This window comes from Strongylocentrotus purpuratus, unplaced genomic scaffold, assembly GCF_000002235.5.
Source record: "Strongylocentrotus purpuratus isolate Spur 01 unplaced genomic scaffold, Spur_5.0 spur5_scaffold_10, whole genome shotgun sequence".
NCBI classification, from domain to species: domain Eukaryota; kingdom Metazoa; phylum Echinodermata; class Echinoidea; order Camarodonta; family Strongylocentrotidae; genus Strongylocentrotus; species Strongylocentrotus purpuratus.
In genome coordinates, this window is record NW_022145595.1 from 18,692,522 (window position 1) to 18,829,604 (window position 137,083).

A 137,083-nucleotide genomic window follows, 5' to 3' on the forward strand; every position below is an offset into this window, starting at 1 on the left:
TCTTTAAAAGAAAATGAGATAGTCATGTGGGATTGTTTTAATCATCACCTCAAAACAAAACAAAATAACTGAGGGTATAATTAGAAGTAGACTTGAGTCCAATTTGTCATTGGAATTTTCACGTTTCCGCTCACATTTCTTTTTACTCGTGACCTTTATTAGAGCTTCGTTGCTCAAAGTAAAGAGCAGAAAATTGACACGCGGTTTTTTACTTTTATCGCCAAATGAAGACGGAACTGACGGATTATCTTTCTTTTTCAAAAGGAGCCCGAACGAAGGCCAGGAAAAGAATAGGGATAGGCAAAGACAAAATCGATAGCTTTCACAAACTACAAGATTAAATTGACCACAGCTATCCAAAAAGAAAACGTAGAGGGTTTAACTCCTATTTGCTTTTCAAAAGACCCACATTTTGTTTGTTTAGATTGGTATGCATTCGGGAACATCGATACTCTATTGGGAACTGCTCTCTGAATAGGAGAAGAAAATATATAATTGTATTTAAAGTGTTTAAGAAGGTAAACGAACGTTTCAGGACAAACTGTTTTAATATCGATGCCCCCTAACCCATCTTCTGTTTTTTGTTGTTGTTATTTTTGGAGGCGCCAGACAACTTAAAGAAATCCTTTGCGATTTCGTTTCTCTTATTGTTCTTCTCTTTCTTTCATTTGTGTGAGGTTAGCTTAGTCAATTGATCGGCTTTTCATATTCCACGATTGAGGACGGACGAATAAGAATGGCAGATAGAAGAATAGGTGATGGAAAGAATAGGTTCGGGGACAATAGAAGGGAAATTAAACAACTCTGAGGCCGACGTCACTCTATAAAGTACATCTAGAGGTCCTTCTCTAATGATTTCACAGCGAGGTAGTGATGAAATGAAAGCTTCCGGATAATAAGGTCAATTAACTTGTGATGATTTGAGGGAATGACCTATTAATTAGTGTAAGCATAGTCATCGTCCTCCTCCCGGTCCTCATCCCGCTCCTCCTCCTCCTCCTCCCCAATTTCAATATCGTGATTAACATTACTGTCATTAATTATCATCATAATCGTGATTATTATGATGATCATCATCACAGTCATCATCATGTTTGCCATCTTAGTCATCAGCATCACCACCATCATCGTCATCGTCATCGTCACCATCATCATCATCATCATCATCATTATCACCATCATCACCATCATCATCATCACCATCGCCATTATGATCATCATCACCACCATCATCATCACCATCATCACTTCAAATTACACTTTTTTACATGGGAGGTTTGAATTGAAAGACATCATAGACATTTGGCATAATTCCACTTGAACTTATGACAACAAAAATGGAATAAGAAAAAAGTTACAGTGAATTATCAGTGAATTAATAGCCCATGAAGTCATTAACAGATGTGTTTTCTGATCCTTTTTTATTTCAAATGTCATACAAAACGTTAAGATTAATTTTTGGAGGAGTTGGGTAATGTTGTTTTAAATTATCCCCCTCCCCACATTGCACTCGAGGGTAATTCGAATTCAGATTAACGTAACCTTTTTTTCCTTCTTGTCAAATGCATACAATGTGCTATTTACAATTTCATACATGGAGAAAGACTTGAATGCATGATCCGCTATGTACCTTCAATCCTTTTCTTACATCCCTATTAGCCAATAAGAATGACAGAAATATATTTCCGAAACTTGGATAGCACAATGAATGTAATCTTCTTGACATTTCGAGGACACCGTAGCATACAAACACTAAACAGGTTAAAGTACTTTGGCAGGTTGAGGGTAACACGGATATGACGTTTAGTTAATGTATTTTTTTAATGTGTATGTAGGTTATTGTAGAATAATGTATTAAATTGGGATGACCTAAACCCTTCAAAAAATATATATAAATGAAACAATAGTTTTGTTAAAGCAAAATGGTTTCCAGTTAAGAAGTTGGAGGAGGAACTTTCACTGATTTTCATGTTTTCTACAGTGGTCTTGATTTATCTCGTTTCCTTTGGGGGAGGGGATGGGCAAAGCACTCCCTGTTTGTTTTGGCTGTTTCTGGAAATACATAATAATGTGGAGGTATCGTGGTAAAGTGGTTCATTCAAGGGTTGTGGGTTCGAATCCAAGCCCGGAACTAACATCTTTCAATAAGGCATTAATCCTCACTTGCCATCCTCCTTCCCAGGTGCTAATGGATATCAGATATGCCAGGGCGCTACATAATTTGGCGCCAGTTGTTACCGGGGTAAGAATCTTTTAGCGCCCAGAGCGTAACGGCGTGATGGAAATGTGCGCTATATAAGAAACTATCATCATTATTACGATTACCGTTGATTTATTTGGCTCCTAGCCCTAAAACAATACTGAGCATCATCTTTGACATCTCAATATCTGTTACAAACTGCATCACCGCGTCACCATGATATCATTCTATTCTTTAAGCATCTTTGTTCAGTGGCAGATCTAGCCCCTTTTAAAACCAAATGTGTAAAACCATAGACTGATCATATAGAAAATACCCCTAAATGTGTCTTTGCGCCCGCTTTCAAAACTTAAGACTAAAATGTCACCTTCAAAATTCGGATGACACTTACCGTGCCTATGCGAATAATATTACCAAGCTATTTGGTACTTATCTATTTTCCGAAAGTGTAACCCCCCCCCCCCCCCCCCCCCCCCACCATCACCACCTTAATACAAAATGCTTGATTGCCCCTGGTTATCAGCAGTAGTTTCGACAGTCTTCAAGAGCCCCCTTCAGTGCTTGACTCGGTAAGTGATACCCCTTTTCATCCCGTATAGGTTGATCGGATCAGCTCGAGACGGGATATTAGAGACCCTTCAACCAAAATCACATCCCCACAATGTTGTCTCCATAGGTATGACAGGGGATTAGTAGGGGGCAGGATGATCCGGAGGGGATGGGGTAAACTTATCACATCCGATTCTTCTTCTTCTTCTTCTTCTTCTTCTTCTTCTTCCTCGTCTTCTTCTTCTTCTTCTTCTTCTTCTTCTTCGTATTCTTCTTCTTCTTCTTCTTTTTCTTTTTCTTCTTCTTATCATTATTATTATTATTATTATTATTATTATTCTATTTCTTCTTTTTAATCTTCTTCTCCTTCTTCATCTTCTATCTTCTTCATCTTCTTTACTGTCAACCATGTGTTAAACATTCCCTTGAATTATTATAAATTTCTTCAATTTACACTGGATGGCGACAAGATCTTCCCTGTTAGACTATTTGCATGTGGAATCAAACTCGTCAAGCATCTTGTAAACCCGAACAACGGTACCTGGCTTCGAGCAGACGAGGTCGTCATTGCCTCCACTTTGCAGCGTCCGTCTTTACGCCTTTTGGAACTTGACCTCTCTCGACTTCACAAAGAGATTTCCGGTTTGTTTCCTAGATTCTTTTCGAACAGCGGACTAAGACTGTCAGCAGCTTCAGCTTATCTTCATAATCTGACTGAACCTGTTACCTCTCCGTTCTCGATCATAACTAAAGACAACAAGAACATTCTTGCCACGCCGACTAAATCGATATATCGAATCTTCAACCGTGCTATTAACTTTCTTCCTAGAGCTCAAGTTACTCATTGGCACGAGGCTGGGTTACTTTCCCCTTCTAAACTAATCAACTGGACTGAAATCTACTGCTATCCATCATCTAAGAAAGATGGGGACACTCAGTACAAACTATTACACAATGTTCTTCCGTCGCTTGCCGTTCTTCATCATCTTAATCCCGATATCTCCTCTTCATGTGGATGGTGTGGCAAGAAGGGAACTATTCTACACCTCTTTATCGAGTGTACTTCTATACAACCGGCCTTGGATCTTCTTCATCATCTTCTGTCAAGTCTTCTACCCGAAGTAAACATTGACTTTGACCTCTACTGGACTCTGGTTCCACATGCAAGAGGTCGTAACAGGGAGGCCGTGCGCCTATCCAACTTTTTTATTGTCATTCTTAAAAGCACATTATATTGGCTTTATCGTACCTCTCGTTTTCTTGATCCACTTCCTTTTTGGAAACTTAGAATCAAGAACAGAGTCATTCTTGATTATGAATTTCACAAATTACAAAACAATTTGGTGTTATTTCATAAGATATGGTCGTACAATAATGTACTCTTTCTTTCAGATGATATTGATCTCACATGGTTGATTTAATTGTTGTTTGTGATAAGTTTGTCTTGAGAAGAAGCTCATAGTTGGAAGTTATGAATTCCCATAATTTAATCGTTTTGAAACACTCTATGGATGTGTAATCATTTGTAATCAGTGTTTAGTACAATTTATGTTTTTTCTCAATTTCTACCGTCGAAATTATTGTTTTTTTTATGAATTGTTTAATGGTTACTTTCTCATGTATTACGTACTACTTGTTGTTGATTATTGGTATATGATTCACAAACACTTATTTTATTAAGTACATCACTGTTATTTTTTTTATCTGTTTTAATTATTATATGTATTGTAAATAAAGTTTTACTTTCAAAAAAGTCTTCTTCTTCTTCTTCTTCTTCTTCTTCTTCTTCTTCTTCTTCTTCTTCTTCTTTCCGTCCTCCTCCTACTCCTAACTAATCTTATTGTTCTTCTTCTCCTTCTTGCTCTCTTTTTCTGAGAGAGGGGGAGTTAGGTAAAGAGGTTGACTGTTATAATAGGCAACAAAAGACACTTCTATTCAATAATTGAATATTTATTTATTCATAATCTTTTGTGTCTGTACGTTTATCATTAATTTATCATGTGACGCGCATTTAGCAGTATTTTATCGGATTTTTGTCTGTATGTACATGACCTGTGTGCATACAGACAAAGAGAGAGGGGGAGAGAGAGAGAGTGGGAGAGAGAGAGAGAGAGAGAGAGGCGAATTCTTAGTGGGTCCATGGTTAGGTGAAAAGAATAGGGGAGAGAGGGGATGGGTGAGGTAGGGCGTATAAGAGAACTTCTTTTATTATCAGGATCTTTATATTCTCCCAACCAAGGCGACAGACCCTGCACCGATCGAGCGCGCGTGATTGGAACAAAAATCGTCACGCCAATTATCTACTTTCTGCTCAACAGTCTAACAGTCCTTCGCAAAACTTTCACCTTTCTTGTACTCTCACCTCCAATAGGAGAAAAAAGTGAATGACAGCTCTAAACTCTTAGACCATATCCAATATCTTTGCAGAATATAGAGCCCAAACACAACAAGTATTTTTTTCCTTAACATAAAATACAAGACGATAATCGGCAATCGATGATTTGGTCGTAGTTGATCGGTAGTTCGAGTCGGTTCCGCTCGGCTCTCTTCGAATTGGTGATAGTCAGGCGCTACATGTTGTAGGGTGAGATTCGGGTCTTAAATGGTCAACGAACCCCAACAAAATGGTCGTAATCTAATTTGGTCGTAACCCCCAAAGGAATTTCTATATCGTAACCGATATGAGGAATCGATGAGTTGTACAAATGGATTTAGGGGGAGGGGCACACCTGGCCCACACCCCTTCCCTCTAAACCATAAATGTGGAAGGGTGCCCCCTTCCCTTTTTTCAAATTTTCGACCCGAACGGGGGTCCCTGGACAACCAATAATAATTTAACATTATTCAAATTAATAGGCGAAAAATAGAGATATTCGGATGAAGAAAGCAGCAACAAACGGTGATTTATAGGCAGATACGAAATACATCAATATAAGAAATTGCCCATTGCCAAATGATGTTACAATGAAAGTAGTTTTCTTTGTTGTAAAAAGAACAGAAAGGATGTTTGAATGAAGAACTGGGAAAGTTGTAGGCTACATACAATAATTGAATAAAAGGAAGAGAAAGAAAATAACGAGACGACATAGGAGGATGTGAAGAAAAAGAAAAAGGAGGAGAAGAAGAAGAATGTGAAGAAGAATGTGAAGAAGGAGAAGAAGAAGAAGAAGAAGAAAAAAAGAAGAAGAAGAAGAAGAAGAAGAAGAAGAAGAAAAGAAGAAGAAGAAGAAGAAGAAGAAGAAGAAGAAGAAGAAGAAAAAGAAGAAGAAGGAGGAGGAGAAGAATAAGAAAAAGAATGGAGTATGAGGAGGAAGGAAAGGAAGAGTTGAAAAGGGAACGAGAAGTACAATATTGCAACATTTATCACGAACATTCATACAACAGATCCCAGTCGGAGAGAAAAATAAATAAACATGTAATAACAACAAATATATATATTTATCAGAGATCATTTAGAAAGATTTTTCAAACATTTTAAAATGAACTGGACGTTAAAATATGCACAGGGGAGGAGAGAGAAGAATACAAAGAGATGGGGAGTCAGAGAAAACTTTGCTGGGGAGCTGCTTGCGAAATGAACAACAAAGGGTAAAATTAATAAAAAGGAGGCGAACGAGAATTGGGGAAGATCAAGAATAGAACAAAATCAAAGGAGATAATTGAGTTAAAGAAATAAAAAGCAAGCTTACATACGGACAAAGAAGATGAAAAGTCATCAATGCTTTGATAGAAGAGAGACAAATTGGAAAGAATAAAAAGGACAGATCTGACATACAGACAAGGAGTATACTTGGCGCCCGAGCAGCCCAAAGAATGGGCTTTGAGAAGGTACACTAAAAGGAATTTCCTGGAGGAAAGATTTAGTCGGGCTGGCGCCTGACTCTTGCTATTGGACAAAACAAGAGTAACAAATTAGTGACACGAATAAGGGGGCGTCTTTAGAAGTCATATACGACTCCATAATCAAGCCCATTCAACTCGATTAGATAACGGAAAAAACCCATGCAAGATTTTACTGATAGATTTTCCTCTCGACATAGCGGAGAAAAAGAAATAAAAGGAAGAAGAATAGAAAACTTTTAAAAGACAGTCTTCTATTTTTTGTCAGCTATCTGGTCTCCATCGTTCGACATGCGTTTCCATTTGATATTACAAAGTAGGTGGCCAAATGCGCTAAGAAACTTTTTTTTCTTTGTGGGAATGTAACTTTTTTACCCATTTGGTATCTATAATATCTTTATTTCTCGCTCGTCCTTCTAAATAGTGAGACTGTTGGATAAACATCATGAATTATGAACAATCCCTCTTTTGAATAAGTTAAATGTTATTATTATTTTCTTTTGTAAGCAACCAATGTCAATTATAGGCAAATTAATTAGTTATTGAGGGAAAAATCAGGAATAGTTTGTTGTGAATAACATTTTATAGGGAACCTCCCACACCCCCCCCCCCTCCCCCACCCCTCCCTCCCCCACCGGATGGATGACGCCCCTAACGCATACATTATATAGAGGTTATATGTTATGTAAAAGTTTGACTGAAATCGATATGGGATTAAGCGGTATTGATCGGCAAAATCGTGACAATACATCACTCGATATCAGATCGATGAAAGTAAACGATATCACTCTTCAGTGAAGAGAGTCCGTAATTACACACCAGGTTCTCGAAGGTAGTTTTTTTCTTTCTCTCGATCATGTTTATTATTTTAATTATCAAGTTAAGAGAAACGTATCAATTGGAAGAGCCGGATTCAATGAGATGGAAAAGAAAAAGAGAGGAAGTAATAGTGTTCAACATGAATGTTTTCGAGAGGTGATGTGCCGGGTTAATGAGAGATCATTTCGACAATGCGATTGTTACATCATCGTCACGTGACTATGATAGATGTAAACTGTAATATTATCCATTGAATCCCAAGTGTCCATGTTCTACAAGTATAGGCCCGACACATGATCCAGAATTAAACAAGAAAGAAAAAGTATTGGAGAGTGTCACAAGATATGAAAGTGTTAATTGTATAATCTAATATATTGTTAGTTTATAGTCGTAGATAAAAACATAAATATATTTTTTGATCCAGCCTACATACAGCCTACGTACACGGTCATCGTCAAAGAGTGGTTAGAATGAAGGTACAGACAAATCAAATCATTTAAACTGAAGTGTACATTCCGGGTTTAAATTTACTGTTTGGTGGCAGTGGCCACTAGATAATTTTGTCATACATTTGTTACCAGGAAATAGCTTCTTGCCATTAGCTTTTTAATTTTAAAGAGAGCCAAAGGTGAAGAGAATTATTTAATTTCTTTCGAGACCAATTTTATGTCATTTCCTGTTGGTAACGGTAGCACCATCCGTAAATCTAAGGTATAGGGAAAAGAAAGACATTCAGATAGAAACAGCTTCTTATTACGAAACGGGACCAACATCCCGTTTCATAAGAAACCAATTATCATCGATGGTTACAGGGAGCCGAGAGATGGCGCTATTGAACTGCAAGAAAGGAACTCGCGGGAGTGACGTTGGCAGCATTCTACTAGGCTACTCGTTTAACAAGGTTTATGAATCATAACAAACCGCCATATTGCAATTATGTTCGTGGTTTTTCTTGAAGATTATTGCATGATTAATGAATGTTTGAATGAGGGATACTTCGGTAATTGTAAAGTAATAGCAACGTTTTTTTATCAGAGCATTCAAAAGGTGATGAAGAGGGTCCCCAACACTGGATTGACTGAAAGGGGGATAAGGAAAAAGAGGGCGATAAAATATCGCGGGGGGATCATTGGCATACAGTTCAGAACACTCTGTTGGGTCATGTGATCGAGATCATGATAGGATGAAGGTCTCAGTTCTCGAGACGACAGAAGGTGTGTCCAGGGGCGTCTCCAAAGGGGGGTGTGGGTTGCGACACCCCCCCCCCCCACCCGTCAGGATATTGTCGGTAAAATTGCGCTGCCGTCGGGAAAAAGAGAAAAGGGGGAGTGAAAGAGAGAGGGAAAGGGAAAGAAAAGAAAATGAAAAGAAAAGAAAGAAAGGAAAAGAAAGGGAAAAAAGGAAAAGAAAGGAAAGAAAAGAGAAGAAAGAAAGAGAAAAAAAGAAAAAGATGGAGGAGAGGAAAGAAAGGAAAAGAAAAAAGACAGAAAAGGAAAAAAATAAGAAAAAAGAGAAAAAGGAAACAAAAGAAACGGGGGATGAAAGAGAGGAGAGAGAGGGGGGGTAAGAGCCTGAGAGAGGAGGGGTTGGAATAAAAGAGAGAGGGAGCAAGAAAGACACGGGTAAATATGTTGCTGTGTCGGATCAGTTGTGTCGGTATTCTTGCTCGATCCTCGTGTACTATATCAATGCAGAAGTTTGAAGTCGGTGAGATGTATATTGTCGGTCGGCCGACAAGTTATTTTCCGTACGAACTGTGACTTTTTATCGGTTGTGACGACTTCGAGAGTGACTACAACTACAATACTTGTATTTCCTCGAAGTTTCACTTTCCTATAATATCAGCTAAAGAAATCAGAGTTTTAACATTTTCGGGGAAGCTAAATTCAAACAAAGATTGAGAGTCAACAACGGTACGACGAATCGTCTTCCTTTCTCTAATAATTTAATGAAACGTCAAAAATTCCGCGCTTCGCGCGAGAGGGAGAACTGAATTCAGATAAGGATTGAGAGTCGAGAACAGTACACCCAATCTTCAGCTTTCTCTAATAATTTAAGGAAACGTCAAAGCTTTCGCGCTAAGCGCGAGAGGGAGAAACTGAATTAAGATAAATAGGGCTAAATAAAAGTCGAAAACAGTGCAACGAAGCGTCTTCTTTCTATAATAATAATTAAATCAAACGTCTAAGCTTTTCGCGCTTCGCGCGGGAAGAGGGACACTAAATTCAGACATGGATTAAGAGTCGAAAACGGTACAACGAATAGTCTGCTTTCTCTGATAATTAAAGGAAACGTCGAAGCTTCCGCGCTTCGCGCTAAAGGGGGAAACCGAATACAGACGATTGGGGTTTATTAAGAGTCGAAAACGATACAACGAATCGTCTTCTTTCTCCAATAATTTAATGAAACGTCAAAACTTCCGCGCTTTGCGCGGGAGGGGGAGAACTGAATTCAGATAAGGATTTATAGTCGAGAACAGTACACCTAATCGTTTGCTTTTTCATAATTTAATGAAACGTCAAGGCTTCCACGCTTCGCGCGGGAGGGAGAGAAACTGAATTCAGACAAGGATTAAAAGTCGAGAACGGTACAACAAATCGTCTTCTTTTTATAATAATTTAATGAATCGTCTAAGCTTCCGCGCATCACCCACACGGGCAAGCGCAAATACACGGGGGCGATGGGCGATTCGCCCCCGTGAGCTCCAAAATCGCCCCCGTCAGGTTGCTCACGGGGGCGATTGCAAAATTAAAAATCGCCCCCGTGGAATTATAAAATAAAGATTATCTTTTCTGATATAACTTTAACACAATATTGAGAATCAATTTTCAAACCTTAAACCAATGAAATGGAACTAAGATGGCGGTGTGCACGCTGACGCCCAATATCTGCTGGAGCTGGAGACGATCGCGCAAGAACTGAAACATGGAAAAGTTTTTCGTTGTGAAAAGTGTGAATCCTCTTAAATCTGGTGATTCTAATATACCAGCAAATAATGTAACTCGACCAGTAAATCAATATTGAGAAGAAGAAGAAGACCACAGATGTTGCAGGAGCGGATGTATGCGTTTAAGGGGGTTTAACCCCCCCCCCCCCCCCCCCCCTCCACCCCCTTGGGCTGCCAAGTGAAAATGTGATGTGCATAGACATATGCTATCATGTGTCCAGACCTACACAGTATTAGTAGATGTCAGTAGATGCCAAGCAACAACAAAAATTGCCTCGCCGCTACGCGGCTCGTGGACGATGATCCACATGGTATTTGGGTTAACCCCCCCCCTACCCTTAGAAAAAAGCTAGATCCGCCCCTGTGTTTCGGAAGGATATGGTAAAGACTAAAAAGTAATGAAAGAATGTAAATAAGGTTGCTCCGAATAATGAGGAGGAAATTATATGTCATCACGAAGATAAAAGTCAATAACAGCTATGTCACAAGTAAATTTCTAAGAGGGAAAAAGCCGACTTAAATAAATGATAATGATAAAATACCAAGGAATGTAGGAGTTTTGCTCACTACCGCCCCTACCTAAAATAAGATCCTAGCTCCGCGCCTGCATAAGTTGACGAAATAATTCGTATATGTATGTCGTCGAGGAAAATGACCATTTGCGCATACGCAAGTACTATAGATAGTCCATAGGAAAAACAATTTAGCCTTCGGCCCCGAGTTTATAGGGTTAATTTTGTCGGTAATTGGGGGCTAGTTTTGTCGGTAATCGTTGGCCTCTACACCCCCCCCCCCCCCCCTCCCACTGAAAAAGGTCTAGCGACGCCCCTGGGTGTGTCCGCATGAGCTCAGGATTGTTGTCTGGTCGAAGATATCAAGACATAGTGGCCACTTCAGGTTCTGTGAAGAGCTTGGAGCTTTAAAAAAGAGGTGCGCCTATCTTTGATCAAAAGTATTAATTCTCTGTTTAAGTGTCTATACACATGTGGTTACAATGTTAAAATCACATTTGATTATTATCGTCTGTTCATAATATTGCAGTCTATGCATCCTATGAATAGACATGGGCTTCCACAGAGAGCGCACGAAGCATGAGCTGGCGGTAGACGTACTCATCATTATTTTGTGTCTATAGAGGGCGATTTATTTACGCTTTCGGTGGTGGATATGATTATTATGCTGGAGCTCCACTTTTAATTATATTAGTAGTATCCTGGATTTTAAAGCCAGACGTTGTATTTGCTTTCATTAATTTATTTGACAGATTAAAGAACGGTAATTATATTTGTTTTTTACCCCTCTTCCTCCACTATACTTCAGTTATTTCCTTCTATTTCTCTATTTCTCTTCCTCTTTCTCTGTCAACAATTAAAAGACTCATCCAGTGCCAATCAACAAAACTGTGTACATACAAATAAATAACGAACATTTTTTGTTATTATTATTATTATTTATTTGATTTCCAGGTACATGTATAAACAAAATAGAAATTACAACACAGAGCATATAAGATTAAGAGTTACAAGACAGTGACAATGCCACCAGCGGACGCCTGAGGATTACCTAAAAGAATTTCCATTCTGTCATGAGGTTCTCCACGTCCACTGGTGTTACATATCAATAGATTTAAGAAGTAACGGTAAAATAACATAACATAATTCAAGTTTATCCATCAAGCATAATAACTAATAGAATGATTGCATGTATGTAGAACTTTGTGGCATGAAGAAAATAACAATCATGTACGGCATGTAACGGTAAAATAACATAACATAATTCAAGTTCTTCCATTAAGCATAATAACTTAAAGAATGATTGCATATATGTTGAACTTTGTGGCATGAAGAAAATAACAATCATGTACGGCATGTAACGGTAAAATAACATAACATAATTCAAGTTCATCCATTAAGCATAATAACTTATAGAATGACTGTATGTATGTTGAACTTTGTGGCATGAAGAAAATAACAATCATGTATGGCATGTAACGGTAAAATAACATAACATAATTCAAGTTCATCCATTAAGCATAATAACTCATAGAATGATTGCATGTATGTTGAACTTTGTGGCATGAAGAAAATAACAATCATGTACGGCATGTAACGGTAAAATAACATAAAATAATTCAAGTTCATCCATTAAACATAATAACTTATAGAATGATTGCATGTATGTTTGTATGTAATTATAGGCTCGGTTTATAGCGTATACATACTTTTTATAACTATTTTCTAATTATAAAACAAAGAAACCAAAGAGGAAGATACAAAATACGAGCTTTAAGACATTAAAGATGTTAAGGTACTTTACAAAATTGTGTACAAAAACATTATAAAGACAATATAACAACGCATATAATATACAAATTATCATAATTTATGATAAATATAATCCTATCTTACCCCATTCTCTCTCTACCGTTATAAATGCAGACGAATATATTCCAATTCCACGTCACAAACTGATCGTCTGTACAGATTTAATTTAATTGAATCGAATTTAACTATAGACTCAATCAAGTTGAATTGAAGGGGTAAGTATTATGAAAAAGATCGACAACTGCCGAATTTACATGAAATATGTTCAAAATGAAATGACTTCTTATAACAGAACTGCAGTACACGTTTACATAATGTATCATACTATAAATTACTTAGGACGTTTAGTCAAGAAACAGAACTTCAGACTATTAAACGAGGCATAATTGTTGATAAAATATTGTTCTTCTCTACATCAAAACAAACTAATCGTTTACATTATCAGTTCCAGAGCATTACATTTAATAGCTTTTCAGACAGAGTGCAAAATGAAAACGAAGGGATTTTTCATAGAATATAGCACAATGTCTAGTAAGATTTTGTTAATGTTTTGATTGATTTTATGTATCAGACAAGTTCAATGTAACATAAACACGGAGAGGAAATTGATATCATAAAATGAAAACAAAAAATTACTACCTATAACTTGACAGGATGACCTGTAAAAGCTGAAAAGCTTCTTTACAAGGGGGTCCCATTTACAAAGTTAGCATTAATTCTTTCTTCATTTAAAGATACAAAATAATCACAATATAAATACAAAAATAGAAGCACTAACAAAATGTTCTTTGTAATACTTTAAGAACAACAACGTAAGGAGAATAACACTGACGAATTAAGAAGTTAATCAATATGCTTAACCATTTTGAATGTATACATTAGGATATCATATCACTGACTTTCAATAAATATCTAAGATATACGATTTCACAATGCAAGAAATAGATGTATATTTTACGTACTGCATTTACATATTATTTCGAGAAAGGAAGCTTATTAATATGAATAGAGGATAATGACAACTGTATTCAGGCAATTAAAATCCATCTGGAGAATGGGCATCTTCTCAGTTGGTTATACACATAATAAACAACAGAACATGAAATATATATAGGCCCATATGAGAGTAGATCTGGTGGAGATAGTAAGGGTGAACAGAATGTGAAATACAGATAATTAGAGTGATACTTTGATAAAATACAACTTCTCGTCACGAGCGAACGCGAGCATGTCTGGAGAGAGGGAAACCAAATAACACCACTTATCTCCAAGCGTCAGGTTAAGTACATTGAACTCAACTCTTTCCTTCAGGTTCAGACCATCAAGGTCATAGAGCCTGATCACCACGTTACCATTCACAAGATCAACGCTCGCTACATACACCCTGTCCTGCTCATCTACGGCAGCATACAGGTAGACACCGCTTGGAGCTTGTAGAGACGTACCAGCATTCCCATCCCTGTCATATACCGTCACCATGCACGCTTGGATTGGTGTAATAACATGAACTCGTGACGATCAAACCCGACCTGGTAGCAGATACCTGGCTCGTATCGTTGTGTTTTGTTGGAACAGTGTGTTTGAGAGTGGATCCAGTCGGGTCATAGATGTAGACTTTCTTCTCTCTGTTACTGATGAGGATTTCATCTGAGGGACTCCTGTTAGTCTGGAAGAATAGCCATTGCCTTTCACGTGGATGGTTGATTTCCTGGATCCGTTGGGAGAATATATGTGTGCTTCACTGCTTTGAAACGTCGATATGCATAACGACCTGTCCTGTAGAAACACAATATCAAAACACTCCACGTTACTTGGTATGTTTGCATACTGCTCCTGTTTACCAATTGAATCAATGATATCTATACCATCGTCATTCAAATATCCGATCGCCACACGACCATCAGAGTACTGGGTCATACCGCGCATCTCTCCCCTTAGATCTACACACTGAATGACTTGAACCTTAGGATCTGATTCTAAGATGCTCCCGAGGTCAAGACGACTTTTATCTGCAGGCTTGAACCTCTTCTCTTGTGCTTTCTTTGTAATGGCTGCCGCAGAAGTGTGATCAGTAGCCTCCTTCAGCATGGCATCCAGCTCATCACATAGCAAGATATGAGCAGACAGACTGTCTGTCTCAAGACGACCCAGTCTGTCATTAGCTACCAGTGTTATTGAACTACAAATACTCTTGATCCTCTGTCGATCCTTGGATTTTAAGACGTTGAGGTCGTCCTCGAAACTCTGCTTTACTGAATTGAGTTGCTCGATGAGATTTTGATGATTTTCTTCAAGCTCTTTAGCCTTGATGCTGTAGGCTTCACTGACATCGTCCAGTAGTTTCTGCACGGCAGAGTACACTTCATGGCGTTGTACTTTCACATTCTGAATGTTCTTCTCCAGTTCTGTCTTCTTAGCGGCACATCGCTGGACAAGGTCGTTCACCTAAACAACACAAATAATAGATGAGTGAAAAGAACATTCTGTAGAATGAGATGTATACCATTTACGTGGAGCTGGTTTGAAAATCAAGCACCAGATTTAGGACGCGCCTTATTTTTCATAAAAAGTTAGATCCAAGACCTATCTCTTAAATTACCATATGTCATATGAGGACCGAGGAATGAAATACTTTGTTTTTCGGATTTAACAAAAAAAGGGAATAAGACCCTTGCAATAAGTTCATTTGTATAAAAGCAGTAATATCAGATAAACATAATGGATATAGGCCAAATAGTAATAGAATAATAATATTAATAATAGTATTATGATAGTTATTATTATAATTATAATATTAATGATATAAATAACAATTATAATGAAAGAATATGATAATAAGAAGAAGAAGAATGATACTACTACATCTATTACCAATTATGGGAATGTTGGTGTATTTGAAGTACGAAGTTTTCTGGAAAATCTGGGGACGTGCCCCTTTCACCCATTAAATGGTAACCCCCCCCCCCCCTCTTAAACTTTGTTATGTGTGTATTTTGGAGGAACCCCCCCCCCTTCAAATGTGCTCTTACCCCTCCCCCCCCCCCCCCCCCCGCTTATTCAGCGGCTGGCTGAGTCGTTGCGAAAATTTCGGCCCGATTTAAAAATGTTAAACCCCCCCCCCCCCTTGAAAAAATCCTGCGTACGCCACTGGCTTCATGTCATCTGAAAGGGGTGGCAAGATTGTTGTCTCACCCCCTTTACTAGAGAGAAGTTTTGAACTTCACATCCTACCCGTTTCAAGCGCATTTGCAGTAGACAGGGTTTGTCCAATGATAAGAAACATTCCAACTATAAAAATGCGAGAAAGTCTAGCGACCTAGAGGAACAAAAAAGCGTTCTGGATATTTGAAACCGTATTTCAGAGTGCCTACATGTAAAAGCTTTTCAAGTCTGCTATAATATCAAATACAATCGTGCTATTATCTTGCGAGCCGGGCGGGGCCTTTGCCTTTTCCCCATTGATCTGTTTTCCGTACAGGGGGTGTTTCATAAAGACTAAGATCGACTTTAAGTTGGACTTAACTATGGCAGGCCGTTCATGCCACTGTTTGCTCTCCCCATTGGTCTTTCAATTATGATCTTTATATATTTTTTCCTTCAATAATGAACTATCAAAAAAGGTAAATTCTGTAGATTTGCAACAACGATTTGTACGTCCCCTGAGAAACCAATGCCAGGAATGGTTAGAGGAACTTGTGGCATGAACGGCCTGCCATAGTTAAGTCCTACTTAAAGTTGATCTTAGTCTTTGTGAAACACTCCCCAGATCAGAAAGGGTACATCTATTGTGAGAGGGAGGGGGCAGAAATGATTTGGCTCCACCCCCGATAGAGGGAATGATATGCCCCTAGCTTTTGCTGACTCTTGGAGACAGGATTTCTGCAGTATAAACATAGGATTGCACTTCTTTCTATATTTTGTAGAGCAGGGTAGTGACCAGTAACTGGGGAAATCTAGGTTTTGGAATGTTTAATTCTGCATTTTAGAGGACTAATCTGTTGATAGACCTTTGCTGCAAAATATTTGTTGTCAATGGGGAGGGAGTAGATCTACTTTTGCCCCAACCCTTTGATTGATAGAAGTATCTACTCCCATGCTTGCAGTGCCTATATTATATAAGGGGGCTTATGAACATAATAAACATCGGGTCTATTAATATTCGAGGGAGCGTAATGGCCGTGTGGGGAAATGTTGATTTTAGGAAGCTCATCACATTGCAAAGGATTTACATTTAAATTTCCTGTTTTTACCTTGCGAAACCACCCCCCCCCCCCCCCCCCCCCCCCCCCCTCCACTTGAACTATTCCATCAGCACCGTCTATCCCCACCTCCTCCCCGCTTCCGGCGCCTAAGGTTCCAATGAAAACACGTTTACCTTAAGCCGTAACTGCTGCTCGAAGTCAGCCTGATTCTTGATTTTGTGAAATTGATGACCGACGATCACACACTTGAGACAGACGTGGACCTTACAATCCTCACAAAACATATCTTTGTCCTCTTGTTTGTGGATGTAGCACTTCTCGGATAGATGACCAATGCTGACCTTCCCGTTGATGATATCCTGTACGGATACAATCTCATGGGCCTCAAACATCATAGACATATTCTGGTGACCCGTCAGACACTTCTCACACAAGTAGCTGTTGCAGGTTTTGCAGAATGACACAGCCTCTTCTTGACGTTTGCAAGCAGTGCATTTGGGACGCATCTCAAGGACAGCATTCACCCCTCCACACATGAGGTGGTAATCGTCTACCAGTGCGTTGACAGTCACATTGGTGAGGAAATCTTTGACACGGTTCGCAGACAACTTGGTGACCTCCCTGCAGAGAGGGCAGATCATGTGATCGAGATCCTGATGGGACAGGTCATAGTTCCTGAGACATTTCCGACAGAAGGTGTGTCCGCATGAAGTCAGGATTGTTGCCTTCTCGAAGATATCAAGACATAGCGGACACGTCAGGTTCTGTGAAGAGCTCAGAGCTTTATCTTTTTCAGTCTTCTAAGCCATTGGTTCAAATATCAGCTTTCTGGCAAATGTTCAACAGTCAGTTCATGCAAGCTCAAACAATATTCATTGACGTGGTAGGTTGTAACAATATCCTGACTGAGTCCAAGTTTTCACGTTGAATAATAATATGCGTCGAAAGAGGTGCGCCTATCAAAAGTAATAATTCTCTATCCAAGTGTGTATATCAATAATGTTATAATGGTAAAATCACACTTGAGTAGATCGTCTGTTCATAACATGTAGTTTGTGCATCCTATGAATAGAAATGGGTTTTCCCACAGATAGCGCGCAGGATATAAGCACCTTTGAACTTAATGGCGGTATATACGTATTCATCATTTTTGTCTATAGAGGGCGACTTATTTAAGCTTTCAGTGGTGAATATAATTATTATGCTGGAGATCCACTTTAGTAGAATTCTGGATAATAAAGCCAGACGTTTGATTTGCTTTCATTACTAGCTTTCTTTGTCAACCTGTTTTATTCTTGTGATTGAATTGCTTCGAGGCTATGACTTTCCTTATGTACAATTTGCCTGAAAAAATATTTCACCGTTCCTCTCTTTTTAAAAATCTCATGATTTAGATATATTATAACCATGATAATGTGAATCATTTCTGTCTCAAGAAGTGATAACGTGAAAAATCATATCAAATTGAACATGTAACTATCATAGCGATACTACACATGGAATATGATTTATTTGAAATAATCATGCTTGGACCCTACCACATGGATCAATGAAATAAAGAAATGATTTTCTCTCACCACAATTCTGTCTGATATAAGCTTCTATCTTTCTCTATTTATTCCTCTCTCTCTCTCTCTCTCTCTCTCTCGCTCTCTCTCTCTCTCTCTCTCTCACACACACACACACGCACACACACTCACAAACGCAGACACTTTCTTCTCTCTTTCTCCCCCCCCCCCCTCTCTCTCTCTCTCTCTCTGGATCTTTCTTTCTCTCTCTCTCTCTCTCCCCTATAAACAGCTGAATATTACCAAAGTCTGTGATAATTTATGTGCAATAATCTCTCAAAGTGTTTCTTTTATCACCTCTTTAACAATGAACATGTACCTGATTTTGTTACTTGTACTTATGAATACCTTGTCAACTATTTATGATAATAGTGATCGGGTAGACTACCCTGTCTTGCCTTGACGCAACTTTACAAACTATTACATTAAACAATTGTACTCATTGTATAAACTGAATTTGAACTTAATGTCGACCACGTAAACTCAGTCTGTTGTTTGAAAGTAGTAACAGAAATACTTGTTAATGTTAATATAGATGCAATGGTCGACTATATTATGTAAAGGAGCGTACCCAACACAACTAGAGCCTGTATAGAGCTCGGCACATTTCATTCATATCAATTTTAAATATGTCGTACGCTGTGAGAAAAGTGTATATATTCAGTGACTGTGATTTCAACCTTGGGTTTTTTTGCTATCAACGCAATACCCAACGCTATTTGCTCAGCTATTTATTCACAAGCAGTGGCGAAGCTACGAATGGATCGAATGGAACCAACATCAACAAAAAGAAGAGCGAGGGGAAAGATGAAGGGGAATTTAAAAAATAACTTGCGTTAATTAACTTCAGGAGATACTTTTTGGTTGAAGATGTTCTGCGAATATTGTACAACAGTATTATGTAAACGCAACTCTTACAACAGACGATGATAAAGAGAAAAATCACGAGTTGATTTCAGTGACGTAAGCAGCAAACGTTTCAACAATCTGATTTCTTGTAAACAGGCTCTCACTAACAGGTGCTGTCTTTAGGGAGTAGGGGTACACTAAAAAGAGACATTAAGGACTTTTAGATTTGCACGACGAGGACGTGGACTGCGACATGTGACATCATGTTAAGGCAATGTGACGTCCTGTTAAGGCACTGTCGTCACATTGCCTTAACAGGATGTCACACGAGCAGTCCACTTTCTCATCGTGCAAATATAAAAGTCCCTAATGATTAGTCTTTCATGTTCAGTGACGTAAGCAGCAAACGTTTCTACAACCTCACCAACAGATGCTGTCTTTAAGGTGGAGGTGGTATACCAAAAAGAGACATTGATTAGTCTTCCGTGTTCAAAAGAAATTTGACGTATACAAAGGAAATTCGTTTAAGAGAGTTCAATTTTAAATAATTATACTACCTGTTTGAAACAATCTTTACGATTGGAGATTAGCAAAACGACAGATACTGCCCCGAAGTACCACGTAAAAGAGGACATTGTCCATGTGTTTTTTGAATGTGAACGGAACAAAAGGTCCTTGATTATGTCGAACAGGTTGTGATGTTTGGTTTTAATATTTCTTCTTTACCTAAGATTACTCATGACAGAGAAGTGGACTTTGTAATAACTATCACATCCTGGTGTATGTACAAAATGTTAGTCTTCCTGAATAAGTATGACTTTAATGAAAAGCGTTTCTAAGTAAGGTACGTATTTAAAAGAGAAAGAACACACATACTACTCGTAAATCAGGAGCTTAGAACAGACAAAAGGTTGCCAGAAAAATTGTTAAAAACACATTAGATGGTAAGTAGCAAAATATCGTACAGGCGAGAAAATATATGTTTAGTATTGATAACATAGTATTACAATTACATTGCTTCTCATAACTTTATTTTGATGCTCGAATGGAAATTAGACCTCTCAACTGAGGCACACACACACATAATCATTCTCTTTCCAAGTGTGTACTTGAATACCAATGTTGTTACAATAGTAAAATCACAAGACGATTTATAGGCTTTCATTACTATATTTGGAAGAGTAAAGGACGGTACCTACATTTGTTTTTCACCCTCTTTCTCCATTATTATTCCGTTATCACCTTCTATTTCTCTCTATCTCTTCCCTTTCTCTGTGAACAATTAAATGACTTTCCCAGTGTCAATCAACAATACCGTGTGCATACAATAAAATAATGTACATCTAATTATAGGCTAGGTTTACAGCGCATATATATTTTGTATAACTATAGTGAATTTTCTCATTAAAAGAAAGAGAAACAACAAATGAAGATACAAAATACGAACTTTAAGACATTACAAAACAGTGTAGCAAAAGAGTATAGAGACTATGTGTGTGCACGGAAAAATGGTCACGCCATTTTACCCATAAGAATTGACTTTCTTTCTTCACCAAAAATATAAAGTAAAAAGTTACTGCATTTCCATCGAAATGCAGTTATCAGAACCCCCCCCCCCCCCCCCTTTGAAAAAAACTGATACAATTGTTAAGAACAATTGAAAGAAAATTGTCCCCAAGCTAGGTCGCTTATGTACACAATGAACTTCTTCGATGTTATCTTCTTACAAACATATCAACTGGTATGTCATTTTTGTAAACGATGGGGAAACATTGAAATGATGTTTACTCCCGATTCATCCCTGGGTTTGTCATGTATGTCTACTCGCATGACCACATTTAGGTCTAATATCCTCAACATTTCTACAATTTATCATAACTTATGATAAACATAATCCTATTTTACCCCATTCTCTTTCTATCCTTGGTTATCAAATGCAGATGAAGATACTCCAAATTCCACGTCACAAATCGATAGTCTGTATTGATTTGATTTAATTGAATCAAATTGAACTTGACTGAATTAAATTGAATTGAAATGAAATGGTAATTATTATGAAAATAAAACTGCCAAATTGGCATGAATATATTCAAAGTGAAATTACTAATTATAACGGAACTGCAGTAAAAGTTAATATAATGTATCATAATATATTATACATAAGTTAATATAATGTATCATAATATATTTTACATAAGTTAATATAATGTATCATAATATATTTTACATAAGTTAATAGAATGCTTTATAGTCAAGAAACCCTACTTCCGACTGTTAAATGAGGCCTAATTTGTTAATACATCGTTCTTCTCTACTTCATAGCAAACTAGTCTGTCATATTATAAGTCTCGGAGCATTACATTTAATAGCTTTTCAGACAGGGTGCAAAGTGAATATGAAGGAATTTTTCATGGAATATAGCACAATATTTTTTCATTTAAAGAAACAAAATGTTCACAATATAAAACACAAAATATAGGCACAAACAAAATAATTGTTGTATTACTTTGAGAATAACAACATAAGGAAAATAACACTCACAGGAACCTTATCAATGTGCTTATTAATTTTGAATTCATACATTATGATATTATCACTGAATTTCCGTAAATATCTAAGAGATACGATTACACAATGCAAGAAGTAGATGTACATTGTACGTACTGCATTTACATATTATTTCGGAAGTTATCATTCTTCAGAATAATGATAACTGTATTCGGGCAATTAAAATCTATCTAGAGAATGAGCATCTTCCTATTTGGTTATTTATCACATAATGAACATCAAAAGATAGCAACATAGGCCAATTTGAGAGTAGGTCTGGAGCAGAGAGGTATAAACAATACAAATAAGGGTGAACAGAGTGTGAAATACAGATGATTACAGTGATACTTTGATAAAATACAACTTCCTGTCACAAGCCAACGCGAGCATGTCTGGAGAGAGGGAAACCAAATTACACCAAGTATTACCAAGTGACATATTAAGTACATTGAACTCAACTCTTTCCTTCAGGTTCAGACCATTAAGGTCATAGTGCCTGATCACCACGTTACCATTTTGATAATCAACACTCGCTACATACACCTTGTCCTTCTTATCCACGGCAGCATACAGGTAGACACGATTTGGAGCTTGTACAGACTTACCAGCATTTCCAACCCTGTCATAGACCGTCACCACGCTTGGAAAGCTTATTGATCGACATGAACTCGTGACGATCAAACCCGACCTGGTAGCAGATACCTGGCTCATGTCGTTGTGTTTTGTTGGAACAGTGTGTTTGAGAGTGGATCCAGTCGGGTCATAGATATAGACTTTCTTCTCACTGTAAGCCGCGATGAGGATTTCATCTAACGGACTTTTGTTTAGTCTAAGAAAGCCATTGCCTTTCACGACGTGGACGGTTGATTTCCTGGAGCCATTGGGAGAATATTTCGTCGCTGTTTTCACGAATTGACGGTAGTGAAACAAAATTGCATTCACTCTGCGTTACGATTTTCCTCACTACCGTCACTTCGTGAAAACAAGGACGATTTGTCTATTTTGCTACGCGTCGATATGCACAATGACCTGTCTTGTTGAAACACAAGATCATAACACTCCATGTTACCTGGTATGTTTCCATACTGCTCCTGTTTACCAGTTGAAGCATTGATATCTATACCATGTTCATTCAAATATCCGATAGCCACACTATCATCAGAGTACGGGGTCATACCCCGCATCTCTCCCCGTAGACCTACACACTGAATGACTTGAGCCTCGGGATCTGATTCTGAGATGCTTCCGAGGTCAAGACGAGAATCGTTTGCAGGCTTGAACCTCTTCTCTTGTGCTTTCTTCGTAATGGCTGCCGCATAAGTGTGATCGGTAGCCTCTTTCAGCATGGTGTCCAGCTCCTCACAGAGCAAAGTATGAGCAGACAGACTGTCTGTCTCAAGACGACCCAGTCTGTCATTAGCTACCAGCAGGGGCGTACGCAGGATTTTTTCAAGGGGGGGGGTTTTAAAATCGGGCCCAAAATATTTTGCTCCCGAAAAATTTAAAATCGCGCCGGCCGAAAAGTCGCTCAGGGGGGGGGGGGGGGGGGGGGGGGGGGGGGGGGGAGTAAGCGTACATTTTTTTTTTTTTTTTTTTTTGGAGTCCAAAAAAATCGCAACGACTCAGCCAGCCGAAAAGTCGCTCAGTGGGGGGGGGGGGGGGGGGGGGGGGGGGGGGGGGGGGGGGGGGGGGGGGGGGGGGGGGGGGGGGGGGGGGGGGGGGGGGGGGGGGGGGGGGGGGGGGGGGGGGGGGGGGGGGGGGGGGGGGGGGGGGGGGGGGGGGGGGGGGGGTAGGCGTACACTTTTTTTTTTTCTTTTTGGAGTCCAAAAAAAATCGCAACGACTCAGCCAGCCGAAAAGTCGCTCAGTGGGGGGGGGGGGGGGGGGGGGAAGCGGACACTTTTTTTGGGGGGGGGGTCTCGAAATTTGAAAATTTGACATTTTTCTTCGTTGGGGGGGGGGGGGGTAAGGTCACCTTTTTTAGGTTAGCCGTGGGCATATTTTTTTTTTTTTTTTTTTTTTTTTTTTTTTTTTTTTTAAAAAATCCAAAGGGGGGGGGGGTTTCGGTTTTTTAGGGGGGTTTACACACATAAAAATACCAAAGGGGGGGTTTGAACCCCCAAAACCCCCCCCCCCTGCGTACGCCCTGGCTACCAGTGTTATTGAACTACAAATACTCTTAATCCTCTGTCGATCCTTGGATTTCAAGACGTTGAGGTCGTCCTCGAAACTCTGCTTTACTGAATTGAGTTGCTCGATGAGATTTCGATGATTTTCTTCAAGCTCTTTAGCCTTGACGCTGTAGGCTTGACTGACATCGTCCATTAGTTTCTGCACGGCAGTGTATACTTCATTGCGTTGTACTTCCACATTCTGAATGTTCTTCTCCAGTTCTGTCTTCTTAGCGGCACATCGCTGGACAAGGTCATTCACCTAAACAACACAAATAAATAGAGAAGTGAAAAGAACATTCTGTAGAATGAGATGTGCAGGTTTGAAAATTGAACACCAGATTCAGGACGCGCCTTATTTTTCAAAAAAGTTGTAACCAATACATTGTTATTCGGCTTTCTTAAAAGGGAATCCCACCTTGCAATAAGTGCATTTGTATGAAAGCAGCCAGTAATATCAGATAAACAAAATTGATATAGGCCAACTAGTAATAATTATTATTATTATTTATTATAATACTAATGATAACAATAATAGTAATAACGATTATAATAAAAGCAATATGATAAAGATAAGAATAATAATAATGATACTACTACATGTATTACCAATTATGGTGATAATGATATATAGTACGAAGTATTCTGGATAATCTGGGCACGTGCCCTTTCACCAATTAAATGGTGAACTACAAATAAGGGGAAAGTAACGAAGAGACAGAGATATTTAGAGAAACAGAAGAACAGTGAAGAAAATGAAAGAAATTGAGATGATGATACAAGGTTCCCCTTCGTATCTTCAAGGCGCACCGTAAGAGTTTTTTTTACTCTATACGGGGGGGGGGAAGCGCCTCCAAAGAATTTCCCACAAATTTAGCTATGAAATGTAGCTACGTTTACTACCGACATGATACCCCACCCCCCCCCCCCCCCCCCCCCCCCCCCCCCCCCCCCCTCCTCCGCAACAAACACCATTTCTATTTTCATACAAACGTTTCTATATATTTACAAAGAAAAGTGTTTTTAAGTACAAACAAAAAGAGCAAAAAACATTATATTCCTCTTTTTTAGTATGGGAATGTAGCTCTCTTAAACATTATGGTGTAAAGCACAGAAGCAGATTTAAGATTCAAAGTTATTATTTCCATAAGACATATGTTTAAAAGAGTTTCTATAATGCTAACGATCATATAACTAGACAGAAAATTACTATTAAGCGAGTCAGTGTAGCCACCAGACAAAAACAAAAATGCTTCTGCGAAATTGAAAATTGTAATCAAGTATTGTTTGAAGCACATGCGTTTTGAAAAGATAGCGTTTTGGAAATTTGAAACTGTATTTCAGGGTAAAAAAGCTTTTCAAGTCTGCAAAAATATCAAATACAATCGTGCTATTATCTTGCAAGCCGGATGGGGCCTTTGCCTTCTCCCCATTGATCTGTTTTTCGTACAGATCAGAAAGGGTACATCTATTAATATGTGAAGGGGCGTAGCGACCTAGAGAAATTTGTTTAAATATGGAATGGTGACACTTTGTTTTTTAGAAGCTTTTTTGCTTTGCAAAATTATTGATGTAAAAAAAATTGTCTGGCAAGGGAGGCGGGAAAAAAAGGTCCTCTCTTATTTGTAAAGATCTTCGGCATTTGCTTCTAAATATTTATTTTCAAGGGGCCCGGGGTGATCTACTGTTGCCCCGACCCATTTGATTGATAGAAGTATCTGATCCTATGCTTGTAGTGCCTATATTAAAGAAGGGGGTTTATGAACATAATAAACATCGGGTCTATCAATATTCGAGGGAGCGTAACGACCGTGTGGGGAAATGTTGATTTTAGGATGCTTATTACAATGCAAAATATTTACATTTAATTTTCCTTTTTCTACCTGCCGGTGACAACTCCCCCCCCCCCCCCCCCCCCCCCCCCCCCCCCCCCCCCCCCCCCCCCCCCCCCCCCCCCCCCCCCCCCCCCCCCCCCCCCCCCACCCCCCCCCCCCCCCCCACCCCCCCCCTCCCCCCCCCCCTCCAAGAACTATTCCATCAGCCCGTCTGTCTCCACCTCTCCCCGCTTCCGTTACCTAGGGTTCCCATGAAAACACGTTTACCTTAAGCCGTAACTCCTGCTCGAAGTCAGCCTGATTCTTGATTTTGTGAAATTGATGACGACTATCACGCACTTGAGACAGACGTGGACTTTACAATCCTCACAAAAACATATCTTTGTTCTCTTGTTTGTGGATGTAACACTTCTCGGATAGATGACTAATGCTGACCTTCCCGTTGATGATATCCTGTACGGATACAATCTCATGGGCCTCAAACATCACAGACATATTCTGATGACCCGTCAGACACCTCTCACACAAGTAGCTGTTGCAGGTTTTGCAGAATGACACAGCCTCATCTTGACGTTTGCAAGCAGTGCATTTTGGATGCATCTCCAGGACAGCATTCGCCCCTCCACATTTCGCGTGGTAATCGTCTTCCAGTGCGTTGACAGTCACATTGGTAAGGAAATCTTTGACACGGTTCGCTTAAAAACTTGGTGACCTCCCTGCAGAGAGGACAGATCATGTGATCGAGATCCTGATGGGACAGGTCATAGTTCCTGAGACATTCCGACAGAAGGTGTGTCCGCATGAAGTCAGGATGGTTGCCTCGTCAAAGATTTCAAGACATAGCGGACACGTCAAGTTCTGTGAAGAGCTTGGAGCTATATCTTCTTCAGTCTTCTCAGCCATTGGTACAAATATCAGCTTTTGTGAAGAAAGCAACTGTACGAACATGAATTGCAATTGCTCGACATTTATTTCCGCTTCAAGGCGTTAACATTTAAAATAGGCAATGTCTGCCTGTAATACCAATACACATACATGATGCAAATTGCTATGTACGAACATGAAAACTCAGGAACATAATTCTGCGAAACTCAAAACCAAAATACATGTAATATAATCCTATCTGCAATATCAAACTGTGAGAATTAATTTTTCAGAATAATCCTGAGGATCTCTGGTCACGTGATCACCAGAAAGGATAGTAGCTCCTCCCGGTAGCCCCCCAATTCATGGGGCTCTGAACGTGATCCACCAGCAGGATAGTAACTCCCGCTGATATCCCCCTCTTCTTGGGGTTCCTGTCCCCCTCATCACTCCTAAACGCGGACGCGTATCCCGGCCTGCTTGGCCAAAGATATTGGCAGTCCCGCGTGTTCAAATTACATTATATAAAATTCAAACCTCTATACCGTAACTGACTTAAACTACCATCCTTGTTCTCTGAATGAATATGTATTCTCTAACCTTGAACACATCTACAAAAACATACATATAACGATAATTACATGTATACTCGTGATCGATCTCTCCAATCACCCCAACCTCCCAACCATAAAACAACACGTCACAATGACCTGTAACTTGACACACAGGATTAAAATCTCCGTGCGGCCCAGCCTCCCAACCGTAAGACATGTGATAATGGCCTGTAATTAAACACAGGATTTGGTTCTCCATGCAGCCCAACCTCCCATCCGTAAATCATGTGAAAATGACCTGTAGATAAATACAGGATTTAACTGTCCATGCAGCCCAACCTCCCATCCGTAAATCATGTGAAAAAGTCCTGTAGATAACTACAAGATTTAACTGACCGTGCAGCCCAACCTCCCAACCTTAAAACGATGTGTGACAATGACCTGTGAACAGGATTAACTCCCCGTGCAGCCCAACCTCCCAACCTTAACAGGGTGTCACTAATAAAATGTAATAGACTCAGTTTAAGACTTCAAGACCACCAGAACCTTACTCAAAGTGTTTACACTAACATAGTGCTAAATACACATACATCCTACCCTGGGCACTTCCTGCCCGGCCCTCCAACTAACTGCATGATCAATGCTAAACAATACACAATATGCAGCATAACCTCCACGCCCAGTATCTCCATATCTGAACTTTGCCACCTTGTAATGTTAATACTATTCCTGTGCCAAAGTACCTGCCCCATACCTTTCTCCTAACCACCTAACCTTAAGGCAGGCTATAGCCAGTGCAGGCAACATAACCACTGTGACCTCTGCCCTGATATATATATCACTCCCACATAACTCCAGCTTAAATCCTTTGTGGTTCTTGACTCGGGACTAAGGCTTGAACTATGTACCAACTTATGGAGAAGGTATGACTATTTCCTATTTTCAGACATGCCCAATTAAATCCACCTTAATGTACAAGAATTTGCAACTACCTCGCTCCCCAATCTTTGGCCTTGGAGCAGAATGTGTGCATAGATCATGTCCCCTTAACAACCATAATACATCATTGTCTTTAACTGTTTCAAACATGTCTGAGTAACAAACCCCCACTAACTATTCCTCATTCGTTGTTACACAACCTCGTAACGTGTGAACCCTAAATAGTCACTTGGGAATGGGTGGGGGGGAAACAATCGACTGCCTTGAACGGAAAATGAAGCGAGAATGGCTATTCAAAGCGCGCTCATTTGCACGCATAACTTTGCCAAATTATTTCCGCACTAGAAAATGTTCACATGCACACCACATGAGTCGGATCTATACGCGCATGTTTTGATACTTCTGACCCCAAAGTTTGTTGACCTGATTCGAACTCTTGCTTCTCCCAAAAATGTGCTGATCAGTTTATGCTGATCACATTATTTTGTGAAGAAAGCAACTGTACGAACATGAATTGCAATTGCTCGACATTTATTTCCGCTTCAAGGCGTTAACATTTAAAATAGGCAATGTCTGCCTGTAATACCAATACACATACATGATGCAAATTGCTATGTACGAACATGAAAACTCAGGAACATAATTCTGCGAAACTCAAAACCAAAATACATGTAATATAATCCTATCTGCAATATCAAACTGTGAGAATTAATTTTTCAGAATAATCCTGAGGATCTCTGGTCACGTGATCACCAGAAAGGATAGTAGCTCCTCCCGGTAGCCCCCCAATTCATGGGGCTCTGAACGTGATCCACCAGCAGGATAGTAACTCCCGCTGATATCCACCTCTTCTTGGGGTTCCTGTCCCCCTCATCACTCCTAAACGCGGACGCGTATCCCGGCCTGCTTGGCCAAAGATATTGGCAGTCCCGCGTGTTCAAATTACATTATATAAAATTCAAACCTCCACCCAATACCTTTTTTTTTTTTTTTTTTTTTTTTTTTGTGATTAATTAATTAATTTATTATTTTTTTTTTTATTTTTTTTAAACTAGATTCAGCTTCTATACAGATCTCTTGAGATCTCCTACTTTCTCCCCCGGTTGCTGTAGGTATTCATCCTGACCTATTTAACCATACACTCATGATGTCATCATATGAACTATGCTCATTGCCGTTCACTTCTACACTTGTGTCATGCATTAAAGTTGGGTAACTATACATTTCATGTTGAGGTGTTAATGCATTTGCATTCTAAACTGTTTGGAGCTACTCCTGCTGCGCGAGGAAAGATAGGGGCAAAACCGGCTATTGTGATCGGACTTAAAGATCCGTCGAGCTAGCTACATTTCGTAGTCGGGAAAATTCCCCTATGGCCCACTGGTTCCTGAAATATTTAGTGCGACCAAGTCTTACTGACTCCAGTCCTTGCCAGCAGACTTAGGCTCCCTTATCACTAGACAATTATAATGTAATGCCATGTGACTTCAGATTTTCCAGATTCAGAATCAAAACATTTCCACCTCATAAGATAAACAAAGCCAAATACATTTACATTGACGAATCATACATCACCCTTTTACATGCGCACTGACTGCCTTATCCCCATAGGTAAACAAATTTGTGTCACAGTATATATCTTTTATAGATTACTTATTGAAACAAGCATGACTTGACAGTACAGAGTTATATATTCAATGTATCAGAATCTTCCACGACTGAATTACTTTTCAGTGTGTAATAGTATTTCTCATGCCTCCCGTTACCTGGCTATCATCTTATATTTTCACACCCAACCTCATGGAATAACCCAAATATAACTCAATTCAACTAATTGACTTTTGTCGCTCACTTTAGGTTTACATAGAATACTATTGACATTAGGCTGAATCTGTTCAGAGAAGGCCAGTGTCCTTGGCTGCAGATTCGAATTTATCGATGAGCATGTCCGAGCCCACATCTGAGAGATGAATTCCATCCCTATGGAACAGATTGTGCTCTTTGGTGTCTATATTGTGCACTATCATTGATGTGTTCACCATCTGGGAGATTCTCCTCTTTGCGAATTTGTTAAGTGACTTCCGCACACCATCCATTGCCTCTTGTGATGTTGGGCCTGGTCTGCTACCGTAGTAAAACAATCTTGGAAGAATACCAGACCAGGCTATGTGGGTTCCTGGCATCCTTGCTCGTAGAGTTTGAATTGCTGTATCGATTGCGATTCTGCAACGGCATGCATCTCTCTGACCCAAGTCGTTTGTTCCCAGGTGAACGATCGCCAGTGCAGGTGGTGCGTTGTAATTCAGCCTATTTGTGACCATTCGGGGGAAGTCATGGAGAGTAGCACCTCCTTGACCATGCCACTGTACTGCACCCTTCTCTGCTCCCAAGTGCAGGCGGTTCTGTGCAGTGGCTCGCTCTTTGGCCCTTCTTACGATACTGTCCCCCACTATCCAGACTCGGTTGCGTACTCGTCCTGAAATAAAATAGTTAAACTCCCGAAAGTAACATGTTCATATATTTGGGAAGAACAACATATAAAATTTTCTTGTGAGCTTTATTTTCATAATTGTAATAACTCCCTAGTACTTAGTATGGAGTAACTGTAACTTATCTTATATAGCGCAAATAAACTTCACTGCGCCACCTACCCATCTTCCTAATTTGTTCTGGTGGCACACCATTCAAGGCAGCTGTGGTAGCTGCCCCAATTCGGAAAGAGTGAGTCCCATACCGACTAACATTCGCCCCAATTTGCTGAATGTTCTTTTTCAGGACTGCACTGAACTGGTACCTTGTAAGGGGGGAGCCATTCTCATGACAGAATAGTAGACCCTCTACCTGTGGCCTTGCTTGTAAATATGATTTCATGGCCTGTACTGGGCATACCCCCTCTACCCGGTTTGCATTAATCCTCAAAGTGGTAGATTTCCCATATTGGTCTGTCTTAGAAAATCGTATTTGTAACAGTAAAGTTTCAGGAATGCCTCGGCCTAATTGTACATCTGTGATATTCAACGCCTTCCTTGTATCATCACCCTTCCCTCGGATGGTGAACTCCCCTATTCTCAGGAAACCAAAGAATGCTAGTAAGTACGCTGCCTTGAACATGATTGCTTCGTATCGTGAAAAACATACATATTATGCTAGGTTTGGCAACAGTTGTCGCATTAGCTCCCATGTGATGGGTCTTCTAGTATCTACACAACATTTGTCTCTTCTACTACCTTCTTGCATTTTCCTAATCAAAAAATGTTTTGTGGGATCTGCCCAACCATGCATGTTATGTAAATATGCTAGGGCTGCAACATGCACTGTGATTGTCGAGGGTGCTTTCCCACTGATAGAAAGTTGGGCAATAAATGCCATGACCTGTTTCACTGATGCCGGCCAAGAAGGATTCAACTGGTGATTCAACCGAAATTCCTGAAAAGAATCCACTGCCCTCTGATACACGCGCTGAGATCCTTCCCCTAGAGATTGTCCCAACAGCCTCTGTGTTTCTTTTGCTAGGTCTGTAATATTCCAGGCGGTATTAGTGAGGCCCTTTCTTCCGCCAACGGCGCCAGCTTGCGAAATCGGTACATCTGGAATCGGGAAAGGGAGTCCGCAATACCATTATCATATGTGTGTACATGAACTGCCTTAAACAAGATATTTTGCCTCAGACACACCAAGACGAACGATCTCACCAAAGCCATGATTTTTGTACACGATGATGTCTGTTTGTTTATTGCATACATCACTGACATGTTGTCTGTGTACACGACAACTTTCTTGTTCTTTAGCTCATCTCCCCATATTGACACTGCAAGTACAATAGGTACCATCTCTTTCCATGCTATGGAAGTTCCAGTGATTATTTCCCGTGAAGACCATTTCCCATTGAACCATTTGCCTCCGAAGTAGCCGCCAAAGCCTATTGCTCCACTTGCATCTGTGTAGAGGCTCATTTCTCTACTATTTACCCACCTTTCCTGTGTAATTACTGTTACGCCATTATAATACTCTATGAACTCCAGCCATGCTCTCAAGTCTAGCTGAGCACCCTCCGAAATGGACAGTGGCTTAGAACTAGTCTTCTCTCCCTTTATTAGGTCTATCAACCGGCGTAAGAATGCCCTTCCTGGTCGCACAGCCCGACTAATAAAGTTCAGTGACCCAATGACTGATTGGATCTCCTTAACTGTTACATATTTGTGTGACAACACCTTCTTAATCTTGCGCCTAACCTCAGTAAGCTTATCATGTGGAACTCGAACCTGCATTAACACAGAGTCAAGTTCTAACCCGAGAAATGTCAATCTTTTGGTAGGCCCCTCGGATTTCTCTGCCCCTAATGGAACCCCTAACTCCTCACAGATTCCTTTGAGAACTTGTACCATCTCGAGGCATGACACGCCCCCGTGCTCTATTGAACTAACACACAAAAAGTCATCAACATAGTGTATAATCCCGTTTGAGCCACTTCGCTCCCGAACACAATATTCTATGAATGTGGAAAAGGTCTCGAAATACGCTGGAGCACATCTGACCCCCATGGGCAAGCATTTGTCGAGATAATATTTCCCCTCAAATTTGACCCCTAACACCTCAAAATCTTTCGGGTGCATAGGCAACAATCGAAAGGCGGACTTAATATCCTCCTTAGCCAAGTCGGCTCCCATTCCAGCCTCGGCGACCATCTCAACCGCTGTATCAAATCTAGTATATTCAACTTTACAATGCTCATCTGCAATAAAATCATTCACAGAGTATCCAGGCGGGTATGATAAATGATTGATTAATCGATAATCCCCGGGATTTCTTTGGCACCAGGCCAATTGGGTTAGTTCTCAAATTTTTTAGTGGCCTGGACTCAAAGGGACCTATGTATCGCCCTAGCTTAATCTCCTTCCGTATCTTCTCTCGTGTAATGTCCTTGTTATTTTCTGCTGATTTTAGGTTGGGTAAGTCTACTGGCATGCGAGGGCCTGTATAATTCAAACAAAATCCTTCTGTGAAACCACTTTCCAAAAACCTGGCTGCTCGCTCATTTGGGTAGCTTTTTAACAATTGTTGTAGGCTCTTTATTTTAATGGGTGACTTCCCCAAGGATATAACCTGTCCTGTAATCTGTACATCTCTACTGTTACTGTGTATTTCACCTTCAAGCCTGTCCTGATTTCTATTTTTTGTGTGTTCTATCTGTCTCCTAGGAATTGCCTTTTCCTTACTGAGCTTTGGGTTTGGGGGCTTTTGAGTTGGATTGATTGTTTGGGCAGAAAACCTTGCCGTGGCCACTTGCTCCACACAGGGAACACTTGTGCGCGTACCTACAATCTTTCCGGCTACAAGCCCCTGACCTGAAGTTGAATTCGTGACAGATTCCACTGCGAAAATTGGGTGACCTGGGGGGCACAAACCTACCCTTGCCCTGTGTTTGGCTAGTGCTAGGGTTATATGTTCGCTTCCATTCCCTCCTGTTGGACCATGGGGCCGATCGCCCGAGTGGACGGTCTTGGCCACGAACTCCCCGAGGAGGTCCCCCTCCCACTACATGAAGGAGCCACAATTCTCCATCTATACCTGCCCAAGATCCACCTTCCTTGTGGTAGCGGTGACGAAATTCGATATCATAATCTCTCCACCCATACCCATAATAGCGCGAAGCAGCAGATCGAATAAGGTGGCAGTATTTCAGTAAGTCTTGTGCGCAATTCAAATTTGCTTCCAAAACAATGCTAGCATACACAAGAAATGCATTAGTCCACAACTCTATGGTTGCAATCTTATTCTTGGATGTCGCGCTGACAGGTTTCAATACCAATCTCCCGTCTTCCTGAGTCATTGCCAAATTCGTCCTTTGTTCGTCTCTAGCTTCCCCCTGTGTGTGTGCTGACACCTCTTGGGCATTCACTAACACATTAAAATCCACATACTCGCCTTTCCATATTTTCTCCCTAATGTTATTGGGAATGGCCGAGCCTAGATCTAGTCTATCTCCAACTGGCCGTAGTGGGGATTGGGGCGGGGAGTCATTTACTGCGAACCCGGACCTATGCTCGGTATGTGGTACCGATGAATTACCGATACCTGTGTAGCTAGGTCTGCTGTTATTATCATACTGACTTCCGATTGGCCTAGATCTATATTGAATGCCTCTTGAGACATGCCCTTGATTCCCCGACTCCCAGTCAACATGGGGCACGATTGTAGGGAACGAAGTTAAAAGTGGGTTCGCCCCTGTTATGTGACTATTGTCTGCCCCTCTGTGTGGCCTGGGGTAGGGAGGCCAATGCCCAAATCTAACTTTTTAATTACTAATTTGTTTATACTAAAACTAAGATTAAAAGAAAGCATTTACTTTCACTAAGAAAATCCACCCATCTGCCGACTCCATAGGTTCCATCAAATAGGAGATATCCAGCTGGTTTGTAGCCATTTCCTTCTACGCCTTTCCGTACGTAAGAGCCTTGAAACAATTATATTTCATGTCGCAAAGTTACGTTCATAATTAGACAGGCCCGAGGGACAAAGTTCATGATGAAGTTTAAAACTTCGCGCGAAAGTGCAATCACTCAACAGCGGCTAGCCTTGAATCGGTCGCACACGTACACACCTTCTTCTTCTTAGTTGATCCCTCCACCGACACAGGCAAGCCCCGATGCAGGCTGAAGACTGAAGTCCAGCCATCAATGTGCGAACGATTACATCTTCTACTACTACGAGCCGAAGACGATGGTTCAAAAAAGGAAAGAAATATATATAATTCATTGATATTTACCTTAGATGTGTATTCCAATAATTTGATTTCCTCATGAGTATTCCTTATTATCAACGATCGAGAAGTTACGAGGTCCAATTAAAATCCATCTTGCAGCGAACACAATCATAGCCACATCCATGCATGCAACGTACGTGTACTAATATTTCTCTCACTCTCTCTCTCTCCCTTTCGCTATACGTAACATACACACTCACTAACCATGTATCATACAACACACACCTTCAAATCATGGCTTTCATTTCAATTCTCAATTGGAGTATAGACTGCTCACGTAGACTTTTTTTTTTACTGAAATATCTTTTTTAACACTTCTCATTCATTACTGCACGACACTCGTATCTAGTGCTGTGAGAATAAGGTACTAGGGTCTATAAATAAGACTACGCTTTGCGCACGATCTGACCGGAGCTCAGATTATGTCGCAATACCCTTTATTTTTGGCGCGAACAATGACGTCACTGTTCACTGTTTTCCTTCTCATTTTGAGATGGATGTAGCTATAGGGCTCAAACCAACGCAAGATTGACAGAAACATCGTACTCTATCTACTTTCGAATGTTCAGTTTGTAAAAATCTGTATTTAAAAAGATATTATCTTTTTTCTTTATATTTTCTAGTTGTTAGAAGTGGCAATTGTGAACATCTGAAATGTTGATCTCTATCAAAAGTTCTTTACTCAAAACGGATCCCATATTTTTAGGGTCTACCTTCTGCCAATGAGAAGGTTTTTAGTGAGCAAACCTCTACGCCCTCTAGGATTTTCTTAGTCGGTGGTGCGAGTGCGTCAAGGTCGTCTGCAACCACAATTATTGGATTAAAAAACGTCAAAATCTGCAAGATTGTCAACAAATGGTGAAAGACTGTTACAGATCCGTGATTATAGGTATGTTGTGAAATGTATAATTGTATTTTCTTTTCATATTTTCTTCAATTTTTATTTTTACATCATTTTTTTCCCTTTGCTAATTTTTTGAAGTGGGCGACGAGCGCACAAATCGTAGGTGTAGAAGCCTTACGCCCGGGCATTGGCCTCCCTACCTGGGGCTTGTCGTACCGACCCCAGCACTAATTGCTGTGCAATTAGCCATAGATCTGTGTGTGTGTGTGTGTGTGTGTGTGTGTGTAATTGGGTTTTTACAGACGTGTATCAATCAGATATGATTATTTACGTCTGGGGACCGACCTTTAACGTCACCATCCGAAAGACGTGACTCAGTTTCGAACCTGCGTCCTCTGCTGAATCAGTTTGTAACTTCCACTGTTAGCTGGATTACAGGCGCACGCCACAACGCCATAGATCTAACTTCGGTTGAAGTAGCATTAGTACCAGTGGGTAGATCAAGATCTAGATCTATCCGTACCTCACCTGTTGACTGTAGGGCGCTTTAGTAACGAGACGGTACGCACAGGAGACGATAATGCGAGCGAAAAAAACAAACTGCGCATGCGCGATTCTGAATTATCTCCGTCCCGTCGATTTTCGGAACGGTACTCGGCCAACATAGCGTTCGTTTCCTAAACACGACGTAAGAGAGAGAGCTGACAAATAATTTGTATCTAGATCTAACAATGCAGGGCCCTACTGAAGATAAAAACAGGGAATCTACTAGTGTTTCCAATGTCTGTTCGGTATCTATACCTCAATCTACAATAAATTGATGGTTTGGCCGTTTAGGCCTACTTTGGGGGCCCTTTTTCATCGTTATGCATGACGTGCCTGCACGCTGCGCACTACAGCCCACCGCCGGGTCTATTGCCCCGGCGCTCCGGCCAAGCCTCGAGGCCCAAGAGCACTAGCACCAAAATGCAGCAGGTGTGCAGTTCAGCGCGGCTTTGCGTCCCCGTCGCCTTTAGCAGAAGGCGAAAGCGCTTAAACATCACGACGGTAACAAGAGTGCGAGACCCGTCACAGTTGGTTAAACACTCCGTCTCCTGTGCGTACCGTCTCGTTACTAAAGCGCCCTTGTAACTGCAACTGTGATCCCGGCTGTGATGGTTGGGTATTCAGGGCTGCTGCTGGTGGTGGTGGGGTGCTCGACATTGCTGGTGGGATGCCTGCTGCCGGTAATGCCGGGATCGCTTCAGGTAGGCCTACTCCGCTGTCTACTGTTAGCGGCCGAGACTGCACTGCCCGTGCCCTCTCTGTGCTGCTTGCCTGACGACTGCGCCTCGCCCGTCCGTTGATGCTTGTGGCTGAGCAACTGCTGGCCGGAGTTTGCGCTGAATTGTTAGTTTTCTTGCTAATTGAGCTGGCTCTAGTGCCCTTCCGACTCTTTGCAGCTGTTCTCTGTCTTTTCTGCTGGGCAGTAGCACCGCCATTGGCGCACTCATTGGTCTTTCTCTTTCCCATTTTTTTATTTTTTGCAGCTCTGAAACAATCGACTGCCTTGAACGGAAAATGAAGCGAGAATGGCTATTCAAAGCGCGCTCATTTGCACGCATAACTTTGCCAAATTATTTCCGCACTAGAAAATGTTCACATGCACACCACATGACCCCAAAGTTTGTTGACCTGATTCGAACTCTTGCTTCTCCCAAAAATGTGCTGATCAGTTTATGCTGATCACATTATTTCTGGCAAATGTACAAATGTTCAACAGTCAGTTCATGCAAGCTCAAACAATAATATACAGTGACGTAGTAGGTTGTAGGCCCTACCAATATCCTGAGTCCAAGTTTTCAGGTTGAATGATAATATGCGTCGAAATAGGTGCGCCCATCAAAAGTATTAATTCTCTATCCAAGTGTGTATACAAATAAGGTTAAAATGGTAAAATCACACCTGAGTAGATCATCTGTTCATATTATGCAGTTTGTGCATCCTATAAATAGCAGTTGGTTTTCCCACAGAGAGCGCACAGGATATAGCACCTTTGAACTTAATGGCGGTATATAGTATGTATTCATCGTTTTAGTCTATAGCGGGCGACTTTGTTCGGCTGTCAGTGGTGGATATGATTATTATGCTAGAAATCCACCGTAGTAGAATTCTAGATAATAAAAGTCAAACGTTTTATTTGCTTGCATTACTATCATTAGGGAATTTTCGATTTGCGTGGACGTGGACATGTGACTTCCTTTAAAGTCACGTGTGACGTCCTTTTAAGGCACTGGCAGTGCCTTAAAACGATGTCACACGTTGCAGTCCACGTTCTCGTCGTGCAAATCGAAAAGTCCCTATTGGTAGGGAAAAAGGACGGTAACTACACTTGCTTTCCACCCCTTCTTCCTCCACTATTCTTCCTTTATCTCCTTCCATATCTCTCTTTTTCTTTCTCTGTCAACAAATCATATTCTTGTGAATGGATTGCTTCGAGGCTATGATTTTTTCTTCAATGTACAATTTGCTTGAAAAAAATATTTTACCGTTTCTACTCTTATACAAAATCTCATGATTTAGATATATTATAACCATGATAATGTGAATCATTTCTGTCTCAAGAGCTGATAACATGAAAACTCATATCAAATTTAACATGTCACTATATCATAGCGATACTGCACATGGAATGTGATTTATTTGAAATAATCATGCTTGGACCCTGCAACAATGGATCCATGAAATAAAGAAATGATTTTCTCTCATCGCAATTCTGTCTGATTTAAGCTTCTAACTTTCTTTGATTATTCCTCTCTCTCGCTCTGTCTCACTCTCTCTCTCTCTCACGCACACACTTTCATCTTTCGATCTCTATCTCTGACTCTTTCTTTCTCTCTCTCTCTCTCTCTCTCTCCCTATAAACAACTGAATATTATCAAAGTCTGTGAGAATGTATGTGCAAGAATCCTTAAAAGTGTTTTTTTTGTAAACACCTCATTAACAATGAACATGTACCTGTAGATACTTGTACTTATGAATACCTTGTCAACTATTTATGTTAGTGGTGTCGGGTCGGGTAGACCCTATTTTGCCTTGATTAAACTTTACAAACTATTACATTAAACATGTCCTCATTGACATAACTGAATTTGAACTTTATGTCGACCACATATACTCAGTCTGTTGTTTGAAAGTAGTAACAGAAATACTTATCCAGGGGATTGTAGCATCTGTCAATATAAATATAATGGAAACGGAGCGTATTTTGATGCTCGAATGGAAATTAGACATCTCAATAATTTTGAGGCCCACACACACACACACAAACATTCTGTTTCCAAATGTTTACTTGAATACCAAGGTGGTTACAATGGTAAAATCACTCTCGAGTAGATCGTCTGCCGATATCACTATGAACATGACGGACAATGAAAGAGGACAAAATATACAGTTCCTCATTCTAACCTCAACAATTGTTGTGGTAGACAAAGGAACATCCCTTCACTGCTATTATTTAAAAATGTGTAGAACAGGTGAATATGCATGTGACACCTGTTCTACACATTTTTACATAATAGCAGTGAAGGGATGTTCCTTTGTCTACCACAGCAATTGTTGAGGGTAGAATGAGGAACTGTAAATGTTGTCCTCTTTCTTTGTCCGTCATGTTCATAGTGTATCATGCAGTTTGTGCATCCTATGAATAGAAGTGGGTTTTTCCACAGAGCGATTAAACATGCACCTTTGAGCTAGTTGGCGGTATGTTTTTTCAATTATCTAGAGAGGGCGACTTATTTCGGATATCAGTGGTGGATTATGTTGGAGATCCACTTTAGTAGAATCCTGGATAATAGAGCTAGTCGTTATATTTGCTTTCATTACTATATTTGGAAGAGTTAAAGACAACAACTACCCTTGTTTTCACCCCCTCTTTCTCCACTATTCTTCCGTTATTTCCTTCTATTTCTCTCTTTCTCTTCCTCTTTCTCTGTCAACAATTTAAGGGCTATTCCAGTGTCAAACAACAATACCATGTGCATACAACAAAATAATGTACATGTAATTATAGGCTAGGTTTACAGCGTATACATACTTTTCATAACTATTTTCAAATTTAAAAAAAAAGAAACAAAAGAGGAAAGTATAAAATACGAACTTTGAGACATTTTATTAAGGTACTTTACAAAACTGTGTACAAAAACAGTATAGAGACCATGTGTGTGTATTGAAATAGTAGCCCCATTTTACAAAAAAGAATTGACTTACTTTATTCACCAAAAACATAAGGTAACTGCATTTTCCATCGAGATACGGTTATCAGAACCCCCCCCCCCCCTTAACAAAAAAAAACAAAAAAACGAATATAAGGTGTTTTTTTTTAATAACAATAGAAAGAAAAATGTCCACAAGCTTCATGTAGGTCGCTTAACACAAAAGGAATTCTTCGATGTTATCTTCTTACAAACAAATCAACTGGTATGTCATTTTTTAATGACTCTGTTGGGAAACATTGAATTGATGTTTTCTCCAGATTCATCCCTACCTTTGCCGCGCATGTCTACTAGCGTGACCAGAGGTAGGTTTAATATCCTCATCATTTCTACAGTTTATCATATGATAAACATAATCCTATCTCACCCCCATTCTCTCTCTCTCTACCGTTATAAAATGCAGATGAAGATATTCCAAATTCCACGTCACAAATCGATAGTCTGTATAGATTTCATTGAAATGATTCGAATTTAACTTGACTGAATTAAATTGAATTGAAAGGGTAATTATTATGAAAAAGATCGCCAACTGCTGGATTTACATGAAATATGTTCAAAATTAAATTACTAATTATAACAGAACTGCAGTAAACGTTGACATAATGTATCATACTATGAATTACTTAGGACGTTTAGTCAAGAAACAAATCTTCTGACAGTTAAACGAGGCCCTTTTTTAATACGCCGTTCTTTCTACATCGTAGCAAATTATCAGCCCCAGAGCATTAAATTTAATAGCTTTTCAAACAGGGTGCAGAGTGAATATGAAGGAATCTTTCATGAAATATAGCACCATAGCCAAGTAAGATTTTTTTCTATTGATTTGATTTATTAGTCAAGTTAAATGTAACATAAATACGAAGAGTCAAATGATATTATAAAATGAAAACAAAATAATACTATCAATAACTTTTCAGGATGAAATGTGACAGCTTAAAAGCTTCTTTACAATGGGCTCCCATTAACAAAGTGAGCATCATTTATTTCGTCATCTAAAGATACAAAATAATCATAATATAAATCAAAAGATATAAGCACAAACAAAATAATTTGTTTAATACTTTGAGAATAACAACATAAGGAAAATAACACCAACAAGAGGCCAATCAATTTGCTTATCAATTTCGAAGTAATACATTATGATATCATCACTGACTTTCAGTAAATATCTATGAGATACGATTACACAATGCAAGAAATAGATGTATATTTTATGTACTGCATTTACTTATTATTTCGAGAGAGGGAAATTATCATTCTACAGTATAATGACAACTTACTGTATTCAGGCAATTAAAATCTATCTAGAGAATGGGCATCTTCTCATTTATTTATTTATCACATTATAAACAACAGAATATGAAACATAGGCCCATGTGAGATAAGGTCTGGAGCAGAGAGGTATACACACTACAAATTAGGGTGAACAGAGTGTGAGATACAAAGGATTACAGTGATACTTTGATAAAATATAACTTCTTGTCACAAGCAAACGCGAGCATGTCTGGAGAGAGGGAAACCAAGTAACACCAACTATCTCCAAGCGTCAGGGTAAGTACATTGAACTCAACTCTTTCCTTCAGGTTCAGACCATCAAGGTCATAGAGCCTGATCACCACGTTACCTTTCCTTCGATCAACACTCGCTACATACACCCTGTCCTGCTCATCCAGGGCAGCATACAGGTAGACATCCTCTGGAGCTTGTAGAGACTTACCAGCATTCCCATCCCTGTCATAGACCGTCACCACGCTTGGATTGATGTAATTACATGAACTCGTGACGATCAAACCCGACCTGGTAGCAGATACCTGCCTCGTTTCGTTGTGTTTTGTTTGAACAGTGTGCGTGAGAGTGGATCCAGTCGGGTCATAGATATAGACTTTCTTGTCATAGTTAGCGATGAGGATTTCTTCTAATGGACTTTTGTTTAGTGTGAGATAGCCAATGCTTTCCGCGTGGACGGTTGATTTCCTGGAGCCATTGGGAGAATATATGTCTATTTTGATACGCGTCGATACGCAGAACGACCTGTCTTGTTGAAACACAAGATCATAACATTCCATGTTGCTTGGTATGTTCGCATACTGCTCCTGCTTACCAGCTGAATCAAGGATATCTATACCATGTTTATTCAAATATCCGATAGCCACACTATCATCAGAGTACGGGGTCATACCCCGCATCTTTCCCCGTAGATCTACACACTGAATAACTTGAACCTTGGGATCGGATCCTGAGATGCTCCCGAGGTCAAGACGAGTATTACCTGCAGGATTGAACCTCTTCTCCTGTGCTTTCTTTGTAATGGCTGCCGCAGAAGTGTGATCAGTAGCCTCCTTCAGCATGGCATCCAGCTCCTCACAGAGCAAGGTATGAGCAGACAGACTGTCCGTCTCAAGACGACCCAGTCTGTCATTAGCTACCAGTGTTATTGAACTGTAAATACTCTTGATCCTCTGTCGATCCTTGGATTTCAAGACGTTGAGGTCGTCCTCGAAACTCTGCTTTACTGCATTGAGTTGCTCGATGAGATTTCGATGATTTTCTTCAAGCTCTTTAGCCTTGATGCTGTAGGCTTGACTGACATCGTCCAGTAGTTTCTGCACGGCAGAGTATACTTCATGGCGTTGTACTTCCACATTCTGAATGTTCTTCTCCAGTTCTGATTTCTTAGTGGCACATCGCTGGACAAGGTCGTTCACCTAAACAAAGCAAATAATAGAGAAGTGGAAAGAACATTCGATGTATGCCAATTACGTGGAGCCGGTTTGAAATCAAACACCAGATTTTGGACGCACCTTGTGTTTCACTAACCAAGACCCACCCCCTACATCATATACAGTGCGTCCCAGAAAAAAACGAAACCAATAATTATCGATGTTTTATCATAATTTAATCGCAATTATAATTCTCGGTTTCATTTTTTCTGGGACGCACTGTATATGACATGAGGACCGAGGAAAATACTTCGGCTATTAAAGAAAGGGAATCCGACCCTTGCAATAACTTCATTTGTATGAAAGCAGTAAGATCAGATAAACAAAATGGATAAAGGCCAAATAGTAAAATAATATTAATAAATATTATAATTATAATACTAATGATAACAATAATAGTAATAACAATTATAATGACACTACTACATCTATTACCAATTATGGCGATGATGATATATAGTACTCTAGTATTCTAGATAATCTGGGCACGTGTCCCTTCACCCATCAAATGGTAAACTACAAATAAGGGGGAAATAACGAAGAGACAGAGAGATATAAATAAACAGCAAAACAGGGAGAAAAGAAAGAAACGGAGATGACGATACCAGAATTAGTTAGCTTTTTCAATGTTGATCTCAGTGATCTTTCGAATTCGCTCGAAATTGAGTGATCGCATCGTTAAATCGAATGCAATTCTGATGAAATTGGGCGGGAAAACAAATATATATATATACATATATATATATATATATATATATATATATATAGCGAATCAGTGAAGAGACCCAGCTAAAAAAAAAAAATGCCTGTGTGAAATTAAAAAGTGTAATCAAGTATAGTTTTAAACACATCAGAAAATCCCAGCCTGCTTAAAAATAATAGTTTGCATATAAGAGACCATGCGCGAGCAGCATAAAGAGCTCAGTGTCTTCTCAGAGAGGTGGCGAAATTGTTGTCTTGCCCCCTTTACTAGAGACAAGCTTTGAACTTCACACCCTACCCGCTTCAAACGCATGTGCAGTAGACAGGGTTTGTACAATGATAAGAAACATTCCAATTATAACAATGCGAGGAAGTCTAGCGACCGAGAGGAAAGAGGTAGCGTTTTGGGAAATTTGAAACCGTACTTACTGAAAAGCTTTTAAAGTCTGTTATGATATCATATACAATCGTAATATTATCTTGCGGGCCTGGCCGGGCGGGGCCTTTGCCATCTCCCCACTGATCTGTATTCCGTACATATATTAATGTGCGAGAGAGCGTAGCGACAGAGAGAACTTTTTTGTTTAATATGGAATGGTGACACTTTGTTTAAAAGCTCTTTTACTATGCAAAATTATTGATGTAAAAAAAAAATTGTCTGGCAAGGGAGGCGGGGAAAAAAGGTCCTCTCTTATTTGTAAAGATCTTTGGCATTGTAAGGGGGAGGGGGCAGAAACGATTCCCCCCCCCCCCCCCCAATAGAGAGAATGATATGCCCCTGGCTTTTTCTGCCCCTTGGAGACAGGTTTTCTACAGTAAAGACAGGAGTGCACTTTCTGTATTTTCCGGCGACTACGGTACCTTTAATGAAAGCACGTTTACCTTAAGCCGTAACTCCTGCTCGAAGTCAGCCTGATTCTTGATTTTGTGAAATTGATGACCGACTATCACGCACTTGAGACAGACGTGGACCTTACAATCCTCACAAAACATATCTTTGTTCTCTTGTTTGTGGATGTAGCACTTCTCGGATAGATGACCAATGCTGACCTTCCCGTTGATGATATCCTGTACGGATACAATCTCATGGGCCTCAAACATCACAGACAAATTCTGATGACTCGTCAGACACTGTCCACAAAAGTAGCTGTTGCAGGATTTGCAGAATGATACAGCCTCTTCTAGACGTTTGCAAGCAGTGCATTTTGGATGCATCTCAAGGACAGCATTCACCCCTCCACATTTCGCGTGGTAATCGTCTACCAGTGCGTTGACAGTCACATTGGTGAGGAAATCTTCAACACGGTTCGCAGACAACTTGGTGACCTCCCTGCAGAGAGGACAGATCATGTGATCGAGATCCTGATGGGACAGGTCATAGATCTCGAGACATTTCCGACAGAAGGTGTGTCCGCATGAAGTCAGGATGATTGCCTTGTCGAAGATATCAAGACATAGCGGACACGTCAGGTTCTGTGAAGAGCTCGGAGCTTTATCTTCTTCAGTCTTCTCAGCCATTGGTACAAATATCAGCTTTCTGGCAAATGTACAATCGTCAACAGTCAGTTCATGCAAGCTCAAACAATATACAGTGACGTATATGTACGAATATCCTGAGTCCAAGTTTTCACGTTGAATAATAATATGCGTCGAAAGAGGTGCGCCTATCTATGATCAAAAGTATTAATTCTCTATCCAAGTGTGTACATAAATAATGTTACAATGGTAAAATCACACTTGAGTAGATCGTCTGTTCATATAATGTAGTTTGTGCATCCTATACATAGCAGTGGGTTTTCCCACAGATAGCGCGCAGGATATAAGCACCTTTGAACCTAATGGCGGTATATACGTATTCATTGTTTTAGTCTATAGAGGGCGACTTCTTTAGGCTTTCAGTGGTGGATATAATTATTATGCTGGAGGTCTACTTTAGTAGAATCCTGGATAATAAAGCCAGACGTTTTATTTGCTTTCATTACTAGCGTTTGAAGGGAAAGGGACGGTAACTACACATGCTTTCCACCCCTTCTTCCTTTACTATTCTTCCTTTATCTTCTTCCATTTCTCATTTTCTCTGTCAACAACAATATTCTTGTGAATGGATTGCTTCGAGGCTATGATTTTCTCTTCAATATACAATTTGCTTGAAAAAAATATTTTACCGTTTCTACTCTTAGACAAAATCTCATGATTTAGATATATTATAACCATGATAATGTGAATCATTTCTGTCTCAAGAGCTGATAACGTGAAAAATCATATCAAAATGAATATTTCACTATCATTGCACATGGAATGTGATTTACATGAAATAATGATGCTCGGACCCTACAACAATGGATCCATGAAATAAATACATTGTTTTCTCTCATCACCATTCTGTCTGATTTAAGCTTCTAAGTTTCTCTAATTATTCCTCTCTCTCTCGCTCTGTCTCACTCTCTCTCTCTCTCTCTCTCTCACGCACACACTTTCATCTTTCTATCTCTATCTCTGACTCTTTCTTTCTCTCTCTCTCTCTTTCTCTCTCCCTATAAACAACTGAATATTATCAAAGTCTGTGAGAATGTATGTGCAAGAATCCTTAAAATTGTTTTTTTTTAAACACCTCATTTACAATGAACAAGTACCTGTAGATACTTGTACTTATGAATACCTTGTCAACTATTTATGTTAGTGGTGTCGGGTCGGGTAGACCCTATTTTGCCTTGATTAAATTTTACAAACTATTACATTATACATGTCCTCGTTGAATAAACTGAATTTGAACTTTATATCGACCACATAATACTCAGTCTGTTGGGTGAAAGTAGGAACAGAAATACTTATCCAGGGGATTAAAGCACCAGTCAATATAGATACAATGGAAATGGAGCGTATTTTGATGCTCGAATGGAAACTAGACATATCAATAATATTAAGGCCCACACACACAAACACAAATATTCTCTTTCCAAATGTTTACTTGAATACCAAGGTGGTTACAATGGTAAAATCACACTCGAGTAGATCGTCTGTCGATATCATGCAGTTTGTGCATCTTATGAATAGAAGTGGGTTTTCCCACAAAGCGATTAAACATGCACCTTTGAACTAATTGGCGGTATTCATTTTTTTCAATTATCTAGAGAGGGCGACTTATTTCGGATATCAGTGGTGGATATATTATGTTGGAGATCCACTGTAGTAGAATCCTGGATAATAGAGCTAGTCGTTTTATTTGCTTTCATTACTATATTTGGAAGAGTTAAAGACAACAACTACACTTGTTTTCACCCCCTCTTTCTCCACTATTCTTCCGTTATTTCCTTCTATTTCTCTCTTTCTCTTCCTCTTTCTCTGTCAACAATTTAAGGGCTATTCCAGTGTCAAACAACAATACCGTGTGCATACAACAAAATAATTTAAATGTAATTATAAGCTAGGTTTACAGCGGATACATACGTTTTATAACTATTTTCAAATTTTAAAAAAGAGACAAAAGAGGAAAGTACGAAATACGAACGTTGAGACTATTGTGTTTAAGGTACTTTACAAAACGCTGTACACAAACAGTAAAGAGACCATGCGTGTGTATCGAAAAAGTCGCGCAATTTTATTCATAAGACTTGTCTTTCTTTCTTCACCAAAAATACAAGGTAACTGCATTTGCCATTGAGTTGCGGTTATCAGAAAGCCCCCCCCCCCCTTAAATACAAAACAAAACAAAAAACAAATCTTTTTGTCTTTGTTAAAGAACAATAGAAAGAAAATTGTCCCCGAGCTAGGTTGCTTATGCATACAAGGAATTTCTTCGATGTAATCTTAATCTTACAAAAATATTAACAGGTAGATCATTTTTTTAAACGATAGGGAAACATCAAAATTATGTTATCTCCAGATTCATCCCTTAGTTTGCCATGCATGTCTACTAGCATGACCAGATGTAGGTCTGATATCCTCATAATTTCTACAATTTATTTGTCATATGATAAACATAATCCTATCTTACTCCAATTCTCTTTCTACCATTATAAAATGCAGACGAAGATATTTCAAATTCCACGTCTCAAGTCGATAGTCTGTACAGATTTAATTTAATTGAATCGAATTTAACTAGACTCATTTAAATTGAATTGAACGAGTAATTATTATGACAAAGACAACTGCCGAATTTACATGAAACATATTCAAAGTGAAATTACTTATTATAACAGAACTGCAAACATTTACATAATGTATCATAATTGTCAAGAACAAAAACTTCCGACTGTTAAATTGTTGTTAATACATCGTTCTTCTATACTTCATAGCAATCTAATCTGTCATATTATCAGTCTCTAGAGCATTCTATTTAATAGCTTTCCAGACAGGGTGCAAAGTTGACTCTTTTTTTATTGATTTGATTTATTAGTCAAGTTCAATGTAACATACATACGAAGAGTAAGTGATATTATAAAATGAAAATTAAATAATACTACCGATAACTGAAAGCTGAAAAGCTTATTTACAATGGGGTCCCATTTACACACAGTCAGTATTTATAATTTTTTCATTTAAACATACAAAGTATTCACGATATAAATCACAACATATAGGCACAAACAATATAATTTTTGTAATACTTTAAGAATAACAACATAAGGAAAATAACACTAACAAGAAGCTAATCAATGTGCTTATTAATTTTGAATTTATACATTACGACATCATCACTGATTTTCAGTAAATATCTAAGAGATACGATTACACAATGCAAACTAGAAGATATTTAATGTACTGCATTTACATATTATTAGAGAGGAACTTATCACTCTACAGTATAATGACAACTGTATTCAGGCAATTAAAATTTATCTAGAGAATGGTCTTCTTCTCATTTGGTTATTTATCACATAATTAAACAACAGAACATGAAACATAGGCCCATGTGAGAGAAGGTCTGGAGCAGATAGGTATAAACTACAAATACGAGTCAACAGAGTGTGAGATACAGATGATTACAGTGATACTTTGATAAAATACAACTTTTTGTCACGAGCAAACGCGAGCATGTTTGGAGAGAGGGAAACCAAGTAACACCAACGATCTCCAAGCGTCAGGTTGAGTACATTAAACTCAACTCTTTCCTTCAGGTTCAGACCATCAAGGTCATAGAGCCTGATCACCACATTACCATTCTCATACTCAACACTCGCTACATACACCCTGTCCTGCTCATCCAGGGCAGCATACAGGTAAACACCGTTTGGGGCTCGTAGAGACTTACCAGCATTCCCATCCCTGTCATAGACCGTCACCGTGCTTGGATTGATGTAAGTACATGAACTCGTGACGATCAAACCCGACCTGGTAGCAGATACCTGCCTCGTTTCATTGTGTTTTGTTGGAACAGTGTGTTTGAGAGTGGATCCAGTCGGGTCATAGATATAGACTTTCCTCTCACCGTAAGCCGCGATGAGGATTTCATCTAACGGACTTTTGTTTAGTCTGAGCCAGCCAGTGCTTTTCACGTGGACGGTTGATTTCCTGGAGCCATTGGGAGAATATTTGTCTACTTCGCTACGCGTCGATATGCATAATGTCCTGTCTTGTAGAAACACAAGATCTAAACACTCCATGTTACTTGGTATGTTTGCATACTGCTCATGTTTACCAGTTGAATCAATGGTATCTATACCATGTTCACTCAAATATCCGATAGCCACACTATCATCAGAGTACGGGGTCATACCCCGCATCTCTCCCCGCAGATCTACACACTGAATGACTTGAACCTTGGGATCTGATCCTGAGATGCTCCCGAGGTCAAGACGACTATCACCTGCTGGATTGAACTTTTTCTCCTGAGCTTTCTTCGTAATTATTGCTGCAGAAGTGTGATCAGTAGCCTCCTTCAACATGGCATCCAGCTCCTCACAGAGCAAGGTATGAGCAGACAGACTGTCTGTCTCAAGACGACCCAGTCTGTCATTAGCTACCAGTGTTATTGAACTACAAATACTCTTGATCCTCTGCCGATCCTTGGATTTCAAGACGTTGAGGTCGTCCTCGAAACTCTGCTTTACTGCATTGAGTTGCTCGATGAGATTTCGATGATTTTCTTCAAGCTCTTTAGCCTTGATGCTGTAGGCTTGACTGACATCTTCCAGTAGTTTCTTCACGGCAGTGTGTACTTCATGGCGTTGTACTTCCATATTCTGAATGTTCTTCTCCAGTTCTGATTTCTTAGCGGCACATCGCTGGACAAGGTCATTCACCTAAACAAAACAAATAATAGAGAAGTGAAAAGAACATTCTGTAGAATGAGATGTATGCTAATTACGTGGAGCTGGTTTGAAAATCAAACACCAGATTTTGGACGCACCTTATGTTTCACTAACCAAGACCCACCCCCTACATCATTATACATTGCGTCCCAGAAAAAACGAAACCGAGAATTATCGAGGTTTTATCATAACTTAATCGCAATTATAATTCTCGGTTTCATTTTTTCTGGGACGCACTGTATATGACATGAGGACCGAGGAAAATACTTCGGCTTTTTTAAGAAAGGGAATCCGACCCTAGCATTAAGTTCATCTGTATGAAAGCAGTAATATCAGATAAACAAAATGGATATAGGCCAAATAGTAAAATAATACTAATAAATATTATAATTATAATACTAATGATAACAATAATAGTAATAATGATTATAATAAAAGCAATATGATAAAGATAAGAATAAGAATAATGATACTACTACATCTATAACCAATTATGGTGATGATAATATATAGTACGAAGTGTTCTTGATAATCTGGGCAGTGCCCCGTTCACTAATTAAATGGTAAACTACAAATAAGGGGGAAATAACGAAGAGACAGAGAGAAAGAAATAAACAGCAAAACAGGGAGAAAAGAAAGAAACGGAGATGACGATACCAGAATTAGTTATCTTTTTCAATGTTGATCTCGGTGATCATTCGAATTTGCTCGAAATAGAATGATCGCATATTTAAAGGGATAGTTGAGTTCTGTTGCAGAGGGCGCTACACAAAATAATTTTTGTGATATAATGACAAAGTGAGTGTCAAATGTGAAAGAACAGAATATCTAAATGACAAAATCATCTTTTTTTGATCAAAATCGGTTCAGAGAGGCTAAAATATTACGATTTCTAATACTTGTGTACCACCACAAGTATTAGATGTTTTGAAAAATTTGAAAAAACCGTTGAAAAAAAACGAAATAACGCCTTTTACGTCGTATGTCAGCCAATGCCGAAGTTGCCTTTTTTGTTGGCATTTTCGTGTTGCTTATATTAGCCACAATTATCCGGCCCATGTATTGTTATTTTTGATTAAATAATTAATTAACGGTCACCGTGTTTTTTTTTTAGTGTGGAGCTGAATTGGTATGATCGTATTGGCTAAACTTCACACATTTTGGGGTCTAAAATTACCTTCATAGCAATTTTAGGTTCTAAAAGGGCACAATACATTGTCACAGGCGCGTACACAGGGGGGGGGGGGGTTGGGGGGTTAAACCCCCTCCCTTTGATATTTTTCTGTGTGTAAACCCCCCCCCCCTAAACCCCCCTAACCCCCCTTTGAGAAAAAAAAATTCCCATGACTAACCTAAAAAAGCTGACCTTACTCCCCTCCCCCCCCCCCCCCCAACGGAGCAAAATGTCAGATTTTCAAATATCGAGACCAAAAAAAAAAAAAAAAAGTGTCCTCTTACCCCCCCCCCCCCCCCCCCCCCCCCCCCCCCGCTTATTCAGCGGCTGGCTGAGTCGTTGCGAAATTTTCGGCCCGATTTATCAATGTTAACCCCCCCCCCCCCCCCCCCTTGAAAAAATCCTGCGTACGCGCCTGCATTGTCATATATAAGAATAAGAGCAATAAACAGGAACTGTGAAGGCATTTGCAGTCTGAAAACAGAACTCAACTATCCCTTTAAATCGGATGTATTTCTGATGAAATTGGGCTGGAAAACATAGCCAATCAGTGAAGAGACCCAGATAACAAAAAAATGCTTTTGTGAAATTAAAAAGTGTATAGTTTGAAACACATGGGAAAATCCAAGCCTACTTCAAAATAAAAGTTTGCATATAAGAGACCATAGGCGAGCAGCATTTAAGAACTTCATGTCTGCTCAGAGGGTGGCAAGATTGTTGTCTCACCCCCTTTACTAGAGAGAAGCTTTGAACTTCGCACCCTACACGTTTCAAGCGCATTTGCAGTAGACAGGGTTTGTACAATGATAAGTAACATTCCAACTATTAAAATGCGAGGAAAAATATAGCGTTTTGGAAATTTGAAACCGTATTTCAGAGTACTTAAAAGCTTTTCAAGACTGTTATAATATTATGTAAAATCGTAATATTTTTTTGCGAGCCGGGCAGGGCCTTTGCCATCTCCCCACTGATCTGTATTTCGTACAAATCAGAAAGGGTACATCTATTATTGTGCGCAGGCGCGTACGCAGGATTTTTTCAAGGGGGGGGGGGGGTTTAACATTTATAAATCGGGCCGAAAATTTCGCAACGACTCAGCCAGCCGCTGAATAAGCGGGGGGGGGGGGGGGGGGGGGGATAAGAGGACACTTTTTTTTTTTTTGTCTCAAAATTTGAAAATTTGATATTTTGCTCCGTTGAGGGGTAAGGTCAGCTTTTTTAGGTAAACCATGGGAATATTTTTTTTTTTTTTTTTTAATAAATAAAATTTAAAAAAAACAAAACAAAAAAAAACCAAAGGGGGGGGGGGGGTTGGGGGTTATGGGGGGGGGGGGGGTTATACACAAAAGAATACCAAAGGGGGGTTTAACCCCCCAACCCCCCCCCCCCCCCCCCTGTGTACGCGCCTGATAGTGCGATAGAGCTTAGCGTCCGAGAGAATTTTTTGTTAAAGATGGAATGGTGACACTTTGTTAAGAAGCTCTTTTGCTTTGCAAAAATTATTGATGTCAAAAATCTTTGTCTGGCAAGGGAGGCGGAAAACCAAATCCTTCCTTGTTTGTTAAGATATTTGGCAGTGTTAGGGGGCGAAACGATTGGGCTCCGACCCCCCATAGATAGGATAAAATGCCCCTGGCTTTTGCTGCCTGTTGGAAGCAGGTTTTCTACAGTATAAAGACAGGACTGCACTTTCTATATTTTGTAGAGCAGGGTAGCGACCAATAACTGAGTAAATTTAGTATTTTTAATTATTAAATTCTGCATTTAAGATGACTAATCGGCTGATAGGGCTTTGCTACAAAATATTAATTGTCAAGGGGAGGGGGGATCTACTGTTTCTCCGACCCTTTGATTGATAGAAGTATCTGCTCCCATGCTTGCAGCGCCTATATTGTAGAAGGGGGTTTATGAACATAATAAACATCGGGTCTATTAATATTCGAGGGAGCGTAATGACTGTGTGGGAAAATGTTGATTTTAGGTAGCGTATTGCAATGCAAAGGATTTACATCTAATTTTTTGTTTCTACCTTGCGAGGCCACCCCCCCCCCCCTCCACTTGAACTATTCCATCAGCCCCCTCTGCCCTCACCTCCTCCCCGATTCCAGCGCCGATACGGTACCAATGAAACTACGTTTACCTTAAGCCGTAACTCCTGCTCGAAGTCGGCCTGGTTCTTGATTTTGTGAAATTGATGACCGACGATCACGCACTTGAGACAGACATGGACCTTACAATCCTCACAAAACATATCTTTGTTCTCTTGTTTGTGGATGTAGCATTTCTCGGATAGATGACCAATGCTGACCTTCCCGCTGATGATATCCTGTACGAATACGATCTCATGGGCCTCAAACATCAAAGACATATTCTGATGACCCGTCAGACACTTCTCACACAAGTAGCTGTTGCAGGTTTTGCAGAATGACACAGCTTCTTCTTGACGTTTGCAAGTAGTGCATTTTGGACGCATCTCAAGGACAGCATTCACCCCTCCACATTTCGCGTGGTAATCGTCTACCAGTGCGTTGACAGTCACATTGGTGAGGAAATCTTCAACACGGTTCGCAGACAACTTGGTGACCTCCCTGCAGAGAGGACAGGTCATGTGATCGAGATCCTGATGGGACAGGTCATAGTTCCTGAGACATTTCCGACAGAAGGTGTGTCCGCATGAGGTCAGGATGGTTGCCTTGTCGAAGATATCAAGACATAGCGGACACGTCAGGTTCGATGAAGAGCTTGGAACTTTATCTTCTTCAGTCTTCTCAGCCATTGGTACAAATATCAGCTTTCTGGCAAATGTACAAATGATCAACAGTCAGTTCATGCAAGTTCAAACAATATGCAGTGACGTATATGTACCAATATCCTGAGTCCAAGTTTTCACATTGAATAATAATATGCGTCGAAAGAGGTGCACCTATCTATGATCAAAAGTATTAATTCTCTATCCAAGTGTGTACATAAATAATGTTACAATGGTACAATCACACTTGAGTAGATCGTCTGTTCATATAATGTAGTTTGTGCATCCTATACATAGCAGTGGGTTTTCCCACAGAGAGCGCGCAGGATATAAGCACCTTTGAACTTAATGGCGGTATATTCGTATTCATCATTTTTGGCTATAGAGGGCGACTTCTTTAGGCTTTCAGTGGCGAATATGATAATCATGCTAGAAGTCCATTGTAGTAGAATCCTGGATAATAAAGCCAGACGTTTTATCTGCTTTCATTACTATCATTGGTAGGGGGGAGGACGGTAACTACACTTGCTTTCAAACCCTTCTTCTTCCACTTTTCTTCCTTTATCTCCTTCCATTTCTCGCTTTCTCTTTCTCTGTCACTAATTTTTATTCTTGTGATTGGATTACTTCGAGGCTATGACTTTCCTTATGTACAATTTGCCTGAAAAAAATATTTCACCGTTCCTCTCTTTTTAAAAACTTCATGATTTAGATATATTATAACCATGATAATCATTTCTGTCTCAAGAGCTGATAACGTGACAAATCACATCAAATTGAACATGTCACTACAGGCGCGTACGCCGGATTTTTTTCAAGGGGGGGGGGGGGTTTAACATTTATAAATCGGGCCGAAAATTTCGCAACGACTCAGCCAACCGCTGAATAAGCGGGGGGGGGGGGGGGGGGTAAGAGGACACTTTTTTTGTCATGATCACTTTGTCATGATCCTTTTTTCTTTCTTATGTTAATTGAGAGCCGATTTGATGAGATATCCACCTGTCAGTGACCTTCCTGGGTGGTCTAATCCCTCCTGGCCAAACTAGGGCAGATAGGCTTTAAACAGACTCTCACCAACATCATACGACCCATGCTATCATTAGCTACCAGTGTTATTGAACTACGAATACTTTTGATTTTCTGTCAATCGTTGGATTTCAAGACGTTGAGTTCGTCCTCGAAACTCCGCTTTACTGATTGTAAATTGTCTGAATCGGCTTTGTCACTGTGAATAAGTGCCGGACAACTTTCCCTTTTGTCTCATAAATAATAAATTATTAAAATGTCAATTTTGCAAAATGTATGACTAAGAAGGGTCTTTTCTGTTTGGAGAACCTTTAATATGCTACTCTGAATATAAATTGATTAGTTCCCCAATGGAGAAGGCGCTTGGGGGGGGGGGAACAGAAATTCATGATATGTTTGTATATGACAAACGGGTTTATTGACCAATTTTTGCATAGATCTGGTGATCTCACATTTCAAACACTCGTAATTTTCTAATTATTGGTTCAATTTATGTCAAACTTTTGCAATTCTCTTCTTCTTCTGCTTTCATACAAATGAAATTATTACAAGGGTCGGATGCCCTTTAAAGACAGGGTGTGGACCCTTCTAAAGGAAAGTATTTAAAACAAGTGTCATGTTAGACAACACCACACACAAATCATAGAAGGCAATCTGAAAACTATTGGGGTTATAATTTTATCACAAATTAACACTTTAATTTCAAAACAGACATAACACTTCAAATCCGATTTGCATGCTAAAAAAAGATCCCGCTAACTAACATGGATTAACTAATTTGAATTCAGGTATAACTCTCAACTTAGTCCAGTAATTGATGGTGCAGAAGTCTCAATCCCTTCATCATGTACAGATCAATTCAACTCTGCAACTATTTGAACAAAATGATCACTTTTCATGAATTTATCATATCGTCTGTTGGAGCCAGAAGGTCGTTAACACGTACAATTTGACACCGAATTAACACCCTTCTGTCTCTCAACAGATGATATTATGTCAAATTCTTGACAAAGTTCAATTCAGATTTGAATTTCATTGACAGAATTTCAATGTGATTTGGTTCAGGATGAGGTGGTCATTCAACACATGATGAATCAGTGAACTATAAATCGGGTAATATCTAGCTTTCAATCAAAAATTTGGGCTAAATACAGTTAACTTAATGAAATATCTCTTTCTCTCAAAATTACCAATCCCCTCATATCTAAATGACACAAATACATGGTGATAACTGTGTGTTCCAACTCAACTAGAATCCAACACTTTGAACGTTTTCATGTAAGCATAAAACTGTTATGAGAAAATTGATACACGATACACAATTGCATTCTACACCAGAAACCATATGTTTTAGCTGTTGTAGGAGCAGTTTATAGGGGCAATACTGAAAAGCCAGCCCCCCCCCCCCTCATTCAAAATACACTTCACTACAACAATGTAAGAATATCTTTTGAGAAAGCAAAAGACATACATGTATTAAAAACTATGTCATTATTTATAACTACATGAACTATACTTGTGTCATTTCTAAAGAGTTAATGTTCAGTTCTTACAATTTCATCTCATTTGCAATTTGGACAAATTGAACGTGACAAAATGTACAATTGTTCAAACGAAATAATCAATAATCATGCACATCGAGTTATATGTTTTCAATATGTAGTTGTGCATTATAGGTCTCATGTGAACTGTGCATTAAGATTACAAGAAGTTAAAAAACACAGGTCCTAAAATAATGCATGCAGAATTAATCAAAGACTCTGCCATATGAGAACCCTACTTGATCTTTAAATTCAAAGAAATAGGCCAGTATTACAACCTTTTTTTTCTAATAACTTTCCTAAATAAACTAAATCACATGTATATATGCATGGAAGTATTAACCTACACAGGTATATGTGTAGGCTGTGATAATGAAACCGAAAATAAATTAAAGTTTTTGAATAAACATGAGCACAAATAAGAAACAGAGATATGCATGTACATCAGCTTATATGACATATACTTAAAGATACATTTATAAAATACACTTGAGAGACACACTTTCACTAGTGGTTTATTTGTAGAAAGCTTTATAATGATTAAAGGCAGGCTTACGATAGACTCAATCAAATGGATTAAAATCAAATACAAAGTTGTCGAGATGTCCAAAATCTCACCATGGTGCATCGATTCCAGCCTCATGCATTTTATTAAGTGTTACAAATGCCTTCTTTTACTTAACCTCACCCCAATTGCCTCACTGCTTTCAGAACTTGACAACTTTTGAATGTGACTCCATTTTTTTTCAGATACGAATTCTCATAATAGCTGGTAGATTGTGGATGGAGTAAGGACCAAAATCAGTGCTTGTGAACTTGTTGAATTTTGAGAATGAACAACAAATCTCTGTTTGAATAGTTTTCAACCATCGACCTTTCTCTATAAAGGGTCAGTCAGACCTCAACGATAATGATAATAAAACGTTTTCAATTGAAGGTACAGCCTACTATGTTATGTGTATGTGAGAGTACGCTCATGTATATTAATAGTAGGGCAGCTGTCACGTGGAACTTTAATGAGAAATCCAGTTATTTGGTATTGTCATCGCCAAGGTCTGACCTGCACTTAAACACATGTTTAATCACATACACTTGAGTGCATAGAATAAACTACACATTCAAATACGAAGCTTTCATCTTTAGAATGCAAGTAACATCTCTTATTACATTACAAGAAAAAGTTTTGCCCCTCCAATAGGTCTGACATGATGGGCTTAATAAGATGAAAATATTTTTTGTTTGTAGTGATACCAAAATGTTGTGTTTCTGATGCTCCAACATATTTATTGTAACTTACACAACTGTTTATATTTATCAATTTCCTTGTTCTTTTTATTTTGTTTGTTTTGCATAGGACAATCTTTAGCAGGATGACAAATTTTAAAAATGATTGAAAATAATAATGGTCTCAGTTCACGCCCCAAAGATCCCTAAAAAATCACCAGAAAGAATATTAGCACTTCAATTCATAGGTAAATCAGTGTCCAAAAAGGTATTTTCAACAGCAGTGATATTCAACTGATTATAAACACAATTTTGTTTCCCCTACAGGCGACAATCTGTTATTTTTAATATATGTACATACACATAATGCAGGCAACAGCCGGTTTTTTTTCTTCACATGTTCAAGCAAGAACTCATTTGGTCAGGCAATGTTAATTCACCTCCACTCTGATGTTGTTTTATACAATCCAAAAAACAACAACATTAAAACAAATATTTAGAGACAAATTTAGGGTAAAGGGCACCTACAGCTATCAAACAATATAGCATTTATTGCTTGCACAATGTTATCTTGTTTATGTTGCTTTCTTTTGAAGCATTCAATTCCTAATGAAAATGCCTGATATACTTGTCTCATGTGCCTAGTTGTTGATTGAGACCGGGAGAGCCGATCTCGGTATGATTTTTAAATCCAGGTCTAACTTTTTGATTTGGTCAAAATTAAAATTTGACATTGAAATATACATGCCAAGTTTAGATTTACTTTTTGGTGACAGTGGCAATGGCCGAGAGATAAATATTTCATACATTTTGAACCAGGAAGTAGCTTCTTGCCATAAGACTTCTAATTTCAAAGAATTCTGAAGCGAAGAGAGTCAAAGGTGAAAAAAATTACTTTCGCAATTGTTCAATGATTCAGCCAAAATACTCCCAAGATGTATCTTGTTGTTAAGCAATGATCATGAAAGATGTCGTCCACGGTCTTGCAGTAATGCAAAATATCACCTTACCCCTACAGCGAAACCTGGTGTAGCAAACGCCTGTTTATAAAGACCATATTTCTGTTAGCTTGGGCGGTGTTTCTCCTTGAGACCTGAAGTGTCAAAAGAGCCTGGACATAACAATCGCCTGCCTATGAGGACCACTCTCCTTGTCTCCCTCGATTGGTCTTTATGCACAGGTTTCTGTGTATCATATGAGATACCATCTTGTGATAATCATAAATTTTTAAAAATTGGTAATGGAGAAAATTTAACCTGTTTTTTGGCGGAATTGCCATTTCAATGAAACAAACTCAAAATGTGACCAGTAGCAAAAAACATCTAAAAAGTCTTAAATTTTCTTATGTACCAATAGATGTCCATTGGGGAACAAAGTTAAGTATTGTTCCTTGCTTGGCAATCATGTACATGCTGGATATACATCAACTGGCCGTAAGGATAATATAGAGCTGGGACCTACATATATACAAACATCGTGCAATCAACATGGTCTGCATAAAATATATTGAAGTGGTGATCGAGTACAAGTGCCCTATTTCTCCTCACACCAACTGTTCTCTTTCCTCACCTGCAGGGGAAGAGAGAGAGAGAGAGAGAAATTGAGAATGAAAGAATGAGAGGGAGAGAGAAGAGAAAATGGAGAGTAAGAGGGAGAAAGAAAAGAGACAGAATTGTGAGAAAAGATGGGGAGAGAGAGAGAGAGAGAGAGAGGTAGGGAGAGGAAGAGTTAGAGAATACAAAACGAGAAAGAGAGAGAGAGAGAGAGAGAAATTGAAAATGAAAGAATGAGAGGGAGAGAGAAGAGAAAATGGAGAGTAAGAGGGAGAAAGAAAAGAGACAGAATTGTGAGAAAAGATGGGGGAGAGAGAGAGAGAGAGAGAGAGAGGTAGGGAGAGGAAGAGTTAGAGAATACAAACGAGAAAGAGAGAGAGAGAGAGAAATTGAAAATGAAAGAATGAGAGGGAGAGAGAAGAGAAAATAGAGAGTAAGAGGGAGAAAGAAAAGAGACAGAATGAGTGAGAAAAGATGGAGAGAGAGAGGGGGGTAGGGAGAGGAAGAGTAAGAGAATAAAAACGAGAGAGAGAGAGAAAAAAGGGGAAGGGGAGTAAAGAAAGAGAGAAGGGTAAAGTTTATTTAAAAAATCAACTTCATGTACTATTTTGCTAAACCCTTCAACATTGAAAGACAGATATTTTAAGAATTTAATGTAGATTATAAACATATAAAGCAGATTGTTGAATATAGAGTGTGAGTCAAAAAAAAGTTTACACCTAGAAAATTGCTAATTATTTAAACAATTATATATGAACAGTAAATTATTATACATCTTATGAAAAAGTATTTTATCACAATTCATTTGGTATCATTTTTGTGTGGTATGTGTTCACGCTTGGATGAACAGGAGGCATTGTTTGGGAGAGTGCAAAAATCGACTTGTGCCAAAGTTGCTTATGTGATGTTTGAATAAAGCAATTGGGATTTGGGTATTAATTCGGTCTTTGCAGATCCAAATAACATCCCTAACAACATTAATCATGCCTCAGATATCAAATATCTAATATCAAATATCAACAACATTTGTGCACGTGTGTGTGTGACTTTCCTTCTGCAAAAAGCATAGGCATTGCATTTCATTTGATACAATTATTCATTCTCTCATCCGCTAATCTCAGCATATTGCATAATAGGCATCAATTGGCGAAAGTCGATTTTTTTTCACTCTCGCAAATAATGCCTCCTGTTCATCCAAGCGTGAACACATACCACACAAAAATTATACCAAATGATTTGGAATAAACACTCTTTCATAAGATGTATAATAATTTACTGTTCATAGATGATTTTTAAAATAATTAGCAATTTTCTAGGTGTAAACTTTTTTTTGACTCACTCAGTATGCATTGGATTGGTAAAGAATAAAAAAATGTTATGAACAAAGCAAGAATTAGAATCGTGCCAAAAAACATATGATCACAGAATCAATTAAAAGTACTGTAAGCTGTTTTAGGATCAAAGGGGCAAAATAGTGAAATTATACATTGAATCAGTGAATGATAAAGAGATCTAGTACTTTAAATTGAAGTGGGATTGGTAGAAATATATCAAACTGAACATTTTACAAGCTGATCGACCGTCTGATTATCAAGATATTTATGATTGGAAATTGAAAAACTTTTTCCTTACATTTTTATAACACTACAGTCTATTGGGGAAAATGAGTATGGTGAAAGATTTTTACTTTTTTGAGGCACTTCATGATCATTTTGAAGCGCAATTTTAGGGGGGGGGGCTTCAATATTACACCATACCACAGACACTGATAGCACGTAGGGCCATGTATCCCGGATTTAACATTGTTAAACGATGCCTTTAAACATCATTGCACTTACTTGCTCTTCTTCTGCAGGAGTGAAATCATTCTTGATATTGAAAGTCTTTCGGATCTCTTCTGAAGTCTTGCCCTTGATCATGTTAGCTACCGTCTTGCATGTAGCGTCGAGTAGACCCTTGATGTCAAGGTAGTTGGCAGCCTGTGTACGGATATTACATATGGATTTTTGCATGACTATAATAACAATGATAATAGCTACGTTTATATTGATGGGAGTTGTTGCTACCTTGTTTGGCGTTCAACAATAAGGGATAGAGCAACGTCGATCTGGCACTGCTCAGTGGCTGCCGGGCTCACGATCAATTGGGCAAAAAGAATTTCTGTTTCGGTTTAATAAAATTTGGAGTGGACTATTAGGCTATTATTATTATTATTATTATTATTATTACAGGGGATCGCTCAAGGTGCTGGTAACTTTGCCATCAATGGCAACTACCATGGTAACAGGGCTCAACAGCCAATCAAAATCAAGGTTTCCATAGTAGCTACCATTGATGGCAAAGTTACCATCAATGGTCAGTTTTGTGCAATGGGGCACTGGCTTTAGCCCAGCTGCCCCTAAGATGCTATCAACAATCAAGGAATAGTTTCCTAGCGGGTGATAATTAACTACACCTGGGTGGGGTGGTAAATGTAGATTGATGTCTTGCCAAAGGAAGAAAGTGCTGCAGGACTAAAACTGTGAACCATATGATCCACAGTCCGGTGATATAACACCTCTACGACAAAACTGATGAAATATATTATATTCTGAAAAATGTGTATTTTTGTAGAGTATATTTATTTTTACTAATTACAGATGTAGCAAATAGTATATGTACATGTACATGAAAATGCAATTAGTCAAAGGATTATGTAGATGCCGAATCAATTTTAATAAGTTATTAATTGCTCTTTGATGAATATTATATATATATGTACATGTACATACCTAAATGAAGGCATTAACCTTTAAGAAGTTAAAGAGCTATTAAAGAACAGAGAGAGAGACAGAGAGAGAGAGACAGAGAGAGAGAGACAGAGACAGACAGACAGAGAGGGAGAGTGACAGACAGACAGACAGAAGTTATGCAGTACAAGGTGCTAATTTTCTATGTATTCTGTAACTTAAACCAAGACAGACACATGTAGAACGTAGAAACCCCATTGTATATTTGAAAAAAAAATTAAAAAGTGTTTTTAAGTAATTCTTCACCTACAAGAATGATGTCCATTTTCATTTCTTTGATACAAGATCAATCAAACCATTAAAAAGGTTTGTTTTGTTGCTGGGGGGAGGATTATAAATGTCAGTTTCATTTTAGACAACATTTTTACCATACACACAGATTTGAAAAGGAAGCATCATTAAAGATAAAGTTGAGTTCTGGTAAAAAAGAAAATTAATTCTCACAAAATCAAACGAAACTTACACTGAATGTTCAAAATTACAAATAAATGGCATTTGCCAAACGATTTTGGTAGAAAGTGTATACTGGCTGAGTAGTGAGCATAGAAACATAAGGAAATCAAAGTAAGCAGGTCTGATACCATTTGTGTAGTCCCGTATACATCTTTCTGTGTACAGTGCTTATTACTTTACCAAGACTGGGCCAAATTTATTATGATTTTGTTGGCTCCAGGACCTTGCAGTACACACCAGTACTTACATTTGTACATGCTACATGATCAACTTTTTCTGATCCATTCCACACCTTTTCTTTCACAATGCAATCGCAAGACCAGAACTCAACTTCATCTTTAATTAGGTGAAATATTGAAACAAGTAAAGTAAAGAACTCAATAAATTCAGAAACTCACCAGAATAAGCTCAAAGAGGGTGCCCTGGTCCACCTTAAGAAACTCCTGGTCATGGGCGCAGATATCGTCGGTCCTCTTCTCTCTGTTCTCATCGTCTTCTGGTGGAGGGGGGTCGTCCTTGTGGTAGTGGCACCACTGGAGCACTTTCTTGAGGATGGTGGAGTTGACGTTGGGGAGAGGGATGGCATCGTCGTCCTCCTCATCCATGCCGAGGTCTGTACAACGGATTGAGAGATGGAGAGAGAGTGAGTGAGAGTGAGAGAAGGAGGGAGAGGGAGAGACAGAGAGAGACAGAGAGAGACAGAGAGAGAGAGACAGAGAGGAAGAGGAAGAGAGAAAAAACAGGTGATAGAATGAAGAGAGTACGGTAAGAATAGAGTTAGGCAGATAGACAAAGACATAGGGGAAGGGAGAAAGAAGTAGAAAGATAGAGGAAGAGAAGGGAGAAGAAAAAAATATTTTTCAAAATGTAGTGCAGACATGTTAATCGCAGATTTGTAGAACTGCATTAAAAATAAAATCGTGTTAAATCAGTTACAAACTTTACAAGCAGCAGAAAGAAAAACTCTGCAATTCATAGAGTAAAAATTACATGTTTCACTTTATTCTACATGCACACTTTCTATACTTGTACTTGCATAACAGACATTGAAAATAATATAACCACACACAATAACAGGTTTCTCTCTTCTTGAGCAGACATGGCCTTCTAATTCTCTGGACTTAAACTGTGGAATCTATTAAGGGCGCTGAGTCTATGTCAACGCTCTTGTCAGCCCTGAAGACTATCCTGTTCCAACACTATCTCAAGAATGATTACGCCAACAAACTTGAAAATAATCTTAATTTGAAACACTGACAAAGAACGTTAAATTTTTGAGACATTGTAGAGCAGGTGCCACAAGCCCTGCAAAGGCAGACACCACCCGCTATACAAGAAGCCATCCTCCTCCTCAATCATCATCATCATCGATCATCAACATCATCATCGATCATCATCATCATCATCACCATCATCATTATCATCATCATCAATATCATCATCATCATCATCATCATCATCATCATCATCATCGATCATCATCATCATCACCATCATCATCATCATCATCATCATCATCATCGATCATCATCATCATCACCATCATCATCATCATCATCATCACCGTCATCATCATCAATATCATCATCATCATCATCATCATCATCATCATCATCTATCATCATCGATCATCATCATCATCATCATCATCACCATCATCATCATCAATATCATCATCATCATCATCATCATCATCATCATCGATCATCATCATCATCATCATCACCATCATCATCATCATCATCATCAATATCATCATCATCATCATCATCAGCACCATCATCATCACCATCGTCATCATCATCATCATCATCATCAATATCATCATCATCATCAACAGAGTCAGAGTTAAAGAGTAAAATATTTCCATATGAATGAAATCGCACATATGATGTCAAAGATCACATCCTTCATATCCTGGGGGTTAGAGCTTTAAAAAAAAAATCAAATCATAACTTCCTTATCCTTGGTTTAACTTTGTTAACACTTAGTCTGTTTCTCCTCTTACTAAAACTGCTTTCTATGAAAGAACTACATGTAATTCTCCTTTAACTCACCTTCGAGCATGGTTTTGATGATAACCGACTGCCTAGCGACTTCTACATCCACCTCAAAAACCTCCCCATCGGAACTCTGTAACTTGATGTTTGGCATCTGCGGAAGAAAAGGATTTATTTTGAATGAAGAATAGGGACTTGTCGATATATAAAAGTTCTTGACATCACTATTGATTTAACAAGCCATGCAGGAAATCATGCATATTAAATGCATCATCAAATAAGTCATTTGTAAATTGCATGATCCTTAGGGATCCCCCCCCCCCTGAAAAAAAAATATACATAATACAAAATTCATTCACTCAACATAATTAAAGAAGTAATTTGTTGTCAATTATTTGAAGTTTATAGCGATCTCCTTTAGTAATCATCATCAAAAGAAGTGCATTTATTTTCAGGAGGTCATATAAAGTCCTTTAAAGGTTACAAAAAAGTGCCCCCACCCCCTTTTAATATGTTACTTTATAACTTTAATGCAACAAAAATCTTTAAATATAAGGGGTCATTCCATGTCAAATCACCCAAAAAATCTGAAAATCTTAACCCGACCATTTTTGATTTTGATGAAACTTAGTGTACTTGTTGAGTGTGATCTCACAGCACCAAATCCCAAATTTTAGGTCAATTGGGTGAGGGGCTTGAAAGATACGGCCCACCAAATTTTGAGATTTTTTCAAAAATGGGGGTGGCGGGCCTACCTTTGAACCCTTGTATTTCGGGACCTAATGGGTCAATCTTCACAAAATTTGTATTGTTTGAAAGGGTATTCAATAAGGATTCCAAATCTGCCGCCATTTTGAAAATTCGTACATGTTGGGGTACTCGGGGGGGGGGGGACATTTCCTGGGGGTTAATTTTCCAGGGGGTAATTATCCTAGAACAGACTCAGAGGCCTAAAGCCATACATCCTGTTAACCCTTTAGGCCTATATGAACTTGTCATTTTATTTCTATTTAAGTACTGCTGACATTTAGAATGGATATGACTAGAACAAAAAAGCATGTGGAAGATGTATGTTGTACTGTGCATATTGCATGTATTGTATACATTATAATAGGGTTTATTGTGAATATCTGTAAGTATGGATACTTTCAATCCTTATTGCTCCTAAACCAAAAATATTATATCTCTGAAACTTTTATATGTTTTAGTGAACATGTCAGAGATTACATTTCATGAAAAATGTTGTCAAGGTCACGTGATCCACAAGGTCAATTTCAAGGTCAAATCTTAGGTCAAGAGGTCAAAGTACCCCAACATGTACGAATTTTCAAAATGGTGGTAGATTTAGAATCCTTATTGAATACCCTTTCCAACAATACAAATTTTGTGAAGATTGACCCATTAGGTCCCGAGATACAAGGGTTCAAACGTAGGCCCGCCACCCCCATTTTTGAAAAAATCTCAAAATTTGGTGGGCCGTATCTCCCAAACCCCTCACCCAATTGACCTAAAATTTGGGATTTGGTGCTGTGAGATCAACTCAACAAGTACACTAAGTTTCATCAAAATCAAAAATGGTCGGGTTAAAACCATTGGGTGATTTGACATGGAATGACCCTAAGGTATTATGGTACTATGATTTTGTGTTGGAAGGTCCCTATAAAAGACCCTAAGTAACTCTCATCCATTTTTTCACATAAGTGCAAATCCCAGCTCCTAAATAATTGAAATCATTTCACTTTTTTAAGCCCCTTATAATGTGTACCGTTTAAATCTTATCGTGAGCTCTGGTATGGAAATAATATTTTGAGAGAAAATTGTTATGATTAATTCTGGATTGTTCATCCTGCAGGAGATTGGTTGTTTGAACCAGTGAAATAAAAAGAAATGCACAAAAACTTACTGAGCATCATCTTCAATAAAATCCGCAACTTCCATTTGCACATAAGGACCTGTGTTAAGCACATGGCGTCGGGCTTACTTATGCGGATTTCCTTATAACTCTAGTTTCTATGTTCTTTACCCAGCCACTATACATTTTCTACCAAAATTGTTTGGCGCATGTCGTTTATTTGTAATCTTGAACATTCAGTGTAAGTTTCGTTGGATTCTGTGAGAATTTATCTTCCATCTCTTTACCAGAACTCAAGCTTATCTTTAATGGCAAAATGACCTTTAAAAAAGGTTTGGAGACTTCAGCCGCACATCCCCATCCAAACAGAATCTGTATTAGTATACTTTGTGTGATGGAAAACATTTTAAGACACCCTCTATTGGTACTCAAATTCAAACACCACTGTACAAAACTCACCAGAAATCACTCAAAATATGCACTTTGGTGACAATCAATGACACTTAAATAGTAATAAAATACAATCAATTCAAGTTGGAAAAATATTAAAACGGATATCTAGTGTATTGTTAATCAAGGCAAAGAAGCCACGAACAGAAGCCACTTCATATTCTGAATCTCTGTGGTCATTAAATAAAAAATCTATCCATACCTTACCACGTTGCGCATACTGTACATGTAGATGTATGTAAAAACCTAAAGGGAACCATAGGGACCAAATTTTGGGAAGTTGATTTTGTTTTGGTCGTTCGTAAGCTGAAACTAGACAATCTGCAAATGCTAGTGAAACAGGCCACGCTAGCGAAACAGGCTACGATAGGAATAACGGCGGCGGTTCCTTCCATTTTTCTACATGATTTTGAGATGTGAATCGGCTGGACTCCCAGCTCCCAGAACTGATCTATAATATTACCTAGTCATTTACGGTAACATTGTGATTTAGAAGTGTCATATCTAAAAGTAAGTGTTAAAAACAATACTTTTTATTTTGTTCATGCATGTGCAGGACATGTGTGAAAATTTTATACTTTTTAGCGCTAATTCATGTACATGACTATGAGGTCCGTACCTTTTACGGTTAGACCCCTTGCATTGTAGGACTAGGAGTGCACTTCACCAGGCATGTAAAACTTTAGCTTACATTTAGCGCATGCGCAGAACATTTATCCAATCTCTGTGAATCGTAGTCTCATTTTTAGTAAATTGGCGCCGACAAGGGCCTTTTATATTGGCTATCGCTGGTTCCCAACTTCCCAATCACTCAATGTTATAAGATATTTGTGCAAGGAGCAAGCTTGCAATTTTCCATTTCATTCAATACCAAAATTATGATATTTCAGTCAAACCCTCTATTTTTACGATTGTTTTCAGCATCCTTAAAATTTTAAGTATTTCACTTAAGTTTAAGTCTTACGTAGCTATTTTTAAAGTTTTGAACAAACTGGAAATTTATTCTTAAATGTCTGTTGATTTTTCTATTTTAAGTGTGTGCAATGCCGTGTGTGTGTCAGTTATGTGTGAAGTGCATCACCTGTTTAAAGCATGACATGTCAAAATCTCTGTGGTGTGATGTAATATTACGTAATGACATTTCCATTGAACTTAAATTGCGCTTAAGTTAAGCAGGCCCTCTCTCGCTTAAATTTGAAGCCGCTCGAGCGGATCGGCCAATGAGAGCACGTAAACTCGCTGTACAGCTCTCAAAGCGCAAAGTTCTTCATGCCAGGATTGATGATAAATTTCCAAATCAATGTTCAAAGTATTTTTTCCAACATCACCAAATTGAATTTAACATGTTCATTGTATTTTACTAAATTTTACTGCTATTAATGTGTCATCAATTGTTACTAAAGTATAGAATTTTAGTGAATTGAAATGATTTTTGTACAGTGGTGCTTGATAGAATCACTAGACAATACTCAATAGAAAATAGACGCATCTTAATTTTGTTTAAATTACACATTCTCAATTAAAAGTGAAACTGAAATTGAAAAAGTGCAAGCAAAAGCCTTTTTAGAAGGCCCAACAGAATTTGACCTAGGTCTAGAATTAACAACACGAAATTCACTCAACACCATTAAGTATCATACAATCGCTCGTGATAAGGTACCAAAGCTGACCTATTTGCAAAATGTTGTGGACAATGGTTTTGGAAATCAACAAATCTATCATGGCCTTGTCGAAGACATCGGCCATTTTATTAATTCATTGCACGCACACAATTCACAACAGATGGGACTGTAGTAGAATTGTTGGAGAAGAGCCGCGCTACAAAGAATATCAACCAAGTTAGATATACATCTTCTAAAGTAAAACTTGTAGAACAATGTTGTAGAAAAAATAATCTGATTTTATACATCTGCATTTTCACTTACTTTCGAACTTCAGAAAATATACTATGGCGCAATAATATGGCGTTTCTTCGGATGTGTCACAAATTCTTGTCACTACGTAAATGACGTCACTTGGGCACAATGCCGATCTATTTATGCGTTTCTCCGATATCCGAAGGTTCACGATTCCGAAAATGATATATAAATGTTTACTTATCCGAAGATACCTAATCCCCCCCCCCCCCCCCCCAACAAAACTGAATAAACACTTTTAGATCTTATGATTGACGCCCCAGTTGACGCCTAGATTTTGAGGATGTCTAAAAATGAATGAGTGTTTGTAATGGCGCCATTGCTGGAATGCATTATGTTCCCCAGGGAGTGGAGAATGTGCATACATTGTGCATGTAGCCTGAATCCTATGACCGACCGGGATTAAGCGCTCTATATACACGCGGAATAGTATTATTATTATGATCTGATGTAGGCTAATGCCGGTTATGCCTTTCAATTAAAAAAAGAAGAATCTAACCTTGATAGCAAACTAAATAAAAATAGGAAAAAGCATACTGGTGACAATAATTTTAATGAAATCGGACCAAAAATGAGAGAGTTGTGAATATTTGCAAGTTGCATGGTATATATGGGCTCTTCAAATTGGCTGCATTGATCACAATTAAATGTCTCTGTGACGTAGTGGCGGACACCTTTCCGGCTATTTGTTCCAACACACAAAATGACAGATTTTTCGATTTTTCAAAAATGTAAGACTCGGGATAGTCTTGTTTTTTTAGAGGACCTGTATTAATTGTTAACCTGTAATGTTAAATCTATCACTACGGTCACAATCACAAAATTGTGAATTTGAGATTCACATAGCTGTATGTATAGTAATCTCATATTTCAAATATACATAACTTTTTAATTATTGGTACGATTTATTGCAAACTTGTACAAAACTCATTTTATCTGATTTTTTTTCTTCTGCTTTTAAGTTTTATTCAAATGAACTTACTGCAATAGGTTGGATTGTCCTTTAACATCAATATCGTAAAGGACTCCTTTATGGCTAATCCTATCAATTACAAATGTGTTCATAATATATAATAATAACTCCGTGCATATGGTATAACGCTTGATATCACATATTAAAATAAAAAACACATAATATTCTCCCGCTGCCCTTTCGCCCCCCCCCCCCCCATCTCTCTCTCTCTCTCTCTCTCTCTCTCTCTCTCTCTCTCTCTCTCTCTCTCTCTCTCAGATCATTACTCCCATGCTAGGTTCATATTTTCCCCAAACGTCGCCTACCTATCAGAAATCAGGCCTATATGGATTTTAAGACTGATACTATTCTTCGTCATGTTCGCGTATATAATAATATTTATGCGTCAAAAAATCAACTGCTGTGCATGACTCGGAAAAAAATTAATCTATTACTATTATTTTGTTAATGTTCAGTGTGTATCAATCAATTAATGTATACAATCTTATTATAGCATTAAAATGTTTACTTTATTATGAGGCGCATACTTATCAACAAGACCACTCCGCTTGACTGCTTCAATACTTTGCTTCGTTTTGTAAACAATTTCTGTTGTTAATGGATAATTCAGAAATATTACGTAGATTAGTCAATGCCCGAGCATGTTTTTTTTTAATGGGTGTTTTTTTATTTTTTTTTACCAACTTCTCGCTCTCTCTTTCTCTCCTTCTCTCGATCTCTCTCCGTCTCCTTCTCTCTCCCGCTTTCTCTATACCCATACTACACTGGTGGCAAACGCATTAAGTGATAAAAGAAAAAAGAAAGACAGCTGACATTAAGTTTTGCTTTGATGAAAACAACGGGGCCTATAGGCCTAAACTAATTTGCTTAACATGTGCAAACCCTTTTGTGTAATTCAAATAAAAAACATCGTTTGTGTTTTGGGGGTCCTATTTAAACATCTTCGAGTATTTTCTTTGTTTTGTATCATTATAAGCAGTGGTGGATTCAGGTAAAAAAAAAAGTGGGGGAGTGGGAAGGGGGGAAAGAAAAAGGAGGGGAAAAGGAAAGAAAAAAGAAGAGAGAAAGAAGAAGAAAAGAGGGAGGAAAGAAAAGAGGAGAGGAGAAAAAGGAGGGGGAAAGGAAGAAAGGGGAAGAGAGAGGGGAGAAAAGGAAGAAAGTGGGAAAGACGGAGGAGCAAAAAGGGGGAAAAGGAGAATAATGAAAAGGGGAAAGAAAGAAAGGGGATGATATTAGAAGAATTTTTTTTTTTACCAGGAAAGGGGCGGGGGCACGCAATTTTGAAGTGTGCATAATAAGGGGTCCCTCTTGCCAGGCGTGTAGCCCCCCCCCACCTCCCACACACAATTGAAAAAGCACCAGAAGAACAACAACAACAACAAAAATGAGAAAAGGGGGGAAAGAAAGAATTTTTGTGAGTTAAAGGAGAAAGGAGAAAAAAATAAAGAGAATTAAACAACAATAGAAGTAGGTATAGCACACCAAAAATAAGTACAACAAACTCATGTTATTTGATGACTGCAAATGATCAAGCTTTATGAAAGCTTCAAAAAACAAAAAAACAGAATTGAAATCGGTCAATGCATGCGTTGTGATTTTATACCATTTTTTTGAAATCGCAAAATTACCAACAAAACCTGCTAGAAATGGTCAAATTGGCAAAAATGGCAAAATTCGACAAAGTTGACAACTAATTCATCACTTTCTTGGACACAAATAATAAATTAAATTATCAGACACTGAAATATCATCTTTGTGGTAAAAATACAAAAAAGAAAATTCATATATCTATATTAGAAGGTAAGTGGGAGAGTATGAGGAATTGCATTTCTTATAAAGGAATAATGGGGAAACAGGGGCGTCGCTAAAGGGGGTGGGGTGCGTCACCCCCACCTCTGGCAGGATATTGTCGGTAAAATTACGCTGCTGTCGGTAAAAATGAGAAAAGGGGAGGGGAAAAATGAGAGGAAAAGGGAAAGAAAAGAAAAAAGAAAAGGAAAAGAAAGGAAAGAGAAGAGAAGAAAGAAAGACAAAAAGAAAAAGAGGAAGGAGAGGAACGAGAGAAAAGAAAGAAAAGAAGAAAAGGAAAAAACGAAGAGAAAAGGGAAACAAGTGAAACGGGGGAGGGGTTGAAAGAGAGCAAGATGTTGGGTGGAGTCACCACGTCGAGGGGCAAGAAAGATAAGTATAGATTATGTCGCTGTGTTGGGTCCGCTGTGTCGGTATTCTTGCTCGATCCTCGTGTGCTATATCAATGCAGATGTTTGAAGTCGGCAAGATGTACAGGTATTTTGTCGGTCTGCTGGCAATTTTTTTCCCCCTACGAACTGACTTTTTATCGGGCAAGTAACATTTTTGAAAATTCAGACAATGATTAAAAGTCGGTACAACGAATCATTTTCCCCCTCCCCCTTTTCTCATTTTTTACGACAGCAGCGTAATTTTACCGACAATATCCTGACAGGTGGGGGAGCTAGGTGTCGTCATCCGTCAAACTTTTCGCGCTTCGCGCAGGAGGGGGAAACTGAATTCAGGCAAGGATTAAGAGTAGAGAACGGTACATCGAATCGTCTTCTTTCTCTAATAATTTAATGAAACGTCAAAGCTTCGTGCGGGAGGGGCAACTGAATTCAGACTAGGATTAAGAAATGAAAACAGTACAACGAATCGTCTTCTTTCTTTAATAATTTATTGAAACGTCAAAGCTTCAAGTAATAATTTGATGAAATGTCAAAGCTTCGTGCGGGAGGGGCAACTCAATTCAGACTAGGATTAAGAAACGAAAACAGTACAACGAATCGTCTTCTTTCTTTAATAATTTATTGAAACGTAAAAGCTTCCGCGCTTCGCTTCAGACAAGGATTTAAAGTAATAATTTGATGAAACGTCAAAGCTTCGCGCGGGAGTGGGAAAACTGAATTCAGACAAGGATTAAGAGTCGAAAACAGTATAACGAATCGTCTTCTTTCTCTAATGATTTAATAAAACTTCAGAGTTTCTACGCTTCGCGCGGGAGGGGCGAAACAAGAATTAGGAGTCGGGAACGTACGGTACAACGAATCGTCTTCTTTCTCTAATAATTCGATGAAGTGTCAAAGCTTCCACGCTTTGCGCGAGAGGCAGGGGCGTCGCTAGACCTTTTTTTAGTGGGGGGGGGGGTGTAGATGCCAACGATTACCGACAAAACTTGCCACCAATTACCGACAAAATTAAATGTCCCAATATCTACAAATTTAACCCCAAAGGCTAAATTGTTTTTCCTATGGACTATCTAGTAATTGCGTATGCGCAAATGATCATTTTCCTCGACGATTATACGAATTATTTCGTCAACTTATTCAACATCAAAGCTATATATATTTTAATGCAGGTGCGGAGCTAGGATCTTATTTTAGGGAGGGGCGGTAGTGAGCAAGCGAATCACTTAAAGAGCGCGCGAAGCGCGCTCATTAGGGGGTGTCGGTGTTAGGCCTCCCGCACGAAGCGTGGAAGCTTAGACGTTTCCTTAAATTATTAGGAAAAGAAGACGATTTATTGTACCGATCTCGACTGTTAATCCTTGTCTAAATGAATTTACCCCCCCCCCCCCCTCCCGCGCAAAGCGCGAAAGCTTTGACATTTCACTAAATTATTATAAAATGTAGACGATTTGCTGTACCGTTCTCGACGTTATAATCCTTGTCTGAATTCAGTTTCTCCCCCTCTCGCGCAAAGCGCGGAAGCTTTGACGTTTCATTAAATTTTTAAGAGAAAGTAGACGATTCGTTGAACAGTGCTCGACTCTTAATCCTTGTCTGAATTCAGGTTCTCCCCCTCCCACGCAAAGCGCGGAAGCTTTGACGTATCATTAAATTATTAGAAAAAGCAGACGTTTCGGTGTCGGCCTACTGTTCTCGACTCTTAATCCGTATCTGAATTCAGGTTTCATCAAAATATAGAGAAAGGAAGACGATTCGTCGTACCGTTTTCGACTCTTAATAAGCCCTAATTGTCTGAATTCAGTTTCCTCCTTTAGCGCGAAGCGCGGAAGCTTTGACGTTTCCTTAAATTATTAGAGAAAGCAGACGATTCGTTGTACCATTCTCGACTCGTCTAAATAAAGTTTTTCCCACCCGCGCGAAGCGCGGAAACTTTGGTTTATCATCAAAATATAGAGAAAGGAAGACGATTCGTCGTACCGTTGTAGACTCTTAATCCTTGTTTGAATTAGTTTCCCCGAAATTTTAAAGCTCTGATTTCTTTAGCTGATATTATAGGAGAGTGAAACTTCGAGAAAATACAAGTATTGTAGTTGTAGTCACTCTCGAAGTCGTCACAGCGGATAAAAAGTCACAGTTCGGCCGACCGACAATGTACATCTCACCGACTTCAAACTTCTGCGTTGATATAGTACACGAGGATCGAGCAAGAATACCGACACAGCTGACCCGACAAAGCAACATATTTACCCATGTCTTTCTTGCTTCCTTGACGAGACGACTCCACCCACAACCCCCCCCCCCCCCTTCTTCTACTCCCACTCCTCCTTTCTCAGGCTCTTACCTCCCCCCTCTCTCCTCTCTTCACCCCCGTTTCTTTTGTTTCCCTTTTCTCTTTTTTCTTTTGTTTTTCCTTTTCTTCCTTTTCTTTCTTTTCCTTTCTTTCCTCTTCTCCCTCTTTTTATTTTTTTCTCTTTCTTTCCTTTCTCTTTTCTTCCCTTTCTTTACCTTTTCTTTTTTCTTTTCTTTCCCTTTCCCTCTCTTTTTTCCCTCCCCCTTTTCTCTTTTTTTCCCGACGGCAGCGCAATTTTACCGACAATATCCTGACAGGTGGAGGGGCGTCGCACCCCACACCCTCCTTTGGCGACGCCCCTGGCGAGAGGGGGAACTGAAAAATATCTTAGTTCCCGGCCCCGGCCGGGTTTATAGGGTTAAATTTGTAGACATTGGGACATTGGCTTTAATATATTTATCGATAATTGGTGGCTAGTTTTGTCGGTAATCGTTGGCATCTACACCCCCACTGAAAAGGTTTAGCGACGCCCCTGATAACAAAATAGTTTATACACTCGAGATAATTTGTGCAAGTAGGCCTACTCGTCTTTGTGCAACAACGAAGCATAATAATTATACAACTCTCGCGACGTGACGGATCACTTTTTTCTAACTTCTAACCATCAGAAGGCCTCGTTTTTTTTCTTCCAGGAAGTGCCGGTGGACATTATAATGCGCCAAATGTGGTTCTCAAATTGCAAAAGATCCCTCCTTCGAGGGGGAAGGAAAAAGTAATTTTACGTCATATTACTCCAGGAAGTGCCTGGAAATGCGCTCAATGTGGTTCTAAAGTGGCAAATGCTTCCTACTCTTGGAGGGGGTTCCGGTTCTGGCTCCCAGACCCACCCTGCTTGGTCGCTCCCGGTCGCTCCCTCGCCGCTGACGCCTTGCCGCTGTCGCTTCGCTCCATCGTTTTTCATATAATTCACCCAATGCGATTTTGTGCCCCCCAAGAAATTCCTGGATCCGCCACTGATAAGTGTAACATGTGTTCCATCCTTTGAGGGGCCATTGAATGGCATCGTTACGGGTTACGGGAGATTATAATTTATATATATATCGATCGAGACCTCTACTTGTTTTGCTTTGTAAATGTCACCTAAATGGAGGTGATTGTGCGGGCTGGATGGCTGGATCCCATCATCTCCTTTTCTCATCCTTTCCCACTTCCTTCTCATTTCATTTCTTTTTGTTTCTCCGCCTTTCCTGCCCCTCTATAGGTCGACCCTATCTATACAGCTAGTGGTAAAGACTAAGCGCCATTTAAGTCCCCCCCCCCCCCCCCCCCCCATACCCACCGTACCCTCATAAATCTACAGGTAAATTCGAGTCGAGCATGATACTAAACACGTCGGCCAGACGAATTCAAGCATTGTTCAATTTTCGACCCTTCCATGTTGCTGAGTTGCGTATTACGGCGTGCCAAATATGCCTAGGCCACTTCCAACGATCGACAAGTACGAGTTAAGTGGTCGAATGCTCTTTGGCCGGTACGCCATACGGTGCACATAAATCTGTAACCACTTTACTTCCACGTATATTTACGGCATGATGTGTATCTGACGTGACGAAAAGGAACAACCAATTCCCGGCGAAACTTAGAAGTTGTATCTGGAAACATGGCTTACATCGCAATGTCATGTGCTTTCCTGTTCTCTCTGGTTCTCATTTCATCTACGAACTCAGCTCCAGTCAGTCAGGAGCAATTTTTCGACAATTATGAACGCACAGAAAAATATCTTCAATCCTGCATCCCAACGTTGAATGTCCTTTTCGATACGAGTACCGACCCCGCTACTTCGGCGGGGCAGCCCAGCATCTTTCGAGAAGCGTGTCCTCCGGAGTCGTCTCAGAACCCAAATAGGCCTAGGCCTAGATCCAATTTGTGCATGTTGTTCGCATTCAGAATTCATGATATGTGTCAGGTGTCGAAAGCAATGCAAAACAATGTTAACGAATTCAACACGGAAATGATGAAGTCTTTTCTCCAACATTCACAAACTGTCATGGATGAACAGAAATTCTGTGCAGAAATGACTGCACCTCCACCACAGGGACAGTCAATCACACTCAGTCGGTCGGAGACCTACTATATAAGACAGGCGGCCGGAGTGCAAGTAGCATTGCCATTGGATCCTTCTACTTGTTCACATCTGTGGAAGTCAATGGACTGTGACCAGCGTGAGCTTAACTCGATCTGCCAGGCCTACGCTTTCCTTGCTACGATAGAAGGTGAATAACTTAAGAAGAAAACATGTAGACCCTAGCCCTAGGCATACATGGATGAAAAAGTGGTACACACCAAGTTATAGTCAGTTTGCTCAATAGCTGTGCAGCCCGACTATCTGCGTCGTGCGATAGTCAAAGCCTGCGCCTGTTGCTTAGCTGCGGCGCTACTTGAGCGGAATCGTCAAACTCCTCCGTTGTGCAGCCGCTGCATGCGAGTCCATTCATTGAATGAATACACACACGCGATCAGACTGCACACACGCATTCAAGGCTGTGCAGCGTATAGTGTGTACGAAGGCTTGCAACATGGGAGCACGCACAAAGTTTGCTCCACCCGGCTGAACGTCCTGTTAGCTATCGAGCGTTAAATATATATGTAGGGTGCAGATTCTACACGCTGTCACGATGGATTTTAGCTGAGCAGAGTCACACCTCCCCATTTTGCTGATTCAAAAAGGGAGGGGAGAGGGATATTTTCAAACTGCGATCACATGAGACCCCTTGGGGCTAGTGAGCAATAAGCGCATAACTATATACGTTTGGAACTACTTATCCCTTAGGGTTCGGTTGATGAAAGTGGGAAAACTCAGAGCTACGATGGAAACAATTATTTAATTGCCGTTTTGATCAAGATAATTTTAGAGTTCCGAACTGACCTTTTCTGGGCATATGGAGCGAAACCTGCTCTTTTATATGACACCTCATTTGTTGTGCATCGCCTTCAGGATCACAAGTGTTAAAGGTTTTAATCACAATTCATAATAAAAACTGACCAATTTTGCATGAGCTGCATGTAGACTGCATAGGAATGTGTACAATACTTTGGGAAGGGTTTTAGCGCACAAGACCGAGTGCGCAATCAGACACGCGATCAGACACCTTAGTAATAGCGATTAATTTGGTGCACTATAAAGGTACATTTTGTACATGTAAATGTAGGCAACAAGAAAACATGCATTTTCACGTACATGTATAAAAAATGTACCAGTACCTGTAATATGCACCGCATGTATTTTTCTTGGTCTTGACTTTATAGACTCTCAGTAGACCAAGATCCAGGTACATGTACATGTACATGTACAATGTACCTACATGAAATTTATTCAATTTGGGTGTTTTAATTTTTATTCAGATTTTGTATTTAAAAAGATTAAGGAGAGTGCAGTATTATATTTTTCCCCTTTTGCCTGAGTTATGGTGCATTGTGCCAGGCACATACACGTTAGAGCAATATCAAATCGCTTAAGTTTGAAAAGCTCAGGGTGAAAATTGAGAAGAGAGTCTATTTTAGTCGTGGGGGTCTTTGCCTCCTAAACAATGTACATACATGTACATGTATACATGTACATGTAGGAATTGTATGTTGTTGTTTTTTTAATTAAAGAGAAAGTCAAGATAGTGCTTTGTCTTGTCATCTAAGGCTATATAAGCCAATTTGAGAGCATTATACAGGTTGTTTACATGTACATGTAGTTGTCTTGCTGTTCATAAATATTAATAAGTTGTATCGTTTCTTTAGAAGCAAGGTCGTACATGGGTCAAATACATACCCTCACCTTTGCACCTCCTCAAAGAGGAGGGTACCTTCTCATAAGTGATTGTACAGACAGACAATGTACAGTTCAGGCTAGTAATGCTATGTACATGTACATGTACATGCGATGTCTCAGGCTCTCAGCACTAAATTCATACAACTGACGAGCTCACTCGATCCACACCCAAGAAATTCAGTTCATCCTTTTACTGTCTGTCTGTCTGTCTGTCTGTCCTTTTACTTTACTGTCTGTGCTGGTTGTGTACAAGTGAGGGAAGTTGACCGCTGACCTAGATTATGCTAATTAATGTCTATCATTTGCATGTATACTACATGTACACTGTACATACATACCGTACATGTACATGTATGCTTTAGCATGCCGATATTGAAAATGCTGTGTCATGTACAGTTGTACATGTACCTGACTGTATAGATTTTAATTTGGGCATGTTCACAATAAAAGGGCACAAAAATGTGACATGGGCTATTAATGTAGCCTGAATCTTCTAATCAATTTATTTTATTTTCATTTTGCATACCGTATTTGCCGGCGTAAAGGCCGCAGTATTTTTGGAAGAGAAAATATCAAAAAGTCGGGTGCGGCCTTTGCGGCTGAAGAGGAAGAAAAAAAAAGATCGCAAGGCAAAAACACAAATTTGTACATATTGGACAACAATAAAAGGTGATGAACATTTCTAGAATAACTGTCTAGAATAACACATGTCTTACCGACAATTATGTGTTTTATTTTTTAAATGAAGGGCAAAGTTTTGTCAATCTCGTAAATAAAAGTCATAACTTACCAACCAAACTCTACTGTAGATCTAGATCTAAGTTTTTGCCACAGCTAAAGCACGCTCAATCCTCAGATCTCGCGAACTAAGCTATGGTGCAATGCAATACACAAGAAAAAGCTGCATGGAAAAGCATCAGAGTCGGGATAGCCGAGCGGTCTAAGGCGGTAGTTTCGGGTCCCAATCTACATTTGTACCGCAAGAGTTCGAATCCCTCCGACAAATTTTTTAAAATAGCTTTTTAATGTCGAAATCGGGGGTGCGGCCTATGCGGCGCTGCAGCCTTATCGCCGGCAAATACGGTTCAGTTATGTACGTATATGTAGGCCCGAGTCAACTAATGGAACAAACAATCGACTGCCACAGTCGGCGTTTGTCATACAGTATAGACCACACACACACACTAAACAATGTGGCAGACTGGGGTTTCGAACCATTGGAGTGAAGGGTTATATGGAAATGTGCAACTTGAAATGATTAATAATTTTGCATTTTCCCAGAAAATAAGCATCGCACAATTTTCCTTTTAGTTTTCCAAAGAATGTTAAACTACATGTACCGTAGATGATCTGAACCATGAGGAATATTCTATACAAGTTTTGCATGGTTATTTAAAGAGTACGACTATTATTATATTCATTTCTATTAATTATTTTTCACAATGTTTGATTTTTTTTTGGATGATGTAGGTTGATACATGTACATGTACGTGTACATTTAGGTGGTTTTTTTTGGTAGGTTTTTGGTGCCAACTGTTGAACATGATTTCATAACTGAGCGCCTAATCTAAGCATACTGAAACATGCTGATGCAGCTCTTAAAAACTTCAATTTTTTCCCTCTTTCTTTTTAGGTCCTATTTTAGAAAGCCAGAAAGCGACACTGGACACTCCTGGAGAACCCAATGAACCACAAGCGCCAGGTACACAAGGTAATTTGTATTATCCCTCCAGGCAGAGGCGTCACTAGACCCTTTTCAGTGTGGGGGGGGGGGGGTGTACACTGTAGAGGCCACCGATTACTGACAAAACTAGCCACCAATTATCGACAAAATTTAATGTCCTAAATTTAACCCTATAAACCTGGAGCCGAAGGCTAAATTGTTTTTCATATGAACTATCTATAGTACTTGCGTATGCGTAAATGGTCCTTTTCCTCGACGACATAAATATACAAATTATTTTGTCAACTTAGGAAGCATCATAGCTATATATAAATGCAGGCGCGTAACTAGTATCTTATTTTACGGGGACGTTAGTGAGCAAGTGAATCACTTAAAGAGCTCGCGAACCGCACTCCCCTAGGGGGTGGGTGAAGGGCCTCCCGCTTAGACGTTTCATTAAATTATGAGAGAAAGAAGACAATTTGTTGTACTGTTCTCGACTCTTTATCCTTATCTGAATTCAGTTTCCCCCCTCCTGCGTGAAGCACGGAAGTTTTGACGTTTCCGTAAATTATGAGAGAAAGCAGACGATTCGTTGTACTGTTCTCAACTCTTTATCCTTATCTGAATTCAGTTTTTCCCCTCCTGTGCGAAGGGCGGAAGCTTAGACGTTTCCTTAGATTAGAGAAAGAAGACGATTCATTGTACCATTCGCGACTCTTTTCCCGAAAGTTTTAAACTTCTGATTTCTTTAGCTGGTATTAGCTCAAAATCAATTAGCAGTCACTTCAAAAACATAAAGGACCTATTTAAGTCCTTCATTTTTGTCTCGCCTGCGTAGCAAAAAGCGAGACATACAGTGTAGGCGCCTGCGGCAGCATCAACATAAAAAACTTAACCTAAGGTTAAGTTTTTGAATATTTAGTATAATTTTGAAAGTATAAGTTCTCATTCAATGAAACTTAGACTAAAGGGTTATCAAGTATTCCCAATCATGTGAGCAGATTTTCAGGTCACAAAATCAAGGTCAAAGGTCATTTCAGGTCAACAGACTTAGACTATGTAATGGCATCATCATCGAAAACTTAACCTCAGGTTAAGTTTTTGAATTTTTAATATAATTTTGAAAGTGTAAGTTCTTATTCAATGAAACTTACACTAAAGGGTTATGAAGTATCTTCAATCATGTGAGTAGAATTTCAGGTCACTAAATTAAGGTCAAAGGTCATTTCAGGTCAACAAACTTGGACACTTTTGTGGCATCAACATCAAGATTTTGAATTTTTAGAATAATTTCAAAAGTGTTTGTTCAAATTCCATGAAACTTGTACACAAAGGTTATCAAGTATCACAAATCTTATTCCGCAAGTTTAACATTGTTAAACGATGCCTTTAAAGGAGAATTACCGTATTCATTTCACTGATGGAGGACAGTAGTCTCTGTGTTAGTTTTAAAAAATTGGTGGATACTTCAAGCCAAGAAGACAAATTATCGCAAGGTTTTCTAAAAGTGGCTCTTGCAGGTTGTGGGTTGCTACCTTTTCTAATTTCTATGTTGAAATTGGAGTGCGTACACACATTTATATTCCTGGTTCATGACAAAACAAGTAGATAATTGACCTATGTTGACCAGCTGACCCATGACTTTGAATCCTATCCATGGGACCCGGTGAGTACATGTAAGTAGTAATCTAGGAACAAAGGGTGCTAGCATGCTGACTTGGTTTCAAACCAGGCAGGAATCTCTCCCAGTTCGAAATGACAACTACAACATGGAGATATATCAGAACTCCAAGTTTGACAAGCTAAAACAGTTTTGCTCACCTGAGCCTTTTTTAAATTTTCCATAGGAAAATTAGATTCCCATGGAGGCAATCTGTCAATTCTTTTTTATCTTTATAGCACAGTTTTCAATTTTGTGTGTAATTTTGTATTCTGCTTCATTTCTTCAGCAGAGGATAATGCATCAGATCAATCCAAGACCGCAAGCAGCCCAGGCGAGCAGGAAAAAGGTGTGCAAGAAACCCCAGATGCTGAATTGCAGCCTCCATCCGGTGAAGATGTCCAACTTAAGAATCCAGTTGGGGTCCCTGTCAATGAAATTCCTGTCGGGAACCTAGGGAATCAAGCTGAGGTCCCTGTCAATGAAATTCCTGTCGGGAACCTAGGGAATCAAGCTGAGGTCCCTGTCAATGAAATTCCTGTCGGGAACCCAGGGAATCAAGCTGAGGTCCCTGTCAATGAAATTCCTGTCGGGAACCTAGGGAATCAAGCTGAGGTCCCTGTCAATAAAATTCCTGTCGGGAACTCCGGGAATGAAACTGAGGACCCTATCAATGAAATTCCTGTCGGGAACCCAGGGAATCAAGCTGAGGTCCCTGTCAATGAAATTCCTGTCGGGAACCTAGGGAATCAAGCTGAGGTCCCTGTCAATGAAATTCCTGTCGGGAACCTAGGGAATCAAGCTGAGGTCCCTGTCAACGAAATTCCTGTCGGGAACTCAGGGAATCAAGCTGAGGTCCCTGTCAATGAAATTCCTGTCGGGAACCTAGGGAATCAAGCTGAGGTCCCTGTCAATGAAATTCCTGTCGGGAACCCAGGGAATCAAGCTGAGGTCCCTGTCAATGAAATTCCTGTCGGGAACCTAGGGAATCAAGCTGAGGTCCCTGTCAATGAAATTCCTGTCGGGAACTCAGGGAATCAAGCTGAGGTCCCTATCAATGAAATTCCTGTCGGGAACCCAGGGAATCAAGCTGAGGTCCCTGTCAATGAAATTCCTGTCGGGAACCTAGGGAATCAAGCTGAGGTCCCTGTCAATGAAATTCCTGTCGGGAACTCAGGGAATCAAGCTGAGGTCCCTATCAATGAAACTCCTGCTGGGAACCCAGGGAATCCAGCTGAGGACCCTATCAATCCCGATGTGCCCAATGATTGGAACCGAGTAGAAGATGGTTCAGAGGTAAGTCCTGATATTAATTTTTATGCCTCCATTACGAAGTAGCTGGAGGCATTATGTTTTCGGGTTGTCCGTCCGAACCTACGTCCTGTTCTCGTGATCGCGTTATCTGTAGAACCGATTAATGGATTCCTGCCAAACTTTGGTCACGTATGTATCTTGCAGAGCTGATGAACTGATTAGATTTTAAGGTGAAAGGTCGCAGGGCTCATGTATGCAAAAACGGCTCGTGATCGCGTTATCTGAAGAAGCGATTAATGGATTCCTGCCAAACTTTGGTCATGTATGTATCTTGCAGAGCCGATGAACTGATTAGATTTTGGGGTCACGAGGTCAAAGGTCACAGGGCTCATTATGTATGCAAAAATAGCTTGAGATCGCATTATCATTAGAACAGATTGATGAATTCCTGCCAAACTTAGATCATGTATTTATCTTTCAGAGCCAATGAACTGAGTATATTCTTGGGTTATGAGGTCAAAGGTCATGGGCTCATTATGTATGCAAAAAGCTTGTGAACGCATTTTCATTAGAACTGACAGATGGATTACTATTTAACTCAGGACATCTTGCAGAGCCAATGAACTGAGTAGATTTTAGGGTCATGAGGTCAAAGATCAAAGGGTCATGTATGTACATGTATATATGGGAAATTGCTTGTAATCACGATATTCTGAGAACCTGTTAGTGGATTACAATTGAACTTGAATTTGAAAAATTTCTTCTGTTTTGGTTTGTAAAATTGCTCTATGACGGAGGCATCATTTTTCGACTGCGCGCAGTTGAAGTTCCATCTAATTTTCTCTCTTTCCTTATTTTCCATGTGACTTTTTTCTTTAGCTTCTGCTTATAGAGTACCGAAGCTATGACGTCATATAAATCTATTTTTAGAAATTCTCAATTTTTTCTTCATTTTCCGAAAGAGCATCAAAAATAATGTCCAAATTATTGGCTGAGTTATCACCATCTGAACACCAGTAAATATATTTCCTATAGGAACTCAAGTGTTATACATGTACATGTATATGCTCTGGCTCCTAACCATTAGCAGCCAGAGCATATAACACTGAGTTCCTATAGGACCTGTTGGTACAAAGTAGAAAATTCAAAGGAACAGATCAGAAAAGGAACAGATCAGAAAAGGAACAGATCAGAAAAGGTTTGTTGAAAATCAGTCAATTGTATCAGAGAATATTCTACAGGAATCCAATTGACAAGTTGGTAAATGGTAATGTGACTTAGATATCATTTCTGACAATGAGCATTTCTTCTCAATGAGCAGGATAATTAACGTGACCAGTCTCATTGATTATCCGGCTCATTGTGACTTGTGCTGCATGCGGTGCTGTCGGTGCATATTCACTATCGCACACAAAAACATGAACTACATGTAGTTGTGTACTAGCACTGGGGCTCACCCAAGTTATTTCTGCCTGTTACCTGTATGTCTGTGACCTTTGTGAACACATGAACAGTTATTATTTGCACTGAATCTTGTGCAAACAATACTCATGAGCAATATACTAAATGCTTCAATTGAATGTTATTTAAACATTGTGATAAACCCTGGCTTAACATAAAATGGTTTATTAAAATACTTTCCTCGCGGCTGCAAGACCCAACTGCGAAAGTTGACAATTACAATGTCATTTCCAGATGTATATTCAAGACATTGACAATAAAAGGGCATTATTAGAGTATCATAAATATACAACCGCATAGAATGATCAAGAAAAAGGGATTAAAATCATTAAGAGGTGTACATGTACATGTCCTCATTAATTCTCATTAACTACATGTACATGTACAGTGTAGATGATCTTGGGAGTGTTTCACAAAGACTAAGATCGACTTTAAGTTGGACTAAATAACTATGGCAGGCTGTTCATGCCACCGTTTGCTTTCACCGTAATGATCTTTAGATAATATTTTTTCCTTCAATAATGAATTATCAAAAAATGTTAATTCTGTAGAATTGTGACCATGATTTGTACGTCCCTCGAGAGACCAATGCCGGTAAATAGTGAGAGCAAACAGTGGCATGAATGGCCTGCCATAGTTAAGTCCACCTTAAAGTCGGTTTTAGTCCTTGTGAACCTCCCCCCCCCCCCCCCCCCCCCACCTGTTTGAATACCGGTATACAGGTACATGTACATGTATGTCACAGGAATAATCTCCCTGTGCCACATTGAATTTACCATGGGATAGATATATAGTCACTATGAATATGATGGACAAAGAAAGCGGACAAAATATACAGTTCCTCAGGTAGACAAAGGAACATCCCTTCACTCCTATTATGTAAAAATGTGTAGAACAGGTGTCACATGCATGTTCACCTGTTCTACACATTTGTACATAATAGCAGTGAAAGGATGTTCCTTTGTCTACCTGAGGAACTGTATATTTTGTCCGCTTTCTTTGTCCATTATGTTCATAGTGAGTATATATATACCAAAATAGACTTCAAGATTTAATTTCAACTATTTCCAGAGCAAGATTTATTTCTTCAAGTGTTAAAAGGGTATTGGTGCTAATCAAGACTGGAAATGTGTAATACTGCAAAACCATATGTTGCACAAAGCAATTCTTACGTTGAATGTTCTTTATTGTTGTGTACAAAATTGCACATGTACATGTAGCAAACGAGCCACAATGTAGAGGGATTCAAAGACAGCAAACTTACATGCAGTGTCAACTTGATTTGTTGTTTTACAGGAAAGTAGTCATATCGAAGATAACGGACCAGGACTGGGGCCTCCCGGGGTAAGTTTATTTCTTTACTGTTGTTTCTCATCATAACCCAGTTCACACGTGTCACGGTTAACCACCTTAAAGGCCCTGTTGGAAGTGGAAAATGAAATAGATAAATTTTTTCTCAACAAAAAGCTTCTAACTTCAGCCATAGATTACAATAATATCTATTGTATGCTATTTTAGTATCTGTCAGGGGTGTAACAGCCCTCTGAAAACTCAAAATCTAAAGCTTTGAAAATCAAAAGTCATCGACTTCATGACATCTTATGTGGAGAACCGGTATGCATAATTTGTATATTCACAGTGACTTTCTATTGACAGCAATCTAATCTTGAAGAAAGCAGAGAATCCGATAAGTAAACTGGTGGAAGTTTGAATCAAATCAGACAAAATATGACAAAGTTGTGAATTTCTAAAAACTTGTAATCACTATAGGTATGGGCTCCTCAAATTGGCTGATCCAGTAATGTCTCTGTGGATGTAGAGGCTGGCAACCTTCCAATTTTTTCCCAACGCACAAAATGAATAAATATTTATTTTTCAAAATGTATGACCCAGGAGGGTCTTTTCTCTGCAGAGGACCTAATAATAATATGCTATTCATAATATATTTTGAGTAGTGACCCTAAAGGGAGCAGGCACTTAGGAAAAAAACAGAAATTATTTATATATAATTTTTGTACACAACAAAAACAGGAGAGTTATCCGCGACTACCGGCATGTCACAATCCACTGAACAAACTGCCAATTTGAGATTGACACAGACATAGTGATCTCATATACATGTAGTTAAAACATTCATAACTTTTATATTATTGGTCCGATTTATTTTAAACTTTTACCATTCTGTTTATCTTATTTTTCTGGTTTCATACAAATGAACTTATTACAGGGGTTGGGTTGCCCTTTCAAAATATTTTTGTTTCTGTCACCATGTTCGGTTTCCTTCTCTACATCTTTGCATTGGTATAGTTAGTTTAATACAATTATTCAATTCAGTTCAAGTACAACAAGCCGTATCATGAAAATAATGTTCATATTATATCTATTCTTGGGAACCTACAAAAACAAGCTATGCTTTCCAGTAGGTTCCTGTTTCATTTCATAATTTTGATCTTACTTTGTCAACTATGTTCTTCATTGTGCAAACAATTGTTATATGAAATGAAATAAAATCAATCAATCAATCAATCAATCATATTACCACCTTGCAACCTGTGATTGATTCCTATGTCCTATTATCAATTTAAAGGACTTTGGTAGTAATGACGACTCTTCGGAAGGAGGCTACGACAACAAGAATTCGGAAGACGACGACGGATGGGAAGCAAACCAATTTGAGAACCAGGATGAAAACCACAACATCGAGCCGATTCCTGGAAACGAGGAGAATCCAGGCTTTCAAGTGCAGCATCCTGTAGAGGTTAATTCTTGCCCTCTTTCATGATGCAGTCACACTCGCATATAATAAAACCTCGTAGCTAGAGTGACGGAAAGCAAATATGATTTCAATTTTTCAACACTTTTTCAAATTTCCATTTATTACAAAAGAATTGATACGGGGAGGGACGAGGTTATGATGGTACAAGGTTGTCATGTACCTGGCTATTACGGGGTCTACATGTATATGTCGCTTACTGCGAGGTAGAACAAAAATCTTTAAACATTCAACAATTTACCACGTAAAGTCAGCCGTTACCATTGCCGTTGGGCCTACATGGTGCTACATGGACTTACATGTACGTGCACTTGGGGCGACTATTAGTGACTGTATTAAAGCAACTATTTGCCAATCCTTTGCCACTATTTATGAATGTTTGGGACCTTTTAGGAACCCTGCCAAAACCCCAAATTTGCTACATACAACTGTACACAAACATTCGCGAGCATTAGCCGCTCAGTGAGATAGCCCCTTAAATGCTTCAGATCAGGGGAGTGTTTCACAAAGACTAAGATCAACTTTAAGTTGGACTTAACTGTGTCAGGCCGTTCATGCCACTGTTTGTTCTCACCATTATCTTTAGATAATATTTTTTCCTCAAATAATAAATTAGAAAAATTGTAAATTCTGTGGATTTGTGACCATAATTTTTTTTTGTACGTCCCTTAGGAGACCAATGCCCGTTAATGGTGAGAGCAAACAGTCGATCTTAGTCTTTGTGAAACACCCCCCAGATCATTCTATATTTATTCTTCAGTTATAAAGAAAAACATGCAAACATTTAAATATATACAAACCATTTTACGGTTTATTTACTCGGACAAGGTACAAAGCTTGGCTATTGTTTAGCTCAATGGCAGCTACATGGCTCCTACTGGGGTGTCTACAGCACCATATTTAAACAAAATCTTTTGGGCGTTCATTATGGCTAGGCTTTACATGAGAGTGTGACAAAAGCATTCAAGTGTACAAATCACCTCCAAAAAAAAGAAAGTTGTATACAGCTAGAATGTTTATAATCAACCTCAATGAATTCACCTGGCAGTTGTAGATATGTGAAAAATGTATACTCTTAAAAACATTTTCAATATGGTTATTAATTTATAATTCTCTGTGCTAATTGTATTTCTCTGTTTGTTTTTTTCTTCCTGTAATTATAATAATGTGTATTTTCTTTTCATGTTAATGGGAACATGTTTACAAGTTGCACCAAATTTTTCATAATCCAACCAAATTTACATTAATATGTTCTTTTTTGTATATTTGCTTGTACCATGTTATTGTTTTAAATACAATGAGGATGGGTGATAGCTCAGAGTAGAGCAGTGGTCCTGTAACCTGGTATTAGGCATTTGTCCTTACTGCTAACTCCCTCTGAAAGAGCTTTACCCTGCCAGTCCCCTGGTTGCTTAACTCACAAGTATACACATGCCTTCTTTAATAGCAGTCGGTTAAAACAAACAAATAAATCCACCAACAATCGTCGGCAGACCACCATGTAATAATAATAATAATAATAGATCACGTTTATAACGCACCTAATACAGTCGAACCTGCTTTAGTGATCACCTGTCTACAAAAAGCACATTTTTTGTTTCCCTTGAAAATGGTTTCTCATTGAAAAATGTACTAAAGGAACCTGTCTACAAAGACCACTTTTTGTGTTTACCTTGGGCGGTCGCTGTAGACAGGTTTGACTGTACTTTGTTTCTAGGCGCAGTACAGTATATATCATTAGCCCTGTAATCGGATTCAGGCTTACCCGCACACAATGTATGCACATTCTCCACTCCCTGGGGAGCATTCCCTCAGGGTTGGGGGCCCAAGTAAGGATTTTTTTTTTAATGTCTCTCACAAACATCTTGAATTTGATCTCTCTCTGTCAGCAGAATGTCAAGTATGACGATGGCTACGATGATGACGACGCCAAAACTCATTTCATGGCGTACTCTCTGACGGCAATCATTCTCATCCTAGCCACCTACATCATGTATCACAACAAACAAAAGGTAGGTCAACAAAGCTAGGCCATGTTTCATGAAACATTTACATGCCTGATGATTACCTGATTTAAATCGGTATCCCAATTTTGTTCTTCCCGATTTTACCCCTAGTTTCCCAAATTTTTCCAATTTCACCCAATTTTCTTACTCAAAAGGGGGAATGTTGTTAGATGCCATTTTTTTCTTCAAGAAACCTTTTTTTTTTTACTCAAAGGGGGGGGGGGGGGGGGGGGGGGGGGGGGGGACCTATATTTTTTTTTAGTCCTCACTATCACCCCTGCATTTAATAAAGTGTCGCATTTCTGTAATATGTTTGCACGCAGTCGATCAAATGCAGCATATAATGTAAATGTGTGTAGAGGCATGCATGCATAAAGGGTGCCACTTGTTCATGATCAAGCCATTGTGAAAGTGTAGTGAAACAAATGGTGATATCGAGTAGCAGCATTTGAAAACACTTTGCAGCCACACAGCAATCACTTGTAATATGTTCCAAATGACATAGGAATATTTTTACATTATTTAATTTTGAAAACGGTAAATTTGCTTGATATGATCATTGATCAATAATAATGAACTAAAAGAGCCATAAGTTAATAAATGGTCATATTTTCATAGATTTCTTTGTATTTGGATGAAATAAATAGATAAAGGTCATTTATGCACAGGACACCCTAGAGACATTTGATACAAACAGCTCATCTTTTAGATACAGCACTACTCTAAAAAGGGTGTAGCATGACGAAACACGACGACACATGTCTTTCCCGTGGCCTGACTCAGGGCCAATCGAGTATAATATGACTACGGACGACGCGACCGCAGTAGGCCTACATATTCACATTCGTGCGACATATGCGAATCTGAAGCGCGAGGAGATTTTTGGTCTGTTTCGCGAATGCTAGCACGCGCTGACTGTTAATCAAGTCCATTGTTAACCTGCAGTTGTCCAAAAGAAGTCGTAGATGTCGTTAACCAGTTTTTGCCTTGCTACACCCCCTTTAAAACACATATGTTTTATTTTCACCGAGCATTTCAACTCACTTGCCCATCCTTTTACTCACCAGATCATCGCCGTTGTAGTCGAGGGTCGGAACGGCAGGGGAAGAAGAAGACGAGGTGGTTCAGGGTACCAGAAGCTGGATCAGAACATCAGTGAAGCCATGCCTTCCATGCACAGCCAAAATGCATAATCTTCAACCCTGAAAGGCATCATCCAAGAACTGTCCATCTTCCATGTCATCTCTGCTGCAGCCTGCAGGAAAGCAGGTGCATCGGTAGAAGACAACCAAACGCATCTTGAGCTCCTTATCATCAACCTTCAAAGGCATCATCCAAGAACTGTCCATCTTCCATGTCATCTCTGCTGCAGTCTGCAGAAAAGCAGGTGCATCAGTAAAAGACAACCACAAGCATCATCAACCCTCAAAGGCTTCATCCAAGAACTGTCCATCTTCCATGTCATCTCCTCCGCAGCCTGCAGGAAAGCAGGTGCATCGGTAGAAGACAACCAGACACATCGAGAGCTCCTTATCATCAACTCTCAAAGGCATCATCCAAGAACTGTCCATCTTCCGTGTCATCACCTCTGCAGTCTGCAGGAAAACAGGTGCACCAGTAGAAGACAACTAGACGCATCCAGAGCTCCTTATCATCAACCCTCAAAGGCATCATCCAAGAACTGTCCATCTTCCACCACCTAATTAGGGATCACCACTGCTGTCCGCAGGAAAGCGGGTGCGCAGGTTCAAATGCCTGGTATAAGAAGATCAACTGCATCTTAAACACCTACATGTACCATTCAAGAACTATTCGTCCTTGAATGTTTGAAACAGATAAATGGTGCCATACAAGTGTTGTGGATCATCATCATCATCATCATCATCTTCCACCAGCTCTTTGGGTATCACTGCTGCAGTCTGCTGGACAGTGGTGGAACAGGTTAAAGGTATAGACCAGTTTTGGGAACGCCCTCCTCTCAAAAAATGAAATGGAAGCTCTTATTACCAATCATGTGAAAGAATATGTTTTGGCTAATACGTGATGATACAAATTTTGCCGGGAAACCTGCCTACTAATTGATATATTGGTAAATTATTATATCTATCCGGACTAGATAGATATCGCGTAGTCCCATATATATCCCTCTGTGTACAGTGCTTGTAACTTAACCAAGACTGGGCCAAATTTCTTATCATTTTAAACGTTTCTTTCACAATGCAATTAGACCAGAACTTGTCTATACCTTTACAAGTCCCTTGAAAGGCTTTGTAGTTGATGATATGGATGTTTTATGGAAGTTTTTTTGTAAATATTGACAGATATATAAAAGGAATATTGCTCATTTCATTGCCACTAATGTTGGCATATTTTTTCCTTTAAAAAAAAAATATGTTTATGTTGTTACTGATTTATATCTTAATATATTTCAGTTGGGACTATGTATATGAAACACACACTTCTTTCTTTTCTTAATTTGCTCACCGAGAATGTATGTAAACTTTGATTGTTAATTTCCTCTGCAAAAAGCCAGTCTGCATCTACTTGTACACATATGCTTACTTAAGATAACTTTCGCTTATATATGTAAGTCATATGCTTATCCATTATACAAATAGGGAAAAAATGTGTGCCTTGTAGTACCCGATCATAAGAAATTTGTCTGGAGAATCAGAGGTGAGTTTGTACAGCTTTATGATTTCTAATGTACAATGTTTATTTCTATATTGGAGTATATTGCTCCACTTGTAAAAGTCACTTCTAGTTTGAGATCATGTAACAGTTCACAACTCATTTTATATCATGGCAGTAATTGCATTTATAGCTTATTTGCCCAAATGTTCCACTCTAAACCATATTCCTGCCCTCACAGGCAAGAAAATTCAAAATTTATTTTGTGTATTTTATACAGATGTTTGTAAAGGAAATACGAAATATATATGCCATTCCATAAGCATTGTGTCTGACCGAGATGTAAATTTCATTCTATTATTAAATGTATGTGAGATATTTGGGGAACATTTTCTCGGCTCTCCGCAAATAGGCCGTTAGAGCTATGTGTTGTCAATGGCAGTCACGGCCTTCTTGCAGGCAACTGGCAATGTGTATAATATATGAAGAGTTTAATTCCAAAAGGAGCTAAATCATTTTTTGTACTTCTGAGAAAAAAGAAATTGTTTACCAGATTTTGTACGCATTTTTCATAATTGCTCCCAAAATTTAGGTAAATAATTTTGTTAAAAGACAGGTACCTAAGTGAACAATGTTCTGATATCAATAACTTGATTTTCATCAAAAGTGAATTTAGCTCCTTTTGGAATTATGCTCTTCATATACTAATGTTTGTGTAGATATTTGGGATTATATATTACAAGTACCATTACTCTGTTCATCTGTTATTTTGAAATTTGCTCACAAGAGCTGAATCTGTTGATAAGTTAGCTCATAAGGTGATTAAGACTAACTGAGATGGGTAGATCTAAGCCTGCAACTCAATAGGGGAACTGGTTTTGGACAATGCGTTGGTTTCAGAGTGTGGTACAGGTGATGCAATTCATAAATAATAGATCATTTATTAAAGAGTTAAATTGTATATGTTATTTGTAATGTAAGATGTAGATATAGGGATGGTTGGTTTGATAATTAATAATATATTTATGTATGAAATCCAACTTGTTGTGTGGGTATATCCATTGTATCAGCCAATATAGTGTTATGTTGCTTCCTACCTTTCTACACGCTTGTTTTACTTTAAGGATCACATCGTACTTAAAAAGGAACCTAAAAGACATTTTCATAACTGATTTATTGTCGTTTTAAATTTAGTGAGATATTTGTATTGTTATTTCCTCTAGTGGTACTACACAGTTTAAAATATTATTTTCATCAATTTCATTTTTTTATTTTATGCAAGTGCATACCCGGTATACACACATGTATGCACATGTACAATGTGCATGTGTAAGGAGTTCTGAAATTTGTGGAAGTGAAGTCTATGATAGATTTAACAATGTTCAGTTTCCTTAAAAGCGGTGAATAAAGGATTTTCCCATCTCTGTCTTATCGCTAAGAAAATGATCTCAAACCCTTGAAGATGTTATACATCTCTTGCTGTTTTGTGTGATTTTTTGTATTTGTATTCAGCCACAACATGAAACTGTTCAGAGTACAACAAAAGCACTCCAAATTTAACCTGAGCGTTCAATAACAGTTTGCATTTATACAATGAAGCAACTTATTAATTGCAAGATCAATATAGACATGTATCCATTAAGAAACATGTACAGTTTGCTTTCTACATTGATGGTAGTGCCATACTTGTCTTCTGCCATTCAAAATGGATGACAATATACTTGAAGTAATGTGAGTAGGTAACTGTACTGTGTAAATAATAGACATAAACGTGTAGACTTAAAAGGGCTTGTGGGTTCTGAGATTTGTCCATTGTTATGTGTAAATATCAGCTCATTTATGTCTTGGTGGAAGATTCATTAGGTTTGAATTCAGCGTGGCAGTAACATTACACATTGTGTCAATTTTTGTATCTGCTCAATAGCAAAAATAAATATTACTAGTAATAACTTTTTATATAGCACCTTACAAGTTGCAAGCATTTGATCATAGCATTCAACAGTTAATGTATACATGTTTATACATATTCATCTACAATTATGAGGGTTGCCGGAAAAAACAATGCTGATTTTAAGTATTTAGTATTTGAACACAATCATTTGGAACAATATTTTGATAGATTTTGCTTGATTTTCTGCTTTGATTTTCATGATTTGTAGCAAAGAAATCACATTGCCAACCTTGACAAGCTTACCTCGTCCCTCAGATATGATATAAACTTCTATCCCATCCATGTTTGACTACATGCACATTCAGCTTCAATCGTTCATACATGTATAGAATAATCAGAACCAACATTCTTTGTTGATGTGTAAATAAATGTGTAATTTTAATGCTGTTGCTTCCATTTAGTCATGATGGCCACTGATGGATTGTCACAGCATTACTGACAACGACCCGCAAAATTTGTTTGTTTTTTTTTAATTAGGGAGAGTTTTGTCTTGATAATCTCCAAGAAATCAAGATTCATAAAACAGTTGAATCACATTTTGAGAAGCGCCGGGTTAGCTGAATCGCCTACGATCAGACATGGGTCACTTTGCAGTAGGCATGGAGCTCTGTTGTCTCAAAGACTCTGACCTGTGTCCATGTGTTCAAGTTTAGTCTGCCGAGCATGTTCTTAATGAATGTGCTGTAGCATGACCTCCATGTGCCCCCTCACTGATATTGATAACCCACAACTGGCGTCATATTGAAACAATTGTCAGTTTTAAATGGCTATGGTGTACCAAATGATACTACATTTTCAGAAGTACATGTATGAATATTCATTTAAATCTCTGACGAACAAAAAGAAAAGTTACCCCGTATGTGCCCCCTTCCCCCACATCATTCGGATCGCTACCATTTGGAATAAATCATCATTGTTGCATTGCTTTAATGAAAATTGCTTTCTACGCATAATATGTAAAACACTTTAAATGTTTTGTGTGGTAGTAATTCTTTCAAGAACTTTCATAAAGGCTAGATCAAACATGTTGTATATTAAAGCTATAGATAATCTTCTCTGACTGCTGCAATAAATCTTGTGTGTAATAAATTTGGGTATAAAAGGAAATAACATCTTTTTGTTGACTCTTGTGTTGATCTGTGTATGTTTATGTATTACTTTAATCACCCCCTGTCATATCTCTCTCCTATTTCTCTCTCTCTCTCTCTCCTCTGTATCTTTTTCACTCTCACCCCCCCCCCCCCCCTCGGTCCCTCTCTCTCTCCCTCACATCCTCTCCTTTTCTCTCTCTCTCTTTTCCTCCCATTCTCTCTCTCTCTCTCTCTCTCTCTCTCCCTCTCTCTCCTCTGTATCTTTTTCACTCTCCCCCCCCCCTCTCAGTCCCTCTCTCCCTCACATCCTCTCTTTTTCTCTCTCTCTCTTTTCCTCCCATTCTCCAGGCTCTCTCTCTCTCTCTCTCTCTCCCCCTGCCCCTCTCTCTCTCTCTCTGTCTCACACACTCCTCTATGTAGAATAGAATAGAATAGAAATGGTTTATTCAAAAGATCATTGCAGTCAATGGCTGCATTGCGATCCATTTCACAAAGATACAATACAATTGCAATTCAAATGTCACAAAATAGGACATTAATCAAAAGTCAAACATAATATAGACATTTTATAAAAAATTCTTTGATCAAATTCAAATTTTTGTTAAAAGAGAAAGGGAGAGGTGTAGGAGAGGGAGAGTTCGAAGTGATGAGAAAGAGAGAGAGAGAGAAGGGGGCGAAAGAGAGAGAGAGAGAAGGGGGACGAAAGAGAGAGAGAGACAGAGAGATGAAGGGAGAAAGAGACATACTAATCTTTCTGCCCCCCTCTCTTTCTCACTATCTCTCCCCCGCCCTCTCTAAGACTCTTTTTCCTTTCTCTATTATTTTTGACATCTCCCTTCCCCTAGCTGTTTTCACTTTTATTTATTTTCTACTTGAATTAATTTTTCTAATTTTTACTTTCTAATTGGATTCCTTTTTTTGCCAGCAATTTTTTTTGGCTATTTCATCTCTTCCCAGTAGTATATGGAACAGAAAACCTCTATGTTGAGGACTTGGCTTTGCTACGATCAAGCCGGTTGTAGAGAATGAAAGCAAAAAGTCTGAAGAATGGATCGAGTAAAAGCTTGAGAAACGTTCTTTTCTTGCATTTTTCTGTTATGTTGCAGTTGTTGTTCTTTGGTCCTTTGTCATTTAATGCTTCATCTTCGACTTTTTCTCCCTCTCTCAATCTCTCACGTTAAATCTCTTTTCCTAATACTGTAATCCAAGATGTCTTGCTCCCACCCCTTAACAAAGTTTCTCTTATTTCTCTTTCTTCAAACGTCCTGTTTCCAACAATAGCAGCTTTTGGCTTTCGTTTCTGTTCTTTTTCTTTCTCCCCCTTCTCTTCTTCTTCCTTCTTCTTCCTTCTTCTTCTTCTTCTTCTTCTTCTTCTTCTTCTTCTTCTTCTTATTCTTCTTCTTCTTCTTCTTCTTCTTCTTCTTCTTCTTCTTCTGTCCTCCTTCTTCTTCTCGGCATCTCGAGAGAAGTTAGTCACGGTGTGTGTCTGTGCCAGGGGCGTACGCAGGGGGGGGGGGGTTTGGGGGTTCAAACCCCCCCTTTGGTAATTTTATGTGTGTAAACCCCCCTAAAAAAAACCCAAACCCCCCCCCCCCCCCCCCTTTGGTTTTTTTTTTTTTTTTTTTTTTTAATTATTAAAAATAAATAAATAAATAAATAAATAAAATTATACCCACGGTTAACCTAAAAAAGGTGACCTTACCCCCCCCCCCCCCCCCCCAACGAAGAAAAATGTCAAATTTTGAAATTTCGAGACCAAAAAAAAAAAAAAAAGTGTCCGCTTGCCCCCCCCACTGAGCGACTTTTCGGCTGGCTGAGTCGTTGCGATTTTTTTTGGACTCCAAAAAAAAAAAAAAAAAATGACCGCTTACCCCCCCCCCCCCCCCCCCCCCCCCCCACTGAGCGACTTTTCGGCTGGCTGAGTCGTTGCGATTTTTTTTGGACTCCAAAAAAAAAAAAAAAAGTGACCGCTTACCCCCCCCCCCCCCCCCCCCCACTGAGCGACTTTTCGGCCGGCGCGATTTTTCAAATTTTCGGGAGCAAAACCCCCCCCCCCTTGAAAAAATCCTGCGTACGCCCCTGGTCTGTTCAGTGGGGGGGGGGGGGGGGGAGGCTTAACCAGTAATGTACATTTGAAGGGCAAGGGCATCATGGATGGGACACCGATCTAACTATATGAATGAAAATCGAATTAATATAATGAGTTTTACTAGTTAGACCAAACTGCTGTCAGCAAACTGAAAGAATCTGTTTTGTTTTCAACGATTGTCTTTTTTTGTAAGTTTGTACAAAAATGAGGAGCAATTTGTGTTTCTACAGATTTCAAAATCCAAGAACATTTAGCCTACTTTTGGTTCAATAGTTCATAGTTCATAGTTCATTTTATTTCTTCTTTCACAAACATTTGTACATAGAATTTCTAATAAAGTAACTGGAACAGCAGATTATCAATATAACAAACATAATTTGAAGCGCAATAGTAACTCTGTTTCTCTTCTGAAAACATCCAGCAAGCAATGAAAACAAAAAAAAATGACAAAAAAGAAATCAGAACATTTGAAGAGAAACTGGGCCGAGAAGAAGATATTGAGAAAAGACTGAACAAGGTGAGAGAAACTTGTGACAATATGTGAAAGTTGTTCCTCTGCTTGAACATTTTGTTTAGTTGCTCGGATTATTCAGCAAAACTATCTTGAGACTAAAAAAAAGAGTAACACTGCCAGCTATCGTTTGAATGCACTTAAGCGCAGCTCCTGAAGAGGGGTGCAAACATGGACCATATTATACCGGTGAATAGGCTCCGCTTCGCTAGGTGGAGTTACAAGGCCTGTTGTATGCATTGGCACTGTAATATATTATGTAGTACATGGGGCCAGCTTGTGTACATTTAACCAAGCCCGGTACTTTCGGGTATTGTAAACAGGCAGGTTACGTTGCCAGTGTTTTCTAGGGCTAATGCAGACCAAAAGAATGCATTAGTTTCTGATAGAATTCTGGATGTTTGTATCCTGTTTACAAGAAGGAGACCCGGAGAGTATCGACTACGGATTTCCTCGTGTATTTTCATTCTCCGTTGCCGAAATTCGACAAGTTTGTGAAGTTTTACGAACTTGCGGTTTTAGCACATCACCGCTTTTGAGACGCGCTGAACTCCAGCGGAGCACCCTAGCCTGACCTCCGTACCGGATTACGTTCAAGTGAGCTGCTCGCTGGACCCTGCTGTGTTGCTCTTGCAGAGTTAAAAATTGGTACCGATAAAGTACTGAAATCTGTATCTTTGGAAGGAGAAATCACATAGGAATACCAGGGAATGCATTGAAGAAGTTATTTGACAATGTTATCCCAAGTTCAGTAACTTTTTGCGTTACTGTCTGGTAATGTTCTTTGAGAAAATTACTGGGACAACTTCTTCAAAGTTAAAAGTTTGTGAACATGGCCTGGTGAAGAAATCTGCGGAGAAACCATTTGCTGAAAAAGTTACGTCGGATTAACAATCAAGGATTCTTATTTATATTTTGTTTACTTGAACAGGAAGATTGACTATCTCAAATTGTATTCCTGCCTATGATTTGTGGTTTATTCCCCCACAACTGAAGTGAAAAGTAACAACCGTCTCGCTCATAACCGGTCTGGTTTTGGCGATCCCAACCAACGCGCAGCGTCGGTATTGAGAATAGAACGTTCAGTGCATTGTAGCGCTCTACAATCTTACAACTTTTCTTGAAGAAATCTTGTACATTTACATCGTTTAAGACAACCAAAAGCCAGATGATTGAATTAAAACTTTTATCCTACGGACTAGAGATCTCCTTTTAACTGGTGGATGTTTTAACTTGTCGGAAGGACCGCAAAGGAGTTTCCAAAATGAGGACCATTTTCAGGTTTACTTTATTGACTCTGCTAACTTTCGTTCTGTCAGCCTTGCTTCCGGTATCTGTCTATGGTAAGTTGTTCTGTCACGTTCTTCCGATTCGGGACTGTTGCAAATTATTTCAGAGAAAATGAATGTTTTGTTTCTTAATTCACTTAATTAGTAAATTATACATTATGTAGTTGAAATGTTGCACCCATATTTATCTACTGTTTGTCACATTATTTGACTTTATTTTCTGTATCCCAAATTACAAAATTGTCTATTTTATAAATATTCATTTTTTATTGATTTTTTTGGGGTAATAATTTCAATGTTCAGTCTTGTGACTTGAAATTGATGGTAATACTGTTAAAAAAACTGTCTGATTCTGTACATTTTTTTTTTCTCCAGAGGAATGTATTGGTTTTGTGATTTGATAAATCTTTGACTTTTTTGAGTTTTGATAGTCCTTAGTGAATTAAAGTCCAAACAAAAAAGATCTGAACTCAAATCTTTTGTTTGATTTTATAGAGCCTACAATTATGTATCTGTGTTTAAATTTTCTTTAAACTTGTATTTTAAAAACAAATAACTATAAGTAAGAGCCAAGATAGAATCAAGTGGATTTATACTTCCAGATAATCAACCTTTACAGGATAGAATTGTGGCAAAAGCAGGATAGAATTGGTTAACACATTACATAAATGTGAAGCCCACTTTCATTTCAGAAAGTTAAAATGTAGCAAAGACTTTAAATTTAAAGCAAAAGCACAGGTATGTGTATACATGTTTGACATGCCAATGTGCCTTATCTGCTCCAGTGCTTAAAATCAAAAGGTGTTGACTCAATGCATTGAGTAAATGAGCCTTCTGGTTCTCTTGTGTTGTGGAATAATGAAATTCTGAGGTGTCTGGTGAGAGCAAGGAGTTGACAAACTCCTTGGTCTTGGCTTAGTGAAGAAGATTATGTAGGAATACACATAGCCTTGTGCCTTTGTAGGGCATGTTAAAACCCATACAACACAAAATGTAATTGTGTCATTGAAAAACATGTACAGTAATAGTATTGTTCACTGAAGTCCTTTCTTCAAGGAAATTGTCCTTCTTTTTTACCTGCTTTTGCCACAATCCTTTACAGTCTGTTCCAGACCGCATAGGGCAGTGAGTCATTGAAGCTCATACATGTAGAGAGTCACAGTGTCTGTATTGTCACTGCATACTGCACTGTGTATATGCCTGTGTGGAGAGAAAGAGCGAGAGAGAGACTTCACTTCTGAATGACTCTGTGGAATGGTAAATGGTGTATATTCGTAGGCAATAAGTACAGTACCAGGTCTTCAGTACACAGTCCAGTGAGTCTACAATTTAAGAAGAACTACAAATGCTTACTTACAATGAAGGGGTGCCTTTTTTAATAGGAGAAGAGAAGAAACTTACAGGTGTATTTCGGCACATACATGTACTGTGTAAGATATGGATTCACTTCATTGTTGTTGTGACCACTGCTTTACCTTAAACAATTGTAAGATTAGGGAAAAGGGAAAGAAAATCTGAGAAGAAATTTGTGCATGTAAGTCTGAGGCAGATAAATATACCGGTACTGAAAACAATGGATTTAAAAAAAAGTGTAGGTCTACATGTTACAATGTACACTGTAAGTGTTTACAACTTACAAATGTAGTTTCCCAAAAGTTACAAAATGTTCTTTTCTTAGAGATAAACTGTAAAATTATGGGATATTATAAATTTTCTAAAAGGGCTGGCCTAAGATATTTTTACTATATATGTAGACTTACAACATTGTGGGAATTACATGAGTAGATTTCAGTCAAAGAGTTAAATGTACTTTGATACACTGTACATGTAACCCATTTTGCAGATACACTTAATTTTATAATTCACAAACGTATAGAAATGTGTAGGTTGTCTGACATTTTCATTTGATCCATTTTCAGGCTTTTCTGTTTTCATTCTCATTTTTTGATGAAGCAAAGCTAAGTCCTCTTTGAATCTCACTAAATCTATAGGTTTCCTGTTCCAGAGTCGATATCTGTCCATGCACTACTGGGAAGAATCTAGTAGACCATGGGGCTTCAAGTTCCTTGAGTGGACCGATTGCTCATCAGCTACATGTACAGTATGTGTGAAGTGTGTGAGATGAAAAGTCCTGATGAGTTGCCATGGCGAAAGCAATTAAGAACAACAGGTTCTCGGTCAAATCTTAATCCTCTTAAAGTCGCTTTCATTAGACTTGGCTTTAACCTCTTAATCCATCTCTTAGTGCACACCTTTCAAGCAATGACTGTTCCTGGTCTTGCATTTGTGTTCATGAAATAAACATGGAATGAAGTTGAGCAAGGCAATTCAAGAACCAGTTAATATACCAAACACTGTTCAAGCTGTATTATTATTATTATTATTATTATTATTATGAGGGGATGATCCTATGGCTACATTGCCTACACATATTTAAAGGCCAATAACAATGGATGGAATGGTCAGAGTCTACTGGTGTTAATTTGTGCGGTACAGATTACTGTTAAGTAGAGAAATAAACAAAAAACACCATCAAAGACAAGGAATTGACTCCTACATTTTATGTACTTAAAATTTACTCTGCATCTTTAATAAACATGTACATGTACATCTGTACATGTAGTGCTCACTAACTGGGTTTGTCAGTGTTTTACATACAGTGTCAAACTTGTACTGGCTTCCTATACAATTTTGGCTGATCATGAATTGTAAATGTGGAGTTGAGTACAGTAGTTCAATGTAATCTCTATAAAAGTTAAAGACAATGTACATGTATATGTTGATGTTCAATTACTCAAAAGATTGAAACCTCTTACAGAAACGAGTTGTACATGTACATACAATGCAATTTTGGTAAATATCTATCTACGTATTTTTACTTTTCCAATCTGGGCAAATATACATGTACACTGTATCGCTTAGGTCTAATTTCCCCTTCCTTCTCTGGAATATGTTTGAGAAATACAAAAATCACCTTGCCCAGTGCAGAGCTGCCAACTAGTACGGATTTTCCGTAATTGGTACGGAAATTAACGACCATTACGGAATGTTGTCTCAAATTACGGATTTTTTTTTTTTTTTTTTTTTTTTTTTTTTAATGAATTAAATATGATTTATCGTAGCGAGTGCTGTGAATAGGAGCCATTTTTCATGATAAACTGTGTTGTGATGACCTGAAATTCAATACTTAACATCTTTGTGTGAGTAAAATCACCAAAAATTTCAGATAATCATGCGTCCGCGCAGTGTTGGCGTGTCGTTTTTTTAGATTCATAGCGCCGCATAAGAAATTACTGATTTATACCCCAAATTACTGATTTTGAGCCTTGTGATTACTGATTTCTGTTCTGGAGGTTGGCAGCTCTGCCAGTGGCTTTAGCAAAGATAACACTGTCCTATCATTACATTATTTTGTAATTAAGTTCTTTATCAAATTGACTTGACATTTCATTACTTCTATAAGATGTCCTTTCTGATATCCTTCATGGTCAATGAGGTGTCCACAAGAGCTACTGTTTGTTGACTCAACTTCTTTAATATAGTCTTTACAGATCTTAAGATAATGTAAGCTGTCTGAATTTACCTTGATGTGTGACCATTCTGGCTACGATTGCCCATGTGTTCAAATACATGTTGTTGACATTGTTTCACATCCAGTCAACTCCACAGATTATAAATCAGATTGAACCTTAATGTACACTACAGGCTACATGTACTTCTAGTTGTGCACATTCTGTATCTTGTAGATTACTTTTTAAAATATACATTATTTTGTTATGGTTTGTGGGAACAAAAATTTGTGCCAGTTTGCACTTTTTTAAAAATGTTTTGAAACAATAATTCAACTGTTGACATGTTCATTCTGCTATGGCCATTGACTTCACTCAAACTGCAAAAAAGGGCGGACATTTTATTCTTCATTCGTTCAAGAAAGTTTCATATGAATTTGGCTTAAGACATTTCAAGCAACTTTGCATGGTTTAAGTTAACATGTATGTATGCAAAATTGCACTGTGTACTCACATTACAGTTTACACCAGAGGCAGATTTTAATTCCATCTTGACCAAAGCACATTCAAACCAACAAAAGAAACTCGATGATGCCTCAAAGGCCACTAATGTTGTGTAGCCACTAATCTTTGGGTGGACAATCCGCACTGTTTTATGGAAGAACAATAAAACTGAAAGACCTTTGCAACCAATGCTATTATAGAGTGATTATTCAGCGATCAATACGAGACAGTTTCTTAAGGGCTTATTGATTAGTTAATTGTTCTGCTTGGAATCTATACCCTACAGAAGTTTGGAACCACTTACAACATTCATAAAACATGTAAAGGCTTAAGTTACATACAGTGTACGTAAATACATGCATGTACATGTACCTGTAGTACCAAGGAGTTGTGAGAACTCCTTGGTAGTACAGGTACAGTACACTCAACTTGGCTACATGTTCATTGTAGATTTTGGGTTTGGAATTAATTTCCAAGTAATTGGGCCTTGATTATTTAAGGAAATTGTCATAAACGAGAGGGTCTGGGTCTGGACTCTACGTGTGGGCTCCTGGCATACAGCTCTACATGAAAATGTATCTTTATGCCTTGGATCATGAAGAATCTACATGTAAGAAAGTTTTTTGTCCTGAAAACCCAGTACAAGCCTACATGTACATGTACATGTACAAGGTATTATTTAAAGCGTAAATATTCATAAATGAATGATAAACGCCAATCATAACTAAAACAACAACAACATTGAGCAGGACTTGAACAATATCAGGGTCCCAGTGCATGTACTGTTCATGTAGTCCCTGTTTTAACTCTTGACCTTCACAATTTTAGAAATTAAAACAGGGACCCAATGAACACAAACCCTAATAATTACAATCTAAATGCTTCCTTTAAAAAAAAACTCACACTACTAAAAACATGTAGTGTGGAGCTGATTTCAATGTACTTTTAATCTAGAGTACAAATCAATTATCTGCTCTGAATGTTGTTTAGGCCTAAAGAATTAGATTACTTTTCTTTATTTGTTAATGTTAATGTACTTTGGAAATTTTATTGACACTCCATGAGTCCATTAAACATGACAGACGCTAGACAAACTTTATAGTTTTCATTTTAAAAGTAATTTATTTGTTTGTTACCTAGTTTGCCTGAGCGAGTGCTTTTCCAGGTTTCTCAATTTGTGAAGCACCGTTAGCCAAGCATTCATGGATGCATACATGCTTACAGATTCGTTACTGGTACTTAAAGGGGCTATTTATTGGAATGGGGGTAGGGAGGGGGGTGGGGGGGGGTGGAATAGGGAGAAAAGCATATGGACATGTGACTTCAAATCATTGCCCTTCTATTGTTATATCTACATGTATTACTTTGCACACAAACAAAATTGAAATGAAAAACTTTCATGAATCTTGTAAGTTTGGTAAGCAGCAACCAATTTCATGGCAAGAAACTATTGCAACTTTTAAAAGTTCAGTGAATGTTTTGCAGTATCGTGCTTTTCTGAGCTTCTTATAAATTCATAAGCTTATTGTGTGAAAAGTTTCTTCTGGTTTACCTACAAGGCTACATGTACATGTAGGTACATGAATTTCTTTTTGATTTTCTTTTTGACTTTTGATGCCCAATGCCAATATCCCATACTCCACTTTCATATAAAGAGGTACATGTAAATACCTCTTTATATAAACGTGGAGAGCAGCAAACTTATGCATTAATTAAAGTAGTTTTGGAAAGATGAAACAGGGCCTTTAAGCATTTGTTGTTTGCACCATTGAAGCCTTCATAGCCCCACTCACTCGATTTCACGTCAAGGTATGCGGAGCACGATAAAAGGGGAACGGCTGAAGCCGAACGAAGCACCGGCCATGGTGCAGAGTCATGTGGAAATCCGTATCAAATACCAAAATAATTGGTAGCGTTTGAACAATGGCTTGCCCAAAACTGCCAATCAAAACCTCTTTTTGTAATTTTTTTTATTTATTGAAGGGGAATGTTTGATACAGTTTCTGATGGATGACTTTTTAGTTATATTTTATAAACAGGTCACACTGTATGTTTACAATTTCAAATGTTGTATAATCCTTCAACACCCCCATCAATAGTTATGACACATTTTAGTAACACAGCTCATATTTACATGTACAAACAATTTGTAGTTTTGTACAAACAGTGCACATGCCTTCTATATTTACCAGTAGCTGTAGGTCACAGGCCTTTTAAGAAGTTTTACACATGTATTTATTTCTGAACTTAATCAGTGTGGTCTGTGAAGTAGAACTGCATATGTTTTGTACGGCATGTTCGATGGTCTTCCTCATCATATTAAATGTCAAATACAGTAACAATGTGCATTATACTGACCATACAGTACACCATTTAAATATTTATTTATAAAAAACTTTTCTGAATTTCTCAACAATAAAAGTATTGAATTGTATTAAAACTAGTACGGTAGTAAAATGTTGAACCATGATTACTCACAGATTTTGCTTGTAAATTGCTACCCCACCTTCTAAAGCACTTTGATTACCGAACAACTTGATACAAGTGACTTGAACACGTGCTTGTTAACTGCTGTGTTTTGAGTAGAAATACACATGTATCTGGACATCCCAATTTAGAAAGGCATACATTTGTAACACACGACAAAAGAGATAAGAGCAAAATGAATTCATGGTGTGATACTGAAGGCTCAGAGAATTAATTGGATGCAATTATTATGAAGTCTGCTGTTTAACAGGACCAATTTTATTTTTGTAAGCCTAAAAGTGTAGAAAGTTTACGTTTGGTACTTGAGGTAATTGGATTTAGGTGCAAGGCTACTGGGGGGAAGAAAGACAAGTCCTAATTTTGAATTTTTCAACCCTGACCTCCCCGTCCTGTGTAATTGAAATGGGAAGCAATTTCAGCACAATTTCCATCCGTACTAAAAATAACGCAAACCAGAGCAATTGATAACTGCTCGAACGTGTACAGTGCTAGATGCTTATACATGTACATTGTAGCTCAGTGACAGAGTCCTCATAAAAATATTACGATATACAGAAAGTACAGAACTTGTGCTAGAATTTTGATGAAAGAGATGCCCCAAGTGTTATTTAGAAGGCCTTTTCAAAGAGAAGATTAAATGAGATTACATTCTAAAAGGTTTAAAGGAAACCATGTCAATTGATTTGATATGATATTTCTATAGTTTTTGCATGCACATACAGGTACATGTAAATGTATACAATGCACACTGTCAACAATTTGGGAAAACAAGAATAATATACAGATGTTTCTTTATCATTTTCTAAGGTCTAACTCTAACTTCTTTTTTTTTTACTCAACTCAATTAAAGTGTGATTTAATATCCAAAATTACATTTAAATAATTGTGTATTTTGTATCATTCCTTCACAATTTGGAACCCCCAGAGCAGAAATGGGTCAGTCACAAACATCTCATAATTTATTTCTCTGATTGCAGGAAACAAAGAAAAGAAAGAAAGAAACAAAGAAAGAAAGAAAGAAAAAAATCCCGGCTCCAATTAATGGCCCACAGCATCAGACCACAATATTACCCACCCCTTCAATCCCAACAATTCTAAAGATTAAATGATTGCATTGCCGGAAATGCCTTTTGTTGTCAACTATTTTAGGCCCATTTTCCTCATAATGATCAATGTACCATACCCTTGGGCTCCTGTGTGGTAGCACTTCCTTATGTATTTAGCCCCTGTGTAATGAAGTTAATTGCCAGAAGCAGTCTTTACAAACAAAATGGATACAGTTTTACATTCATATTCAGATCATCCACATACAGTACTGGTACATGTACAGTAAATGTATAGAATGTTAAAATAAACTGTTACCGGTATCTTAAATTAATCTTAATTAGAAAATTAAAACAAGGTTTGTCGTATATTTCTCATGAAACCTGGGGGAAATGATCAGTTGACAGTGAAGTATCTTCTAAAGTAACTTTTAAGCCAGTTTGGAATTTGAAATTTTCACGAAAACATTTGATTGTTGTCTTTGCTGATGGCTTTAAAAATGTATTGGCAACAATACATTTGTTGAACTGTATTGGGGGATCTTTCAGTTTCAGGGAAATTGACGAACTTCTGAAGTACAAATATAGGCCTACCGTTAAGTGGTAAAGTTTTCTTCATTTTGGGACCAGCTGGTTCAAAAGTCTCATGCACATTGTCCCAAAATGGTCCATTTTTCATATTCATTTTTTCTTACCCACATGATAAACTCAATTGTTAAATATTGTGTAAATGTTCATTTAGAATTATGATAATACATCATTTCCCCATGGGTTTGTGAGTTTTGTGACAATAGCACTGCACCAATACCCTTGACATGTTCAGTGATGCAAAGCTCCTAGCTCACCTCAAAATATGAATAAGTATGGATTATCTTCAGTTATTCATTCTCTGCAGTGTATACAGTACCTCAAGTATATGGAATAATAATGGAATTGAAGTATCAAGTTTATCCTCTGGTACAAACCACAGTCTGTGTTTGCAGCTTCATGTACATGTACATTTTAGATTTCTAAATTTTACACTGTACAAGTGTATCCAAGTATTTTACTTTTGTGATATCAAACTTTTAGGAGTTGTAAGCAACAGCAATTTTTAATGACAAGACACTTTGCATAATTTTGGTGATGTAATCAAATTAAATGCACTAATCTTTGTTGAGTGACTTGTTACAAATTATTTTGTTCACCTGTTACGACTAATTGTATTTCGATAGTCAGAATGCAAATTGCATACATTCTGTGTTGTTACATTAAATGTACAGTACATGCAAATGCAATTCACAGTTTGACTATTGAAAATTATTAGTAACACTTGAATGAAATAGACTGTAATAAGTTACTTTGAAAGATTCTTGAATTAAATTTGATTACAGTATTACGAAAATGGTCTATTGCACAAATGAAGTGTTTTAAATACCAGTCGTGCATGCAGCATGAAACTTGTTATACAGATTTTTTGTTTGTACAATGTACAATGTAACATTAACCACTCACAAAATTTGCTAATCTTTCATCCATGCACACAATTATACAATTAGGTCTACATTTATGTTTCATTTTCATTTATGTTTCATTTATGGGGATGTGAACTTGTGAAGGAGAATTTATAATATATTTTTGCCAATGAGGCACAAAGCGTGGGAGTACATTTACACAGCCTCAAACCAAAGAGCGCAGTCTATGAATTTCAAGACAAGGAAAAATGCGACATGCTGTTTGCATGTGGGTCAAAGAAGGTGCAATGTGCCACCTCCCTAGAAAATTTATCTCCTTGGCTCTGACATCCAGACAAATTTTTTTCTGACAGTGCGTGAAACTTAAAAGAAAGTCCAGCGAAAGAAAAAAACATGAATAGACAGGGGAAGAAGCAACAGTTGCTTGTGGTAGTTTGTTGAAGAACTGAATGATTTTACTGACAACTGGATAATAAACTGAGGCCCTCCTTGGGTAGGGAAGGTGATAGAGGTCTAGAATAGTTAGTTTCTTTTTTTGTTGGTTCCAGGGTTATGGTTTTTTTAGTTGCAGAATTCATGAATAATTACAGGGTGATTGGATGGATTAATAGTGAATGTATTCTTGGAATTTCTGGGTTCATTTGATGCATCAGTAAGCAGGAAAAGTAGGTTTAGAAGTACATGTACACAACGCTGAGGGATGAAAAGGGTATGAGATCTTCTCTTGCAATAGAAGTTTCTTGATATCGTAACAAACAACATGTACATGTACATGTTTAAACTCTTTGAAGTCCTGCATCGTCATTTAAGTTATATATACAAAGTATCATTAGAATTGTTATAACTTGCAGTAATTTCAATTTTGTTTATATTAAGATTTTATAGTTTCATGTTCACTGCTCGTTTTACTCAAATCACAATGTTGAGTACATGAAGGAGCTAAATGTAGGAAATATATGTACATGTACATGTGCATGTAAATGAAAAAGTTACAGAAAATTGAGAGAACCCTTTCCACATACCGGTAGATATTATTTGCCTACTCAAAAATTGGAAGCATCAATTTGCCTATAGATGCAAAAAATGCAGTGTACAAAGACAGTTGTAGAGAGGTAGACTTTAGTTACATTTGTACAGAAAGCAATTATAACATCAACATAACAAACCATGTTGCATTATGAAACACAGGCTTCCATTTTAATGAGAAAAGCTTGCAAAACTAAGAATATGTCAGGTGCCATTTCAATGATATTGACTTACGATGTACCTGTACATGTAGATTCTAAAATGGAGGTACATATAAGGAGGAGGAGGAAGATAAAAAAAGTTGGAGAATCCTACATTTAAATTCATCTCCTCTGATTTTCTTTGGCTCCAATAGACTTTGATAGCATAAATGACCAGTGCTGCTTTTGTACAAGTCTCATACGTGTACATGTACACTGTAGGTTGTACCATTTAAAGGTAAAGACCAGTTATGGTCATGCGATTGCATTGTGAAAGAAACGTTGTGGAAACGATCAGAAAAGGTTGATCATCTAGCATCTAGCATCTGCAAGGTTCTGGAATCATCAAAATGATAAGAAATGTGGCCCATTCTTCGTAAAGTTACAAGCACTATACACAGAAAGATGTATATGGGACTACCCTATATCTCTCACAGACCATGAGAGAAATAAATTTACCAAGTATATGAATTAGTAGGCGGTTTCCCAGCAAATTTTTTATCATCATGTATTAGTCAAAACATATTCTTTCACATGATTGGTAATGAGAGCTTCCATTTCATTTTTTGAAATTGGGGCATTTCCAATACTGGTCTTTACCTTTAAAGCAGTTGTAGAATTACTGAAATCAAAGCAATTAGAACAGTATGAGATACACACATGATTTATGAAGTACATCAGATCATATGTACCGGGTGCACATGGTTTAATTTCTTACAAAAAATTATTGCAAAGGGAAAAATTTGTCAGGTGCACCATTGGTTTTTTTCTGGCCATGACATGTTGTTGACTTAGAAAGGTGAGAAGGAGGAGGAGGAGGTAGAGTTATAGATGGAAGCTGCTGGAGACAAATTAAGGCTCAGATTTACCACCAAATGCTGTCAAAATATGAAATTATGATTACCAGGTGAATTGGACAAAGCCTACCTTATCCCCTCCCTCCTCTCCCTCTAGCTAGTCTGTGGGTGAAGACTCCATTATATATTTACCTAGTACATGTAAGTGACAAATGCAGCCAAAATATAAAATTATGACTACCAGGTGTAATAAAAAGTCCACCCCTTCCCTTTTTTCCCATTTAATTTTAGGTCACATTGCATTCAAACTACTTTGGAAATACCAAGCTTTGTCAAAATATGAAATTATGGTAATACCAGGTGAATGGCTTGCCATCGATGTGAGCTATTTAAAGACATTTTTCTTTGAATATTTCATTCTTACACCTTTAGATTAAATATGCCATCAGTCGTAAATCATAACAAATTAATCAGTTCTGGCCAATTTGTCAGCGTTTTGGAGCGCTACAAAGGCTTTGCTGTATAGATTCCAACTTTCATGTTTAAAAACAAAATTGACAAAGAAGCCTTTAAATGCAACAAGCCATTGTAAAGAAAATGGAAATGTCCATTAATCAGTCACTCATGAAAATGTGTGGTGAATAGCGAGAGAATGTGCTCTTTGTGGATCTTGTCTACGGTATAGATATTTCAAACAAAAATGTGAATTTCTGCTTTTCTTTTCTTCTTTTGAGCAAACACACTTTGCACTGCGGGTGAACTTGATTAAATTCTATTGGGTTTTGTCACGTTGCATTTCGCACATTGTGAATGACCCAGAAAAGTAAAATAAATACATGTCCAGTGTACAGTGACTGATTGCAGCATTGTACAAACTGTACATGTACATTGAACATGTAAGCTAATTGTACATTGTGTAGGTTGAAAATGCTACACGTATGTAAAATGTCAAAGCCAAACATGTTTTCTAGGCATACATGTACAATAGCTTGATTTTTTTTGTACCTAAATGTGCACGTATATTTTGTACTTGCGAAGGCTAATGTGATGAAAATAATGTAGCATAAATGTACATGTACCACTAAATGTAAACAGTGTATAAATCAGTTGAGTTTTTAGACGATATGACATTTAAAAGTGCTGTTTATAAAAAAGAAAAGGAGCTTGAGAAGGAGAAGGAGAAGGAGAAGGAGATGTAGAAGAAGAAAAAATAGAAGTAGAAGAAACCCCAGTTATCGTTGTGAGGCATGATATTTTTGGTGTCATTATTACCTTTATTGTTCTTTGTAGTATAGTAAAATATTACAATTAATGTAATCAATTTTATTTAGATTACTATCTTCAGTATCTTTTAAACCCTCTTTTACTAGCTCACTCTTACCATAATAAAAAATGTGCATCCAATTGCTACATTCACATATTTATTGAATCCTACTGATTACATATTGACATAATGATGGCATTGGTTACAAAAGATTAAATGCCCTATGACCTATTGCAAACATGCTGAAGATGTGCTGCATACAGCGCAGAAACCTGAATAAACATGAACGTTTTGTCTGAAGTTCATATTTAAGCCTTTACTATCTTCAGTTTCCCCTCTAAAGTCAACAGAATCAAGATCGCAAATGTTTGATTCTTTGTTCGTCTCATGGGCGCGTTCTGCAGAAGCGGGCCTTGAATCACCGCAATGTAAAGGCATGCAAGGATGAATGTAGATTACAGAATGTTATCCTAACATTAAATACCTTGTCTAGTCTGCTCATTAACCTGTTCAAGGTTATCAAAACCATATGACTTGTCACAAGCATCTATTTCATGGGGAAAAGGGTCATCATCTTCCGGAACTTCCATGTTATTGTTTGGGTATGTAGGACTTTGTAGGTGTATTTTGAGACATCTTGAAAGATAGATTTTAAATCTCGTACTGAATGTCCTTTGCCAAGAAACCACTAAAACATGCAAACAAACAAACAGACAGACAGACTACATGTACATTTAAAAAACAAACAAACTCAAAACAAGAACAGCATCAACAAAAACAGGGGGAAAACCCCACCAAAAAGAAGAAAGTAAATAAAACAAAATACATTTTCATTTTAATATTTCATTTAAATGATAATGTCCATGTATTTGAATACATGTGAATGTCCATATCACATTTATGGGAAATTTTTAAATACAGATTTAATCAAGCAAACCACACACAAATAAAATTATCAATGGACGAGTGTCTTTTCCATAAGGGCTTACTACATAGATCTACAACCATATTTAATCAATTTCAGTATAATTTTCGCCGCCATACTAATAATTACGATTTCCTGCTTGAAATTGGCAGGAACAGTCGGTGTGGTAGAGCGAGGGCTGATGACTTTCTGCTGTCAAATTTTTCCGCCGGCCATGAAAACTTCCCCCTAATATGAGTTTCCCCATATGAGTTTCCCCCTAGCACATTATATATATCATGTACTTGTACAGTGAACTAAAATATTCATACCCCTTGTAAATTTGATTTTTGTTTTGTTTTTTGTAACTCAAGATTGAAAGGTGGACTATTTGAATTAGCGCCATTTTGTTGAATTTTTTAGATGTAGACTTAAATTCTGTTATATAATGATTTTAATAAGGTAAAATCAGATTTGTCAGCAAGATTTAGTTATGTACTGTACAGAGTGTATCTTACATGTACTCAACCAGTAGCTCTTCTAATTCTAGGAAGAGAGAAATCTCATTACAGGCAAGGATGTCAAAATTTGTAAGTATGTTGTGGATTTATTTGAAATTAAAATTTACAATAGAGCAAATCTCAGGCAATCAAATACTTATGGACCTCTGATGTAACGGCTACTGTACATATACATTTGTGGTGGGCCTATACAGTATAGACTCAAATTAAAGGAAGCATCGAGCATTAATCTATGGGGAATAATAAATTGCATACCGGTAAATCATTAGTGAGGTCTCTTATGGATAATCTCCAAGATTTCTGATTGGTTTTCAGAGGGCATTGAATGAAGAAGTTCCGTCGGAAGAAGCGCAAATCGGGGCGACAGGTACCGTTTAAAGGACGAGTTTAGTTTCTGTCTTCTGTTTGGTACCCCAGGGGGCCCTTAGTATAGATCTGAAAACACCCCCTTTCTTAGGAGTCTTAAGTGTGACTCTTTATTTGAAAGTCCTGGACAAACAACCCCATGGCTGTGTGCTCTCTTTAAATGGCCCAACTATCAGCCTGTTCCCATTGATTGTTAGGCTAAGGCTTACAATACAGGTAACTGCCACGATAGGACATGGTCTGCAAATCAACTACCATATCCATGATAAAAAACATTGATCAACGACTTGAAAACTGTGTACAACTAGATAATCGACATTCACCTGTACATACAGATTTAGAGCGGATATTGTAAGCCTACATGTATAGTATGTCTTTATTCAACCAGTGGATAGTCTCAAGAACAAGTGAATACCTAACGATGTGTTGGTACATGACATTAAACAGTTCTATTGAGTATTGACACACCTTTACAATTGAAATGTTTACATGCACACCTGTAGGTGTACTGTAAACAATAAAAGTCCAGAGACACCAACTATCTTATAAATTATAGTCATATACTACAGTCTTTCCTCTTTGTATCTAGAACAGTATTTATTTTAAACTAAACTAAATGAAATTAAACTAAATGAAATTAAACCTACAAATGTATGTACAGTATCCAGTGTCCACTACCATAAAATGATATATTTATCAGCTACAATTTTGTATCACAACTCCATGGGGACAGACTGGACTGGATTTACAGCCCACAGTACTACATGTACATGTGCAGGTATTCAATGAATGAAGGAATGAGTAAATGAAAACTTCTGAACGCTGTTGTACAGGCCGTAGTAAAGAGAGCTGGCTTTTGAGCCTCAGCTACGCTACGTGTACGTGTTTGTAACAAGAGATCGAGCCCACTTCTGACTCTTTAAATGGCCAGTCTGTGGCTAAATCCCTGCGGAAGTTTGGTCAAAGCAGCCACACAATGTGTTCCTGACAGACACTAAGCTACTGGGAATCCCGTCTTCGGTGATCATTCAGGATATCTTTCGGCTGTTGTAATGGATGGATTACAAATCCTTTCTCCTTCTCGCTTTCTTCTGGCATGTTACAGGATCCTGCCTGTGCCACATACACTGTACAGTGTACATGTACGCCTAAAGCAGATAACTTCTTTGGAACGGGATACAGATTTACATATTTCCAGATTTAGAGTCTAATAATGCTCCATATCTAAATATCTTGACTCTGTGATAAATTATTTCTTATTGCCTCTAATTCTGGCTCCAAACAGACGATAAGAAGGTGATATGCCACTTTCAACAGTGAAAGGTACAACTTCCAGTCTTTGGATTAACATACGGTGTAGTTTGTACCATGCAAACTGTAGTCCCAAGTATATAAAAAATATCCTTGATTTTTTGAAATTGCAATTCAAGTAAAATAAATCTCGATCCATCAACTACCTGACGCTTTCCTCTTTAGAAACAATTTTTAGTATTCAAGAAGAATAACGAGCCCAAACATTTATGAATTAGATTGGCTGAGATTTAAAGAATGCTATCCATCAAATGGGTTTGGGAGGGGGGGAGGGGGAGGATTTGGTCAAACAGTTAGGAGTGTTCTATTGAATGGACAAAAGTAAAGCTTGAATGAGTATGGACCTTCACGAGCTGGATTGAGTAAGGTTGAGAATGCATGGGAAGAAAAGGGCAGGAAGGGGGTATGCTAATGCCGATTTTTTTTGTTTTTTTGTCTTGCTTGTTTTGTTAATTGTTCTGTGCTGGAGCATGGTGCGGATAGCTAGCTAGGGCTCCAGTTTGGCCACCTAGGATGAATAGGTCATTTTAATGGACACTTCACGCTTTCAATTTATCCTATATTCACTGTTGGGTTAAATCCAGTGGCTTGCTAAATAGTACCGTAAGCACCGTTAGGAATGTAATGACAATTATCTGCTTATTTGTACTTGTATATGTATGTAGGCCTACATCATGTAAATAAATCACTTATATATTTTCCTCATTATTGAGTAAAATAAGACTACATAGAAATATCATTATAACTCCTGATATATTTTCTTGCTTGAAATGTACTGTAAAATCAGAATGTTGTTTGCCCAAAAGGTCGATTTTATGAATAAGCATTGGTCCAGTGCAAACAAACTTTAACCACTCTTGCGGGATACTCTCACCATTGTATCACAAAAGGTATTCTATGAGTGCTGCCTTCTATTTTCCTCTGTGAAAATGACAATGAACGAATGATGAATTAATCTGTTAAAAGCCAGAAGGGCATTAAGTTACAATATACATGTATATGCATAATGCATTTACACAGAGTAACCGCCCTTCTGTTTCTCAGCAGACCAGTGAAAAAAATACATGGGGGCTCGGGCGAATTAGCCCCCGAAATGCCCAAAAGAGCTCAAACAAATTTGCACAGTGTTCAATGGAAAACAAATTAAAGAGTGTTATTTTCATGCAAGCTAGCTTGAAAAGTAGCCCCCAAAAATGTTTAGTGTTTTTTTTTCCCTGCAGCAGACTATTAGCTTTATAGTCGTTTAGATGGATATGGTACTCTCACAAAAAAGTGTACTGTAAGTGCTGCTGTCTATATGATTGAATGAAGATAAAGTCATCTTTTGAGAGCCACAGAAAGGCGTCAACTCAATACTTTTTACACAGAATTATAATGCCCTTCTGGCTCTCAGCAGGCTAGGTGTCATCTCTGAAGATGACCTAAAGGTGTCTCTAGAGAAACACCTGGGCCCTGTTTCATAAAACTTGTTATCAATAACAAGTTACAATGTCTGTTATAAGGTACTGAAATTATGGCATTTGATTGGCCGAGAGCAAATTTGTCATTGGAATTTAGCATTTGTTATTGATGATAAGTGTGATGAAACCGGGCCCAGGTGCTTAGAATGGCAAATCACGGCTCATTTAACATTGTCAAGTAATCAATAGAATGGTTGATGCATGCTTCGATTATTAATATGACATTTATTGTAACTGTTCCCACCAAAAAGAAGCTGGCTATTTGCTAACTCAATGAAACTGTTGCATATTTGCTCTTTGTAAATGTAAATTCATCCATTAATATTAATACTTAATGCAAGTATTGATACAACTACGTTTGTGGAAAGATCATACAGCTATTTTTATTATGAGGAAAAGAGCTTGAGGTCTCTATAGTAAAATCTTAACACCATTTTTGGTTTGGTGTGTCACTTTTTTTGCCTTTTTTCTTCTAAGCACTTGCTACCTTTCTAGTGCAATTTTACACCATTTTTGTTGCAGCCATATTAACTTTTTGACTTTTTATAAAAATCTTACACCTTTTAAGTTTCACACTTACACCTTTTAAGTCTCCAACTTACACCTTTTAAGTTCCCCACTTACACCTTTTCTGTTAAAAAACCTGCAGAGGCCTGTACAATGTACATACTGCTCGGAGATTATACCTTTTATGTGGAGTTTTTACACTTGAGGTGTCGTTGTCCGAAACCTTCTTCCTGTGAAGAGCTTCATCATTTGTAGTGAGACTTTACATTCCTTCTCCTGTTAAAAGTCAATATTAAACTGCTACACTCATCACACATTTTTTAAAAGTAGGCCTCACAATTATTGCTGGGTAAGTTAGCACAATTTTGTGCACCTGCTTCTGTATTTCAAAGGGGAACTAAATCTACCTGTACATCCCAATGATTTCTTGAACCTACTGTACCTCTGCTGAAAACAGTAATTGGAAATATTTCGTATTCATGACACACCCTTCTGATTAATCAACATTATCAAGAAGAAAGATATTTTAAACAATGTCCAATATGAAAATCATTCAGAGCCAGAAAGGCATTAACTCATCGCATTAACACACAGTTAATGTCCAATTGTCCATCTGTCTACCAACAGATGAAATTGTCTTTTTTTTGAGCCAGAAGGACGCTATCTCATACACTTTACACATACATGAAGTTAATAATGTCCTTCTGTTTATCAACAGATAAAATGAGAACCATGCACAATTTATCAAATTTATTATGGTTGCCAAGTTGGTAATGATCTTCAAGGCTTAAAAATCAATAAGATTAATCTTTACCAGGTCCTTCTCAAATTTTCACTGACCAGTTTCTCTTACTTTTCTGCTTTATTTAAATTAACTTTTTATCAGGGTCGACTTTTCCCTTTAACCGTGGACCTACTATAGCATGTCCTTGCTTTAACATTACCTTCTCTTTCATGCAAGTCACCTGGCCGCCATTCATACATGTGTACATCCTTGGACATCTGTGACCTAGTTTTGCAGATTTTCAGAGACTTGGTTCTGCTTTTCGGTTTTCATACGTAACGTATCTGTAGGAGGAGAGTTATAGCCAATAATGAGATCTGATGTCAAGCTTTGCTCCTCTGACATCTGGCTTCACCTATTATCGAAAGTGATCTCTCAGAGAGAGAGAGAGAGAGAGAGAACATATTGAAAGTACAAGTACATGTGTCATCTGTTGAGGGCCAAAAGGACGTTATTTCCCATACTTAAACACATAGTTACATGCCCTTCTGGCTTTAAACGAATGACCCAGTTCGTTACAATGACTTCTTGTGATTTTGGGGTATTCTTATGTGGTGCCTGTGTGATTCCCAATTTAAATCAACACTCAACAGTGACTATAATTGTTTTTTGTCGCAGACTTCACAACAGAAACTTTTAAAGAAAGACCCTTTTACAGAAAGACTCCTCCACATAAATAGAAAAAAATTGTCCTCATAAGCAGATTGGTTTTCCAAACCAGGTAGCCTTGCCCTTCGTTATCTGAAAGGAAATACTTCAATGTACAGTCCTAACATCAACAGTGATTTATGCTAATTTGTTGTATTTTTCTTTCTTTTTCTTCTCTACAGGAGCTTGTCTTCATGATGGATTCCATTACGCGGTAAGTTTTTGAATATTCATAAGGAGAGAGAGATGAAGATGTAAACGTGAGAAGTAAGCATTTCATTATCATATCAAAACAAATATGTGATGGACAGACAGGGAGAATTGGGAAGTATGGAAAGAGAGAGAGAGAAAAAAAGAGGTGGGGTGGGGGAGGCGGGGGGGGGGGGTGTATAGTGAAGGGGTAAATTAAGAAGTTTCTATTGAAGTATTGTGGTATATAGAATAAAAATAGCTCAAGAGTTTAGGCATACACAACATATTTTGTAAAGTCAGAGAAACATGGACTTGAGTCTTCTAATCAATAAGCACATAGGTATTTAGGGGAAATCCAGAGTTTTCCAAACTGCATGAGTCACAAAGTTAGAAATATTGTGGATCCTTCACAATGCTATTGGTGCGCAACCTGCCTACCCTACCAACATGTACAACTGCACATACTCTGATAACACATGCCCAGCTTTGCACCAGGTGTAATTAATGTAGACTCCTTGACAGTTTGGTTTGACTCATGCACACTCACAGTCACAATGGGAATGCATTGCAGTTGTACGAGTGGCTCTTCGGGTGTGAACATGCACTTGACGACCGGTATGTCTAGCGAGCGCTGGGGCACATTAGCATCGTTTCTAATCTGCCAGGATTCCTGATTTTCAAACGTTAGGCAAATACATGAAATTTGGCGTGAGTCACCATAGGAATCCTCTGTGCAAACGTCCTTTTACTTCAGCATTAGGATTAAAATGCACCTGTCGCTGTCCAGGGCATGCACAGTAGCATTGTCTCCAATCTCCTACACTGTGGGATTCCTGATTTTCAAACTTTTCGCAAGTACATGCAGCCTCCTTATACATTGTATATCCCTCAAGTGTCATACAGTACACCGTAGGAATCATCTGTGCAAACGTCCTTTTACTTCAGCAGTAGGAATGCACCTGTCTATGTCTAGGAACATATTGTCTTGTCTCCTACCTTCACAGATTATTGCTCCCTGAACAATTGGCAAGTCATGTCTATGATACAACCTGTATATTTGGTTAGATGCAAACAACCTTTTACAACTTTGGCAACTTTGGCAATGTGAATACACCTGCCTATGTCTAGGGCATACTGTTTTGCCGGTGTTGCTGACAAACTTTGATGATCCTTTCTCCCCAAACTGTTGGAAAGTCAGAGTCATGCTGTCATGATGAGGTAGCCCGGCCTGCTCATTGTTTTTTACTCATGTTCTGATTAAATATCAGCTGGCTTTCCAAAGCATGCGGTCCCAACCGTGTCTCTGTCACAGCTATGGGAATACCCAGACCTAATTTCTGAAATCTGAAGAAAGAGGCCCACGGAAATGCCATGCTCCTCGTATCACAGCTGATGTGCACAAGTCCTTATGAAGCATATTTACATGTCGTTATGCAAAGTTGAAGTATCATGCTTGCTTATTGTTTTATGTGACTACAGAATACTGCAGTCAGTATACATTCAGAATTCTGCAGTTGTCACAACAACAATTTGAATCAAATTTAATTATTTTATATTCCAGAATTTTACAAGGGTTCTGGATAGACATTTCCAAAGTTTGCATGCATTAATTGGCTTCCTGTTGAATTTTGAAAGTTTGGGATACATAGTTTGAATTCAGGTTCAATGTGCACTTTACTTGAATAACCCATGTTGGTGATAAGCCCTGGTTTAAATTAAAATTGATGATTAATTATAAAAACAAATTTGGTCACAACCCTGGTGAAGTATGTAAACTTTATGGTAGTTTCTTGAAAACAGGAGAACTCTAAAGCACCCTACCTATATGTCCCTGGTTAAACCTAATACTTTGATTGTCTCTTGTATCCAACTGTCCATTGCAATTGGTCAAGTGATTATCCAGGCATTGCAATAATTAATGAGTCAGGTTTGATTGTGAGCTTCCTAATCTCAAATAATCTCTTTTCTTCCATACACCTGTCTCCCCATACACTACATACACTCTACATCATTTGTATGTATTTGTCATTGTATTGTATCCTGCTGTCAGTTTGTACAATCGGAATTGATGTGCATGTACCCTGTACTGTTGAATAATGTAGACCATGTGTTGGGTTTGACTAGTTTACAGCACACACACCCTAGTCAGTCAGATGTGTTTTTGACGAGATCCAGAAGGGAATTTAAAGTGTTAGATTCCTTCCAGCACTCCTCTTCAGCGAAAAAAATAGACGGGGGCTCGGGCGAAATAGCCCCCGAAATGGCCAAAAGAATCTACGAAAATCAGAAGAGAGCCCCTGTAAATTTGCATAGAGTTCAATGCAAAACAAATTTTAGAATGTTATTTTCATGCAGGCAAGCTTGAAAAGGAGCCCCCGAAAAATAATTATTAATCTTTTCCCTGCTCCTCTTATGATATGGGGTCTGAACAATGTAGACAGGCCAGTATAGAGTGGTAGACTACACTACAGTATATTATGTACATTTCATTTCATTTCTTTATTATGTCCATAGAGGATAATTGTTCAAATTTACATTTACAATCTTGCTTCACAGTAATTTCTTGGGAACAACATATAATTGACAATCATAAGTACTTAATTAAATACATATGAATTGTAAACACATACTTCATGTTTGTCTGAATTTTGTTCAACCTCGATCGTTTCACATGTAAGACATGTAATCATGCTGTTCAAGTCTAGCTGATTTGAGTCATCTTTAATTTTGTTGAAGTGTCACAAACAAAATCTACATATGACTGATAACCTTAGTGCGCAGGCAAAGACTCTAATTGGACACTTTGCTACAATTCCTAAACCTTTGAGCAAATCTTAGCTCTGTCACTTGTCAATCTTTGGCTTTGTCCAGAGCAGCTCAAGTACAGAGCCTACAGTATGCCTTCATCATAATCTCCTAGTGCAGATACTGCTATGAATAGTAACTGACAATGTTTTTGTACTGCGAACTATGACAAATATACTGTTAAATGTAGTCCACCAACCAAACATTCAGGAGGTCAAACAGACTTGATTAACCTGCATTTACCTGTAGCTTCTGCAGGCTGCTTTGTAATGTGAAATGGACGCAGGTTCAAAGCAGGCTAAATAAGCCTGCGTTTTCGGTAAGGGTTACCTGTAGCTTCTGCAGGCTGCTTTGCAATGTGAAATGGGTGTGCATGCATGAACTTTCATCATTTTGTCACACTGTAAACCTAGTAGGAACTACATTTTGATATCGGGTTCTGTTCCAAGACCAAACTGCACAGGAAGCCCAATCTCAATTTCATCCATGAGGGACAAAAAATGTTTCCATAAATATTTTAGGACCTCCATGGACTTGGTGAAGTCTTTCAACAAGACAGGTGCTACCTGGATGAATTAAAACCATTGGATAAACTCTCACAGAGAGCTTAACCTTTTGGGAGATGGAGTCGGCCATTGGGATGTGCTGGGTTGCCAGCACCTGTAAATCTTTACGCAAATACCGTCAGAACCTTTTCTAGAAAGCTTTGAACGATTGACGATGGAACAGACTCAAGGGACGTTGGCCCAGGTGTCAGAATGACGCGCCTGTTAAAAGATTTTCATCGTCACAACAATTGGCATTTCACCGATATCATGTTTCGTGTTTGGATTTAGGATTTAGGGCTCAACTTGTGCGATTGTTCGGTCGTTGACTTTTCATTTCCGTTGAAGAAAAAGAAGTTGCCCACTTTCACAGTGTGGCTAGCGGTAAATTGCTGGTGCTATTGATTTTCGTTGACTGAAAGGAGTTGTACTCATAACTGCACACCAGTCTTTAAATATTTGATTTCACATACCAATTTTTCTGGTTTTCATTTCATGCTTACTAATAATGTGAAATTTCTTGTAGAGCCAAATTGACTGTTACATACCTCTTGATATTTTATGTTTGAAATAGTCAAGATGTTGCCCTTCAAAAATCAAATGTCCCTTTTGCCACAAATGAACCTAAATGCCTCTTTATCATGTTTTCTTGTAGTACTAATAAGTACTACTAATAAACTGCTTTTTCTGCAAAAGTTGAAGAAAATTTGGAGTGTCCTGAATCTGCATGTACATGTACATGTATACCCCTGCGGAATACTGCATCTAATTTTAGAATCAATAGTAATTCTGTCTGTAAACATTGGCTTAGCTTTCTGCCAACTTTTGAGTCCCATTAGGCAAATCACATTATCTGTTAGCTGTTTCACTTTTTATTGAATTGTGATTGAGTCTGCTTTTGATTCACAAACTCCGTCCATGTAACTTCTTGAACCTTGTGGTGAACCCTATCATTTACCTCGAGAGACGCGAGAGCGAGCTTTTTTTTTGCAACCAAGATTGGGCTGCATATTGTGGAATCATATGATATCCCAGCCCAATTTGTGGATCTAGTCACCACTCCCAAACATTGGGCCCAGCATGTGTCATCTGGGGGCCAAATGTGTGGCATGTCCCTTCGATGCGCCCCCGGAGCGAGAGGTCGCCTGTCCAATATTGGCACAGCGGGGGCGCTTCTTGATTCGACTCGGGATGCGTATGTTGACATCCGAACTTGATCAGAGACCGCAAATTGCACGCTAAGTATGGAGTTGGTGTGCGCAGCGTGATGCTGTGCAGCGGTAACCTGTTGCATACACATTCTGGTCACTGCTCAGTGGTAGCTTGGTTGTCGTTAAAGGGATGATGGAAATCCTTGTAATATCTCTAGCTAGTTTTGATGATACGTGGAACTAGTCATTGTTTCTAAAACACTGTTGATGTAGACATTTCATGGCAGCAAATAGAGGCCTATGCTATTCATGGATTTTTTTTTCAATCGTAAAAACATCAACCATTTGAACCGATCTATTCGATTACAAATGTTTTAAGAAATGTTTATTTTTTTTTCAGTATTGTATAGCTATCTCACAAGAAGCCCTTGTCAAAATGAGAATACTAAGTTCAAACTTTTAAAGAGCTTTATACAGACCACGAGCTTCATATTCTCCAATAGAAGTCGTGGAAGTGAAATCAAATCCTTAAAAATGTATTAATCTTATTATTTATGATTTTAGAATTCCTTTAATACCCTTGAGGAAACATCCTCACTGTTTTCTTTGAAAATGTTGTCTACTTGGCAGAAAGCATGCAGCCCCCATAAGAATGTATGACACCCTGAAGTTACCAGCGTATCTCTCTCTCTCTTTCTGTCTCTCTCTTTATCTCTCTCTCTCTCTCTTCTCTTTCTCTCTCTCTTTATTTATATCTGTTTTTCTCTCTTGTTATACAAGAGCAGTAATTGATTGTTTAAGAAATTGAGATTAGATTATCTCAGAGCCTTATAATGAGGGCTAGCTCTCCCGATTTAGATGCCTCGCAGGGAGAAAATTAGATTTTGAGAAACCTGACTGTAACAAGTCATCTAGTAGACCAACCGCCAGGCTTGGAGGAAGTTACATATTGGAAGGCCCATTCACATTGCAGGAAAACAAATTTGAAAATCCATTGGTGTATTTTAACTATCTACACTACGAAAACTGGGAAAACCTCAAAAAAACATTGGTGTTTGACAATTCTGTTCTTTTGTTTTGGCGGGAGGGAGGGGGGAGGGCATTATGAGCTTACACCACGTGTCACAGCTCTGCATGCGATAAGAGGACACGAGGAGAGACTCGCCCCAAAACTGGAATAATTCTCTGATCTTTTGAGTGCGAACATTTACCCTGTAAAAACCGGCAGATTTTCCGCTGGCATTTAAAAAAGAAACACAATCCAGATGTTTTTTTTTTTTTCTTCTGGTGCCTATTTAAAACTTCCAACAAAACATAGAAATATGAGAAAACAAATGGTTTTCCTTGCAGTCTAAATGCCCCTCTTATAGTCAGTGTTTGTTCTCCTTCTAAATTTAGGTAATGAAAGAGGACTGTCAGACTTCCCTAGTCCTTGGATGTTTAAGATAATATTTAACAATCGATCACTTTGTGCAGGATGGAAATAAAACTTTCATGCTGACATTTACAGTTTTGGCCTTCTCCATGTTGTGACGGTTGATGTCTGCATGCAAGCTTGAGTGAGTGAAAAGAGAAAAGTCGAAAAGGAACAAACAGCAGCATGCATGCGTGGGACTGCATTTTAGGAAATAATTTCTTTCAGGTTGGAAGTTAAACCTGTCATTCTGACATTCAAAGTTTTGGCCATCTTCATTTCCAGATTGTTGCTGTCTGCATGCAAGCTCATATTAATTACTGTGATTCAGTGGTAGAAAGAAAAGCAGCAAAAGGAACATCACCCCCATGCACATGTGGGACTACATGAAGGCCTCTTACGAATAATCAAAAATCTACCAAAATTTGCTGGGAAATCATTTTTTACAGAATTTTCAAAGCTTTTATGATGCTGATACCCGGCAGTGTTTTAACTTGTATCACATTGCACATATTTTACTTCTTTCTTGCTCTTTCATCAGGAAATTTCTATATACCGGTATGCAATTCCATTTTGGAATCTTAAGTTTAAAAGTAATGTAGAAAAATATGCTTTCAGAAATGCAAATAATGACATTTCAACTTCAAACCCTCAGTTGTTTTATGAAGTCTGTGTATATTACACCTTAAGGTTCTTCCCATTGTGTTTGATACGTATATATAAAAAAGTCAGTTTTCAAGCTCATCTGTGCCTCCCCCCTCTGAAAACAAAACAAAAGCCTATCCAATTTCAAATTCGATTTAAAACTCATTTCGAAACCCACTGTCACCTCAAATTCACCGCCAGAAATTGAGGTTTCAAATTGGGGCAATCTGAATTTGTTTTTTCAACCTGATTGTGAATCGCCCTCCCTAATATGTGTGAGGTTTATGTGGTGTGAACAAAATTATGGGTTAATATCTCTGCGGAATTCGATCTTTTGTAGGAAGAATTTGAAAAATTGTGAATGCCAGTATGGAAATGTCTGGTCGTAGGCATTGAAACACAAAATTGGGTCTCAGAATTGAGTTTTGTCAGGGAGGATATAGGTTTAAAAGTGAGGAATGGTTGCGATTTCATCTTGGTTTGGATAGATATGAAAGATGCACTTTGAATGAAAAAAGAGCAAAAAAAAACAACCTCCATTCAAAGACTTATGATAGCTATATTTACACTGTAAGTAAAACCGTTTCCTTTTCTTCACATTGTGGAGTTGCTAGGCAGCTACCACAACGAAAGACTTTACCGGTAATCAATGGTTTTTCTGAAATGTAAATGGGCTTCATGAGAGGTGTTAATTATAATCTTATCTTTGTGAAAACTTAGTAGTTGAAGTGGACAACTTTTCATAGTACACATGTAGGCTACATAGTACAATTGCAATGTTACTAGCTTCTCAGTAGGCCTGTCCTCATCAGCTCAAGCTTGCCAAATAACCTGCTATTTTCAATCCCGAAACTTGAAATTGCGTCTCTACAACTTACAAGACGGATACACTCATCACAAACTCGCTCAGACGGGCGCAAATTAATCCGCTATTTCCCAAATAGCAGGATATTTGGATACAAGACCAACATTTCTCAGGATATTTTCTCATCTAAATATCCTGCTAATTGCAACTTCGGGCTGATGAAGATACAAATTAAGGCCTCAGCAGTTATCAGTTCTCAATCGTAATTTTCCTTTGACAATGAAAGCTGTCTTTTAGAAAAGCGGAGATGCTTCACAACAAAGGGAAAGGTCTTTCTTGACTCAATGAATCATCGGTCGCCCCCTTCCAGTAGTTCTATATAACTTGACCTCTTAAAAATCCAATATTTGTGGACCAAGAATATAAACTTCATTTCCGCAGACTCCAGGAAGCAGAATGACTGAGCTTTTATTTGTTTAATCTAGGTTTTATGTCAACTAACCCCTCACTACTGGCACCATTAAAACATTTCATTGCTTCAGTTCTTTTCTCTACCGCTACACGCAATCCAAACAATTGTGAAGTGTAATAGTTTCTCCCTAGGCTAAGGGGGGCAGGCGAGCATTTATTTGTGCCGCGTCTGATTGCGGAATGAAAGCTGGAGTCGCATCACTCATCCTGATTCCTCTGCTGTGTGATTGAGAAGTTTGATAAGAAGTATAATCTGCAGTTAAAATAGCTATAGGTCCCATAATAGTCTATGAATTGCCCTGAACCAGAAGTTGCCCCCTACATGTATCAAATGATTATACTTATGCCCTTATTTCTGTATAACTGCCTTGTCTATTGTCTGCTGAGAGCCAGTAGGGTAGTAGCGCCCATCATCTTACACTAGAGTTATAGTGCCTTTCTGCTTCCAAACCTTGAACCATGATGATACAATCCCTGAAGCAGCTTCTCCAAGCTATACTGGGATGGGATGTGTTGTGACACCATGTGATGCTGCAGACAATGACAGAAAAGGTGTACAAGTTCTATATATGCAATGAAATAGCGATGTACAACTACAAGTAAAATCTGTGCTCCAACAGAAGATACTCTCTGTTGAGAGCCAGAAGGGCATTCAATCTGTGTCAAAATAATAATAATATAATAATAATAACGTTTTATTTACCCAGGGTAGCCACTACAGTTATGAAACTGCTCTTCCAGCGGGCCCTGCATAAAATAAAATGTTATTATTACCTTTCTCCAATCTAATATGCTGAGCTCCTAGCTAGAAGGCAGCAGGTCCCATTGTTACAAGTCTTTGGTATGACTCGGCCGGGTAACTCACAACCTCCCGTTCATGAGGCAGGCGCTCTAAGCACTGATCCACAAAATGATACAAGTTAATGTCCTTCTGGCTCAAAAGGTTACATTTTCATTTATCATGTGTATTAAAATCATCCATCTTGTTGGAATTGTCTTTTCTCACCTCAAGTTAACCCAAAACCTGGACGATTTTCCCTAGAGCTACCATTGATTTATGATAGAAAGCTCCACTCTAGTCAAGGTACATATAATTTGGAGCATAAACTGTGATATGAAATTGCTCTTTATATCCAAGGATCTCCCAACAAACCTGGCTGAAATGTCCCTCTTCTCACCCTCATCCCTACTTGGTGTTTGTTTTTTAAGTTTTAACGACCAATTCCTCACCAAGATGGGCATAACGAAGCCTTGAAACACTTTACCTGAGCTCACTCCCAAAGCAGAAGATAAATTTATGATGTTACCATTACTAAGGTCACACAAGGTCAATTCTTAAATATGATGTCCTGAGCTTGTGATGTAAAATCAAAACAGATGATAAATAATGTTGTTCTGATCTTAGCTGGACTGCAATCATCAATTATTTTTCTTATCACTGGCTGATCAGCAACTATAACTCAATTTTGTTTAGCCAGAAGTCATCACCCTACATAATATCTGGATCTTATCTAGTATGCCATCTACAAGTACCATGCCTGGACAGCAAGTTGACTTGATCTTGTTTCTCTGGGCTATAAATAATCGCGGAAGAGTGATGACTTCATTTTATAGTTTGTTTGAGGTTGTGTATTTTGTTTAATTCACAAGACTTTCAAACCTTTGACAAAAAAATGGATTTGACTGCTATGTTCATGGTTCAAATTCCAAAGATTGCATCTTTATTCATAATGTGTTTTCAAATCATCCATCTTCCCTGACCTGAAACTCACAGTTTGGAAAGTATTCTGTAGTTGAAATTATTTCATATTTTTTAAGAAAGATTAAGATGACAAATATTTAAAGGTTCTTTCTAATTTCTACCTGTATGTGGTATTTCATTTTCTTTGTTTCTTCACCGAATTAATGTAGAAAGCGATGCATCTTGTGTTCTGTCTTCTCAAAGCTAGAAAGGCATTCTTGTCAATAAGATTTTTGGTTCGCAACAGATGTGTCTGTTGTTCTGTCTGTCTGTCTTTCTCTCTCTCTCTCTCTCTCCCTTTTTCTGTTTCTCTTTGTCTCCCTCACTCTGCCTCTGTACATATGTCTCTCTGTTTCTTCCCCCTCTCTCTGTGTCTGTCTTTCTTAGTTTCTTTCTCTTTAGTCTCCATGCCAAGTTTCAGTTCTATTTTTGTTTCTGCCCATTTCTCTTCCCCACCCTTCAAACTCTCTTTCTAAAGTGCCCTCCCTCCTTCTCGACCTCCCCTTACCCACTGACCTCCAGCCTCTAGCTGGAGTGGTCCAGACGCCACCCAGTCTCCACCAAGAGCTCTCTGCCTCAAAGGTCTCCTCCCTTGTGGTACCACTACACCAATATTTCACTTTTAAGGACACCATACATGCGGGCTCGCTAAGTGAATGAGGTGTTAATGGGAGTGACATGAACCTTATGATTCTCTGTCACAATCATTCCACTCTTTGATCTAAATGAACATATTTAAAATTATTTAAAATCTCTTCCTTTATGGTCGCTGTAGTACTTCAATTTTATGCATAGTGTTGATTTTTGCTATAATTTCAGCCACCTTTAAATTATATTCAATTTCAAAGAATGTTTCTAGATTAAAGAAATAAACACCATATACTTCACCTATATCTTGATTTTCCTTTTTTTAAATTTAGCTGCCCTAAAAATTGTCAAATATCGGTAAAACTTGCAAAATTTGATGAAATTGACATATTTTAATTTGAACTTCCCATTAAAATATCAAAACATTTAGAGTTCACTGCATTTGGTTATTTAGCTTTGACCGTTTGATAAACTTTCTACCATGCTCCTTATTATAACACAAAACTTACGAAACGGTTTCAAAATCATTTAGCCCACTCCTTCTTTATTAAAGCATAACATTCTGTAAGCTGCTGACTGCAAATTATTATCTTTGAAATGTTTTTCTTTCTATTCATCCTGGCAAGAACTTCACAAACAATTACATAGAAATGAAGTAATGGAGGAAAAATAATTAATTTGGGCCTGGTTTCTAATTTGTTTCAATCTTCCCTTATCCTGATTTATCAAGAATACATTAGAAGGGCTTAATTTCTTGAAGATGCTATGAACTTTTGAACTGGGTGGAGTTTGTGTTGACATTTAGAAACCATGTGTGATCCCAGAAATCTCCCATCTGATTATCTACGAATTCTTTCCTGCTTCTGCATGCTTGCATCTACACCCAGATGTGCATGCGTAGTCCCATGCATAATTAATCCTGTCACGAGCTGCGGTTTATGAAATAATTTTGATTCATTTACCAAATGCTACTTTTAACAGGACCTTCATGTATCAATAGGTGGACATACTTTTCCCATGTGCATTTCAAGTGCAGAAACCCTCACGTCATGCTTACATACAGACATGCTGGCGTACCTCTCCCTACTACATGTACATGTAGTAATATCCCATAAATCACTCTGTCGATGCATGAGCATTGATAATTTTCTCAGAGTTCCCCTGGGCTAGGAAGTTAGTTGAAGTTTATCAGAGGGTTATTGCCCTTGGGTAGGGAAGGGGGAAAGCTGGGGAGGGGAAAATATCTTTTAGCTGGTTGAATCCCTGATTAGTTGTGCTCAGACGAACCCAAGTTGTTAAGAAATACCAGTAACTGTACTATTAAAGAATACAGACAAACTATGCAATGCTTGGGCGATCCCTTGTCAATTAAGGTTTCAGTGGATTTTAATCTGCAAGTTTGTCAACAAAACGTGAAAGCCTATTTAATAGCCATTGTCTTTAAAGTACCGTAGAAATGACCTGAGCAGTGAGCATGACAGATCCCTATGCCCTATAGAATCGACTAAACATTCTTCTGTTAGATCCATTTTTGAAGAAAAAATTCAATAAAATGAATAAATCAATGAAATGAATAGAAGTATTCAAAATATCCCCATTCAGAATCAGTGCAATACTTGTAGAATGTGTAGGTGTGTTTATGCCTATCAGATGGCCATTATGTTAAGAATCTGTGTGTGTCTTTTCCAAGATATTACCAGCAGCATTACCACAAAATAATGCAACTTGTCATTTTTAAGGTATCACCTTAAGTCCTCTTTCTTCTTCGTTAATATCTGTTTAACTTCTGTTCACAAAGGTTCTCCGGTAGAGGTCCTCAGGAGAGATATAGGTCCAAGTTTAGTTTTTGTAACCCGGTCTAAATAACTCTGCGACTATTGGGCAGCTATTAGCACCACGCACACACACCATCTCGCAGTCATAGAACAAAAAGGCGTCAAGAGAAAACACCGTTCAATGGTTTCTTAATCTTGTTTTGCGGCAAGTAGGTCAAACGCCTTGGCTTCTATGCTTGAATTATCATGGTGATGAAATAAAGCCAGGCTTAAGTAAACTCATCCTGCTTGACAGATAATCTGGTATGGCCATTTAGACACCGTAGCCGTTAGCGTTTACATGGAGGGGTGATCGTTTTGATCAGGGAGTCAGATAACTGGTTGGTTTGATACCCTTCTCTGCATGTGTTGTCGTAATATATTACTGCAATGGTCATGGATGCTCTTGAGATATGTAATGTGTAATGCAAGAAATCTTTTGTGAATTCCTAGCCTTGTACTTTTATGGTTTGCCAAGAATTACAGGAATACACGCACTGTAATTTAGCTGCGTATTTATACTGACATATTGAGGATAAATGAATCTTTCAAGTTAGGACTAGTTATTCATAGTCATGTTCTTACATATTCAGTCAATCTTTCATTTCTTTTTCCATTCTTGAACTTCAAATTGAATCAGTCAATTTATCATTTCACTATCATCTTCTACTCTGATGAATGAAGTACTCTCCTGGCGCAATATCGTCAAAAGAAGAGCAAAAATTCCATCAAAAACTAAAAATATACAATTCTATCTTTAAGTTGGCAATTTACCTGCTGAAGACTTCACTCGCATCCTGGACGGATTCTCAAGTGTCGAAGATTACGCTACTTCATGGCTCGGAGAAGCTGATCTTGGAGCGCAAGTAATTTTGTTTGACGTGGCAACTTTGAGAGTAGCCACCATGCTCTCATTAAGCAATAAGTTGCTCCATTAAGACAGGGGTGCAAGTCATGCAGTGTGTCTGCACAGGGGTCCTCGGGGCAAACTCAGGTCATGCAGAGCTTGAAGATTTTGTCCATGGAGTGAGGCAAGTTTGAAAATATTATGTTTGGGAATAGTTGTACTACTCGTGATTCAGTGTCAATTGCTTCATGGTTATTTCCTTACACTAACCAAATTCCTATCTTCTACCCCTGACCAACCTGTTTCAACTTAACCCTGAACCCTTGCTAAAACCCATCCACAATACCAACCCTACATGTATCTTTGGCAAAATGTAGCCCACAGTAATTGTCACCAAGCAAATGTCACTGAGGCAAATTATTGATCACATTTGTGAAACCATTAGTAATGGATTCCTCACTCTGATGTGGCAACCAACAGTATCAGAAAAGCATATGTCTCTCCATGAAGGCAGGGGTTTGAAGTATTAGGAAAACTATGGTGATGACGAGACAAAACTTATAGCACGCTGATGAAAAAGTTTAGAATCAGTTGTTTTGTCAGTTCTTATTGCTTTAGGAATGTGTACAGGGTGTATTTACCTTCTATGAGATTGACATACATGTAGATAAATCTGTCCCATGAAGTCATCACCCCTCAAAATAACAAAGAATGAACAAAAACTTTAGGTCCAAAATTACCTACATAATATGGCTTCTGATGAATACAAATTTCACCAGTGGATTATTCAAATTTACAATATGTATATTCAGAGTTGTCTTGTGTATGGATAGATACCTTTGGCTGTTAAATTGGATGCATTGAAGTTTGCTCCACTAGAATAATTTAATTCTACAAGACCCCCTTCGGGTGACAGACGGCTAGTACCTGCAAGAATGGATGAGAAAGAAAAGTTTTCTTATTTTGTTATTGATATATTTCAAGATTACCTTTGATATCATAGCAAGCTTTGAAATTGAAATGATCACCTGCACTTCTCCCTTTTAAAAACTATTCTGTATTTGTCAAAGGTTTATATCGTCACCTTGTCAGATAGTCATGTACAGATGGATGTCTTCAATCCATTACAAGATCATCAAGTCCCAGCCCGAGGAGCAAAGTTGACATTTTCCAAATGTTTCACAGAATTTTGGGATGTTTGAGATGTCTTGCGTGGCCGAATAGAACCCTCGGGTTGTACGGAGCCCCCTCATTCAGGGGCACAATGTCATGCATTATCTCACAAGCTAATGAGTTCCATTACTCGTTCTGTTTATGTCGCAGATCTTGGAGATATAAACATGGAGATGATGTATCGTGGTCATCTTTTTATGTTTATAGCTGGGAGATCCCAGACATGATGGTGATGTATTCATCATCTCATCTGCTGCACAAACGTCCTTTTGGGTAGTAATGATCTTTGGGCATTAATGTCCTTCGAGTTCTCCCCAGATATTGTTTTGATATCATCTTTATGTTTATATAGCGGAGATTCCAGACATGAAAATGATGTATTTATCATTTCGTCTGTTGCATGAACGTCCTTTTGGGCATTAATGTTCTTTAGGCCTAAATGTCTTGCTAGTTCTCACCTGATAATGTACTCGTATCATCTTGATGTTTATATATCAGCGATATGAGACATGAAGATGATGTATTTATCATTTTGTCTGCTGCATGTGAATGTCCTTCTGGACGTTAGCATTCTGTGATCATTAATGTCCCTCTAGTTCTCAATACACAAGGTCTTGATGTTTATTTTGTCAGGGGTCTTTGACATGGAGATGATGTATACATGTATATTATTCCATCAGCTGAGAGATATCTATATATAACGTCATTCTGGCTCTGAACAGATAACATATAATAATCATCTGTGTTTATAAGTATTTTTTCATCGGCAGGGCTCACAATAATAGATGCCAGGTACACCTACAGCCCCTTCCCCTAATTCTAACTACAGATTTTAAAATTATAAAAAGAGGGCCCAACCCAAGCATACAGAGTTGACAGACCCTTAAATGTCAATCTGGTTCCCTGTGAAAATAAGATTCAGTGTTGAGCCTGCCATGACTGTAGGTACATGTACAGTACATCACTTTACAATCATTAAATAGAGTAAATGCTCATGGCAAATGAATATCACAGACTCGGATATAGGCTAATCTCACATGTACTGTTCTGAATGTTGTCCTTCGATTGATGCCCCAAGTGCAATGTCAATTTTCTGACCTATTTTTAAGCGTGAAAGGGGTTCATTCAGAACCCCTCCCTTCCTCCCCAGTAATCAGGTCAAAAATGGAATTCAGCCCGGCAAAACCATGTGAATGCATACCGGTATACACTATACATGTGAATGCATTTTTTATGAGGAGAGTCCCAAAGTAAAGTACTGCATGTGTGCTAATTTAATGATATTTGTAAATATGAAAGCTGAAATCAATTTCTTAAACAATGTCTCTAGCCTATTAAAGAGAGCAGTCTAATTTTTCTACAATTTAAAAAAGAATTCATTGTGTAAATGATTTTGATGAAGGACCAAAACAGTCTTAATGAAATAAAAAGATGTAAATTGTAAAGATGTAAATATTCTTCATTTAAAAAGGAATATTACAATAATTGTAAATACTGTATACCAGTATGCTGTATGTATTATAGTTTGACATAAAGTGTGTGCTTGAGTCCAATTGTCAGTCAGTCTAAACCTTTTGGAACATAGAAGGAGGATGTCATAATCATTCTATGGCATTGACATTTACCCAATTTAACTTTCAAATACCCTCCAAACAGTGCCATTGTTTTGATGCACATAACTTCTCCATGGTTGTGTTTTCATGCTTGGATCTCTTATCCCTCTTATACACAATTAACTTTTCTCTTTCTCTGTGGTGGACGATGGTATCTGCGGAATCATGTCTGCTATGAATCTGTTGTTGTTTCCGGAGATTTTATAAAATGCAGCTGGTATATATTGTTCTCACTTAAATACATGCAGTCAGAAAAATGTTCTTGAAATGCTACATGTAAAAAATTTTGCCACAGCATGAGCAGACTTGTAAAGGTTGCCTGGATTATTTACAGAAATAACCAAAAATATTTATGACAAAAATAACATATATTGTCAGTGATGTTCGTTTTAATGGTCATCATGATTTCCAAAGCATTTTGGATAGATACTTCATCATAGCCTTAAAATGATATGAACAGTCCCTTTAAAAGTGTTGCTCATGTGCAGCTTCTGGTCACATTCTGCTAAGCTTTTTCATCACGTCTGTCTGAGCCGGTATTACAAAACGTGAAAGAAGTCAATCGCACTTTAATCATGTTAACTATATCCTGCCTGCTCCCTGCAGAGATGAACTCAAGCTGTATTATAAGGCTTCACCCCCTCTCAACATGAATGCGGGAGGATATGACCCAAACGAAAAAATGGTAGTCGGTCGGTCGAAATCGACAAAAGATGTGCCACACATGTCAAGATGGAGGATAGCGAGAGTTCAGACAGGCTTTTTAAATGTCAATTATCGTTTGAACCTTGATCCACCCCTCTGTCACGGAAGACATGAAAAAAAGGGGAAAAGATCATCATTGTGATGATTCCTGAGTTTAACATATTGTAGTGCTCAAGGTCTTCTTAAACAATTTCCACTTATCTGACTAGATATATGTCACTGGTAAAATTAAAAAATTTAAATGAAAAACACGAGCTCATTATTAATCAAGAATGAGGTTAGACATTCTTGTACAGAAGCACATTTGCAACAATTTTTGAAAATTTCAACACCCTATGTCATTTGTGAAGGTGAGCGTTCCAGAGCTACATGTAAATCATTCCTTCTCCCGGTTATTTTTGTCCTGATTCTCTTGCTTGTCCACTTGCCCTATGCTATAGTAGAGTCGAGTTTGCCTTGGGGCGCGTTCATGCTTGATTTTGACGGCCAGAATCAGGCATCTGTTACGCGTTTAGTTTAAAACACGGTTGCGTCTTAGCTCACTTTTGTAGAATCACCGAAAAACGGCGATCACGATCGCCGATCGTAAACTCTCAAAAAGATGCATTTACAATTTGTAAACGCGTTTAAATGGGGTCAACGCACTGACCTCTAGTGGGTCTACGTAGCATGCACAGTGAAGGTTTGCGAATCCAGCTGGAAGACCAATTAAGGCCACACACGGAGAATTGCCTGGGGAGCCAGAGAAGTAAGCATGAACACTACATCGTGGAACTGCGATCACGATGAGCGTTTACGATGAGCGTTTCAGATCGCTCATTCTGCCTTCAAAATTTAAGCATGAACGCAGCCTTAGAGAGAATGCATTTAAGAAGACTATGTATATAGAACAGAGTCCATATATTCGAAGGGAAGGAAATGCTGTCTGCTCTCAAAGAATCACTAGCGGGCCTGGAAGTCCCCATGTATCGTCTGTCGTCGGTAGCGCTTAGGAGGAAGCGCTGAAAAAGAGGGCGATTGGGTGTACTCCCTGATGAAATCTATATTTAGTCCCGTTTCGCCTCGATACATTCCCAGCTCAGAATGAAAATATTGTGTTAAGAAGTGGCAGAACGAGTCGTTAAACTGTGATATATGGTTAGATAATAAAGTTTTATCAACTTATTTATAATATATCATGCGTTAGCTCTTGTGAAACACGTTTTTGTTATTAAAGATAAAACAAATAAAAGATTATTATTATTATTATTATTAAATCTAATTCAAAAGTACTCATTTTGATTTGAAAAAAACAGAATGATATGCATGGCTATTCAAATTGTTGAATCGGATGGTACTTTCCCTCAAAGCATTACATGTTAAGAAACGACCCTATCCTGCATCTGTAGGTCATTTTTTATAGTAACAAGTAAGCACAGTAAAGTCTTTTTTAAAATTACAAATTTGGTGGATTTATCAATCGTATCCCATTTTATATGGTTTGCAATATGCTGTAAGCACATCTAAATTGAGTTGTTTCCTCTAATATCCAGTCAGGGCTTTAACTGTCTCTCTTGCCTTCATCATGTCGAAAGCAAAATGTGCAGGCGTCCACGGTAACCTTTTCCATCGAGGATCTGCAGTGAAATATTGATGTCTATGTGCATGGGCCCCATTCATTTTCCAAAATAGGCAGGGGCAATAAACTTTCTTGATCAAATCAATTGAAAAAATCAGAGATTTGAGTGTAGAATTGCTAAAACTTGTAATCTTTTAATCTTTAAGTCGAGGTTGTGCTTTAAGAAAATGATATACATGTAAGCCCAAGGATAGAGTTGATTGAATATAAATCATGCTGAATGTAAAAAGATACATACAGGATCTTACTTAATATTTTGTACTCCTGTATTTACTACATTTCTTTGTACAAATGTTCATCTCTTGTGAAAAAAACTGCTGGAAAGACAGATAGGGAGGGAGAGGGATAGAGAGAGAGAGATAGAGATAGAGATAGAGATAGAGATAGATAGATAAATAGATAGATACTTAGATAGATAGCTAGCTAGCTAAAGACAGAGCATAGACCAAGAGAGACCAAAAGAAACCGAGAGAGGCTGAGAGAGACAGAGAAAGAGAGAGAAAGCGACAGAGAGATACTGAAAAAGAACAAGTCCAGAGAGACTGAAAGAGACCTTCAGCATGGTATAATTATGTTCTTGTAAGAAGTCAACTAGATCCATCCACAAAGGAAGAAAGCTCTTCCTGATTATAGATGGCCTGGCACCATGTTCTAATTCGGAACAGAAACGGCCATCAAAATCAATATGTCAAATATCGATAAGCTGAACTTGTGAAGACTTACAGATTTATTGAATTTGTCTTACATCTTATTTGCATTTTTATCTCTGCCAGCATCTTTAACGTAGATTTGATGATGCCTAATTTAGCAACAGCTTTGATAACCCTAGACCCTACTTTCTTTTTTCTCTGTTTTTTCCTCTCTTTTTTTTTGGAGAGGGGGGGGGGGGGGGGGGTTAGTGACAAAACTTGAAAGTTCAAATAATATTAATGAGATGTTGGGGGGAGATTAGAAAAAATAAGATGAAGATATTTTATGTAGAAGTGTTAACTACATGTATGGTGGTATCAGTGTGAAAGTTTGTCATTAGAAATTATCCACTATTTTAGAGCAATAGAAATTAATTTGTAAGCTCCAATAGAGCAATTTGAAACAACCTTGGGTAGTAGTGAAAATAGACGTCGCTTTGATTTGAGATTTTAAATGATCAATATTTATATACCGTAATGGTAAATATTGATTTTAGGAATTTGAATCAATGTAATGAGATCAAGGAGTTAGGTTATTGATATGTAAGGGATATAATGATTGTACAATTCAATTTTGGGGGAAAATAATAATATTCTGCTTACTCATTTTTATTTTGAAAGATATGCTTTTTTAGAAAGAGGTCAGAATTGCTGCCATCTTTCACTTTATTTCTCCAATTGACCAACTACTTACAAAATTGTTTTCATTTGGTATGACAGGAAACTCCAGACTTTTCGTAAGAAGTGCCTGGAGGTAAGACTAAGAAAGGGGAAATGATGCACAAGGCCATTTCCAGCGTCAAGTCAGAATAAATGTGTCATGAAATTGGTAAATTGATGGGCAGAATTCAGGAAATGCAGTCTGAAAATAACGGCTAAATCAAAGCGAAACAGATCGAAAGAAGAAGAATCACCAAGGCGCTCTGAGATTCGTTAATGTGTAGCAGGATGCATGCAATTCAGGCTCACTGCCCGTGTCATTCTGTCGGCTCATGTTGTTTTAGTGTGATTCATAGGAATCGAACGAAAGGCTAATTCGGTATGATTTTTGTCTGAATTATCTCCTGATATGCCGCAAGAGACTGGCTGGGACTCTTTCCCTGAAGGACGACCATGAAAAGTCAAAATACTCCCTCTGTATTTTTAAAGCGAATAGGATGTGGTCATAGACATGATATCAGATGACTTTTGGGTTCTATTATTAGGACACCAATGCTTTGTGCATGTATATGTATACTGTAAAACTGGATCTTTCACATTTATTGAATGTTCATGAATTTTCGCGAATGGTTCAGATTAAAACAAGTTTCTTGTCACAAACTGATTGAATCTCAGTCACTGAAACACTG

At 38.4% G+C, this 137,083-nt stretch overlaps 5 protein-coding genes, 1 long non-coding RNA gene and 1 other non-coding gene across 14 annotated transcripts; 2 read left to right on the forward strand and 5 right to left on the reverse strand.

The window, feature by feature from the left end:
• Positions 1-14,165: 14,165 nt before the first annotated feature.
• Positions 14,166-17,274, reverse strand: LOC115921706 (tripartite motif-containing protein 45-like). The gene is made up of 2 exons (XM_030979678.1): positions 17,055-17,274; positions 14,166-15,124 (listed from the first exon to the last, which is right to left on the reverse strand). The coding sequence occupies exons 1-2, from the start codon at positions 17,271-17,273 to the stop codon at positions 14,198-14,200; spliced, it is 1,146 nt and encodes a 381-aa protein (XP_030835538.1). The 5' UTR covers position 17,274; the 3' UTR covers positions 14,166-14,197.
• A 17,001-nt stretch (positions 17,275-34,275) lies between these two features.
• Positions 34,276-36,072, reverse strand: LOC115921707. Its single transcript, XR_004063057.1, has 2 exons — positions 36,015-36,072; positions 34,276-34,467 (listed from the first exon to the last, which is right to left on the reverse strand). It is a non-coding gene; the product is annotated as an uncharacterized LOC115921707 (long non-coding RNA).
• A 5,443-nt stretch (positions 36,073-41,515) lies between these two features.
• LOC115921571 (E3 ubiquitin-protein ligase TRIM71-like) lies at positions 41,516-45,235 on the reverse strand. Its single transcript, XM_030979139.1, has 2 exons — positions 44,372-45,235; positions 41,516-42,772 (listed from the first exon to the last, which is right to left on the reverse strand). The coding sequence occupies exons 1-2, from the start codon at positions 45,005-45,007 to the stop codon at positions 41,516-41,518; spliced, it is 1,893 nt and encodes a 630-aa protein (XP_030834999.1). The 5' UTR covers positions 45,008-45,235.
• A 3,052-nt stretch (positions 45,236-48,287) lies between these two features.
• Positions 48,288-53,838, reverse strand: LOC115921843 (tripartite motif-containing protein 45-like). Its single transcript, XM_030980090.1, has 2 exons — positions 53,055-53,838; positions 48,288-49,731 (listed from the first exon to the last, which is right to left on the reverse strand). Exons 1-2 carry the CDS (start codon positions 53,688-53,690, stop codon positions 48,472-48,474), a joined length of 1,896 nt encoding a protein of 631 aa, XP_030835950.1. The 5' UTR covers positions 53,691-53,838; the 3' UTR covers positions 48,288-48,471.
• Positions 53,839-55,355: 1,517 nt separating this feature from the next.
• Positions 55,356-68,604, reverse strand: LOC594639 (S-phase kinase-associated protein 1). The gene is made up of 5 exons (XM_030979679.1): positions 68,477-68,604; positions 64,307-64,403; positions 62,648-62,862; positions 60,846-60,986; positions 55,356-59,023 (listed from the first exon to the last, which is right to left on the reverse strand). The coding sequence occupies exons 2-5, from the start codon at positions 64,401-64,403 to the stop codon at positions 58,988-58,990; spliced, it is 489 nt and encodes a 162-aa protein (XP_030835539.1). The 5' UTR covers positions 68,477-68,604; the 3' UTR covers positions 55,356-58,987.
• A 6,784-nt stretch (positions 68,605-75,388) lies between these two features.
• Positions 75,389-90,210, forward strand: LOC753443. 8 transcript variants are annotated; one of them, XM_030979681.1, is made up of 8 exons: positions 75,389-76,204; positions 79,385-79,462; positions 81,367-82,373; positions 85,089-85,136; positions 86,380-86,550; positions 88,455-88,577; positions 89,639-89,772; positions 89,891-90,210. In XM_030979681.1, the coding sequence occupies exons 1-7, from the start codon at positions 75,592-75,594 to the stop codon at positions 89,762-89,764; spliced, it is 2,166 nt and encodes a 721-aa protein (XP_030835541.1). In that variant the 5' UTR covers positions 75,389-75,591; the 3' UTR covers positions 89,765-89,772; positions 89,891-90,210. The 8 variants fall into 8 exon arrangements, with proteins under 8 accessions (XP_030835541.1, XP_030835546.1, XP_030835547.1 ...); XM_030979686.1 differs by having other exon boundaries at positions 81,367-82,268; positions 82,317-82,373; positions 89,639-90,210; XM_030979684.1 differs by having other exon boundaries at positions 75,391-76,204; positions 79,385-79,453; positions 89,639-90,210.
• A 6,808-nt stretch (positions 90,211-97,018) lies between these two features.
• Positions 97,019-117,261, forward strand: LOC100892361. Its single transcript, XR_004063058.1, has 2 exons — positions 97,019-98,187; positions 117,101-117,261. It is a non-coding gene; the product is annotated as an uncharacterized LOC100892361 (transcript).
• Positions 117,262-137,083: the final 19,822 nt, after the last annotated feature.

Coding starts and splice junctions, on each gene's coding strand:
- LOC115921706 (XM_030979678.1), bottom strand. CDS start 17,273: ATGTTTGAGGCCCATGAGATTGTATCCGTACAGGATATCATCAACGGG. Junction 15,125..17,054: donor AGCAGCAGTTACGGCTTAAG/GTAAACGTGTTT, acceptor TGTGTTGTTTAG/GTGAACGACCTTGTCCAGCG.
- LOC115921571 (XM_030979139.1), bottom strand. CDS start 45,007: ATGGCTGAGAAGACTGAAGAAGATAAAGCTCCGAGCTCTTCACAGAAC. Junction 42,773..44,371: donor AGCAGGAGTTACGGCTTAAG/GTAAACGTGCTT, acceptor TGCTTTGTTTAG/GTGAACGACCTTGTCCAGCG.
- LOC115921843 (XM_030980090.1), bottom strand. CDS start 53,690: ATGGCTGAGAAGACTGAAGAAGATAAAGTTCCAAGCTCTTCATCGAAC. Junction 49,732..53,054: donor AGCAGGAGTTACGGCTTAAG/GTAAACGTAGTT, acceptor TGTTTTGTTTAG/GTGAATGACCTTGTCCAGCG.
- LOC594639 (XM_030979679.1), bottom strand. CDS start 64,403: ATGCCAAACATCAAGTTACAGAGTTCCGATGGGGAGGTTTTTGAGGTG. Junction 60,987..62,647: donor CCCTCTTTGAGCTTATTCTG/GTGAGTTTCTGA, acceptor ATCCGTACACAG/GCTGCCAACTACCTTGACAT. Junction 59,024..60,845: donor CTCCTGCAGAAGAAGAGCAA/GTAAGTGCAATG, acceptor CTTCCCCTGCAG/GTGAGGAAAGAGAACAGTTG.
- LOC753443 (XM_030979681.1), top strand. CDS start 75,592: ATGGCTTACATCGCAATGTCATGTGCTTTCCTGTTCTCTCTGGTTCTC. Junction 76,205..79,384: donor TTTCCTTGCTACGATAGAAG/GTGAATAACTTA, acceptor CTTTCTTTTTAG/GTCCTATTTTAGAAAGCCAG. Junction 82,374..85,088: donor GAGTAGAAGATGGTTCAGAG/GTAAGTCCTGAT, acceptor GTTGTTTTACAG/GAAAGTAGTCATATCGAAGA.